The 144,179-nt window shown below is 42.8% G+C and overlaps 3 protein-coding genes across 5 annotated transcripts; 1 reads left to right on the top strand and 2 right to left on the bottom strand.

The window, feature by feature from the left end:
* Positions 1 to 12,261: 12,261 nt before the first annotated feature.
* On the bottom strand, positions 12,262 to 15,118 carry LOC147428755 (upstream activation factor subunit spp27-like). Of its 3 annotated transcripts, none has more exons than XM_086497109.1 (3): positions 14,758 to 15,118; positions 12,712 to 12,840; positions 12,262 to 12,612 (listed from the first exon to the last, which is right to left on the bottom strand). In XM_086497109.1, the coding sequence occupies exons 1-2, from the start codon at positions 15,040 to 15,042 to the stop codon at positions 12,718 to 12,720; spliced, it is 408 nt and encodes a 135-aa protein (XP_086353235.1). In that variant the 5' UTR covers positions 15,043 to 15,118; the 3' UTR covers positions 12,262 to 12,612; positions 12,712 to 12,717. The 3 variants fall into 3 exon arrangements, with proteins under 3 accessions (XP_086353235.1, XP_086353234.1, XP_086353233.1); XM_086497108.1 differs by having other exon boundaries at positions 12,262 to 12,568; positions 14,758 to 15,117; XM_086497107.1 differs by having other exon boundaries at positions 12,262 to 12,574; positions 14,758 to 15,114.
* Positions 15,119 to 34,019: 18,901 nt separating this feature from the next.
* LOC147428756 (D-3-phosphoglycerate dehydrogenase 3, chloroplastic-like) lies at positions 34,020 to 116,545 on the bottom strand. Its single transcript, XM_086496902.1, has 5 exons — positions 115,909 to 116,545; positions 89,860 to 90,236; positions 89,650 to 89,760; positions 89,339 to 89,434; positions 34,020 to 35,013 (listed from the first exon to the last, which is right to left on the bottom strand). The coding sequence occupies exons 1-5, from the start codon at positions 116,495 to 116,497 to the stop codon at positions 34,342 to 34,344; spliced, it is 1,845 nt and encodes a 614-aa protein (XP_086353028.1). The 5' UTR covers positions 116,498 to 116,545; the 3' UTR covers positions 34,020 to 34,341.
* Positions 116,546 to 141,232: 24,687 nt separating this feature from the next.
* Positions 141,233 to 143,748, top strand: LOC147428757 (uncharacterized). Its single transcript, XM_086496892.1, has 4 exons — positions 141,233 to 141,263; positions 142,937 to 143,121; positions 143,237 to 143,308; positions 143,449 to 143,748. The coding sequence occupies exons 1-4, from the start codon at positions 141,233 to 141,235 to the stop codon at positions 143,746 to 143,748; spliced, it is 588 nt and encodes a 195-aa protein (XP_086353018.1).
* The last annotated feature ends 431 nt before the right edge of the window (positions 143,749 to 144,179 follow it).

Raw genomic sequence — 144,179 nt, forward strand, 5'->3', positions numbered from 1 at the left:
AAATTTTGAGTCTCGATCGGAAATAATCACTTTAGGCAAACCATGATGTGGAAAAACAGTCTTCAGAAACAAAAGTGCAGCTTGATGTGCTGTGAGTGTTTTCTTACACGGAACAAAATACGCTTGTTTAGAGAAACGATCAATAATAGTCCATATCATGTCATGTTTGTGCATTGTGAGTGGGAAACCAGTAACAAAATCCATGGAAATATGTTCCCAAGGTCTTTCAGGAATGGGGAGAGGGTGTAAAAGTCCCAATTTCTTACCTGTAGCTGCTTTGATTTTTTGACAAATCAAACAAGTTGACACATACTGTTTAACATCCATTCTCATAGTAGGCCAATAGAAATCACGACATAAATTTTGAAAAGTTGCAGCAAATCCTCTATGTCCAGCATAAGGTGGTTTGTGCAATTCTTCAATAATTAATGTACGAAAAGATTTAGTCACACACAATTTTTGTTTGAAATAAAGGAAGTTTTCTTGAATAGTGTATTCGAGAAATGTGTGTACAAAATTATCAAGCATGTGCAACCATGTCGTTTTGAAGTCATCGTCATGTGCATAAGTGTCAGGCATAGTGTCAAATGAAGTTCCCGTAATGGTTGATAGATGATTAAGTGAGGGTCGTCTACTCAAAGCATCGGCTACAACGTTTTCTTTATCATGTTGGTATTGAATGTTGGGCTGAAAACTTTGAATAAAAGCGGCCCACTTAATATGTCTATCATCTATTAAAGGCTGAGAAAGTAAATATTTGATACTTTGTTGATCAGTTTTAATGATCAAGTCAGTACCCATTACATAGTGTTTCCATATTTTCAATGCATGTACCACAGCAGTCAATTCTTTATCATAAGTACTGAACTTTATTTCAGACGGTTTGAATTTACGACTTTCGAAAGCAATGGGATGGTTATCTTGCATAAGGACTGCACCGATACCTTTACCACTAGCATCAGTGACTACCACAAAGAATGGTCGTTCAAAATCAGGCAATTGCAATACAGGTGCATTAGTCAAAGCATGTTTAAGTGCATTAAATGAGCTTTCTTGCAAATCAGTCCATTCATAAGGCGTGTTTTTCTTCAACAAGAGAGTCAAATAATGTGCTTTGTAAGAAAAATTACGAACAAATTTCCTGTAATAGCTGCAAAGACCAAGAAAAGGTCGTAGCTCATGCAAGTTTTTGGGTCTAGGCCAGGATTGAATGGCTTCAATTTTCTTTGGATCGACATGAATTCCTTTACCCGATACAATATGTCCCAAATATTCAATTTCAGATTGGAAAAATGAACTCTTTTCGGGATTCAAATACAAGTGATTTTGTGCAAGCAGATCAAATACACGTGTTAAATGTTGCTTATGGTCTTCTTCAGATTTACTGAATACCAAAATGTCATCAAAAAATACAATCACAAAATCTTGATGGTCAATGAAAATTCGATTCATCATGCGTGTGAATGTAGCTGGTGCATTTGTCAAACCAAATGGCATGACAAGAAATTCATAGTGCCCAATTTGTGTTCTGAAAGCAGTTTTGTAGACATCATGTTCAAACATTTTGACTTGGTGATATCCTGATTTAAGGTCAATTTTGCTAAAGATGTTTGCCCCTTTCAGTTTGTCTAGTAGATCATCCACTCTAGGAATAGGAAACCTATTCTTAATGGTGATCTTGTTTAAAGCCCTGTAGTCGATACACATACGAAAGGTTCCATTTTTCTTCTTGACAAGAAGTACTGGAGCTCCGTATGGTGAACTACTAGGTCGGATTAGGCCTCGGTCAAGTAAATCAGTGATTTGAGTTTGTATTTCCCTGTGTGCGGTAGGATTTACACGATAAGGTGCTCTACAAGGAGGTTCACTACCCGATATGATGTCAATTTGGTGGTCTTCTGGGCGTGATGGTGGAATTCCAGGTGGGAGATCATGCATGAAACAATCTTTAAATTGTGAGAGAAATTCATTGTGTGTGGAGTTACGTGAAGTTTCAGTTTCAACAGAAATTTGATTTACCAATACTAGATATGTTTTCCCCTGTTTTCGAATTGCTCGTTTGGCTTGAGTGTGAGAGAGGAGTGGAAATTTTTGATGTGCCAGTGTTGCTTGGATGGAGAATTTTTTATTATTATGAGTGAGAGACATTGTACGTGTTTTATAATTAATCAACGGGTCAAATTCATGACGAAATGGCATTCCCAAAATCATATCGAGCCCATGCAATGGTGCTACAAAAAATGTACGTGCTTGTGTGAATTCACCAATGCAAACTTCAACAGTGACTTGAGTTTTACAATTAAAACGTTGATTAGTAAAAACAGTTTTGACCTTGTGGGGTGATGAAATTTCAGAGAGTGATAGTTGTTGTGCCAATCGTGTGGAAATGAAATCATGGCTACTACCATCATCTGGCAGAATGGTGACATTTTCACCCTTAACAGTGCCTTGCACTTTAAACAAAGTGTGAGGAGATATAGGAGTACCTGAGGATGGGTTGTCATCGTTATCATAATCAGGATCATATCCCTCACCGTAGTTAACTTCCACTTCATTGTCGTCGGGTGTAGCATCTTCGATGAGGTTAAGAGTAGCTCCGTTGGGGCGGTTGTTGTTAAAGGGTTTTTGACTTGAATTCCTGTTGACTCCATTTGAATGGCCATTGGATTGACCCAATATTGCCCTTAGCATGACCATTTGGGCACTTATCTGCATAGTAACCATACTGAAAGCATTTAAAACACTTCACCTTTTTGTTACCATTAGAATTTGGAGGAAAACGTTGGTTGAAAGGATGTTGGTCGCCTCGTTGCTGAGTGTTGTTGTGGTTGTTGCTCGTATGAGGTTGAGCAGTGGCAGGAGGATTGTCAAATCTTCATCTTTTGAAAAAGGTACGGCTTTGGTGTTTGCTTCTGTCAGAGTTAGGAGAGAAAGGAGGTCTCTTGTTGCGGTTAGTGTTAGCAGGTTGATCAGTGTGAGAGGAATGTCCACCTTTCTTCTTTTCTGCGTTGAGAGCCAAGTTAATGGCCTTTGACAGAGAATCTGGTTTGAACATATCTACATCAGCACTAATTTGTAGTGCCAAGCCTGATATGTACTTTCGCTTCAATTTCCTGCGACTAACATGTTCAATAGCTTGCAATTGAATTAGACAATTCCAAAAACGGTCAGTGTAACCCTGTACATCTTCATTTCTACCCTGTCGAATTAAATCCCATTGACGTCGTGCTTTAGCTTTGTACTGTGTTGACAAAAATTGGGGTAAAAAAACTTTTTTGAATGCATTCCAGGTGCGTGGTCTTCTTCCATGTTGTTTGGTGGCGTTCCACCACAATGCAGCGCTGCTAGTGAGATGATTGGATGCACACTTTACCATTTCACGCTCGGAAAAGTCTTCATCATGAAAGTAGTCATCTAACTGACTAACCCATGCTAGAACCGTGCTAGCATCTTTAGTGCCATCAAAATCTTTGAAAGTGAAGGCTTTTCTGCTAATTTTGTTTTTCTTGGGTGCCGGTGCAGATTCGGTGCGTGCAGAATGTAATAATTTATCTTCAAGTTCTTGCCTTCGCATGCGTTCATATGTGAGTGACTGCTGTAAATTTTGAAGTTGCTCTGCAATCGTGGGTGCATGAGGAAGATGTGCCATGATTGCGTGCTTTTCTTTTTCTTTTTTCTTTTTTTTTCTTTTTTTCTCTTTTTTTTTCTTTCTTTTTCTTAAAAAAAATAAATAATTAAATGGTAATGCTTAAAAAAGCTATTTGGTGATATTCACAGATACAATATGCGGAATAAAATAAAATAAATAACAGAAATGTAATGTACTTAGGTGAAAAAGAGCGGTGGCGTCCAGTCCAGAATGGCGATGCGCTAGGAAATTGCCAGAGAATAGACAGTCCGACGGTGTGTCACCGAGCCAGTTGAATTTCGTGGCACCCGATCTCCCGTATCTCAAAAGCAATGGCAATCAGCAATCCCGAAAGATAGTCGAAGATTTATTATTATTATTATTTTTTTTTTTTTTGAAGGTTGGCGTCCCAAGAATTCTTAATGAAGGTGGAGTATGTGATTTTTACGGTTGTGTTTGTAGTGGTGCCGACCAAGGGGTGCAAGGCTTACTAATTGTGTCCAAAGCCAAAGTGTTGAGGATATTGAAAGGGTGTTTGTCTTCTTTAAAGGTTATTAAGCTTGAAGATGAAATGGACGGCTGACCAGACCACTGAAATACCTCTTTGAGCTTAACTTTAAGTCTTTGAAGTTAACTTTAATTTTTAAGGTTGCATGGGATTCTGTGGAAGAACAACTCAAGCCAAAAAAAAATTGAGATGGCGACCTCTAGAAGTTTTCCAGGCTACAAGACAAAAGCAAGAATTGATGCATAAACTAAGCCAATACTTTTGACAGTATTTTCTGCAGCTTTTGATGAGGTTGACATTTAGCTTTTCTTGTGTGCAGGAGGGTGTTCTCGCAGATTGTTCTCGTCCGTATCTTCATGTATACGCAAGCTTAGCGAGTGCTTAAATTTAACCGTTGAACATACCCGTTCTTGATCGTCTTGAAGCCGAAATTGAAAATTGATTGCCGACTAGCCACCAATTAACAATCGAGTTTTTCTTCTGTGAACTGGATCAATTATACTTCGAATTTCCACGAACCCTTGAATCCTTGAATTGCAAAGTCGATGAATTGCAATTGGGGTTTTGTCGATTACAGAAAACTCCTTCTTAAAACTGAAATCTGGTGCCGATTAATCCTCGAACCTAAGGCTCTGATACCACTGTTGGGAGAAGAGGGGGAGATCGACCGCTTAAAGTACTCAACATAAGCTTTCAAGCCATCACCATCAAACTGTCCACCTCTTCTTCCAATTTCCAAGCACACACACTCACCTAGACTATGACACACACACACACACACACACAGTAAACAGAGAATTGATATAGACAAGCTTGTAAGGAGGTGTAAGAGATGTGTAAGAGATGGAGACTAGATTAGAGAGTACACAGCAAAATAACCATAGCTTAAGAGAGTAGAGATGAGAATCTGCAAGAGAAAGGCCTAAATCTAGCCCCAAACTCCACGGGCACCTCTCTTGTGGAGTTGGTATTTAATATATTATTTTTGAGTTTGAGGTGCCAAAAATTGAGGCCCCTCTTTTACAACCACTTCACTTTTGTAAATGAGTGAAGCTCATTAGTTCTTGCATGACCCATAAGGGGAGTTCCCACTACAAATATTTACAGAGCCATAGTGGCTTATTGAAATGAGATTCTAAGATACTGTGCAACTATAAAATGGCCAAGAATAATTGCCGTCGCCTCTTCATCAACTCCCCGCATTCCACTCTACAAAATCATCATCAACTCAATTAGTAAAATAAATAGACAGCACATAATTAACCATTACGCCCACCTATCCCAATTGCAGTTAACCACTACAACAGGAGGGTGCCCAGTCTCGTAACATTGTTATTCCTTTTACAAACTCCAATTTGTTGAGGTGTATACGGAATTGTATATTGGTGTTTTATCCATGACAAGCCAGAAATACATTGAATTCATGAGACATATACCCCCCCCCCCCTTTTATCTGAATGAAGGGTGCCTATAGTACATTTAGAGACATTTTCCAGACATAATCAAAAATTTCTTGAAACACGTGAATACTTCGAACTTAGCTTTAAGTGGATACACCCATGCATGCATGGAATAATCATCAATGAAAGTCACAACGTACTGGTAATTATCCAAGGATGGAGTTTGGATAGGCCCACAAACATCACTATGCACAAGTTCTATCTAACGTACATGTAGCTCTTACTAAACCATCTTTTGGAAATTTTGAATGCTGCATCTTACCCAAAATAGAACCTTCACAAACATGATTAGAAGGTGCTTTAAGAGGGGGAAAATAAGAAAAATCATATCAAATTTTTGCAAACGTAGCAAAATTCACATGCCCAAAATGTGCATGCCAAAGTTTGGCATCTAAAACAGCCTTTGAATCCACAACCACATTTGCAAAAGTCTATCCACACTTGTCATACAAAATGAGCTTATGTAGTCCATGGTACAAAATACCAAATGCAACAATTTCATCACCAAAAGTGAGACCATGAACTGTACATCTGTCATCCACAAATTTGACAACAAGGCCAAGTCTTGTAAGTGCAAAAGGTTCTTTTTGATCCTTGGTACATAAAGAGCATCAACAACTATGAAAGAACTACCATTTACAGTAGTTAGCACAATCTTTCCAACTCCCTTGACTGGATAAGAAGCATTGTTGGCACAAGTGACTGTTCTATCACGAGACATAGTCTCAAGAGAGGCAAAAAAATCACAATGCCAAGTAATGTGCTTTGTAGCAGTTCACATACTGCATCATGTACAAAAGGGTCAAAGTACACTCTACACTAAATACCCACTACAATCTCCATGTCCAAAATATTTTACAATACCTGTAATTGTAGTAGATCTAGCCTCTTTCTTTGTGGCTTCTTTTGTGTTCAACTTAGGACATTGCTTTATCAAGTGATCATTAGCCTTGCAGTAAAGGCAACACATCTTCTTCTTGCCCTTTTTGCCAAAATTCCTAGATGAGTTACTCCCAGCAAAAGTGATTTGCTACTCACAAAAGAACCATGAGAATTGGATGCATTACTATTACCACCTCCTCTTTGAGCAACAATAAAAGCTTGTTCACTTGCACGTTGTTTAGCCCTATTATTTTTTCAAAGTGACTCTTGGAACAAAAATGTGCATAATGCATTAAACTTGACAGGTTGAGGGTTTCCTTGAGTCATAAGTCTCCAAGTACTAGCAAAAGGATGGTAAGAGTTTGGCAATGCATCGAGAATAGACTGCAGAAGTGAACTATCGGAAATAACTTTACTTGCAAAAATGAGTTTCTCATTGGTATCCTTGATACCATATAGAAAAGTGTCCATGTCCACTTCCTCTTGGATAATCTTTGATTCCATCTCTTTACGCAACAATGCAATTTCAGCCTCATTTCAACTTGCATAAAGACTATCTAGAGTATCCTGAGCCTGTTTTGTTGATTTTGATGTGTGAATGTTAGGAGTAATAGTGCACTTCACAAATAAAGCAATCAATGCATGAACTCTTACATCCTAATGAGATTTCTCAATTGTAGGCAAAACAACTCTAGCAATAATAGATATGCTAGAACGTGCAACATCCTCAACCGAGCCTACATTTACAGAAGGTAGACGTACATCAATGCCCTGGAAAACATTCCAGACTCCTTCTAGAAGAATATGCATCATCGTGTAAGCCCACATTGCATAGTTATCCCCATCCAATTTGTCCTCAACAACAAACATATTGAAAACATTTGTGTTGTTGTCAATCATGCACTTGATGTAAAAATTGCTCCAAAGGGGGAAAACAAAGTAGGAGCAACATGTGCTATGCAACACAACCCAATGAGGACCGTAAGGGATGTGTTATGCAAAAAATTACACTCGCAAAAAAATCGCACAAAAGGACAAAAATTGCATGCACAATACTACCTATAGTTGAAACAAAGGCCAAAATGAGCCTGAGTCAAAATTTTGAGCTCTCCCAAAGGATTACTCGACGTGTTGACGCTCAAATCTCACCCAATTTGGAGAAAATGAGCAGGGGGTCTTGGCGATGCTAGCAACTATGTCGCACGGGAGGATGCAACCTGCTTTGATATACCAATTGTTGGAATTAGGGTTGCAAGGATGCATGCACAACTTGGAGAAGATGTAGAAGCTCAAGGCACACAATAGAGAGTGTGTTTCTTAGTGCAAAATAGAAAGATAAGTTAGTCCTAGAGTGGTGGGCTTATATACAATGCATGGGGAAAAAAACCTCCTAGTGAGGGAAAAAGTGACATGATGGTCCTAAGTATATTCACACACATCACTACCACATATACGATAGCATGTACTTCTATTTTGATTACAAGGAATATCAATATAGATGAAGCTCACCATATTATGATTTAACTCGATTTGTCCCACCGAATTTGGATGTAATTGTATATTACCCATAAGAACTAAGCCTAGAGATCCTTTTTAAGTATCCCTAGGTATAAAATTTGGCTATTAGCTACACTCAGATACCCTTTTTTATGGTGAAGAAGTGAAGTAGGTAGAGCTATTTTGTTATCGTCATATCTTGCAATCTGGTAATCCAAATCAAGTTCTATCAAGTGCATTGTGTTTCTCTTCTCTTGCCCTATCTCTTGAGTATAATCATTGTCAATTTGGTGAAGGATCATGTTTATGATGTGCAAGTCTTAATCTTCTTTTTGGTGATATATTAAAGTCTAAATGCTGATCTTTTGTTGGGACGTTGATCCTAGGCCTTAGGAGAAGCTGCTAGACTGTTTCTGTGCATCTTTTGATGACCTATGGAACTAAGGATTTTGATTTTTTTAGAGTTAGATTTTTATGGTACAAGTTTGTTTTGATAGTCCTAGCCTATCATCTCCTTGAGTTTTGAAGTATAACAAACTCATATGATCGAGAAAACATCAAGTGATTAGTTGGTATAAAAATTGAGTATATGCCTGACAATTAATTGTTGATTGTTGATTCATGATTACTCTAGTGTATCTTCCTGCATCGGTTCACTCCATTGTGATTGACACTTCAATGTATCTCTGTGCTCCATTTGGGTCAAGTCCATATGTGTTAATGCCCGATAGCTATGGTAAAGTCGTCCATCCTAATGGTATCTACTCCTAATTGTATATGAGGACATATGAGTTGTATACAGAGCCATATTCAGTCTCCTATACTTCTAAAATTGAGCCATGATTCTCCGGGTTGATTTGGAGGTGATTTTGGACTCCCTGCACTTGTACTACATCATTGTATTACCTACTCTAGCTCTATTTGAAGGTGCAATCATGTACTCACTTTGTTTGTTCGATAATAAAGTTTACTTTGTGTATATTTTTCTCTCAGTAAACCTAAGGCTTTTTTTGCTCTTCCACCATAGCAATCAAGGAGTGTTTCTACTGGTATATATCAAGGTAAAATGATCAAAATATTTTTTATAAAAAACATAAGTTCATTTATGATGTCATACATTTTGTCAAAATATTACAATAGTAGAAATCCAAATTGCTCACAATAAGGAGTATTCTATCTTAATCGAAAGGTGGCATGTTTTAGTAACGCCACATTGGGCATGCACATGTATCTCATGATTATGTGTGCTATATATAGCTTTTCTTTCATACTAGAATGTGCACGCTAATAATGCATTTTTAACCATCTCGCAATTTTAAATTTATCATTTTTCTTTTTGATAGAAAGTTTTTATTTACTCATTTCAAATTTCACGAATAATCTAATTGGCCTCTTTACCGTAATGAGTTCCAAAAATTCAAATACAAAACATATATGTAATATATTGCAAAGAACCTCTACGGAGAGGAAATGCTAAAGGAACCGTAAACCAATTGCATGCATGCTAGACAAACCCTTTATATAGAAATTATAAAGCCGATTGACCGTGAGGATTTTCATTTACTTCACTGATATCACCCTCTACTTTTGCAAATTCATGTTTTGGAAGACCTTCCATTTTTCCTAAAATGTAATGTTCCCTATGCCATCCAATTCATTACTCATCCTTCACGTCGTTTTATTTCTAGGCTCTTTTGAAGCATAGACCATTGATTGCTTTCTTTGAATAAATGAACATCTTTCATCTCATTGAACACATCCAAGTCTTTACCTTGATTATGAATTGATTAAAAAAATTTCAAGAGAGCACATGCATCCACATGGATATACATGACCCAATAGTAGAAGATAGTTCAATTTTAAAAAAAATCAAAAGTTGGATTCAACCACTGATTGGTTACATGAAGTGTTTTTTGACACTACAGAGAGAGAGAGAGAGAGAGAGAGAGAGAGAGAGAGAGAGAGAGAGAGGTTTCATACAAAGAGAGGCTGTGTGTCTCTTGCACAAACCAAACAATTGGATATGTCTATGGACTTGGAAAGCTTGTATGTTGGCCTCTTTTGTTGCATAGCTCCACTTACACTCGACACACACCATCTGAGGCTACTAGATGATACCTCTCAAGCTCATCAAGTAAGCGACCACTCTTGGGTGCTCATTCAAACGAATGGAGGAATTTCCATCACCCACACAACGTGCAAGATAGCCCATGTGGTGGCTCTACTTGATGGTCTCAGTGGGAGCATACCCTTGCCAGTAAGAATCTTTACAAAAAATGTCTCGCATCTTTGTACTCACCAAAGCTTTTTGGCATGGGTAAGCACAACTAGAAACTCTTTGATGCAAGTGAGGGTTGTTGAGAAAACTACCATGCTTGAAAATGCTTCAATTGACGTGTACACCAAATGCGCCATGCATAGAATAGCATTAAAGTTCTTGTTGAGTTGTGTGTTTGGGATGTTGTTTCTTGGGTGCATTGATTGTAGGTTATACACTTCATAGGGTCAGGGCCAAGAATCTCTGGCTATATTCAATAGACACAAAGTGAGGGCTCTCCAAATGCAATCACTCCTTAAAGGCATGTGGCATTAAGCAAGATGTTCACATGGGGAAAAAGATTCTTAGTCGAGCATTCTTGAGAATGTTGTGCACAATAGTACTTTGGTTGACATGGATGCCAGAGGTCGTTCCCATGAGAGAAAAAGTAGAGCAAATTCTTTCGTGTCAAGGATGTGATTTCTTGGAATGCAATGATTGTGGAATTTTCCCAATATAGAAAGGTCTAGGAAGCTTTGATTTCTTTTTGTCAAATTTGAAATGATGTTTTGTATCCAAATGTAGTTTGTATTTTCTCTCCAAGCACAGTATCTTGGATAGCACTTATAAGAGAATACGTCACATGGGCAAAAAGATTCTTAGTCGAGCATTCCTGAGAATGTTGTGCACAATAGTACTTTGGTTGACATGGATGCCAGATGTATTCCCATGAGAGAAAAAGGAGAGCAGAGACTTTTGTGTCAAGGATGTGATTTCTTGGAATGCAATGATTGTGGAATTTTCCCAATATAGGAAAAAGGTCTAAGAAGCTTTGGTTTCTTTTTGTCAAATTTGAAATGATGTTTTGTATCCAAATTTAGTCTGTATTTTTTCTCCAAGCATAGTATCTTGGATAGCACTTATAAGAGAATACGACTTGAGCCAGCCAAGAAAGCTCTTAACAGTTTTTTATGGATGCAACAAGGGGTGTTTCCCCCTCTATAATGACATTCATTGATATCCACATTGCATGTAGTCACTCAAAATTAATGGATGAGGCCATATGTATTCTAAGACATGTGAGGTAGCAGACAAGCCAAAGCTACTAAGTTGATGCAAGGGGGAATGTTCATAAACATCTTGTGTAGGATACCAAGCATTTAGAAAGTTGTCAAGTATATGTGTGCCTGTAAGATCTTGAAGTGAATTGTCCCAAGTATATTTCCAAATTTTCCATTGGGTCTACCAGAGGCATGCTGATCAATCGGGCAACTGATATGAGGAGATCTAGACGACAGCGACTGCAGAGGACTACACAGCAGCGCCGGAGACTGCATCAGAGGATTCGGGCCACTTTGGCCCATCATGCACACCACCCCGTCAGACTACTGTCCAGATCCACTAGCGACCCATGATGGGTCTCCTGTCATTTAGCTTTTTAGCTCTTTAGCTCCTTCTGTTAAATAAGACTGCCTAAGATTGCGTAAATTCCCAATGACGAGGGACACCACACGCTTTACAAAATGCATAACACTCACAAATAGATTTGCAAGCCAAAGTAAAATCTTTCCCAAGTCCCATCCACATTACACACAAGCGAACGCTCACACTTACACCTAGTATGCAACTCATTGCGTCTCTCTTCTTTGGATTATGAAACCACTATTTGAGAATAGCTGAATTAATACCCTCATTGGCGGAATAGGCAGTCTAGATCATTGGGAGTTCAAGGGCCGCTGATCCCATCGGGAGAACCCTGTGCCAAATGGCTCTGCATAGAAGGTTGAAAATGCCATCACCATAATGACACCATTAGAAGACTTGAAATGATTGTGAATACGATTTCAACACAGCCACTACAAAGTCAGACTCATCATTTGTTTATGAGAATATGCACTTTGCATGAGACTGCCAGATTCTTTAAACTGAAAAGAGTGTCACTAAGCAAACGGAAACCATACAAAACCTGCTTGGCAAACAGAAAGAAGAACAGTTCTCTCTGCAAGAGCTAACATGACACTATCAAACAGGAGCTGGAAAAACGTAAAAGCCCAGCTAAGCCAGTGAAGTTAATACCCAATGATAGTACTTTACAGAATGTTTACTTTAGAAGCTAATAACCTCATGGTACACGGCTTCAGTTTACTAATACTAACCACAGCTACATGTCCTTGTATCCAAAACTGCTGCTTCTTAACACGACAGACTTGTCATGCTTGTGCTGCCTAAACCAGCATTATAAGAAAGACGGGGAACACAGCACATTCTCTGGTCTCGTCTTTGAAGTACGTGCCTACCCAGAATCTTAGCAAACCAAAAATGTCTCTCAAGATTGTCTGTCCCTGCAACCATCGCCAGTAATGAGAGGGCTTCAAAGTTACTGTTAAATTAACACGATTGCACCAATATCAGAGAAGTGAAGCTCTGAGCTAGCAAATAAATTACTTCCGAGTGAGTGAAAGAAAGAGAGAATAAGAACCTCATTTTACGAGCTCTTCAAAAAATGGCCGCTAAGCAATCCCGCAATTTCCAAAAAGTTGACCTCGTCCTTGCCCAGAAGGTTTTTTAATTTCTCATCACAGATTATGCGTCTCCTGTCAGCTTCACTCTATTGGTGAAGCAAGAGACCAGTCAGATGACAGTTGAAGATACAGCAATAAAGGTAGCCTGCCATTTTTGGGCAAGGAAAGAGAGATGAAACAAACAAAACTACAAAACTAAACAGGCATTTTGAGCATATTAGAGTTCACTACTGAAGAAAATCCCAGCATCATTGCAGTCTAGTAACTAACAAGCTCTGCATGTAAGGGACACACAATCAGAAAGGATTTACTGAAACAAAGCATTCACAACCTTGAAACAATCACAGCATTGACATATAGCTGTGAAAGGTCCTCTTTGACTCCTCTTTGGCTGCAGTGAGCTAGTTGACCAAACTCTCAGTATAAATATTAAAAACTGAAAGGGAATTGGAATCCCCAGTGTGAACAGGTAAAGGCTTGTAGATTCAAAGTGTTTACACACCCCATGGGAAGGTGCCCAACAGGGCATGGGCAGGTGCTGTTCACACATCAACTGGCCAATTTGCAACAGATATGCAACAGCTGAGAAATAAGCGTTTAGCCTATTGGTTGAAGCCTTCACCTTTTAGCGCGAGGTTCACAGTTTCTGGCCTTCTCAAATGAGGTGGTTTCTGCCCTGCCCAAATGGGGAGGGGGGACTTGACCGTCAATAAGAGAGCGCCCCTCTTTTGGGACAGCTCAATGGCTCATCATCTTTTACCATAAGATGTCCAGCAGGTGCTGTTCATACACCAACTGGCCAATTTGCAACAGATATGCAACAGCTGAGAAATAAGCGTTTAGCCTATTGGTTGAAGCCTTCACCTTTTAGCGCAATGTTCACAGTTTCAGCCCTTCTCAAATGAGGTGGTTTCTGCCCTGCCCAAATGGGGAGGGGGGACTTGACTGTCAAAAAGAGAGTGCCCCTGTTTTTGGACAGCCCATCATATTTTACCGTAAGATGTCCAGCAGGTGCTGTTCATACACCAACTGGCCAATTTGCAACAGATGCAACAGCTGAGAAATAAGCGTTTAGCCTATTGGTTGAAACCTTCACCTTTTAGCACGAGGTTCACAGTTTCTGGCCTTCTCAAATGGGTACATGCAATGCCTAGGAAACAGCAGGGGTGTACTCAATGGAGGAAAGACTGTGGAGGTTATACTTAATGGAGGATATCTCGATCCTGCTTTATGGTCTAGCCAATAGAAAGGGGAAGATGGCTTGTTTGGCAGTCCCAACCTAGGCATGTTAAACCATTTGCCCGGGAACACTTCCAACGAGGCAGTTGTTTTCTATTCAGTAACATTCAGTACAACACAGAATTGGACGAATCATTACAGGGAAAAGTATTGCCACATAAATACCAAAAGTATCCAAATACATGGTGCCAGACACACCTCCCAGGGTGTCCAAGCCTAGTCATGATATTTCGATCACTTTGCCACCTACTACCAGCAAAAATACATGTGAATGGTAATGAGTGCTAACCTGTAACAATACTCATGACTTACTGATTTGCACATGTGCTTGGTTGACAAACTTGTGCAGGGTGTGAGCTCTAGTCTCTTTATGCAAAAACATGTACATAGCGAGGACTAACAGCAACAAGTAGTGGCCACTGCGAGAGAATATCGATCCGCAAGGGAGACCTGCATTGTATGCATTCAGATGCATGCATTGCAAGCTAATTGGGATAAGGTGCATCCTGCCAACTTCAATCATGGTATGAAAAGGAGCTTTGACCCCAAATAAAAGCCTGCCGTCACCTTAACATTCACCACATCTACCTTGAGGTTCTCAGAAACAAATATACATCCAAAATGAACATGGTCTTATATCAATGAACTACCTGACGCATCAGACAGCAATCCTTGTAACAGCCGAAAAATCCAGCAAAGACAGCAGCATTCCTGGAGACACATACTTCACGGTTTCAAGTCGCATGAGAGGGAGAGATGCATACCTGCAGGTTATTGCGCTTAATATAGTCCCAAATGAGCTTCATTGTGTCAGCCCGGGAGGCCTGCTGGGTTCCGAGAAACTGCTGAAGAGCAGGGGAGATATCGACGGGTTTCTTCAGGCCGGTCCCGCGAGGAGCCTTGGGAGCCTCTGCTGCAGGCTTTGCCTTGGGAGCAGACCGAGCGCCGACTGCGACCACCGCCTTGCTTGCAAGAGCTCTCCTCTGTAGCGGCGCTACGGTTGTGCCAAATTGAGCCGACGTGAACAACGGGACGCTCAGAGAAGCCATGGAAAGAGCCTGCGGGGGTATGACGGATAGAGCAACAGCTGTTGATAAATGTACCTTAGTATTTTGCAACCCTATTATGTGTGCAATTACCGCAGACGCTAAATTTTAGAGAAGAAATAACGGTTGTGTTTGTGCCAATTCTCATTCATGACGACAAAACTGTACGAGCTTGATAATTTTTGTAGACTAAGGTACCCCCCACATGGAGGGAGTAATCATAAAAGTGACGATGAAGTGATTGATTTAACTCCCCACTCTCACGCACACGTGGGCAGCAATTTGAATATTGTGTTTGTTATATTGCTTCTAAAGTTAACATTGTTTGATTATATTTGTTGCAAGATTTCACAGAATCTTATTGAAGGCTACATTGCCGCTCCCCCTATGCTACATAAAGGGTATAAGAGATAAATGAAAGTCCAATGGTTTTTCAGGAAAAAGAGTTGTTCCAAATGATTGAGAATGTACCAAATAGCATGATCAAATCATATGATGTTACAATCATAGGAAGCCTTTGGATCGAGGAACTTGCAAGCACATTTTAAGTAAGGTCAAAAGACATTTTAGATTGATTTTGTGTAGAAGTCAGGATTGCTCTTGGTAAACTCCATATTTCCTTTTGTATGAATGTATATGCTAGCATTAGAGACACATTTAGACTGAATAACAAAATTGAGGTTAAAAGGGGATTTAATGAGATCCCCTTTGTCAAAAAACTATCCACCTTTTAGTATTTGAGTCTGCAAACTTCAATTGTAGATGCAGGTAGGTTGGCAAGATAGACCCAAGTTTCACTGAGTATAGGTGCTGAAAAAGCTTTGTCTAAAAGAATCCACAGCTGATGATCCACTCCAAAAGTTTCTACTTCAATTTGCCTGACTGGTAGGAAAGGGAAAACCTTAGAGACTTTTGGAATTATCTCTAAAAGGGTAGAGTCACTGAGGGTGCACAAATTGTTTTGGAATTCTTTGACAGCTTCTAGAGTGGCACTGTCTCTACAAAAGAGGCCACCATTTTCTGGAACAATTGGGGTAGCAGGGGTACTAACGAAGGTAGAATTAAGGCCACATAATTTCTTAAGAAAATTAGCAAGTTCAGCACCAGAGGAAAAAAATTGAGCAAGATCTTGATTGTATTGTAAGGCTAATACAGGTAGTTGGGAGATATTTTGAGAAATCATTGCTACCCCATCAGTAGTATCTTTGTCCAAAGTAGCTAAAATTTTGATCAAATCATTGATGGAAAGCATATGTAGGATAGATGACTTGATAAGTTGTGATTATCCAAGTTGCTTATACATCAAAGGACAAGGGAGCTATCCATAGAAAGAGGTTCTAAAGCCAACTCAAGACCTTAGGAGAGGAATAAGGCCAGTAATTAAAAAAAATTTGAAACATTAGAATGTGTTTATTTTGGATATGAGATCACATTGCCTTTTGCTTTTCTAACAAGAAAAGGTCTAGTTCTAGGGGGTTGGGTTTTTTTAGGAGGGTAATCCTTTAGGTATTGTGTAATTTGTTCCATTATCCTTGCAGGGTCATGGATGACTCTCATGCAAGCAGCCATCTTGTTCTTAATGTGTACCTGAAAAATTATTTAGGACCAAGGTAAGTAAAGATGGATTAACCTCCAAACTTAAAACCGGCAAAGTCTAAAGACCATGATAGCCGCAAGCAGGAATCCGGAACTATAGCCTAAGATGTCAACCTAAACAAAAATTATCGATAGTGGGTCCACCAAAGCCCTATAACACAATAAATCTCTAAAGCCGGTGTCTTGGTCTTCCAGAAAATTGAGAGACCCTGGTGTTTACAACGTGTGTGATGCTATTGTTTTTAAACTAATACTTATACATAAAAGCACATAATATTTCAAAACACAGATGGATTTAGACAAGGGACAAGGAGTAGCACAAAAAACGACTCAGTCTTTGATTTATTTTTGCACATTATTTGCACATTAAGTGGGAATGAGTATCATTCTAGTGATTTTGTACAAATGATAATCCGTAATAACAGACTCTAGAGTGAAAAAAGATATGGTACATCAATGATGAACAACAGTTTAAGCCAAAAAGATCCTAAGTAAAGATAGAGTTCTCACATGCATCCATATAAACAAGACAACATATTTGTTAGCCTTGAATACGTATTACACGTGTCGACGAACCCTATGAGTTGTTATCCATGTCCTACTTAAAACCTTTTCAAACTTAAACTTACCATCCCAAAAAAATAGTTGTGAAGATCCATTCTAAAAAGCAAGCGTCATGAGGCTATCACTTTTCTTTTTTACAATCTTTAAAGTTATTGCTCATCAAATGAGGTGCAAGGTGTGTCTCTTTTAATTTCTGTTTAGATTTCTTTTTAACTTGTGGTAAAAAAGGTCATCACTCCTTTTAGATCCAATCATCCAAGTGAGATTTATAGATTATAAATAAGGTTACTAAGTATCCCAATTTTTTAAGAACTCTTATAAATATTTAATTAATTAGATTAATTTCTGATTAGAAGGCCATTACCCCCTAGGATCCAAGTGTCTTATCCCAATTTTTGTCCCATAGAGTTTTGTGTTTATGAAGGTTTTATTTGTAAAGCCACTTCAAGTCTTCAAAGGTCTAAGTTTATAAGTTGTATGACCTTAAAACCAAACAATAATTTTATTTATATAAAAAAAGTGGTTAGAGGTTTATTGTTACAACCCTAGTACTAGCACGTGTTTTTCAAGTTTCGACAAATAAGAGTAATCAAACCCTAGACCTAGAGCAGGAGCTACAAGTTAAAACGGTTTTAACAACATGCAAACAAGTAAAATCCATCTTGGGAGTAGGTAAACTTCTAAGCAATATTCGTTAGCAGGAGCGGAGGAAGGTAGTTCCTCCCTATTTCAATTGATCTAGAGATGAACTCACATCATGCCTTTGGTATTACTCATATAACCAATGAGTGAAGAACTAAGCAAAAATATAATCACATCGTTGATCATTACAGTGAAAGGGCACAAGAGAAGGAGTCAATAGCTCAATCAATCTCTTGGTGTCCATGATTACATATTAGACCATATTAAATGGTCAATAATAGCAACAGAAATACATAGAAGCAAAGATGGAGAACAACATGATGTCAGGATCATCATGCTATAACCCTGCAGTTAAAAAGAGAGGTTTAAATTGATTTATGCAAATTTCACATGCAAATTTGAGCTTCCAAACGTGTTTTTATCACTTCAAGTAATCAAGAATTTGCCAAAGACTAGTATTAATTGCAAAACCAACCCTAGTTTAGATCATTTTCCACAGTCAGAAACTAAAATAACAGCTTGTGGGGTCTATCACCACTAGATTAGCAACAACGACTAAAGCATTATCATTAAAACCATATTGATTGATTATGTCAGCAGTAAACTAGAGGTGATTTTTGCAGAAACCACGAGCATGGTAGACACCAACTTGAGAGCATGTACCTTGCTCAACCAGCTCCATGAATGCAAGTAGTTAAACACACAGTATGCTCGACAACAAAATGCCCTCAAAACTCTCTTTCCCAAACACACACAACGCAATCAAGGCTAAGTGAGGGGCAAGGGCATCCCTCACCTCCATGTATAATAGCACCAAAAGGTCATGCCGATGTTCTCAGTGAGCAAAGAATCCCTTGTAAGCCGCTTCATACAATTGGTTCAGGAACCAAGATAGCCAGCTATGCAAACCAGTTAGTAGGGGTTGATGATAGAGGCACATGTATGAAAGAGAAAGATAGGGATGGTTAAAATATCACATAGTGGTGCAACTTTGAGCAAGTGAGAGCCTTAGGTTCTGAATGGGTGTGTGAGCTATGCACTCTGCAGGGGACAAATGGTGTTGGTGGTGGTGGTGGGGGGGGGGGGGGGATGGGGAATACAATCACTGCAAGGCCAAGTTAGGTGTTTCATCACTCAGTCCGCATGGGGGAAACTCATTGATACATGCGGTGTGTTTCAATGTGACAGTGGCTAATAATTCTCTAAAAAAACACTTTTAAGAATTAAGTTCCCACCATTTTATTGGGGAATTGGTTAAGAGGGGGGTTCTATTAGTTGCCATGTCAAAGCCCAATGACAACACAAAAAGCCCAATGTGAAAGCCCGATCACCACTGGAAGTTCCAAGGCCACAGATTGTATTAGGCTAAGGAACCAAGGTTCCACCAGTCTACTAGTATATATGTGTGTGTGTGTGTGTGTGTGTTAACATGGACAGGTATGATTGAAAAAGGTGAGCCATAGCAGAAAGTGACATGTATGTGTGTGTGCTACTATTTTTAAACTTATACTTATACACAAAATAACATAACAGTTCAAAAGATAGCTGGCTTTAAACAAAGGACAATGATTAGCACAAAAACAACTCAGTCTTTGATCCATTTTTGTATATCATAGTGAGAATGAGGTACCATTCTAATGTTTTGTACATAAGATAGTCAAGAACAACTAGAGGTCAGGTTCGACAATGGTGGATAGTAGCTTAGTACAAAATATCCAAAGTAAAGATAGAGTCCTTACTTGCATCCATATAAACAAGACAACATATTTGTTAGCTTTGAATATGTATTACAAGTGTCAACAAACCTATCAGTTGTTATCCATGTCCTACTTAAATTCTTTTTAACTTATACCCTACCATCCATGTAGTGTTAAGTATCAGCAAATACCCATTCTAGAATAGTAAGCCACATATGAAAGTGACATATGATCACCTAAAGTTGCACTGAATTCTTGTATAAGTCTACTCTAAATGATTTTGTATTCCTCTTCTAATAGCTTCATTGCTTGGGAAGATATCGATCACCTCATTAACAAACACTGCTTCAATGATTTTAAAAGAGCCGACCTAATTAACACTACCACTAAAGCTATCTTATGTAACAATTGGCATGTCTTAAGAATTAATCATACTAATCTCATCACATTAATTAGGCGGTAGGCCCATACTCAATGGGCCTACTGCCGACTCACTGAGTATGGTGCCTAGGTTAGGATGGGCACACACACACACACACACACACACACACACACACACACACACACACACACATCGATTACTTTTATTCTTTATAAACTCTATAGTGGAGATATTTTGGTTATCCCTTTTCCAAATAAAACAGAGGTCAAAGTTATTATTGTAGGGGTTGTGTAACAAAATTGAGAAGTTCAAGAATTGTACAGAGGTGGAAAAGACTCCCGAAAGAGTATCAAAACCGTTACCCAGAGTTGGTTCTATTTTGAGGCATTTTGGATATATATATATGTGATTTCGTTGTGAAAGGATCTATTAATAAGGCTTAAGAATATCATCCATATATCTATAGGTATGAGTAAATAGGGAAACTTTGTGGTTGATATTTTTGTTTTCCATGGTTTTAGGAAACCATTTATGCTCAAAGTAAGCTAGCTACGGGTTACAAATAAGGGGTGAGCAGGGAAAAAACTCTTTTTTTGGGGTTTTGATACAGGCCCAATGCAACCATCATCTCAAATTGTCAAATTTAGATTATAGAATGGTTTTATAAAATCTTTGTACACCGACTCTAAGTAAAGCAATGTAAAACAAACTTCTTCTTCTTGATATCTGGTCGAATAATCCTTTTTCTTATTTTAAGTAAAGCAATGTAAAACAACTTCTTCTTCTTGATATCTCCTTTTTCTTATTTTAAGTAAAGCAATGTAAAACAAACTTCTTCTTCTTGATATCTGATCGAATCATCCTTTTTCTTATTTTGTATCATGCATAGCTCCCATTGAAGGGGTGGATCCACATTGTGATAGTGTGTGCATGCATAGAGAGAGAGAGAGAGAGAGAGAGAGAGAGAGAGAGAGAGAGAGAGAGAGAAGAATGTGAGATTGTAGATGTAGGGATTGAGTGCATCATGGGGTGTGGGCGTGCATGAACTGGTGTGTACAATCTAGGATGCTAAGAGATGAGCATATGTGGGTGAATTTTTGAAGATTGAATTTTGTGTGTGTGTGTGTGTGTACAAGGGGTGAAGGGTGTTGTGTAATCCTTGGGCTATAGAGAGATAGGTAGCTTGTGACTCATGTGTGTGCATCATCCCCCTCCTCCAACATTTGAGGCCGTCCCCATTATGAGGAGAAGCAATTAAGGCACGCATCTTTGGTGGGATTCCATCTTAAACACTAACATAGTCATTTTTGTGATCATGACCTCACATTCTATATCATGTGTATTCTCTATATGATGAACGGCCAATTGGTGTTGGTCGATGGCCGATTGGCCAATGGATGGTGGCAGGTGTCAATGGTTGATGGTCGTGGGCGATGCGAAACTCAATGTTTATTAAGTTTTCTATAATATCTAACTTGAGAGCACATGGGTGGACAATGTCATTAAGTTGGTAATTAAAAAAATTTATTCTCTCCAATGTCCCGTGTTCAGTATTTCTCAAGATTCTACTTGCTATTATTTTATCTTAAAGATAATAGCGAAAGGAGGCAACTCCACATGATGGCAAATGCATGTGCATACATCCCTACAAAGAGGGCTTGACCCTAGAAAGGAGGGAATGATTTGAGAAGTCAACTAATGCATGCACCTCATGTACATTGATTTTCATTTCATATCATGTGATCTACTATCATGTGCATTCCTTGAGGTGGTGCATAGGCTAAAGCCCACCTCCATCAACCAAGACCTTTGTTTATGTGATTGAAGCCTAAAATAGGAGGTTCTGGTCTCACTACCACTTCAAAGGTTTTATACAATTAAAGAGGTAGCCCTTGACTTTAGTTTGCTAAGGAACCATCCCTATGAAATTATCTAATTTATCCTTACCCATGACTAGTGAATGAGAAATTGTGCATGACAAAATGGCCTTTTGGGAATCTGTAATTCCTAGAGCTAGAATATTATTACCATAAATGAGTATTGTGTTAGACATGGTGGACATGATCAAGAAATATGTGTGTGTGTGTGTGTGTGTGTGTGTGTGTGAGAGAGAGAGAGAGAGAGAGAGAGAGGGTTCAAGCAATAATTTCTATAAAAATTCCAAAAGTCTAATTTTGATGCTTCAATTGAACTTTGCCAACATTTTCACTAAAGTGGGCCCAATGTTGCCTTTTGGTTGTGCAAGACATATGTTCCCAATTGCATGATGGTCTAGAAGGTAAACTATGACTTAGGAAAGAATGTTGGGTTATTTTAACCTTTGCCCATTCTAGAGGCATCACGGGAAAATTGTGAAAGGGAAGTCTAAGGTACCTCCATTCCCAAAGACTCATGGTAAAAAAGCATTGATGTTGAAAGATATGTTCATGATTTTCAAAATTATTTTAAGAAGACCAAAGAGGCCATAAGTATATCATAGCACAAATAAGAGGCTGCTATAAGCACAGAGAAGCTCTTGCTTTTAGACTTAATGCTTAAGTTCCCAAAATCTCACTTTCAACAGACTATGAGTAAGAACAGGCATGGAGAGCAAGATAATAATCCAAAGTACTATATTAAGCTTGCATGCCATAACCATGGACCTTTTCAAATTATACTACGGAAACATATCTCAACTAAGAGTTGGGTCCAAAAGCCAAACGTACTCACTTTTTGTTAATACATGTACAATCAAAGACGACTATGATTTAAGGATGGGGTTGTGTCATCAAATTGGATTATTTGATGAAGGAAAATCTCCCCACGAGATTTAATTATTATTTTGATTCATTCCATGTTACCCTATGGGGTTAGAATGAAAAAATGAAGTTAAAAAAGGATTTTATCTCTCTTGGCTGGAGAAAGAAAATGCTAAAAAATGAACAAAGCTAGAAACATCAAGAGAGAATGGCCAAGCCAGAAATTGGAAATGATAAAAAGGCCTTGTGACATTTAAAAGCCACTAGATACTTCTCTGGGAGTTTTGACAAGCTATTACAGTACTAAAATCACCGAGAGAAAGCCGCAAGATGAATCTCTCTCTACAAGTGGTGGCCATGGACCCGGATGGTACTGCTAAGGTTGGGATACAGTCAAGAGCCTTTGGGAAATCCATGGAGGTTTGGGAGATTTCATACGTGCTACAACACCTTTTCTCTCGCTAACTGCATTGGAGTGAAGGAATAGTGGCTAGTGAGAGGTTATGGGTGGAGATTCACATCACTACCCCCCCCCAAATGCCCATAAATTTTCGTAAAGGTTGGTCAACCCCGTAAGCAATGGGAGAGAGAGAAAGATGAAGTAAAATGAGTAAAAGGGGAATGTCCCTCTTACTACGCACCTCACTATCAATTTTTGTAGGGTTTGAGGCACCCTCTTTCATGCATGGACTTCAAATTTTGGAGTGTAGAAAAATTTGTGAATTTCATGACCTTGGAAATTCATATTTTCTAAATAAGATTCCTTGTCTCTCTCATACCTTGAGGGGATCAAGATCCCCATTTCAATCAACCAAGGTATGGAAGACTCAAACCTAGTAATGCCATCAGGTTGCATCATCAAAACTTGAACAATTGTCAGAACATTGATCATGATCCATGTACCCTACATAATGTTAGGTGGAAAACATATTTTTAGATTCTTTGAGAGATGCTTATTGCAATGCCATAAAGGTTTTGAGAGAAAACTCTATAATCAAGGCTAAAACCACAAATTTGTGTAGTAACGGACCAAAATTTGGATCGGTAGAAGACCTAACTCCACATCTTATGAAATTTTAGTACCAAAGTGCCTAGCAGGGCAATGCATGTAGAAATCTAGGGACCAAACATAAAAAATGATGGATTTTGATCCATCAAACCTGGTAACTCTAGGAATCACCCTCCTCTTTAGCAGTAGTAGAGGATTGTTTTGAGACCAAAATTGAGCAAAATCAAAATCCTGGAGCCCACTAACTTGTTATTGAATTCATGCCATTTTTCAACTCTAAGGGAGCTAAGCAAAACTTTAAAAGAACACCAAAATACTCACTTGAACTAACAGTTTCTTCAAAAGTTGGTGAAAATTCAAAGAGCCTGAATGAGCAACATATGAAGTCAAAATGCTACAGAATCGGACGACTAACTCCATCACTATGGCATGTACCCAACAAGATTATATGCAAGAAGGATCATGGTATCACATATGGCTAGAATTATTCACCAAAAAAAAAAAAGGGAGTTATGGTCAAAGATGCAAAGATAGGGTCATAAAGCAAAAATTGGGACTAGTTTGTGCAATTTTGGCTAAAGTTTGCATTGAACTTCATTATTGTGCTTAGAAAATAGCAACAATTTGAACTTGCGGGATTGTGCACTCGTTAAACTCTTCTAGCCCCAACCTAATTTTCACTTGCCAGATTGTGCACTTGTCTCTAGGGCTAGTCTAAGTCATATGGTGAATTTTGGTCAAATTTGGATTATAATTAATCATGTTATATTCAATTTTGCTTTACTGTCAAGTTAACGTCATCAAAGAGAAAATGCTGAGTCACTTGATTTGCAGCAATTTGTGTGATATTTAATCCCTAAAAAATGTAGGTCATAGGATGCCTCCACAACAAAAGTCGAAAGATTAGAGAGAGTGGGAAGTAGCTCCAGATGAAGTTGCAGAAATGGTCTCCCACGAGACTGCACACATAACACATGAGGAGGTTTAGAAAATTCCCACAAACATCTTTGTTGGGAGATTTGAGACAAAGATTTCCAAATGGTCAAAGCAACCATATTTCCACAAGAACTTTTTTACCGGCTACCAAATGTCCATGAGGCTGTCAAGATGTAGTTGGAAAAATATTTCAAGCTATCACCATTGGGTATAGATTTCAAAGAGCACATGAGCTAATGAGTAGTGTACAATATAACATATAAGCAATTCTGAATGACAAAGATGGAGCTTCAATCAAAGTGAGAATCACCATTGCTTTTATCATGGATGCCCTCCACACCCCTTCAGGGAATCACAACTTTTTAACAAAGAATTCACTAGTCAACAATGATCATGCCTTTGTCAAGAAAAAGGGACACGACTTCACATTTAGAGACCTCCTATGCTCTGAGATAGAATTTTCTCTCGGGCTGATCTCTCAAAATTTTCAAGTATCAAAGCCACCAAGGTACACAAGAATTCTTAGACACATTGCAGTGGTCATGGCCTCAGGGCTGTCAGCAATCGAAACCACCAAATGCAATTTCCCACGCTACTTATTAAAAAAATTGATAGATAGAAACCTAAAGGGTGGAGACAAGTACATGAAATAAACAAACAGAGGACCTATGCTCAGTAGTATTGCCTACCAAGCTCTAGGTATGGTAGATCCACTCGCCCAAACACACTTGGAGTTCATTGAAAAGACCAAGCATCATGTAAAATCGGTTAAAGGTATTCAAGCCACACCACCCAAGAATGTGACATAGGGATCCAACTCTTATGCACCCACCAAAGAGAATAGAGATTCCATAGAATCAGAGTATCCGGATGATGGGAAGATATTCCTTTCAAATATCAAGAAAGTGACTCAAAAATCAAAAGGTGGCAACAAAGAGAAAAAAAAAAGCCAGTTATGGCAACATTTATAGCTTCTCTCTACTATTACAAGGTGCTGTATAAAATTCCACAATCAAAACTAAGAAAATCCGATAGCATGCTTTGCATCTAGAGCATGCCAAAACCCCCAAATAGATACATGGGCACCATGCTCTAACTTCTGGTGAGAGATAGGAGAAAAATGGTGATCTTGGGCCCCAAAAACACCTGGTCGACCTCACTCTGCTTCTCCTCTCTCCTACATGGCGAGTCACCCCCCCCCCCCCCCCCCCCCCCCCCCCCCCCCCCCCCCCCCTTTTGCTAATACCACATATCTCTATATTGTGCCAAAACATAGGCGATTGGACAAGAGACACACATCTTTGGACAGCTTCTTGATAACTTGCACAATTTAAGAGCCATCCCTCCCATTTTTTTTGATTGGCATCTATCTCAATCAATGCTACTTTGATAGTCAAGAGACCATCCAAAAGATAGTACAGAGTTGCAAAGTGAGTCTCATTGAAGATTTGGAGGGCCTTGTTAGGTGACTCAGCCTAAAATAGGTAATAGGTGAATTGGTGCTCACTGATGAGCTTCAACACATGGTTGACATCTAGCAGCACCTATCGTATAAATGGCATTTTTCCAATGTCTTTCAAGAGTAGGTTTAGTGTATGGGTCACACGTGGTACCACATAATCCCCAAGGTACTTCTCTTGGATGGCCAGGCCTGCACCCCTTGTACTTGGAGGTGTTGTTGATCACAATTACTGTCACTTTTTGGGGACCCCTAGGCAGCTGATGGCATGGCATGCTCATACACTTCTGTTAAGAAATTCATTATCTTCTCTTGAATCCTTGGGTCAAATTATGCTTACGTTGATCATTGGCCCCCACCTAACACTATGGTATAGTCAAACATTGGGACAAAATCAAGCAATGTTCACTTGAGTATCTCATTTGTAGCGTCCTTAACCTTATTAATATATTCCATGTATATTTTATTGTAGTCAGATAAGACAAACCCCCTTTTTTTGTGGTGGACATTGATGCATCCCTAAAAAGGGCATTTTTAATGACATTGAATATCCCACATGCCATGAAAGCCTTAGTCCACTTTAGGTGCAATGCGTACATGTCCTTCTTGTGGAACACTACATTAAATGTTTGCGGGATGGTGGGTCTACTCCCTACACTTGGGGCTTGCTTCCGCTGATCCTGGGCCACTTAGAAAAGGAACCTACAAACACTAACCTCTTCACATAGAGATAATTTTGTTGTTGTCTTCAACATTCTTGAATGCTTCTGTCAAGAATTAATTAAATGGTCCTGCTAAATTTGGTGCACCCTTGATTTTTTAGGAAGCAAGACTTTCTCTTTGCACACCTTCACATAGGCTACAAAATGATATATCCATGAAGGTGTTGGACAGTCCGACACATTTATGTCAACACCAAACAAGTGATCCTTGTTGTAAGTTGCATTGTCAAATCAATCTTGAGTGCGATCCCATCACTAGAGCCATCATGTACATGGATTCCTTGGGTAGTGTTTACAAGGTGGCACTTGAGTTAGTGACAAGGGTCACAAACATCCAAGTAGAAGGGACAAGAGTCTAAAGTTGCTACATGCCCTTCCAAGTTCCAACACAATTTGCAGGAGCACATAGTCCAAAAGTGGATAACCAAGAATCTCCTTACTTCACAAGTGTTGAGGTAAAGGCAGTGTGCCTCTTACCCGGGGCCGAACATTCCAACCACCAACTCCCTTTATCTATATTCTTTATATACAAAACAATATGGAGCTCTCTCACTATCACATTGTGAGGAGATAGCTCCACCCACGCATTGTCTTCCTCTCCTCTCACAAGTCCTCTCATCTCCTTCCTCACAACACACAACATGCACTTTGCTCGCACTGCTCTTGCAAGGTTCTCCAACTAATATCAAAGCTTTGTGGGGGAGCAACGACATTGCCTTCCCACGTACATGAGCTACAACAGAAGTTAAGGTTTGAAAGCTTAGCTTAGAGTAGAGATCTTTTTTTGCAAACTTTGGAGTTGTACAAGCTACATAGGGAGCTTTGAGAGCTTTGGATCAACAGTTCTTTGGAGCCATGGTGCATCAAGGCTCATATGTGAGGCATTGAAATAGTTAATATATTAACACAATCTTGGCTTACATATCAACATAGATAGCACATGACATTTTAACACTAGGCAAGGATATTTAGCAATGCTGATAACTAGCACTGGAAAAGCTTAACGCAAGACGAGAGAGAGAGAGAGAGAGAGAGAGAGAGAGAGAGAGAGAGAGAGAGAGAGAGAGAGAGAGAGAGAGAGAGAGAGAGAGAGAGAGAGAGAGAGCATTGGAGAAAATCAACAAAAGAAGAGCTTGAAGCTTGAGAAGATTGCACACAAGCAAGGGGGAAGCCCTTTGGCCTCACACCCTCCCCCATGTGTGCTCTCTTGGGAGTTTTGATGTGTCGTAGCATGCATCAAGCACACACATAGCAAGCACTCTTGCATTTTGGCCTTGCATACACATAGAGAGAGTTTTGAGAGCTTGGAGGTGCTCACACAGAGCAGAAACCTCTCATAGTCAAAGCTATAGTGGTCAAAGGATTCAACCCCGGTGCTACACAGCTGGAGGTTCTGACCTAGATTTTGACATCAAACATCCGGTAGAGAGAGAAACATACCAGAATTTGGATTTGATCTAATTTTTTGAGCTTTAATATAGGTCGTGGTAGTAGTCGCTGCAGGATAGAGATTCGGCATTGACAAGATAGGTGGGGATTTGTAATGGATTTTGGATCCAATTGAGGCATAATATTCTACATTGACACTACAAGTGGAGTTTCAGGTCTTCAGGCTCATAGGGGGTATCAAGTTTTACTATGTATGTGCACTTTGGTTTTCTACAGGATTTCTTGATACTTCTTGGCTTCATGTACGTTATTTGTAAATGAAAGATAATCATTGTTTAACATAGGGGTCTAAGCAAAGATAAAAATCCTATAAATACTCATTCAACTGTGTGATTGATTCATAAAAACTAATTCTTTCCATTTTTGGCATTTTTAAATACATAAAATCTCATAAATACTCATTCAATTGTGTGATTTATACTATTCTTTTTTCAAGTTCTTTGATTTGAGTTTCATTCAAATTGAGTGCATGTTTCAGATAAGATATATATTGGATACTGGAGAAGGCAAAGTCTTGAAAAATACCCCTATAAACCATCAATACCATCTCCAAAAATCTAGTCACATCATGAGCAGAATGAATGGTGGATACCTTCCAATGAGTGGATCTACTCGGTAAATGCTTCCATCTATCTATAGATCAATATGTCTCTTTCCCTCATTTTGGAGTTTGTTTGCTACATTTGCATCTCTGAGAGACCTTTGGTTGACACGTTGTAGTTGCATACTCTTGATTGAGCTTGATATTCATATGAAATTTACTACTAGAAGTGTTATTCGAAGCATCCATTGAATGAGAGAAAGGGCTTTATATTTGAAGAAGGATAGAAACAAAGTAATGAAGCTCTGAGTAAAACTGATATGGCAATTGTGAGCAAGAATGGCAGATCTTTGAGCAGGAAGAGTAGAGCTCTTAGAAAGAATGATATAGAGAACCTGCACAATAGTCATTTCAAGGTTCAAAACATGCATTTTCCATGATATTAATTGAAAGCTCATAAAGACAGAGGAAATCTTAGCACGGACAACAAGGAAAGTGACTTTTACTTCATGTATGGTTATATGAATATAGATACACTTTAAATGGTTTGGATACTCCTCAATTTAGTCCCAATAGCTATATTTGGAGTTGTTTTGATCGTCAAACCTTTCCTACATGAACAAATTGATCACTCTCTTACATAGCTCTTTTTTGCCCGTTTTTGGTCCTAATGCAGAGTAATACCTTGGAAGTCTCCAAATGGCTCTCCACCATTGCTACTCTAAGAGGGCCGTTGAGGCACCTTAACAGGATTTGCAAGAATACCTACTCTCAGAAGAGCACAACAACACTCAAAAGTGCACAAAATATATGCCAAAAAATGGAAAGAATTAGGATTTTATTGATGAACAAAGCTTTGGATTATAGCCAAGATCAAAGAGATACCCATCTCACAAAGTGCAATAAAAAATGAAGTTATGGTGGATTGGACCTGCTCAGATACCAGTAGAAAATCATGATACCTTAAAGTGGTTTTTTTCACATACAAATATTTTAAATGTTGTAAAGAGTCATGATGCAAGTGAACTTCTCCATGTCTATTTTGTTGGTGCATTCATGTTTGAATGGCACTTGAGTGCTGACTTGAAAGCCTTGAAATGCATGTTTGATATTTGTGGAGAGGGGCTAATACCCTTGTCTCTACCATATGGCAAGCATGAGAATAAGAGGATGGATTCAAGTGAAGTTGAGGAACCACCCTTTATACAGACTGCTAATTTATTTGGTTACCCTTTGTCTCTAATAATTTGAGATTCCATTCTTCCAATATAGCTTCAAAATGTACAGATATGTACATTGTAGGCAGAGATCAAAATTTTAGAAAAACTACTTTGATTACATTTGAATTATGCATACTCAATAAGACCAATCAAACTTGTAGATGAATGCGTTCAGAAAAATGTGAAGCTTTGCTATCATGGATAGGCTTTCATGGTGGATAGGTACAAATGAAAAAGGATCCAAAACTTTTTAAAGGGACAGGAGATGTTCTCCAGGATGGTTTACAACTTTAATCTTCACAATCGACTATGCAAGCTTTGTAGCTTATATCTATATCTAATCATGATCTCTAAATTTGCTTATATAGTGAGCATTCTCTAAGGGATTGAAAAGATCAAAATGTGCCCATTTTTTTCATTTTTGCTGCTTTAGTGCATTCATATTTTGCACAGAATTGTTAAAGGTGAAACTTATTTTTATGTTTTTGAAGTATTCCATGGTTACTTGTGAATGTAAAGGCCCATGGGGACCTACAAAAACATGCACTTGGGAGCACCAATGAACGTGGCTGTATAATATTTGATGAGATGTCAGTAGAATGGAAAAAACACAACTTTTTTGCCCCTTATTCTTTGTCCCAAAAACAAAATTGGTGAGGCTAAAAGAATGACATGCTATGATCACTAACTCATTGAAGTTTATGTGAAATTTTTTGATAAGGTCTAGAAAAATACTCACTCTTCTTAGTATGCAAATGATTGCAAAAAAATGATACAACCACGAAACCTGAAAATGTAGATAGACCTCTAAAAAGCAAGGAATAAGCCCTTCATATGAGAGACATAGAAGTGTGGTGGAGAAAATTGTCAAGAAGAGGCTTGGCACCAACTGTGCAAACAACATTGGATTGAAAAATGATCAAGCACCATATTCTGTGAAAAGACAGTCATGAGCTCGTCCCACCTCGATCTCTAGTCTGAGTGATGACACCCTGAGCTGACAAATTTTTACCCGTGAGCTGTGTGGCATGTAGGTGCCCATATAGCATGGTCGTTGTATGAACCCATCCTCTAGTATGGTAAGAAAATGGTCTCTGTAGTGTGACATCTTTCGTCAAAGGGGGGATGTGATCCAAGTATGTCCGATATCTATGTATGTATATATATATATATATATATATATATATATATATATATATATATATATATATATATAGAGAGAGAGAGAGAGAGAGAGAGAGAGAGAGAGAGAGAGAGAGAGAGAGAGAGAGAGAGAGAGAGAGAGAGAGAGACCTCGCTTGGCGTTGTTGAGGCGGTTGCTCCTAGAATAGAAAAAGAAAGAGAGAGCCTTTCTTCGTTTCCAATCGACAAAGAATAAAGAGAATCTTCACAAGGATCATTGATTTTCCTTTTTTTAACGATGGTGCAAACATAATTATTCGGTTTTCATTTTGTTTATATGCTCTAAAGATTCTCTTCGTGCATAGAGAACAGAGGGTAACATTTTATAATGTCATAATAAGAACAAAAGCCGACTGGCTGTGAAACGGTCCAAGGTTGTTCATGTTGGACGTATGGGACTTCTTGTATGGGGCTTTTTTTGTACTATTTATCTTGAGGTTGTGCCCTTGAAATGTTTATTTTAGTAGAAGATTTTCTCTTGGAAGAAGAAGAAGAAGAAGAAGAAGAAGAAGAAGAGAATTTTAACGTCATAAGAAACTATCCCAAGAGACCTCAAAGATCTATCCGACAAGAGTTGAACTCAAGACTTGTTATTCAAGAGGGAAATGGCATAACCAATCTACCAAACTTGAGAGAGAGAGAGAGAGAGAGAGAGAGAGAGAGAGAGAGAGAGAGAGAAGATGCATGTGTGTGCCTTGTGTATACGTGCTTGTGTTCCTTCATCTCATGTGGTTGAGAGAGAGGGAGAGTTGAGACATAGGAGGAGGGGAGGAAGTTTCAGCATTGTTGGAACACTCCCAAGATGTATCCGACGAGTCTCAAACTGGGATAATCAATGTTCCACACTTGGGTGGTAGAAAGGTTACTCCAATTTCCTATTCTTATACTCTCACTTACACACACACACCCATGACCCCAAGAGATCTCAAAGGTATATCTGATGAGGCTTTTGAGAGAGAGAGAGAGAGAGAGAGAGAGAGAGAGAGAGAGAGAGGTTTAATGATGTAGGGACACTCCCAAGGGACCCCGGTATAGGTATGTCGACAGGTCTACCATCTTATTTGTTTGTGAGAGGAAGAATAATAAAAGAAAGTTTTATGTCAACGGGGGCTAGCTCAGATGGTAGAGTCATAGCCTATGTGCCTAAGGTCTTGGGTTCAATACCCCCTTGGCAACCTGAAGACATGTTCTAAGTCCTTAAGTTCTATGTCTTTAGGGACTGTTCCCAAATGCGTGCGTGTGTGTGTGTGTGTGATGGGATGCCTCTCTCCCTAACTGTGAGGCCGTTGAACATAGGGTGTGTGAGTGTGTTTCAAGATTCATGGACTCTATTAAAAAACTAAAAATTATCTCAAGTGTAACATTGTAGTCCTAGGGATCTGAAACCATGGAGGAGAGAGTGTGTAGAGTATGCAAAAAGGAAGTGGAAAATGAGGAACATTTTGTTTGCAAATGCAGAGCTTATGTGGATATCACAGGCCGATACAAGCCCCTATTCAAAGGGCAGCCTACCTTTTGAGATATCATATACTCAAGATCACAGTCAGCTAGGGTGCTACTTGCTAGAGATACAGAGGCACAGGGACACACTTCTACAGCCACCTACAAAGACCCCGGCGGGGGGGGGGGACAATCACAGCTTACAACTTTCTTTCAGAGAGCTACACCCCTTCCACTCCTAGACCCACCGAGAGGAGTGGCCCTTCAATAGGCTGAGGCAAGCCAAGCCTGACGATGCTCGCGGGCTACCAGAGACCAGCCCGATGACTCCACTGCAAACAAACTGAGGAGATCCGGATTCGAGCACATTGAGCTGCCAAGGAGAGACGAGCTTAGATGATGGCTGTCCCAAAGGCGTCAATCAGTGCTGCCCTTGCTCCCGACCCTCCCATGTACTACATTTTACAGCCCCCCCCCCCACCACAATTAGAATAGGAAGAACTAGCTAGATTGATGCATTTGCATGATTGTACTACCCTGAGCACATACATGAACATATCCCTAGTACTAGTGCTCCACCCATCCCCATAGATTTCATCACCCACCATACGTCCTTCTCTCTTTTATTGTGTACCAGTATGAACTATTTTGTCTTTTCTGACAAACAGAAGACACACACATGTATACTTAATTTGTCTCATAGGCCGACTTCGGCCTCGCTCACATAGACGTTAAAAAGCTTTCTTTTCTTTCTTTCTTTCTTTCTATCTTCCCCCGTCGCATGACCTAGGGCAGTGCTCTCTCTCTCTCTCTCTCTCTCTCTCTCTCTCTCTCTCTCTCTCTCTCTCTCTCTCTCTCTCTGCGTCTATGTCTCCCTCTGGGTGAGTAGCCTGTTAAGCATGTGTATAAATCTTGAAAGTAGAGGAAAAGAATCAATACTCAACAACCACATGCACATCGAAAACAAAATGTAGATACTTCGGAGTTCAAGGCCCTAAGAGTAACCGTAGATGATAATTCCATAAGAGAAATTGCTTTGGTTGTCGATCAGAAGTTCATACGCTTGCAAGACCCGAAAAGAATTTCTTGCCCATTCTGAAATGAAACAAGATTGTTGCTCATTCTCAGCTTCTTTGAACTTAGCTGCTCTAGCAGCATAATCTCCAAAATTCCATGGACTCTAGAGCAATTGGTTCGATCTCTCTCCATGGATTCAACTACCATTAGGAGCATAATAGTTAGACAGAAGAGTAATGATACTACTTGATTTTGAGTCCCTACATCCATCACATAGACAAGAAAAGGCTGAAGTACTCAGGAAAGGCTGCAGTTTAAAGCCACTGAGAACAACCGTTGCAATCTGCAAACAAGGCATGTCACCACAAGATATAAACACAGAAGAGAGTTCCTTAACTGACTTTGTCATTGGCAGTATTATGAAGCATGATTACTTTGAAAGATCAGAAGGCCGATTGTAGACATGTAATCAACTTGAGTAGTCAAAAGAGCTGGAAGCCCTCCCAAAATCTAACACTCCCTCTTTTTCGAGTCAATTGCCAACTTGAATTATCACAGCTATAACACTCGCAAAATGGAGCAGTTGAGCTTTCCTAGACTTTGACCTCATGGTAAAAGTGAGGCCCAATCAGGGCCACCAAAAATTGCTAACAACCATTTCAACTGCCTGTATGTTTATATTTTCCTAACTGTGCATCTACTAACAAACTAAATTTTGAGAAAGACTAACTCTTCTACAGCTGGCAAGCTCCCAATTCTCTGCAATACCCTTTGATGAGGTTCGTCATCAACCCCAATGGCAACCACTGCCTTCTTTCGAGGTCCTGTCCTTCCAACAGTCATGTAGCTAATGTTCACATTTTCTTCGCCAAGGATGCTGCCAACCTTTCCAATCATTCCAGGCTGATCAACCTGCCTGCTAAGAATGACACTGCCTTCCAGGCTTATGTCTACGTCAAAATTGCCGACTCGAGAGAGATATGGAATCCCACCCTTAACTTTGCCTTCCAAAGTAATGTCCCCAGTATCAGATAATGCACTGGAAAATTTGGACTCTGCATGAGCAATCTTGACTTCCATAGCCTCCAGTGGCACCTCTGGTGCACCATCAAAAGGCCGACGCTCTTCAAGAATCTTCAAGCCTCTCTGTTTGGCTACATGATCTGCATTGACTAGGTTAATGTAAGCACTTGAGATTGGTTCAATCAGACCTTTGATTACCATCGCTCGCAATAAGCGTGTATCCAATTCATCTTTAGAACGTGTGGATAAGTATGATAACTTGGCATTCTTGACTCCACTTCCTCCACCCACTAGCTGGATAGCAAGCCTCCCAAGCTTCTCCGCTAGAGAAACATAAGGAGCAAGTTCTGCAAGAACCTATTTCATGAACCACTCGATTAGGACACAATTGGTGTGTGACTGAGCATGTGTAAAACTTGTGTTATGAGAAGCGCATATACACATCATACCACGAATTAGCACTTGGCACACACAAAAACTTGTGCTACCGCACTTGGCAGTTCAGACAAGCAGAGTAAAATTAAAACCCATGCTGTAAGTTGTCGTGGCCAAATGGTTGACTGATTTGAAAACGAGATAAACTCTTAATTTGTCCCACCGCTCAGAAAGTTTTAGAAAAATTCAGGTAGCTGCCTGCTGTGGGCATTCCAAATAGGTGAATTCCACAACAACTCAAGTTCCATACGCAGACTGTAGGAGCCGACTCTTTACATAATTTTAAACCTCCTACCCAACCATGTGCAGACTGTAAGGACTAAAACTTTTTTACTTTAAATCAACAAAAATCAATCATTGTGACTGGCATCCCAAAGGACAGCAACCATTGGAGATTTCCTATCCCACTCCCCAAGGAGTGAACCCACCCTCACTTAGAAAGTTAATTTTATTTCATGTAATGAGTCCCATTGTAACCATAACTCTTACAACTCCTAAAGAGTCCCCCAGAAGCACAGTTATACTTTTTTTTTAAAACTTTGGCTTTTGTGCCTTATGTCTCTTTTGCATTATCTGATTTGTCCTATAGGCATAGTTACCCAAAACTCCTTGACACTCCACTTTATTTCCTGTTTCCCCATTTTCAGTACTGTTGATGTTTCTATTTCTGTTCCCATTTCGCTTGATTCCTATAGTTATGTGAAACTTCAAATTTTGTCCATTTGCGTGTCAGTTTTTGTTTGCATTTCCCTGTTTCCCACAACTATGCCTATAGGTCAGCTTTAGCCTCAAAAGGACATTAATAGAGATCTCTGACCTAGCTCTCAAAACAAACCCCCCCCCCCCCCCCCCCCCCCCCCCCTTTTTTAGTTGTACTCAAGACAAAGTACTAGATTCACCACTTGTAACTTTTTTGGTCTCATAGGTCACTTTGGCCTTCTGTAGACGTTAATATATCATTTCATTTCATTTCATTTCTCTCTTCGTTTTTGCAAAAAAGCTTCCTCACAAAACTCCCCTGACTAACGAGTGCCACACACCACTGGATAGCAAAAAGGCCGGATCACCATCACATCCATAAACCAGCCCTACTTAAGATCTCACAGAACTGAACTGCCACATTAAAGGTCCCACCACCTAAACTTGCATAAAAATCTTCAAGCTAGCAAGACAAGTCGGAAGATATAACCATCAAAATTTCATAGGTATCTCCGATCAAGCAGGACAAGTCATTGAGGAGATAGGGGAGATAAACACTGACACTTGCATAGGTATCGTCGCTCCAGCAAGACAAGCAAAGGAAGAGGGAAGCTTGCATAAACATTTCAACATAGCGGGACAAAAGATCTGGCAAGAGAGAAACACCACCCATTTGGCGACATCCATCAGGAGACAGACACCACCACCCCCATACCTGAGGAGCTCTAAAAACAGGGGACAAAACGGTAAAACAAGTAACAGGCATAGCAGGCACACACACACACAAGCACAAGCAAACCACCAAGCAAGACAAAGAGCACACACAAGAGGAAAAAATTAACAGGCAAACCAACAAGTAGCATACAACAACGAAGATTGCATCCAAAATCAGAGAAACAAAAAAAAAAACGTAAAAATAGACAAGCCAAACAGGTGAATAAGAGAGAGAAGGGGAGAGAGAGAGGGAGGGGTTTTTGGAGTTTGTTTTTTTGGAGCCCGGGGGGGGGGGGGTTTGTTGTTTGTTCTCCACAGGACACTAGCCGAACAAAGATGGGGGACAGCTCCAAGGACAAGTCAAGGACGGCTCAGGCAGTTAGAGGGATGCGCAATGCAGCAGACGTGTGCCATAGAGATGTACACAACAGCAGCTCTCTCTCTCTCTCTCTCTCTCTCTCTCTCTCTCTCTAGAGATCGAGGTGGGGTGAGCTCATGACATTCCCATGGAGGAGAGAGTGTGTAGAGTATGCAGAGAGGAAATGGAGAGCGAGGAGCATTTTGTTTGCAGATGCAGAGCTTATGAGGATATCAGAGGTCGATACGAGCCCCTATTCAGAGGGCAGCCTACCTTCTGAGATATCATGCACTCCCGAAATCAAAGACAGCTGGGGCGCTACTTGCTAGAGATACAGAGGCACAGGGACACACTTCTGCAGCCACCAGCAGAGACCCCAGGGGGGAGAGACAGTCACGACTTACAGATTTCTTTCAGAGAGCTACACCCCTTCCACTCCCAGACCCACCGAGGGGAGTGACCCTTAAGCAGGCTGAGGCGACCGGGCCCAACGATGCCCGCGGCTACCAAAGGCCAGGCCCCACGACTCCACCGCAGACAGATCGAGGAGATCCGGACTCGAGCACATCGAGCTACCGAGGAGAGACGAACCCAGATGATGGCTCACCCAGAGGCGTTCATTAGGGAAGCCCTTGCTCCCGACCCCCCCATGTACTACATTTTACACCCCCCTACTGGCACAAGATGGAGCGAGCTGGAGATTTGAATGGTTGTACTACCCTCAACATATCGACATGCACATACCCCTAGTACTAGAGCTCCACCCATCCCCATAGATTTCATCACCCACCAGACGCCCTTCTCTCTTTTAATTTGTACCAATCTGAACTATTTTATCTTCTCCAATAGACACAAGACATACACACATGTATTCTTGATTTGTCTCATAGGCAGATTTCGGCCTCACATAGACGTTAAAAATCTCTCTCTCTCTCTCTCTCTCTCTCTCTCTCTCTCTCTCTCTCTCTCTCTCTCTCTCTCTCTCTCTCTCTCTCGCGGAGAGCATAAATCATGATGGATTGATGGCGAAGCACTTTATACATGCTAGAGATATGCTTGCAAGGCATGTTCAACCGAGCCATGTATGAGGGTTTTCCAAATACTTGGAGCATGTCTACTATTATGCCTATCTTCAAGGCAAGAGACCCTATGATACCGAGGAATCACCGTACTATCATGATTTGACACACACTAGCTAGGTTGTATGCATCCATTCTTGAGCTGCAACTGAGTAGATGGGCAGAGAGAGCAAGCATTCGGGCATCAAGCCAGGTAGGTTTCAAGAGGGGTTTTTCTACTCTTGATCATATATTGACACTCAAAGCTTTTGTTGAGGAAAGCAAATCACATGGTAGGAGGATTTACTGTACCTTTGTGAATTTTCGCAAAGCATTTGATACGGTTCCCAGAGCTCGACTGATGCAAAGACTTTAGGAGATGGGAGTACCCACAAAGTTGATATGGGGAGTCATGGCTTTATAGAGGACAGTCGTGGGGCAGGTTCGTACTCTCAGGAGGTTATCTAAGCATATTCACTCCACTGTTGGAGTGAAACAGCGATGCCCACTCTCCCCTACATTGTTTGGTTTGTATGTAGATGAGGTTTCAGATTACATTCAAAAGGGAGGGAACAGAGGAGCACAGCTAGCAAGGACATGGATTTCATGACTATTGTATGCAAATGATATTGTGTTAATTTCAGATTCGCCCCAGGGGCATTGAGCACATTTGCTAGTGATAGCGGCTTGTCGGTGAACCTTGGCAAGAGCAAAGTTATGGTGTTCAGCAGCACAACACACTGGGTCACATGATCAAAGTTCTCCTTGAGGAGAGCAACAGAGACTAGACTGACGAGAGCAAATGCAGCTTTGGGGAGGATGGAGAGGATGTGTTCGCAGATTCAGTTTCAGGAACCTCAAACAAAGCTCTGTCTATTTGACACATTGGTTACTTCAGCTATGCTTTATGGGGTGCAGATATGGGGACCATCAGTAGACCATCATAGCCGAGCTGGCAGTACTGATGAATGGAGATGTATAGAGAGGCCTCTAGTCTCTATGATTTCCCGGATGATTATGGCCAAGGCCTATGTCCACATGAGATTATTTGTGCAGAGCTTGCTGCTCCCCCGCTGGTCATAGAGGCACTTACCTGATCCGTTTCTTTTATACATAGTATTTGGGATCTCCCCAAAGATGGATATGCACCCCCTAGCTTTGGAGACACATCTTGTTGGTATGCACAAATGACATCCTGGTTTCTGCTACATGGTTTTAGTATGGACAGACTACCCCCCTTCAACTCGCTAGATGCACCCTCCTTGTCTCTCACACGGACCAAGATTACCCATCTCATCAGATAGGATTTGATTCAACTAGACACTAGGAGGACATGGCACGAAGATGGCTTTCTACAAAGAGCATCTTCTCTAGCTCACAAAGGATGGATATGTGATCAGACCTACCTATATGAACACTCATTTATCCCATGGGATACGATGTGCTATTGGTCAGATGCGCACATTATCGCACCAGCTAGAGATCGAGACCGGTAGATTAAGGGGACTACTAACAGAGGCCGAGATTTTCCAATTGTGTCATATAGAGCCAGAGACAAAGTTAATCACATATGTCATTGTCTGCTGTACCATGAGATACGAAGCCGCTTTCACTGTCTATCCAGAGAGGGCTTTGGACCATTGGCTATAGTCATGAGATATCAGGATCAAAGGTGCCTCGGGTTGTTTTTGCTAGAGCTACGCAGACATAGGGAGAGTCTCTTGAGGAGATTAGACACTGGGAGACATTCACAGAGGGAAATCATTGATGCTTGGGAGAGCTAGACGCCCACGTCTACGAGGGCCACCATGACATCGACGGGGCTCCATCAGAGGATCGGGACTATTCTAGCACAGCATGGGAGACATAAAGTACAACTATTTACCAACGCCGACAATGACGAATTTCTTTAGCGACCGGTGCAGTACATCCTCGGACAGCGCCCGATACGGGATATCCTCAAGCACTGATATTCATTTCAGCTTTTATTTTACTTCATTTTATTTTGTACCCAGACATTGTATTAGATCCACCAGGATTGTATCAGTTCGGTCTCATAGGTCACTTTGGCCTTTTGAAGACGTTTAATATAACATTTCATCTCTCTCTCTCTCTCTCTCTCTCTCTCTCTCTCTCTCTCTCTCTCTCTCTCTCTCTCTCTCATGGACACAAATTGAGAAAACAAAGATGTACCATGAGACATTATTAGAGCAAAGTTAGCTACTCCACCCATGCTAGTCGAGGCTATTTTCCAAACAGTTTGCCTCATTCAGGGGATGAGAGAGATGCCATCAGATAGACTCACATGCAAAGCCTTCAAGGCCTCCAAACAACTTTCAGAGTCAGGAGAGCAGGAGTCATGGTACTCATATTGGAGAAAGAGGTTTGGAGCTGTCACGTGACACATCCAACCCTATGTGTCCGTGGACAAGCTACAGCATGACCAGGGTTCAGTTTCGTCAAGTCGGTCTAGAATAGGAAGTGATCTGGCACTTTTGTGAGTCTGTTCACAGACCGTGCACGACCAGTCACTTAGATTAGATGCATATCCTCCGGTTGCACACAACATGATCAGCAGAATTCCCATCAAAATCCATCAGGGGAATTTTCCAGTGCATTAAACCCATTTTCCCTATTTTTGACATTTGTCACTTATTTATTAAGTGACTTTTGTTGGGAACTAGGTAGGGCAATTTTGCTAAGATAATATATAAGCAAACCAAAGCTAGCACTTTCTGGCAGAAGAGGCAATAGGAACCAATGTGTTCAATAGGCACCTTCGCAGCAAGACCCCCCACATCAACAAGGCTAGCATTTTTGCATCTGCAAGGACCTAGCTTTTTCATCCACAGGCAGCCTGGCGTATTGTGCACAGCAGATCAGCCCCGGCAGCAGCAAGACTAAACAAGAAGCCGAGCGTTTTGCATTTGCAGAACATCCAACAGCAGTAGGAGGATTTTCAGCCCTAGCGTTTTTGCATCTACAAGGCCTTTCAACGTTTTTGCAGATCTTCGCAACGGAATCTCCACAAGCACCAGCGTTTTCAATTTTCAGCAGTCAGACTCCGCAATAGAAGTCCCGAACCTCGCAGATCTCACCTTCTCGCCGCACGGTCGGATCCCGCGAAGTTTACAGTTTCAGCCCGGAAACGCAGATTTCAGCATCTGCGTTTTCAGCGCGTCATCATCGCATCGTCATCATCGACATCGTCACCGACATAGAGTCAGAATTCAGCAGATAAAGATTTGCAGATTTCAGCCCTTAGCATTCTCAGATTTCAGCCCGTCTCGTCGTCGTCCTCATCGTCGTCGACATCGTCGGCAGGTCCAAGCATTGTAGAGATTTGTGCAATCATAAGTAGACTGCTCTCGCCATAGAGTGGGGCCTTCGGGGGAGGGTTTGAAAACATTCTGGTGTCGTATTCTTCTCTCTCTATCTCTCAGTCTCAGCACCTTCATTCACAGTGTTCACCACTTTGTTGTGTCCATTGCACTCTCTCACTACAGGAACGGAAGGCTCTCCCTTCCGTGAGTAAAAGAAACCCTTGAGCACTATTCGGAGCACTCATCTTGAGCAAAGTTCAACATTCATTCCGCTGCACCTGACATTGGTATCAAAGCTTTGACAGTGTTTTGTATCACTCAAGGAAAGGACCACAAGAACCACATAATTTTTTTGCTTGTTGAGGTCGCACGAACCGAAGTTCACTTGGGCGTGTCGATTCCTAATCGTGTTTCTGAAGAGTGATAGGAAACCCAAGAAAGAAGGGCTTGTCCAACCTCCCCTTGTGCCTCTTTTCACTCATTGAGAGCGGACCGTGCACTTAGCGGCCGGCTAATCGACGTGAGGTGGGAAAAAGGAACCTTGGTGTGAGCGCAAGGCCGCCAAGGGGTACGCCCGCGGAAAAGAGCCAAACTCGGGTGAAGAGAAGATCCTTCTCTAACACAGATTGCAAGCGAAAGAAGAACCTCAAGAACTCAAGAACCCCAAGAACCCAAGTTCCTTGTGAACTTAAGAACCCAAGACCACAAGAACCCACGACTTCAATGGATGGTCATCACTCGAAGCGGCATGGATACTTTGCCGGGAGGTGATGAGCATGAGAGAGGCGAAGAAGAATTCTCCCCACCAGGAGGTTTTTCCGACCCTCCCCCTTCCCCATCTACATCAAGGATTGCACTAACTCTATGGAGGCTTTGGACCGGATGTTTATGGAAAGGAAGTTAGAACGCGAAGCAAGACAAACAGAAAGAATGGCAGAATTTGAACGTGAATGCAAAGAAAGAAAAGCAGAAATGGATCGCAGACACGCAGAAAGAAAAGCAAAAAGAGAAGCAGAAAGAAAGGCAGCCATAGAGCGTGAGCATGAGCAAGCACGCAAGAAGACTCTCTCAGTCTCTACTTCTCCAAAGCAAGACACACATGATTTGCATGATTATGATAAACATGATGACAAGCATGATGATTTGCATGATCAAGATGTGATTTCTCACGAGCATGATGATTTGTATGACCACGATGTGATTGTTCACAAGAATGATGGTTTAGTTGATGCTTTTTCTAGCGAAGCTAACCTGGTTGCAGATTCAATCAGTCACGAAGAACCGATCTTGGCTCTCGAGCCGAGGTCCAAAGACACCCTCAGGAAGAATCGATCTTGGCTCTCGAGTCGAGGTCCAAAGAACCCTCACAAGAAGTACTATGTGTTCGAATGATTAGTCAGCACGCATTGTACGAATGTTTCATTCGTGATCGTTTCCTGTATTTTAATCAGCGTCTTTATGTGATCCCTTTTCCTCAGCATGACATATTGTACGTTGAGCACGTTTCACTCATGGATGAGCACGGATGTATGCGGATTATTCATGAAAAGCTGAAAAGTATGCATTCAAGGAAGTCACATTCCATGTCTCTTCCTTGGCACGACACAGTTGTAGAAAGAGCACATGAAAGTATGAGCACCAAGCATGGGCATTTCCGTTGTGAATTGCCACAGTTGGTTGATTTGGATCAGCACGACAAGATTCAATCTCATTGTTTGCGTGTGTGTGGTGAACGGTTTGGCACTCCGTCTCTTTGTTCATCTACATTGCATGCACAGTCTTTGAAGAAGATTAGATTTTTTCCAGTCACTTTACGTGGAATGGGTATGTTCATGTTTTTGTGTTGGAAGTGGTTTCAAGAATTTTCAACCTCGGAGATTCTTGAAGATGGTAGACGCATGACTATGGACAAAGATGAAGCATCGAAGGAGCCACAGAAGACTTTGTGTCGCTTTCGGCACGGCCCAAAGAAGCAAGCGTTGCAGACCTTAATGAAGTTCAAGTACCGCACGACCCACACATTAGAGTGGGCCAACGAAGACTCCCTTCCAGGATTCCGGATGCTATTGGCGATCTCCCTCGATGCCATACAGTTCGGTACCAGTACCTCACTTTGAAAAGGAGGAGATGTCACGTGAAACATCCAACCCTATGTGTCCGTGGACAAGCTACAACATGACCATGGTTTAGTTCCATCAAGTCAACCTAGAATAGGAAGTGATCTGGCACTTTTGTGAGTCTGTTCGCAGACCGTGCATGACCAGTCACTTAGATTAGATGCATATCCTCCGGTTGCACACAGCACGATCATCAGCATTCATATCATAATCCATCAGGGGAATTTTCCAGCACATTAAACCCATTTTCCCTATTTTTGACATTTTTCACTTATTTATTAAGTGACTTTTGTTGGGAACTAGGTAGGGCAATTTTGCTAAGATAATATGTAAGCAAACCAAAGCTAGCACTTTCTGGTAGAAGAGGCAGCAGGACCCAGTGTGTTCAACAGGCACCTTCTCAGCAAGACCCCCCACATTAGCAAGGCTAGCGCGTTTTTGCATCTGCAAGGACCTAGCGTTTTCATCCACAGGCAGCCTGGCGTTTTGTGCATAGCAGATCAGCCCCGGCAGCAGCAAGACAGAACAAGAAGCCTAGCGTTTTGCATTTGCAGGACATCCGGCAACAATAGGAGGATTTTTAACGCTAGCGTTTTTGCATCTACAAGGCCTTTCAACGTTTTTGCAGATCTTTGCGACGGAATCTCCACAAGCACCTGCGTTTTCAATTTTCAGCAGTCAGACTCCGCAGTAGAAGTCTCGAACCTCGTAGATCTCACCTTCCTGCAACAGATCCTCGCCGCACGGTCAAATCCCGCGAAGTTTACAGTTTCAGCCCAGAAAATGCAGATTTTAGCATCTGCTTTTTCAGTGCGTCGTCGTCGCATCGTCGTCATAGACATCGTCACCGACACAGAGTCAGAATTCAGCAGATTTCAGCCCTTAGCATTCTCAGATTTCAGCCCGTCTTGATGAGTGCTCCGAACTGTGCTCAAGGGTTCCTTTTACTTACGGAAGGAAGAGCCTTCCGTTCCTTTAGTGAGAGAGTGCAATGGACACAACAAAGCGGTGAACACTGTGAATGAAGGTGCTGAGACTGAGAGATAGAGAGAGAAGAATAAGACACCCAAATGTTGTCAAACCCTCCTCCAAAGGCCCCACTCTATGGCGAGAGCGGTCTACTTATGATTGCACAAATCTCTACAATGCTTTGACTTGCCGACGACGAGGAGTTCAACATTCATTCCTCTGCACCTGACAGGAGCACATGGACTAGACATGGATAGATTACCACCCTTTCAGTATGACCCGAAGTCACCCTTATCCAACTCTCACACTGAGAGAAAACAATACTCAAACTGGATGCCTCTTAATAGATGTAGAAAGATCTCTCTCTCTCTCTCTCTCTCTCTCTCTCTCTCTCTCTCTCTCTCTCTCTCTCTCTCTCTCTCTCTCTCTCTCTCTCTCTCTCTGTGCAAACCTCTCGCCTCGTGCTGCATTGTGTTGCAACTCCACCATCAGAGCAGCCCAGAGACGGGCAGCCCAGGCCACCCCCATATCCATTAGTAGCTCAACATTCAAGGGGATGGGCTGTAAACACTAGGCTTCCCGTGTGCTCAGCCTCGCCTCCTCGAGCTCGACCATGGCACCTCTTGACAAGAAAGAAGTGGAGGACATGATAGCCAGAGCTATCACACAGGCAAAGAAAGATGCGGACAAGGCACTGAATGCCGAAGTAAGGAGGATGACGGAAAAGATGAAGCAGATGGAGGATAACATCAGAGGCATCACAAAAGAAAAGGAGGCCTGGAAGAAAGCATTCGAAGAACTTCGTGACACCTCCAACACGGAGATACACCGTATACAAGAAAGCATCAACCACCTCCGGATCTCCAGGGAAGAGGGGGAAATCTCGAGCTTCGAATACATAGAAGTAGAGATAAAAATAAATGGAAAGCAGACATCAAAGAAGAGATCCAAACAGAAATGGAGGCCAAACAATCGGGATGGGTGGAAGTAGTTAAAAAGAATATCAAGAAGGAGGTATGCGAGGAGGTTTCACATGGGAGAGCACTTGAGGGTTCAGCTTACTCTCGAGGAGGAGCGATTGCGCCATATGAGGAAACACAATGTTAGGATCACTAGCCTTAAAGAGGGACCTTCAGCAGAGGAGGATGCACGAGAGCTTTGTAGCCAACTAGACTACAAAGAGACTATGCCTTTTACAAAGGCATGGCGAGCTGGCCGTGACACCACTCGAGCTCGCCCGTTGATCATGCAGTTACGAGGAGATGAGGACCGCACCACCTTTTTTCGCAAAAGGGTGCTCTTACGAGGCCTCCAGGGTGGCCATATCTCTATGGACGAGGACCTCACTAGGATGCAGATCGAGCACAGGAAATCATGCATGCCCAGGGTCCTTCACGCACGGAAAGAAGGTAAAAAGGCCTTCTTTCGAGATGGTAGAATCTTCATCGACGGCTGCCCAATCTCATAGGGATTCGGGACCTATGAGACACATACACTAGCACAGGAGACACCACTCAGAGGGGCAGTCTGGAACTGCAATGGTTCTATATGGACACATCCGGAGCGCCTAGAGGAGATCATCAGTGAGCATGACTTTGTATGTTTTACGGAGACACATGAGAGCCCAAAGAGAGGACTACCTGTAGTCACAGGATTTCAATGGGAGTCGACTTACAGGACCATCACCAGACACAGTACAGCTCGAGGGTCAGGAGGGGTGGCCATACTATTTAGACAGAGCTTACACAACCGGATACAGGTGATGAGTAGAGACGAGGAGGCATGCTATATGTGGGTACGGCTAGAGCTCACCCACGAGAGAGGGCTATATATTGCCATATGCTACTTTTCACCACATGGATCGATATGCTATCCAGGACCCCTACTCTCGACTGTCGGAGGACATTTCTCACTACACATCACTCGGGGAAGTCGTCCTCATGGGGGACTTCAACGGGAGGACACAGAGCCGACAGTGTGAGATCTATGATATGGAGCAGCCGGAGATCATGAGGGCACTTGATGCAGAGGACATGGGGGTGAGTAGAGTGTCTGTAGATGGGGGACAGGACAACACTGGATATGGCAGACACCTTCTTGAGCTTGGCAGCAGGCACCATCTCGTTATTTATAACGGGATGGCGAGGTGGCCAGATTCTGGGGGATTCACTTGCTTCCCACACAGCGGTGGAGAGAGCACAGTGGACTATTTGTTGGGCTCTACCCAGACAGCAGAGCTTATACACTCCTTCAAGGTTGCACGCACACCGATAGGGGCGGATCATACTTATCTTACATTCTCCCTTCTTGCTACACAGCTTGCTGACCCCCCCACCTCCCCCCCTCACACTTACACTACCATTTCTTTCACTCATGAGCTCACTCCTGTTTATATACATCACCTGCATGAGCACCTTATACACTTAGACCCCACAGCACCTCTGGACACACTCACCACACACATTACATCCATCTTACACGAGTCAGCCTCTCAAAGTTTCCCACATCGCATACACACACACCCTCCACGCACTGGCACTATGCCACAAAACAGGTGGTACGACAACGAATGTCGAGATCTACACAGACACCTACGTGTATTGGAGATCAGAGGGGAGATTACACATCGCTAGGCTCAGCGCAGGATGCAGACACTTACTCGTCGTAAAAGACGGGAGTGGGAGGAGCACCAGTATTGGGACATCTATCATTTACTCATGAGCAAGGATAGTGCTGAGGCATGGCATCGGATTAGACCTCCCAGGCCATCCACTCCTATTCAGGACCCAGCGACATGGCACAGATATGTCGAGAGCATATACGAGATCCCAAGTTAGCCACCCATACCTACGCCATCGGCTACCCGACCCACATCATCTACTTTCTTCACCACCCACATGGTGAAGAAAGCTATATCCCACCTACAGCATGGGAGGGCTAGAGATCAGGCAAGCCTACAGGCAGAGCATCTTATATATGGCTGTGATGCATTGGCACCACTCATTGCCCACCTCTTCAACCGCACGCTTTCAGAGGGATTCCCAAAGTCGTGGACAGAGCACACCATCGTGCCTATCCACAAATCTGGGGATGCCATGGATCCTAGCACATATCGCACTATCATGATTGGTCCTATACTGGCCAAACTATATGGCGCGGTTTTAGAGGAGGAGCTCAGTTCTCTAGCAGAGGGAGTGAAACCGGCCTGTTCAATCCAAAAAGGGCGGTAGACTTTACTTTAAACCTTGATTTAGCTTTCACCCATTATTAGTCGTCTATTATACCTGTACTTTCAAGACACAACAAAGGGGAGAGGGATACAGGCTGCTAGATTGCACCTGTATGAGTAGACGGACACCAGATTGGCCCCTAACTTAGGCGCCCCTTTCGGTATTTCTTTATTGTTCAAAAGAGGGAATATATGCTGTGGTTCCCTACAAGCTGCCCCGCACAAACTCGGCTGAATTTCCACTGTTCCAGCCCGATTTCGGCAGCATAACTGTACTAGAACCCTTCACGGTCAGTATTCCCACGCATTGGCCGACTTTCCCGACGCATACGGGCACTTTGCAAAAACCTGGCGAGAATCTGCAGCACGCTGAATTCTCTGTTTTCAGCCCTGAAAATGCGCCAGATCACCTGTACAGCAGTCCCCTTGCGTCCCCGAACCTCCTGGGGGTATTAGGGTCCATTTAGGGCCAAAACCCTAAACCTGCAAAAATACACAGCAGGCTGTAATTCACTGTTTCGGGCTCCGTTTCGCGTGCCGGTCGCATCCGTAGCAAGTCCTCGAGCTCCCGCACCTGTAGGGCTACTTGCCCTTTGAATCGGACGAGATTTCTGGCGTGAAACCTCTCCGAATTCACCTGTACCTGCGGGGGGATTAGCCGCTAGCTAATCCAGTACCTGTGCAAGAGGCTCTTGCCTCGGCAATCGCGCATGAACCCACACAACTGTACATTGGTCAAATGAAGAGCCCACTAGAGGGGCATAACATACTGCCAAAGGGGAGAGAGAGGGCAGTGCGTAGCGTGCAGGGCATCACTCCTGGCACCGCACTGTACATAAGAGGGAAAGCAAGCACTCCATAGCTCTTAACCTGTGACAAAACTGAAAATGAGGCTCTCCCCTCTTCAAATTCAGCGCCACTTCTTGTTGCATGAGGCAAGTGCACCAGAAGGTGCCACTTGGCACATTTACAAGCATTTTCCCGTTTCGGGGTTGCCGCCTAAAAATCTCCCAACCGGTTGCCCAGTTGACTTCACGGCAGAGTAAGAAAATGTTCCCTTTGTCATTCCGGAGGTAATGACGCCAACACATTTTCAGGTCCCAAAATAGCAGTTCCCTAAATTTTAGGAGATGCTGCCATTGTATCTTTCTAGGTCATCCGACCCTCTTTGTACATTGCGGCCACATCCAGAACTGAAATGTAGCCTCTGTAGCAAAGGATTCCACTTTGGCTAGTCAATGACCCCACTTGGCTAACCATAGTCCTTGTCCAACCTTAGTGCTCTCTTGCCCTCAGGCCAGGACTCCCTCTGGACAGTTCCACACTAGCTATGCAATGCAGGGCAGTTAGATTTCCCGAGGGGTGTTTCCAAAAAGTGAAAGTAAATAGATAATAAAAAAGAAATCAACAAAAAGGATAGATAGTAGTCACACGCTGGTGACATACCCGCCTCTTGAAATCTCAAACGTCCTCGTTTGCATCTATGTCGTACATGCTTACTGTCAACACTGATGTATTCAACACCTGTCGACACATATACGACACATACATGCTCATTGTCAACCCTGGTGTATTCAACACCTCGTCGACTCATGTATTGCCTGCGTGTGAACCCTGTCCCAATGACATAGTGGTAGCTGCGCACTGTGCCATTGCTTTGAGTCACTAACTTTCCAATGACAAAATGGTAGCTGCACATTTTGCCACTGTCTTATAGTACACGTTGGATCCCGTAACACTTTCGAGCATACCCAAACCGACAGTTTAAGAATGCAGTTACACATGTACTCTTCAATAGAAGCAATCACTGTATCCTTGACAAACTGACAAGAAATACTCACTTCTATAGCACTAACCAACTTTTGGACATTCCATAAGAGCAATTGCCAAACGACAATCTGTACAGCTCTAACATTCATGTAACAGGTATTTGATTTGAGCTCACTTTAAATACCATGTACATCATTTGTTTCAGAAGCCATTGTCACACTGACAATCCATTTAGCTTTGAAACTGAAGGGGTCAAGGTAGGTTGCAAATCGAAGGCTTCCAGGTAAAGTGATAACACAGTTGGTGACTCTGCAAGTTCACCTTCTTCCATCCACTTAGCATCCATTGGTGGATAGTTTCTGAACTCTACCAAGTAACGCCTAGCAACCTTGCCTTTCACTTTCCTTTCTTTGTGTGCCAAAATCTGTTCAGGGACCAAGATCTCGTCAAGTTCCTCGACTTCCGGCTGATCTTCAGCTGGCATATCTTCTGGCACATCACCCACATAGGGTCTGAGAAGACTCACATGAAACGCATTGTGAATCTTCCAACTGTCAGGCAATTTCAGCCTATATGCAACATCACTGATTATGTCGCATACTTGAAAAAGCCCATAGTAACGCATGCTGAGCTTTGGAAACAGTCTTTCCTTGCCCTTCATCTTCTTTAACCTTGCCTTTTCAAAGCGTAAAAGCACCCAATCACCAAGTGAATATACCACTTCACGACGGTGACGATCAGCTGCTTTCTTTTGTTTTGCCTGAGTCCTTTCTAAGGCCACTTTGACCTTCTTGTACATTTCATCCATGTCCTGAACATACTTATTTGCTTCAAATATCTTATCCTTTGTATGCAGTATGGGAGGAACTTTCTTGCCACCTTCAACTATCTCAAAAGGTGCCTTGCCAGTTGATGAATGCACTGTATTATTGTATGCATACTCCACCAATGGCAAATACTGCTCCCACTTTCCTTTATGCTCTGACACATAGCACTTCAACAGATCTAGGACAGTAGAATTTGCCTCTTCTGACTGCCCATCTGTTTGAGGATGAAATGACGAAGAGAATTTGAGCGTGGTGCCCATATTCTCAAACAAGCCTCTCCAGAACAAACTTGTCATGCGTGGATCACGGTCGCTAACAATCGACTGTGGCATGCCACGATACTTGAAAATATTGCTCATAAACAAGTGTGCCATCTGATCCGGTTTTATCTTCTTCCTGACAGGAATAAAATGAGCCTGTTTGCTGAATCTGCAAATAATGGTCCAAATACCATCGTTTCCTGTCTGCGTTCTCGGAAGATCAAAGATAAAATCCATAGCAATACTTTCCCATGGTTTATCTGGAATAGGTAGTGGTTGCAATAACCCTGGTGCCTTTTGCCTGTCAAACTTGACCTTTTGGCATATTAGGCATTCTCGCACAAAGGCATCCACATCTCTTCTCAATGTAGGCCAGTAGAAGAATGTCTCAACCGCTTTAACTGTAGCATCGATACCACGATGCCCTGCATACGGTGGGACATGACTCTCTTCCATAACTTTGCGTCGCAATGGCTTTGTGACACACAATCTGCCATGCATCATCATGAACCCGTCTTTAAGAAGATAGTGTTCATGACGTTGTCCATCCATTAGTTGCTCGAAGACCCTTGCAAAATCTTCATCATTTGCATACTGTTCTCTCATATCATCAAGTTCATGATGATAAGGAATCGACACAGCTGAAATTTGTGGCTTCCTTGACAAGGCATCAGCCACAACGTTCTTCTTGCCTTCCACATGCACAATCTGAAAATGGAACATGGACAAGATATTTGCCCATCGCATATGCTTCTCAGATAACTTTGTTTGTGTCAAGAAGTATCGCAAGGTCTGATGGTTCGTTTGGACAACAAAATCTGCACCTAGCAGGTAGTGTTTCCAACTTAAGAGCGCATGAATCACAGCCAGTAACTCTCTCATAGACCTGCATGGTCATCTCTGGCCCTTGCAAAATTCTGCTCTCATAGGCTACTACCTTGCCATCTTGCATTAGCACTGCACCAATGCTACTACCGCAGGCATCACACTGGACAACAAATGACTTCCTAAGATCTGGCAACACAATGACTGGATCTGAAGTCATCTTTTCCTTTAAGAGATTAAAAGCTGAAATCTCTTTTTGTGTCCATCTAAAGGTGACTGCCTTCTTTTGAAGAGCATGTAAAGGTGAAGCAATCTCAGCGAAATTTCGGATAAACCTTCTGTAATAGGAGCATAGTCCCAAAAAGCTTCGGACATCATGCACCGTCTTCAAATTTGGCCATGACTTGATCGCTTCAACTTTTGCAGGATCCATTCTGACACCATCCTTTGAGACAATGTGTCCCAAAAAGTGAATCTCTTCCAGAAAGAACTCACTTTTCTTTGCATTGATGAGCAACCTATGACTGCGTAGCTCTTTGAACACAATGGCCAAGTGATGCCTATGCTCCTCTTCATTCTTTGAGTAGACTATCATGTCATCAAAGAATGTACCAACAAACTGCTGGTGTGGACGGAAAATTCTGTCCATCATCCTATTGAACGTAGCAAGAGCATTTGTGAGACCAAAGGGCATCACTAAAAATTCGTAAAGGCCAAACGTCGTTCTAAAAGCAGTCTTGTGCACATCCTCTGATCTAATGCGGATCTGATGGTACCCACTCTTTAGATCTATCCAGCTAAACATAGCTGCTCCTTCTAATTTGTCTATAATATCATCAATTCTAGGTATAGGGAACCTATTCTTGATGGTATTCTTGTTCAGTGCACGGTAGTCGATGCACATACGCCATGAGCCATCCTTTTTCTGCACCAACAACACTGGAGAACAGAATGGAGATGAACTGGGCTGAATCAGCCCCTTTTCTAACAACTCCTGTACTTGGCCCATTATCTCTTTCTGCTGAGCCGCACTAACCCTGTACGGAGGCTTATTTGGTGGGCTACTGCCTGGCACCAAATCTATCGCATGGTCCTCGGGTCTCTCTGGCGGTAATTGAGACGGTAATGAATCAGAAAAGCAGTCACTATACTGTTGTAAAAACATTGACCTTTCTTTATCTAGCACAGATAAATTTGATTCATCACAATCTGACACTTCACGTGCAAAAACCAAGTACGCAGAAAGATGCTTTTTCATTACAGAAGTAATAGCAGAAGCTGATACAGTAGGAATAGACTCCCCTTTAAACTTTACATCCAGAATGTGAGTCTTTCCCCTGCTCTGTACAGTGATCTTTTTGTTGTAGGCATCCATGATTCCCTGTACACGAAACAACCAAGGAATACCTAGCAACACATCACATCCGTCCAGTGGCATGATGTAAAATTCTTCAGCATCTACATAGGACTGGATATGTAGACGCAGCTTTTCAATGATGGGTGTCACAGCCTCTGTATGGCCAGGACATACCAAACCTGCCTCTGCTGTATACCCCATCTCTTCAGGTCTGATTCCCAACTTTGAAGCCAATTCTGGGGAAATAAAGTTGGCTTTGGCACCTGGATCAAAGAAGATAAGCACTGTTTGATCCCTGACCTTTCCCCATGCTCTGCAAAGCTCACTTGCATCTGAATTTGTCTTGTCGCCCACCATATCTGGCACTAGACCGGCCATGGGCTTCTTTCCTTTCCTGTCCTCCTTGTCTTCAGAATCAGCTGGCCTTTTCTTTGTAGGACAATTGTAAGCAATGTGGCCAGGCTGCTCACAAATAAAGCATTTGTTCTCTGTCCTCAGGACCTTCTTTTGCTCTTCTGACTTGCGAGGAAAACGTCTTTTCCATTTCTTCGCTGGTCCCTTTTCTGATTCAGCCGTAGCTTTCTCTTTCCCTGCGTTGGCTGACTCCTGAGTCCCTTTAGGAGCCTCATTGGGAACGTGCTTCTTGGCTGAATTTTTCTTGCCTGATCCTGCCTTGACGCCAGTGTTAAATTCACAATCTTCTCCCTTGAGCAAACCATTGCCAGTGTTTGCTACCTCGATGAGTTGCGTCAAAGTAGTGACTTTTGTCTTCGTGCAGTATTTTCTCAATCCTTTAGGTAGGCCACAACAGTATTTTTCAATCTGTTCTGTCAATGGCACAAACCTATAGGAAGTTACTGGAAGTAGAGCTTTCCAAAACTTCCGATTGTAATCATCCAGGTTTCTGCAAGTGGCAGCATTTAGCTGGTGCCATTCTGTCATGACATCTGCTTCGAAATCATCAGATAACCATGCTGCTGCAAAAATCTGCTTGAAGTAAATCCATGTGGACGGAGCTTGCCCTTGAAGCAATAAAGTTGTCCACCATTGTCCCGCATTCCCTGTCAAGAAAGTGGCTGCCTTGCGGACCTTTGAAGCCTCTGTAAAGTTTCCCCCTGCATAGGCCTTGTCAAACTGCTGGAGGAATGAGAGAGCCTTCTTCCTGTCATCAAACCCTGTAAAGGTCGTGAATGACACACCTTTGCCACCTTCTTTGTACGGAGTTGGCCTCTCCAGCGGTGTTAAATTGTCATATGGAAGTGACTGAAACATGGAAACACTATTAGGGTTCATCTGTGTTCCTTGGCCGCTATTAACTTGACCTGGAAATGCCATATTCGGCTGCTGATTTGTAATTCCAGCCATACCAAAATTTGCCTGTGGCATCCCAAATTGGCCCTGAGTGCTCTGAAATCCTGGTTGCATACCCATGACACCATACATGGGGTTAGGCATCATCGTTTGAGCACCCCCAAACACTGTTCCTGGCGTGTAAAACTGATTTCCAGGTGCATGACCAGCCATGCTCTGGAATACGGATCCACCTCCAAAATAGCCAGGGTGTACTGAAGGTGGTGGGAAGACTTGTTGCATAGCCTATAGGTTGCTTCCCTGCCCATTAGAACCAGCTATAGGCTGCTGAAAGGTGGCGGGCTGAACTGGTACAGCTTGAAAAACTGGCATCTCAGCCACCTGTTCTTGCACCTTAGGCATAGGTTGTGGAGACTGCATGTTCTCCGTCAAGTGTACAGGTGTTTCCATTGACTGTGCGGTATGAATCACCTGTGCTCGAGCCTTAACAGGCTTTTGAATATGATCCAGTGACCCAACTTGTTGAGACGGAACAGGAGGTTGCAGAGAGGCTAAAAACCTCGGGTTCTGCATTACTTGTGTGAACATAGCCACAGCAGTAGCCAATTGGGTCCTGAATATATCATCATCTGTCTGTGGTGGTCTTGACGACTCACCCACTTCATGTGTCTGTTGACCCTGTGAAGAGGAAACCTCTTCAGTCACATCATCTGGTCTGTCAGCCATAATTGCAATTCCCTGTGTCTGGTCTATGATCCCCTGTGACTTCACGACCAAAACTGACCAAGGCTCACTTCTATGGGAAAAAGTGATTTAATCCCGTCGATGGAACCATGAAACCGGCCTGTTCAATCCAAAAAGGGCGGTAGACTTTACTTTAAACCTTGATTTAGCTTTCACCCATTATTAGTCGTCTATTATACCTGTACTTTCAAGACACAACAAAGGGGAGAGGGATACAGGCTGCTAGATTGCACCTGTATGAGTAGACGGACACCAGATTGGCCCCTAACTTAGGCGCCCCTTTCGGTATTTCTTTATTGTTCAAAAGAGGGAATATATGCTGTGGTTCCCTACAAGCTGCCCCGCACAAACTCGGCTGAATTTCCACTGTTCCAGCCCGATTTCGGCAGCATAACTGTACTAGAACCCTTCACGGTCAGTATTCCCACGCATTGGCCGACTTTCCTGACGCATACGGGCACTTTGCAAAAACCTGGCGAGAATCTGCAGCACGCTGAATTCTCTGTTTTCAGCCCTGAAAATGCGCCAGATCACCTGTACAGCAGTCCCCTTGCGTCCCCGAACCTCCTGGGGGTATTAGGGTCCATTTAGGGCCAAAACCCTAAACCTGCAAAAATACACAGCAGGCTGTAATTCACTGTTTCGGGCTCCGTTTCGCGTGCCGGTCGCATCCGTAGCAAGTCCTCGAGCTCCCGCACCTGTAGGGCTACTTGCCCTTTGAATCGGACGAGATTTCTGGCGTGAAACCTCTCCGAATTCACCTGTACCTGCGGGGGGATTAGCCGCTAGCTAATCCAGTACCTGTGCAAGAGGCTCTTGCCTCGGCAATCGCGCATGAACCCACACAACTGTACATTGGTCAAATGAAGAGCCCACTAGAGGGGCATAACATACTGCCAAAGGGGAGAGAGAGGGCAGTGCGTAGCGTGCAGGGCATCACTCCTGGCACCGCACTGTACATAAGAGGGAAAGCAAGCACTCCATAGCTCTTAACCTGTGACAAAACTGAAAATGAGGCTCTCCCCTCTTCAAATTCAGCGCCACTTCTTGTTGCATGAGGCAAGTGCACCAGAAGGTGCCACTTGGCACATTTACAAGCATTTTCCCGTTTCGGGGTTGCCGCCTAAAAATCTCCCAACCGGTTGCCCAGTTGACTTCACGGCAGAGTAAGAAAATGTTCCCTTTGTCATTCCGGAGGTAATGACGCCAACACATTTTCAGGTCCCAAAATAGCAGTTCCCTAAATTTTAGGAGATGCTGCCATTGTATCTTTCTAGGTCATCCGACCCTCTTTGTACATTGCGGCCACATCCAGAACTGAAATGTAGCCTCTGTAGCAAAGGATTCCACTTTGGCTAGTCAATGACCCCACTTGGCTAACCATAGTCCTTGTCCAACCTTAGTGCTCTCTTGCCCTCAGGCCAGGACTCCCTCTGGACAGTTCCACACTAGCTATGCAATGCAGGGCAGTTAGATTTCCCGAGGGGTGTTTCCAAAAAGTGAAAGTAAATAGATAATAAGAAAGAAATCAACAAAAAGGATAGATAGTAGTCACACGCTGGTGACAGGGAGAGGGCATGAGGACACCAGGACAGGCAGGCTTCCGCCGAGCTTTCTCTACTATTGATCATATCTTCACCCTTCGTTGTCTGATCGACCAGACACGGGTGAGTAAAAGGAGATTATATTGTTGCTTTGTGGACTTCCGCAAAGCATTTGACACAGTACCTAGAGAGAGACTTTTCAGACGTCTGGCTATGCTTGGGATTGGAGAGGAGATGGCATGGGGGATCTATGCATTGTATGAGCATGTATCTGGCAGAGTGAGATGCCCGGGTGGATTATCTAACACCCTTGTGAGCACCATTGGTGTGAAACAAGGTTGCCCCCTATCACCTACACTCTTTGGTCTATACATTGACAAGATTGTAGACTTCATCTTGCACAGGGGTGGAGAGGGTGTGGATATTGCAAGGACTACTGTACACATACTCTTATATGCAGATGATATTGTCCCAATGTCAGAGACGGCAGAGGGACTACAACTACATTTGCAGGCCCTAGATGATTTCTGCTCACAGAGAGGACTCACGGTGAACCTTGGCAAGACCAAGGTTCTCATATTTCATACATCGGCTCAGATTCACCGACAGAGTAGATTTACAGTAGCTGGAGGGGATATAGAGGTGACAGGCTCATATGTATATCTAGGGGTTACATTCACCGCAGCATCAGGGACCTTCTCCATGACACAGGCAGCCAGAGATAGACTTACCAGAGGATACGCACCACTAGCTCTGATGGAGAGACAGTGCCACCAGGCCCACTTCCAGGAGCCCCGGACGAAGGGGCGGCTCTTTGACACACTGGTCACACCTGCACTCGTGTATGCCTCGGCCATTTGGGGACCGGGACTGGCAGACTCAGTATGGACACAGATAGAGAGGCCACAGATTATTATGATCTCCAGGATGATTCGCAGCAAGCCATCAGTTCCACACGACATTATTAGAGCTGAGCTGGCTGCACCACCGATGTTGGTAGAGGCACTCTTTCAGACTGTTTGCCTTCTTCACAAATTCAAAGATATGGATCCAAATAGGATCTCTCATAGAGCCTTCATTGCATCTAGAGAGATGGCACAGGCAGGGGACACTAGCTCATGGTATGCCCAGACAGGAGATTGGCTAGCTCAACACGGTTTTGATATCGATAGACTACCACCACTCCAGTATGACAACCAGGCCCCGACCTATTCCCTCTCACACTCTGAGAGGAATAGGGTCATCAGACAGGAGATATGGCATACATATATTCAGAGGACATGGCGCAGGCCCACAGACACCCTACCTCCTAAAATGCTATATTACTATGAGCATTTTCTGAGGTTCTCAGAGCAGGGATTCATTGAGATTCCATTATACATGCAGGAGTACATGCCACACCGACTTCGGGTCAGCATTGGCCAGCTACGAGTGTCATCACATCAGCTAGAGATTGAGAGTGGCAGAGCCAGAGGCATACCACGAGAGGAGCGTACATGCCGGATCTGCCAGACCGAGGTGGAGAGTGAGGAGCACTTTGTCATGAGATGCCCAGCATATACAGAGCTGAGAGAGAGAGATGGCATTGGAGACTCATTACAGCAGCATATGATAGGCCCGAGAGCAGAGGAGGTTTGGCCAGTTCCTGGTTTCGGCTTTAGAGGTTCGAGAGCAGTTGTTACAACCACGCCAGAGTCAAGATAGCAGGACACAGACCACCATCACACAGTTTTTCCGACGAGCAGGGCCAGACCCCCCCACACTACCTACACAGAGTAGAGGGCTTACCCTTCTGCAGGCAGAGTCTCAGAGGGCACGTCGGAGTGCGAGGCTCCCAGGATACAGGACACATGGGTGTCACCAAAGGGAGATCTCGAGGATACTAGCTCTACACCATCAGTATCTAGAGCAGAGTCATGTACCAGCACCAAGGGATCCAGCATTCCAGAGATACCTGAGCAGGCCACCACCGATGTACCACATTCTCTACCCTACATATGTTGCTTGTTTTTAGATACCCTCCCTATCATCTCATGGTGGTATCACCTTGCAGCCCCTAATTGAGCCTGATGATGCGTGAGCACACCTCGACACGAGGACCCACACTATACATTGTACACCACATGCACCATCCTACCACACCCTTTCGCATAGTATAGGCTCATTTCAGTTTGTACCTTTTTTTATTTTCCAATGCCTAGAGCATCAACACATGTATATGATATTGTCTCATAGGTCGAGTTCGGCCTTTCGAAGACGTTAATAAAGCTTTCTTTCTCTCTCTCTCTCTCTCTCTCTCTCTCTCTCTCTCTCTCTCTCTCTCTCTCTCTCTCTCTCTCTCTCTCTCTCTCTGTGTGTGTGTGTGTGTGTGTGTGTGTGTTTCTTTTTCTTTCTTTTTTTTTGGGGGGGGGGGGGGGGGCAGTATTTTGTGACCATAGGAGACCTTTGGAGATGCTCAATGGCCTATCAACCAAAGTACAAAAGCGAGAGAACAATGTGAGGGCTATGTAAACATCAAGGTGGCATGTACAATGAGTGTAAAATGAACCACTCGGGAGGTGCATAATGCCATGTGATGTGAGCATGGTGAAAAGAACTAACGATCCCGCCCTCAAGCTCTCAACCTCTCACACGCTCTAGCCTCTCCCTCAAGCCTCAAGGGTTCTCTAGACACTCAAGTCTCTCCTTCTCCCTTGGACCTCAAGGCTCAAGCTTGAAGCTCGGAGCTCGACTCTTGACTCTTTTCCCCTCATTCTCCCTCTCTCTCGAGTCTCTTCCTTTAAGCATGCGTAAATAGAATTCTACTTGGACTAATGGGAGTGTATGGCTCTCTACTAACATATAGATTAAATCCAACCTAATTTAAGCATATTTTCAGCTTATCATTCCGGCCCCCGTTCCCGTTCCACTTTTCTGGGGGGCCCTCGTTCCGGATTCGTTCCGGATTCGTTCCGGAGTCCCGCGTTCCTGTTCCATGTAACTTTGCCCAGAGACCGTGCCTCAAGGACTCAAGCTCTAAAGTACATCTTTGACAAGTCGGATCATGACCAGTGATTGCTACCCAAGTGCCAACAGGCAATCCCACATGCACTATCATCCACATGAAATAACTTATCTTGGTGCTAATCACGCGGGTCCAGATGCATAACCAAAACTATCACTGGAAAGCAAAGAAGATGCGCTGATCTTGCCATACCTCTGACTAGCGTGGACAGTAAGGTGGGTGTCAGATCCGCAATAGAAGCCTTCTCCCAAGGGAAACAATGTGCTCAAAAAAAGGAAAGCGGGGCTCCATCATCGTGCAATGAAGGCCATTGCTACTCACCAGGATCCAAGTCCAATTGAACAAGAGGCTTTCCTTGCTGGTGCATCCTCAGTAGTGAAAACAAGGTCAACACAAGATCTCTCAAAAGAGCCTACAGGCTACCATTCAGACAGACTGCCAATCAGCATCCGACTGTTGATCAAGTCGTACCTCACCCTGAAACTCCAATCCGATGTGATGGTCGTGATGGCCAATCTCGGCAATGCTAAATACTAGAGTCCCCTACTACACAACAATCGAGACTCCAGAGCGAGGGTCAAAAAACACCTACCAACCCTAAAGAGAAGGTAAAATAGTCTATCTTCCAATGTAGCCATGCCAATTGGCATGAAGAGCCTCATTGACCTCTCTTATGAGTACCAGCCCTTTTGCAGATCTCATAGGTAGCACCAACGATGTTACCGGGGAACGCCGGTCCAGGGGGAGGGAATGCCGAAACGGCATTTCGGCCAGATGAGAAGGTAAAATAGTCTGTTTGCCAATCTAGCCATGCCAATCGACAGGAATAGCCTCATTGACCTCTCTTATGAGCAACAACTATAACAAACTTGGACACCCCAAGTCTAGAATCTGTTGCTACACGACCCACGAGATAATCACTTCAAATACTTCACAGCTTTAAAATCACAGTTCAATTCGAGACGACACGGCCCGACCTAGTTCCGTGCCTAGAGGTATTGGCCCCAAAGACTGGCGCCCCTTTCAGTATTTCTTTTATATTAATGCTTGATCAAAGTTACAATTCCTGCGAGTCCTCGGCTCTCAGACTCTACGTCCACATGCTCTGAAGAGTGAGGCCCTTAGGGCCCTTCTATTCTTACAAGGGATGCCAAAAGCAAAGTCCAAAAGCAATTGGTTCTTAAAGCAATGATCCCAAAAGCAACTTGTTCCAAAAAGCAACTGTTCCCAAAATCTGCAAGCAAAAAGCACCAACGCAATTTGTGAAAATCCGTACAGGCTGCCACGTCAACACTATCAACGCAAATCTAGGAAATCCGTATTGTCGTGCCACATCAACAGTCAACGCAAAATCAGGGGAGTCCGTACAGCCTACCACGTCAGCGTCCGTACATTTTGCATGTGTGTGTCCGGGCAGAACTACCGCATCATCAATTTGTGACATACCCCCCTTTTGAAAGAATTGTAAATGCCCCGATTACGCCTGCAAAACAGACAGAGGCCATAAACTGTCTTAGTAGACAATGACTGTTAGTACCAACGCACTAGACACACTTGTACAAAGATGACAGTCACATCATTGGACATGAAATCACAGGACATCACATGACAATCAATCACAGAAAGATTCATTCCAAATCTCAGACAATGACTGCCAGCAACATATTTAGTAACCACATCTAGATCCATTCTAGACCTCATTGATGTCGGGTTAACTAATCCCATAATGCGATCATGTTTATAGAAAAAAAAAATCCGACTCGAGCACTGTCGTGTGCGAAAATCATTTCCGGGGATCCCAATCCATCACTAAGTTCATACTGAACAAAGTGGTCCAGTCATTCATTCCATTGAATCAGTCGTGATTCATGATTCATTATCAGGTTCATTTGGGAGCTGTCACTGCTCCATCTCATTCTTAACTCTGCTCTTTTTTTCCAGAATTAACAGATTCTTTTATAAAACATTAGTTTTATTCAAAATTTAAAATCATCTTCCAAATAAGTCCTGTTTCATACATTCATAAAGCAAAATAATGCTAGTTCAAAAATCTGTTCTGGAACGAGTATCGCCTCGTCCTGCTGTCCTTTCAATCTGCCAGGCATCCTGATTCTTGTGCCCTTTTGGGGCACCATGTAGGGATGTGTCCTTGTTCTTCACATTCAAAACACTTTCCTACTCTAAAATATTCATCTCTTTGGTCTTTTGTGAGTGAAGGTCATCTATCTCTTCGTCGATCGTTTCTGCTATGACTCGTAGAAGGTTATCTGATGGGTAAGTCGAGTTACCCGAATGTATAGCAAATCCCCGCTTCGCGTGTCCCATTAACTATTGTATAAACTCGGACTTCCTTTCGAGACAGTAGTCTTGAATTTCTTTGGGAAGTCCACAGCAAAATCGTTCAATCTGCTCCTTAAAACTGATCTTCTTAAAGGATGAAACAGGTAGAAAAATTTCCTAAAGTCTTTTATAGTAAGCATCCAAAGATTCTGTCTTGACCATCTGAACATGGTTCCAATCAGTAATCACGTCACGTTTGTATTCTCGTGTGAGCCATGACCACTTTGTCGGGGCTTGTTTCCTTAACAACAGAGTGGACCACCATGTCCGTGCATTGCCTTTCAGAAAGGATGTCGCCCGTCTGATCTTGGAATGCTCTGTATAGCGGCCTCCAGAAAATGCTATGTAAAACTGTTGGACACAGGCTAAAGCCTTGGGAGCATCTCCAAACCTTGAAAAATGCTCAAACTTTACTACCTTTCCTCCCTCTTTGAATTCTTTGGGCTTTCTACCCTTATCGTCAAGGAAATCATATTGATTGGCTCTGTAAAAGTGCTTTCTTTTTGCATAAAACGTGTGATCTTTCCGTCGTTTCTTACCCTTCCTGTCCTCATCACCTAAATCATAAGAAGATGAGGTGTCTGAGCTGTCAGAAGATGAGGACAAATTGAGCAATCCTTCGAAGCGTACATGCTTATTCTGCTTTCTGGCGTTTTCAAAAGTGGATTTTTGACCCAAGTAATTGGGGAAAAAGTTCCCTTGTTACGTTGCTTCAGTTGCTTTTTGGGCGGCTTCTTCGTGTCCAGAAGCTGATTGATATGGGCCTAGATTGCATCATGGAGTTCTTCTTCAGTAAACATTCTCGGAGTAGGAGGCTTCTTGATTGCCGGTTTGATTGGTGGCTCGGTGGCTTTCTGCCACTGAGTGTGCACTTCAGCGATGGATTGTTGAGACAAAAATTTTGCAAACTGAGGGTCTTTCGCAAATTGAATCATCTGCTTTGTACACTCGTCAACCTACTGTCGACGCTGCATCTCTTGAAGTTCATACTGAGTAGGCCGAGGTGGCCCGTACTCTTCCTCTGTTAAATCGTTAAAATCTTTTGCATGGTTTCCTCCCGCATCAGCAGATGCAGAATAAGTCGACTAAGTCGACTGATTCTTGTTGGAATCCATAAGTGTAATCTGGGATTCTTAATGGCTTTATGCCTTGTCAGACAGAGTGATGAGGACGGGAGCGCGCCTGATGCGCGATGAAGTAAGGGTAGGAGTGGCTAATAAGTCCGGGGTCGGAGCACGAAGGTTCTTCAATAACAATTTCCAAATTTGTGAAAAGTGCCTTGTCTGCTCTCTAGTAGGACCGGAATGCTTTGAGAAAAGCACACGCCTGGTGCTCTGATACCACTTTAACAAACTTGGACACCCCAAGTCTAGAATACGACACACGAGATAATCACTTCAAATACTTCACAGCTTTAAAATCACACTTCAATTCGAGACGACACTGCCCGGCGTAGTTCCGTGCCCGGAGGTATTTGCCCCAAAGACAAGCGTCCCTTTCGGTATTTCTTTTATATTAATGCTTGATCAAAGTTACAACTCTCACAGGTCCTCGGCTCTCGGAATTTGCGTCTAGATGCTCGAAAGAGTGAGGCCCTTAGAGCTCTTTTATTCTTACAAGGGATGCCAAAAGAAAAGCCCAAAAGCAATTGGTTCTTAAAGAAATGATCCCAGAAGCAACTTGTTCCAAAAAGCAACATTTTCAAAATCTCCAAGCAAAAAGCACTAGCGCAATTTGCGAAAATCCGTACAGACTGCCACGTTAACACTGTCAACGCAAATCTAGGAATTCCGTACTGTCCTACCACGTCAGCAGTCAGTGCAAAATCAAGGGAGTCCGTACAACCTGCCACATCAACGTCCGTACAGTTTGCCTAAGTCATCAATTTGTGACAACAACCCCTCTGTAAATCTCTTAGGTAGCACCAACAATGTTACTGGGGAACGCCAGTCCAGGGGGAGGGAGCGCCAAAACGGCATTGCGAGTAGTGATCATGGTCTAGAACATCTCGGAACGGCTAGACGTTCCAGACAGGCCACACAAACCGAAACGGCAGGGAATGGTGTCACCAGCATGTGACTACTATCTATCCTTTTTGTTGATTTCTTTCTTATTATTTATTTATTTTCACTTTTTGGAAACACCCCTCTGGAAATCTAACTGCCCTGCATTGCATAGCTAGTGTGGAACTGTTCAGAGGGAGTCCAGGCCTGAGGGCAAGAGAGCACTAAGGTTGGACAAGGACTATGGTTAGCCAAAGTGGGGTCATTGACTAGCCAAAGTGGAATCCTTTGCTACAGAGGCTACATTTCAGTTCTTGGTGTGGCTGCAATGTACAAAGAGGGTCAGATGACCTAGAAAGATACAATGGCAGCATCTCCTAAAATTTAGGGAACTGCTATTTTGGACCTGAAAATGTGTTCGCGTCATTACCTCCGGAATGACAAGGGGAACATTTTATTACTCTGCCGCGAAGCCAACTGGGCAACCGGTCGGGAGATTTTTAGGCGGCAACCCCGAAACGGGAAATGGCCTGTAAACACGCCAAGTGGCACATTTCTGTGCACTTTCCTCATGCATGAAGAAGTGGCGCTGAATTTAGAGAGGGAAGGCTCATTTTTCAGCTCCTGTCACAGGTTAAGAGCTATGGAGTGCTTCCTTTCCCTCTTATGTACAGTGCGGTGCCAGGAGTGACGCCCTGCACACTACGCACTGCTCTCTCTGCCCCCTATGAGCAGTATGTTATGCCCCTCTAGTGGGCTTTTCATTTGACCAATGCACAATTATGTGGGTTCATGCGCAATTGTCGAGGCAAGAGCCTCTTGCATAGGTACTGGATTAGCTAGCGGCTAATCCCCCGCAGGTACAGGTGAATTCGGAAAGGTTTCACGTGCGAAATCCCGTCCGATTCAAAGGGCAAGTAGCCCTACAGGTGCGGGAGCTCGAGAACTTGCTACGGATGCGACCGGCACGCGAAACGGAGCCCGAAACAGTGAATTACAGCCTGCTGTGTATTTTTGCAGGTTTAGGGTTTTGGCCCTAAACGGACCCTAATACCCCCAAGAGGTTCGGGGACGCGAGGGGACCGCTGTACAGGTGATCTGACGCATTTTCGGGGCAAAAAACAGAGAATTAAGCGTGCTGCAGATTCTCGCCAGGTTTTGCAAAGTGTCCGTATGTGTCGGGAAAGTCATCTAATGCGTGGGGATACTGACTGTGAAGGGTCCTAGTACAGTTATGCTATCGAAATCGGGCCAGAACATATGGTATTCAGCCCAAATTGTGCGGGGCAGCTTGTAGGGAACCATAGCTTTTATTCCCTCTTTTAGAGAATAAAGAAATACCGAAAGGGGAGCCTATTTAGGGGCCAATTTGGTATCGGTCTTCTCATACAGGTGCAATCTAGCAACCTGTATCCCTTTCCCCTTTGTTGTGTCTTGAAAGTACAGGTAAAGTGGGCGACAAATTAAATGGGTGAAAGCAAATAAAGTTTAAGTCTAAGGTCTACCGCCCTTTTTGGATTAAACAGGCCGGTTTCAAATGGTTGGAATAAAAACGGAATGACTGGCAGCTGGCTGGACGGCCGGATTCGGTTCAGTGATTATACTTTTGGTGAACAATAAAAAACGGACAAATTTTTGAAAAAGTGTTATTTTTTAGTGAGCCTCCCCCTCGTAAAATGCATGTGTATGAGCATCGTGTCTGTTGGGTATGACCGTGCATCATTGCATGCGCAATAAAGTGAGCCTTCCCCTTGTAAAATGCATGTGTATGAGCATCATGTCTGTTGGGTATGATCGTGCATCACTGCATGCGCAATAAAGTCTAGTAAGGTTCAATGGTCTTCAAATCATGTTTTTTGTGAGTATTAGAGTCAAAGGACTCTAATACTACTTGTATTCAATCACACAGAGCTGAAAATTGTATTATTTGGGTGTTTTTTATGCCTCTTGTTTTGGGCCCCTCGGCCGTTCTCCCATTCTACGGAGAGCCTGTCACAAACTGCTAACGTGTCAAGTCGCTGAAGAACGCAATCAACCTACACATCCCGGCCAAGAGGCCTAAGCCCTAAGAAGTAGTAGCAACAGCAGAAGAAGAAGAAGAAGAAGTTCCCACCAACTTATGGGACCCCATCCGATGGGGCCCAAGTGACCTAAAAATAAAGCAAGATCCACTCACACACAGACACACAGAGAAGAATCGCGTGGAGCATGATGACGAGGCAACCGTACAGACAACCTACAGAACGCACTGACATGTGGGCATGGCACTTGTACGAATTTCCACGTTTTACGTTGATGACATGGCAACTGTACGGATTTTCGCAAAACGCGTTGGCAGCTTTTGGACCGATTGCTTTTGAGTTTGAAGTTTTTCATGTAATTTCTTTTCATAGGCCAAGAGCCTTTAAATTCGTGCCATGGGCTCATTCTCTGGCAAGGTGCAAAGCGTGGAGTACCGGCTTGAACTGAGTTGAAGCAATATAAAGAAATACCGAAAGGGGCGCCAAGGTTTGGGGTCAGTGCTCTCTTGGGGTGGAACTCCACAACTCCCTGTCTCATGTGTCGTGCATCTCTTTCAATTCAATTGTTATTTGAAGTGCTTAAAGTTGTTCAGTCTGTTCTTTTCCGTTGGCACGTGGTGCCCGTCCCCGTGACAGATCCCGTCGCCATTTTTGTTCCGCGTTCTAGGTAACTCAAAGCACCAATGACCTATGCACCAACCAAGGAAGCGTTTGACCAACGGCGTAAAGAGCCCACCAACCCGTCTTTCCATCTAGCCTAGTCAATGTGAGTCCTCATCAATGTGAGTCCTCTTGCCTAGCTGATGCCTTCTGAATCTGTCACATATGCATTTCATACAAGTGGCTGCCTCGCTACCTCTACACAAGAGGGCAGCTATCACATCAAAACAAGATGCAATTCCTTCCAAATCTGCAATAAACAGCACATAAATGGTGACAAATGAGACGTATCCAAAGGTCCATCTGTGAAGATGAATTTGATGGTTGGCCACCAAGCACCGGCAGTATCCATAGACCCAAAACCAAGAGAGGTATGTGACAAAGCATGGTGCAAAAACTGTTTCCAAGGCTCAACCCTAGGAAACAATCCACGTACTTTGAGCTTGGCAAGCAATGCCTTGCTCTGCATCTCTGGATCAATAATCCCCGAGCCTCCCTCCTCTCTATGCAAAATAATTGTGTCTCAATGGACTTGTGGCCATGTGTCAATAGATCCATCTAGGCCACCCCATAGAAACTAGCCGCCTCAATTGCGCCATGATGTGTCACGAGGACGTGGCAACTGCTAACCTTAGTTGTTGGTTTCTTTCCAATGATTTTAGTTTTATTTTTGAGAACCTCTTTTCGAAGTTGCAAATGGTCGGACATTGTATGGCCAATGTGAACGGTAGTTTCATCCGCAGACGGGAAGTTGGTCGGCACTTGAATTTGTATAGTAAGAGGATGTCTAGGCTCAGTTCAAGATCATGTAGGTCCCCCGTCGCACTTAGCAAGTTGGTGGATACTAGGAAGTGAACTCAATAAAGGCACAATGCCAAGGTGGGGTCACCAAAGGAAAGTACCCGACAGCTGGGCCACATTGCATTTTTGGATGCCGTCCTAGTGGGGATAGATGATTAGAGGACCAGTGGGAGCCTGACGAAAGCATCTCCTAAAATTTAGGGAAATGCTATTTTGGGCCATAAAATATGTTTGCATCATTAGCTCCGGAATGACAAGGGGAACATTTTATTACTCTGCTGCAAAGTCAACCGATGCACCAGTTAAGAGATTTTTAAGCGGTAGCCCAATGCGGGGAAATTGCATGTTTTTGGCCATTTTACCAAATCTGGGAGAACAGAACTCGTAACTGACTTTTTGGAGCAGTTTTGGAGGCTGATAACTTTGATTTTCAGCCATTTCTCTCCATTTTTGAGCTTCCCGTGACTTTACCTAGGACCAAGGAGCCCATTTTCAACATTGGAAGGCATCAGATGCGTGTTTACAGGGCTGTTTTGCTGCGTTTTCAGCGATACGCAGGTTTTGGCAGCCATAAAAATCTTCCCCTTTTGCATCTATTTGTTCACAGATGCATTACAAGTCAAGCGCAGAAGAGGGGGCGCTCGATTTATGCTGGGGGGATGCTTCATTGAGAACCTGTCACCACAGGTTAAAAGCTATGGAGTGCTTGCTTTCCTCTCTATGCACAGTATGGTGCTAGGAGTGATGACCTGCACACTACACACTGCTCTCTCTCCCCCCTACGTGCAGTTATGTGATGCCCCACAAGAGGGCTCTTCATTTGACTGATGTACAGCTGTGTGGTTTCATGCTTTAGTGCCGAGGCAAGAGCCTCCTTGAGCAGGAGCAAGAGTAGCTAATTGCTACTCCAAAGCAGGCACCGGTGAGGGTCATAACCTCACCAAACAAGTGTTTTCAGCGCTATGTACGCGCTGCGCTGTTTTTGGACTGTTTTGCAGCCGCAATGACGCCAGAAGCATTGGGAACTGTGCCCCACTGTTAGACGACAGTTTGGGGGCTGTTTAGGGCTGAAAACAGATGAAAAACCAATAAATACAGCGTGCTGAATTTACTGGTTTTGGGCAGGAATTAGAGGGTTTATGCCAGTAGGAGTGAGTTCCAACAGGGGAATTGGTTTCAGGCAAGTTTTGGGGTTGTTATGTGGCCGAAATTTTGCCAGAACAGGTGGTATCTAGCGGGATACAGTTAAAGGATTCCAAGGACTCTTCTTTGTAATTTACCCTCCTAAAGAAATACCGAAAGGGGCACCAATTTTGGGGCCTACAGGTTGTCTGTGTCTGCTCGAAGCATTCTAGCTTCTGAGCCGTGTGTGTGCTTTCAGTGTTAATTCCCATCACAGGTTCTCTTTGCAAAGTACTATCTCTCTCTCTCTCTCTCTCTCTCTCTCTCTCTCTCTCTCTCTCTCTCTCTCTCTCTCTCTCTCTCTCTCTCTCTCTCTCTCTCTCTCTCTCTCTCTCTCTCTGTGTGTGTGTGTGTGTGTCTAAAGTAAAGTAACAAATTTCGCGTGAAAGCCAAAGCCTACCGCCCCACGGGCCAGTTTCATGATGCCAGAGTGAAGACTCATGCAGGATGTGGTGCACCAAGCCGTTGCAAGAAGAACATCATTGCCAACCAAAGACAAATGTAAGGAAGACCAATGGCAAAGTTTCTTCTTGATAGACTGTAAAACGAGTACAAACTGTTGCTCAACTAACACATCAATGCCAGCATGGAAACCCAAATATCTACAAGTCTGTGCACCCAACTAACAATCCTCATCAACTCTTACAAGAAACCAAAATACTTGTGCCACTTGATGAGAGAACCATTGGCCAAGCAAAAGGTAGCGAGAGCTTCTTGTAGACTGTCCAAGGTGGGTGTGTCATAGCAAACAAAGAGCATAGTGTCATTTGCACACTCCCGATCCAACACATCTGACGAGCCATCCAAAGGCATAGCAAGACCTCTCAATTGTGGAGTCTTGTGGGCAAGAAGAGTGACATGGCCTCAACAAAAAACAAAAAGAAGTAAACTGCCACGAGGCAACCCTGTCGCACTAAACGAGACAAAGGAAACAATGTCCAATGTGGCCTCTAATTGTGACAACGCTGAAAGAAGCACGGTATAATGCAGCTACATCTCTGATACATGGCAAGGGGAAACCCATTTTCTGTATAGTGCGCTCCAAGAAACTCTAATAGAAGCCTTCGCAAAATCATGAAGCATGAAAGCTATTGGCTATTCTATCTGACGAGCCCACTCAACTGCCTGATAGAATGTGAAGATGATGCCCAAAATGCATCAATCCTGCACAAAACCTGTCTCTAAAGCATGGAAGAGATTGGGCATAAATGGTTTCAAGCACATACTAATCACATGAGCAAAGATATTATACACGGAAGAAATGAGAATGAACTGCCTCTACTGTTGGAAGGACGATGCATCTCCACCTTAAGAGAAATGAGTCCTGAACACATAGAGGCAAGCATCTATCCTCTGTCAAATATGTGTTGTAAGCCAGAAAGCATAACGGGGCTGAGTACATCCCAAAACTACAAGAAAAATTATCAAGTCGACCCATTCTCTCCAAGACAAGATACACCATCTAGGCTAACGACTGTGTCATGCATCTTCTGCCATAGAGAAGGGGGCTAGTAAAGTGTAAAATATCATCAGTCAACTAATCTGTAGTAAACATATGTTCAAAATAGTCTAAAGCCATGTCAAGGACCTCATCGGGATCCCTGTTCAACCTATTTACAGAACCTCGTAAGCCCCTAATAGAAGTCCCCTTGGGATGCTCCTTGAAATGTGCAAAGAAATCCTTATTCATCCTATTTCCTTTGGATATCCATTCGACACCAAAGCATGATAGGTGAATTGACTTTGAATGTGACTTGGTGTCTCTCTGGTGTCAACCTCGCGCTCACCCAAAAACTCGTCTCCTCGAAACTCCTCAAGCTATCGACGTACGCATCCAAAACAGTCCTGTAACTCATGTTCCCTATGAAAAAGCCTCGTTGCCTCTTTGGAGTTGTCTGTCTACTAGCCTGGGGAAGACGTAGTGATGCATGTAGCCACATGGGTCGCTCGATCTACATAATTAGTGCGCATCCAAACATCTTGAATCATCAGAGACAAAGAAGCATCCTTTTAACACCAAGTCAGGTATGCATGATCCTCACATGGGCATAGAGGAAGTCTCGAATCTCAAGTGCCAATTCATGTATGCATGATCCTCACGTGGGCATAGAGGAAGTCTCGAATCTCAAGTGCAAAGAAACTGGGGCATGATCAAAGAGCATTGTAGCAAGTGCTGTGCAGGCGCCAATGTAAAATCTATCTAGTCGCTCGCAGCTCTAGCAAACGACCTAACTACCTCCTGCTCCAATGACTGCGAAGTGCAAGTCACCTTTGAGGTTTCGAGTTCACCATTGTTTGTCAAATGGATCTACATATTGTTACTTGAAATGTCAATGGATTGCATCATAATAGCATCAGTGGTCCTACACAGAATTTGTTTCGCAAAGATTTGTGCTTCATGTAGATTGTGTAATATTTTTAGCTACGGCTATAGTTAAATGAAAATGATTTTGTGCATACATAATAAATTTAAGAATTTATTGGTACCAATTATGAACGAGTAAATTTTCCAATGCAATGTGCCATCTGGAAATTTATCTGTGTCCAAATAGTATGATAAGTAGAACGGTAGCCGGACGCTGTGCAGAATAGATCAGAACTAGCACATGAATAAGATGGTATCCACAGTTCGCTCAGAAAAGCTATAATTTAATAGTTTTGTGGTGGCCGCCCAAGAAAGTGGCCGATCAGACACAGTGAAAATACGACCGGACAGGAGCCGACGAACTGAGTCTCGAGAGTCATGAAATCGGCCAATGCTCCAAATTGGTCAGAAAACTGGGTCTTAACACTCATATTTAAGTAAAAGGTCTAAAACCTTTGAAAATAAGCGGCCGGGCCAGTTTGAACGCATCCAGATTTAATAAACTTAAAAAAAACCCAATCCTAGCACAAGAAAAACTGCAGTAGCCAGCATTTTCTAATTTGCGATCTCTCTCTCTCCCTCACGAAGCACCAGATGGCCAAAACCTCTCGCCATGCTATATATCAGAACCAGCGCTACCTATTTGGGATGCTCTGCAGCAGTTTCCAGACACACAGAGAGCTCTCCCTCTCAGTACTCAGTTCAGCCCTCTCTCTCTCTCTCTCTCTCTCTCTCTCTCTCTCTCTCTCTCTCTCTCTCCACGCTCGGTTCAGCTCTCTTTCTCTCATAAGCCATCTCTTGCTCAGAGCTCCTGTGAGAGCATTGCAGAGCCTACACAGCTTGAGACGAAGGTGCAAGGCAGTCCATAGAGCTTGTTGCATCCCTGCGGGGGATAGACGCACTCAGACAAGCGCATGATTGGCTGCCCACACAAAATTTCAGCATTCCGACGAGTTCTAGAAGCAATTTTCAGCCAAGAAGCACTAATGTGAGTACCTCCTACGCGAGCAAATAACAATAGAAGCTTCTCTCGTGCAGAAAATTCCAGTATGAAGCAAACATAGCCGTTCTCGGCTACAGGTATGATGAATTTCAGCCAACACGCTTATGAAACCATGCATCTTTATGCATCATAAAAGTATTTGGGACAAGAACAGTGAATTCTGTTTTGAGTTCACGTGCTTATAAAGGTTCAAAAATTAATAAAAATCTCCTTCAAGGGGGGAGACCTGTTAGAGTTCATCTTCCTGTCCGGTGGTAGCTCTGGTATCTCCTAGGAGCAGATTAAGGAGTGAGGGTTGTTTTGTGGCTGTGCCCGGCCGTACTACAGGTAGACGTACCTATTCTCGACGGTGCACATCATGGTATTGCTCACCCGATAGGCTAGCATGAGGCAGGACCCCTGTTCCTAGGGTTTTCCCGGGGTCAGAGTTTCGAGTCATCTGCACTAGACCACTAAATATGTGTTACAGGTCACTTTTAGTGAGTTTACATATTTATTAGCCATTTTAGCCAATTTCCAGAATCGTGGGGTTTTCTAGCTGAGTAGGGCAAACTGGAATTTGTCCTATATAAGCAATCCCCCCCCTTGTACTTTTGGCAAGTTGTTGAATGCAGATTACCAGCGTTTGGGCTCTCTCTCTCTGCTAGCATTTCTTCTCTCTCTAGCGTTTTCACTTTGTGGCGAGCACTCTCTCTCTAGCGTTTTGCACACTCTCTCTCTAGCGTTTTCTTTAGGAGGCAACATCAGCCATCGATCTCTCTCTCTCTCTAGCCCTAGCGCTTCCCTTTCTGGCCTGTTACCACTGCTCCGTAGCGGTTGTGCATCCCCGACAATATCCAGTGCCCGTTCAGTGGGCGGTACGCGCTTGTGCCTTCACGACAAGGAGATTCATCGCGATAGATTCGAGATCTATTGGCTGCCCGTCACAGAGAGGTGTCTTGATCGCAATTGCAGACAATTCCTCATCCGATTCACCTTCTTTCCGCTGCACCTTTGACATGGTATCAAAGCCACGACGTGCTCTTAAATCGGATCAGTGATTTGTGCGAGATTGAGTTGCTGGTTTTTTTGCGACAAAAAGAGGCGGTTTGCTGTTTTTTCTGCATTTTTCACTCTTTTGAGGTTGATTTCGGCGGTAGTGGACAGATTTGCAGATTTCTTACCTTCCACTTGATCCTAGCCGCTTCACATGCCCAAATTCTCGAAGACCATGGATAAGAGTGATGATTTTGACACATTTTCAGCCCATGGTGCTAACGGACACCAAGAGGATGGGATCGGAGGCGGTGACCACACCGTCAATGAAGAATGGGGAGATTGGTCCCAGTTCTATTCCGGAGTAGGTGATAAACCAATCAAAATACCTACACTTCCTACCTTTCCCTTCGATCGGCGATTGAGTGGAGACAATTATGCCATTTGGAAAGCAACTATGATGGCGGTCTTTGACTCTTACGAGCTTGGAGGATTTGTCTCAAGCAACTTTCAAAAGCCAAAGGACTCTAAGGGAGCGAAGTTATGGGAAAGAGTAAATGCCCGGATCCGGTCTTTTATTATCCTCCACAGTTCACCCGCAGTGATTAGCCACATTAGGCTAATGCAAGATGCAAAGTTGATGTGGGATCGGCTTTCTTCTCTATATGATCGAGTCTCTCCAATGAAGCGGATAGCCCTCAGGTGCAGTTGAGAACCTTGGATGCGAAGAACACTTCCATGCAGGATCATATCAACAAGATGCAAGAGCTTCAGGAGGAGATACTTCATATGGGAAAGCTTATCAGTTAGGAGGACATGGCCATCAGCTTTTGGCTCAATTGCCTTCTCGGTAACCAACTTCTACTCTTCCTTGATTACCAGTGGACGGCTGAATACTATCACATGGGAGGAGCTAGTTCCAATGGTTTTAGACCAAGAGGAGCGGTTCCTAAAGGGGAAGAAGTCAGGCTTTGAAGCCTTGGCCGGTTCTTCCAACAACAACAACAAGACGCAGAAGGGTAAGAAGAAAAGCACCAACACCAAAGACAAGAAGAGTGATGCCGAGCGTGACGCCTTGAAGGTGGAGCGGCATTACAATAATTGTGGTGAGAAAGGACATTATTGGAGAAAGTGTCCAAAGCAAGTTGGAGAAATTTCAACCTCCTCGGCAGTAGTAAAGTCGCCGGCCTTTGTTCATTTGGAGATTCTCCCTTCGACGGACTCTCCGAGGACATCGGAGGCATTGGTGACCCATTCTCCTCGAGATAGTCGTGATTGGATTCTTGACAGTGGTGCCTCGCAGCACATGACATCTACGAAGGATCTATTATCCAACATGCGGCGACACTGTGGTACCATCTTCATCGGCGACTAATCTGAAATTCCTATTCACAGCAAGGATTCTATGGAGCTCATTCCCGACGGCAGAGGAGGTATGCATACCTCCAAGGTACTTTATGCTCCAAAACTAGGTTTTCACCTTATGTCAGTACACAAGGTGTGCAAGCTTGGCATGGAGGTGACCTTCACGAAGGACTCAGTATCTATACGGGATCGGCAAACCAATGTAGAAGTCAGAGGGGACTCGGTAGAGAACGGCCTTTATCGACTCCATGCTCTTTCTTCCTCGACTCAGATACCCACAGGTGATTTATGGCATTACAGGTTTTGCCATTTGAACAATGATGCCCTTCGACTTGCTTTTCGAGAACAATTGCTTCAAGGCTTACCAGATGTTGGGAGTAAGCATGGGAAATGCATTTCTTGCGGAAACAACATCGAGAATCCATCCCGAGGCTTTCTACACGCCGAGCCACTGCCGTGTTGGAGTTGGTTCACACCGACCTTTATGCAGACCCCTTCCCTCGGCAAGGCTCTTTACTTTATGTTATTGGTGAATGACTTTAGCCGCTTTACTTGGGCATTTTTTCTACAACAAAAGCACGAGGCTTTTAGCCTCTTCAAGAATTGCATACTCTTGTGGAGAAGGAAAGCAATCATGTATTGAAGACCGTCAGATCGGATAACGGTGGGGAGTTTACCTCCAGCGCTTTCATTCAGTATTGCACGGACCATGGTATTAAACGAGAGCTTGCGAACACCAATACACCTTCAAAGAATGGAGTTGTGGAACGGAAGAACAGGACAATAGTAGAGATGGCTAGGACCATGCTTGAGCATCGAGATTTGCCTAAGTCCTTGTGGGCTGAGGCAGTTGCTACGGCTGTCCACACCCTCAACAGATCTCCAACCTCTTTAGTTCCAAAGATGACACCATTTGAAGCCTATTTTGGTAAGAAGCCCGACATCTCCCATTTTAGAATTCTTGGGAGCGATGCCTATGTCCACATACCAAAGGAGCAAAGGGGGAAGTTTGACCCCAAGACCCGCAGCATGATCTTTGTCGGCTACAACTCTCTTTCAGTGGGATATAGACTCTATGATCCAAAGAAGAAGGAGATTGTTCTCAGCCGTGATGTAGTCTTCAATGAGACCTTACCTTCAGAGGGGGTTCCCGCTCCCAAGCCTTCCACGACGACTCCTGATCTTCCGATTCTTGGAGATCTAGATTTTGACTTGCCCTATGATGAGCCCTCTTCTCCTACCCCTGTCCCTCAGGCCACGGAGGAGGATGTACCCATTCCCAAAGATACAGTTGACAATGGATCTCATCACAGTGCCGATGTAGAGACAGATTTGCCAGTAGCTCCCCCCGAGGGGAGCAAGCCCGACAAGCTACCAAAGTGGTTATTGGAGACCATGCGAGATTCAACAATCTATCTAGAGGAGGAGGTTTATGTGGAGCAACCCCCAAGGTTTGAAGATCCAGAGTTTCTAGACATGGTTTGTAGGTTGCTTAAGGCTCTCTATGGCCTCAAGCAATCGCCTAGAGCATGGTACTGGAAGATTGATTCCTTTTTCTTACGACACTCCTTCCAGAGGTTTTCTTGTCACGTGCACATCTAACCCTATGTGTATGTGGACAAGCTACTTCATGGCATGGGTTCATTTCAGTTCAGTTAGCCTAGTTTAGGAAGTGTACTGGCACTTTTGTGAGTCTCTTTGCACACCGTGCATGTCCAAACAGTTAGAGTAGATGCATATCCTCTGGTTGCACACACCATGACCATCAGATTTTAGTCAGAACCCATCAGGAGCATTTTTTCAGTGCATAGACCTATTTTACCTATCTTAGCCATTTTTCACTTATTATTTTTAAGTGACTTTTGTTGGAAACTAGGTAGGGCAATTTTAGCAAGCAAGTATATAAGTAAACCTAGCGCTAGCACAATCTGGCAGAAGAGGCAGCAGGAACATTTGTTCAAGAGGCACCTTCTCAGCAAGATCCCCCCCCATCAGCAGACCTGCGTTTTTGCATCTGCAAGCCTAGCGTTTTCATCCATAGTCAGCCCTTGCGTTTTTGCATTGCAGATCAGCCCGAGAGTAGCAGAGCACAACAAGTAGCCTAGCATTTTGCGTTTGCAAGGCAAGCTGGCGACAGCACGACAACACAGCCCCTAGCGTGTTTGGAGCAACATGACAGACCAGCGTTTTGCAGTTCCATCACGACAGAACCTAGAAGAACACCAGCGTTTTCAGTTTTCAGCATAGACTCACCGCAGAACAAGTCCCGAACCTCGCAGATCTCACCTTCCCGCAGCAGATCCTCGCCGCACAGTCAGATCCAGCGTAGTTTGCAGTTTCAGCCTGGAAATGCAGATTTCAGCGTCTGCATTTTCAGCGCTTCGTCGTTGCATCATCGCCATCGACATCGTCACCGACATAGAGTCAGAATTCAGCAGATAAAGATTTGCAAATTTCAGCCCTTAGCGTTTTCAGATTTCAGCCCGTCTCATCGTTGTCCTCATCGTCGTCGACATCGTCAGCAAGTCCAAAGCGTTGTAGAGATTTGTGCAATCTATAGTAGACCGCTCTCGCCATAGAGAGTGGGGCCTTCGGAGGAGGGTTTGACAACATTCTAGTGTCGTATTCTTCTCTCTCTATCTCTCAGTCTCAGCACCTCATTCAAAGTGTTTATCCACTTTGTTTGTATCCATTGCACTCTCTCACTAAAGGAACAGAAGGCTCTCCCTTCCGTAAGTAAAAGGAACCCTTGAGCACAGTTCGGAGCACTCATCTTGAGCAAAGTTCAACATTCACATCCGCTGCACCTAACATTGGTATTAGAGCTTTGGCAGTGTTCTGTATCACTCAAGGAAAGAACCACAAGAACCACATAATTTTTTTTGCTTGTTGCGGTCCTAATCGTGTTTTTGAAGAGTGACAGGAAACCCAAGAAAGAAGGGCTTGTCCAGCCTCCCCTTGTTCTCTTTTCACTCACTGAGAGCGGAACGTGCACTTAGCGGCCGGCCAATCGACGTGAGGTGGAAAAAAGCAACCTTGGTGTGGGCGCAAGGCCGCCAAGGGGGGCGCCCGTGGAAAAGAGTAGAGCTCGGGTAAAGAGAAGATCCTTCTCTAACACAGATTGCAAGCTAAAGAAGAACCTCAAGAACCTCAAGAACCTCAAGACCCTCAAGAACCTCAAGACTCAAGACCCCCAAGAACCCAAGAACCACAAGAACCCAAGTTCCTCGTGAACTTAAGAACCCAAGACTTCAGTGAATGGTCATCACTCGAAGCGGAATGATACTTCGCATGGAGGTGGTGAGCATGGGAGTGGCGAAGAAGAGTTTTCCCCACCAAGAGGTTTTTCCGACCCTCCCCCTTCCCCATCTACGCAAAGGATTGCACTAACTCCTATGGAGGCTTTCGACAAGATGATGATGGACAAAAAGTTAGAACGCGAAGAAAGAAAGGCAGCTATTGCGCGTGAGCGTGAGCAAGTGCGCTTGGCGGCCAAAGAAAGAATGGTAGCCATAGATCGTGAATACGAAGAAAGAAGGGCAGCCATAGAGCGTGAGCGCGAGCAAGCACGCTTGGAGGCCAAAGAAAGAAGAGCAGAAATGGAGCGTGAGCACAATGAAAGAAGAGCCGAATTGGATCGCAAGCGCAAGCAAGCACGCTTGGCGGCCGAACAGAGAGTCCAGCACATGCAAGAGTTGTTCCTACTTTTTTCTAATGTGCAGGCGAAGATTGAAAGGATTCAAGAGAAGGAGACTCTCTCAGTCTCGTCTTCTCCAAAGCATGACACATGATTTGGATGATAAGGATAAGCATGATGATTTGCATGATCAAGATGTGATTACTCACGAGCATGATGATTTGCAGGATAATGATGTGATTGTTCACAAGGATGATGGGTTACTTGCTAATTTTACTAGTGAAGCTAACCTCATTGCAGATTCGATAGATCACGAAGAACCGATCTTGGCTCTTGAGCCTAGGTCCAAAGAACCCCCACAGGAAGTATTCTGTCAGCACGCATTGTTCGAGTGTTTCATTCGTGATGATTTCCTGTATTTTAGTCACCGTCCTTAATTAACCCTTTTCATAGGCATGCCATATGGTACGATGAACACAATTCACTCATGAATAAGCACGGATGTATGAGGATTACTCATGCAAAGATGAAATGTTTGCACCCAAGGAATTCACATTCCATGTCTCTTCCTTGGCATGACACGGTATCCGATAGAGCACAAGAAGGATTGAGCATGAAGCATCTGCATTTCCATTGTGAGTTGCCACAGTTGATAGATTTAGGTCAAAAAGACAAGTTTCGAATCCATTGTTTGCATGTGTTTGATGAACGGTTCGGCACTCCGTCTATATGTTCATCTACATTGCATGCAAAGTCTTTTAGAAAGACTAGAATTTTTCCAGTCACTTTACATGGAATGAATATGTTCATGTTTTTGTGTTGAAAGTGGTTTTAGGAATTTTAAGCCTCGAAGATTCTTAAAGAAGGTAGACGCTTGACTATAGACGAAGTTGAAGCATTGAAGGAGCCTCATAAGACTTTGTCGCTTTCGGCGTGGCCCAAAGAAGCAAGCGTTACAGACCTTTATGAAGTTCAAGAATCGCATGACCCACGCATCAGAGTGGGGCGGCGAAGAGTCCTTTCCAGGATTCCAGACGCAGTTGGCGATCTCCCTCGACGCCATATAGTTCAGTACCAGTACCTCACTTTGAAAAGGAGGGGATGTCACGTGCACATCTAACCCTATGTGTACGTAAACAAGCTACTTCATGGCATGGGTTCACTTCAGTTCAGTCAGTTTAGTTTAGGAAGTGTACTGGCACTTTTGTGAGTCTGTTCGCAGACCGTGCATGTCCAGACACTTAGAGTAGATGCATATCCTCTGGTTGCACATAGCATGACCATCAGATTTCAGTGAGAACCCATAAGGAGCATTTTTACAGTGCATAGACCTATTTTCCCTATTTTAGCCATTTTTCACTTATTATTTGTAAGTGACTTTTGTTGAGAACTAGGTAGGGCAATTTTAGCAAGCTATAAGTGTCACGTGACACATCTAACCCTATGTGTATGTGGACAAGCTACTTCATGACATGGGTTCAGTTCAATTCAGTTAGCCTAGCTTAGGAAGTGATCTGGCACTTTTGTGAGTCTGTTTGCAGACCGTGCATGTCCAAACACTTAGATTAGATGCATATCCTCTGGTTGCACACAGCATGATCATCAGATTTCCATCAGAACCCACTAGGAGCATTTTTACAGTGCATAGACCTATTTTTCCTATTTTTGACATTTTTCACTTATTATTTTTAAGTGACTTTTATTGGGAAGTAGGTAGGGCAAATTAGCAAGTGAAGTATATAAGAAAACCTAGCGCTAGCACTTTTTGGCCGTAGAGGCAGCAAGAGCATCTGTTCAACAGGCACCTTCTCAGCAAGACTCACCCCCTTTAGCAAACCTAGCATTTTTGCTTTGCAAGGCCTAGCGTTTTTCACCCAAATCAGCCTTGGCGATTTGTATTGCAGATCAGCCCCGGCAGCAGCAAGACAGCATGACTCCCTAGCGTGTTTGGCATCAAGACCACAGATCAACCATAGCTTAGTAGATTTCTCAGCAGAACAAGAATCAGCCCTAGCGTTTTGCATCAGCATAACCTACTAGCGTTTTGCAAATTCATCGCGACAAGACCTCAAGAAGGATCAGCGTTTTCAGTTTTCAGCAGTCAGACATCGCAGAAGAAGTCCCAGACCTCGCAGATCTCACCTTCCCGCAGCAGATCCTCGCCGCACGGTCAGATCCCGTGATGTTTGCAGGTTTTAGCCCAGAAAACACAGATTTCAGCATCTGCGTTTTCAGCGCATCGTCGTTGCATCGTCGCCATCGACATCGTCACCGAGATATAGAGTTAGAATTCAGCAGATAAAGATTTGCAGATTTCAGCCATTAGCATTTTCAGATTTCAGCCCGTCTTGTCGTCATCGACATCGTCGGCAAGTCCAAGCATTGTAGAGATTTGTGCAATCAGAAGTAGACCACTCTCCCCATAGAGAGTGGGGCCTTCGGAGGAGGGTTTGACAACATTCTGGTGTCGTATTCTTCTTCCTCTCTCTCAGTCTCATGCACCTTCATTCACAGTGTTTATCCACTTTGTTTGTGTCCACTTGCACTCTCTCACTAAAGGAACGGAAGGCTCTCCCTTCCATAAGTAAAAGGAACCTTGAGCACAGTTCGGAGCACTCATCTTGAGCAAAATTCAACACTCACTTCCGCTGCACCTTACATGGTATCAAAGCTTTGGCAGTGTTCTATATCACTCAAGGAAAGAACCACATAATTTTCTTTTGCTTGTTGTCGCACGTAACCCAAGTTCTCTTGGGCGTGTCGATTCCTAATCGTGTTTTTGAAGAGTGACAGGAAACCCAAGAAAGAAGGACTTGTCCAGCCTCCCCTTGTGCCTCTTTTCACTCATTGAGAGCGGACCGTGCACTTAGCGGCCGGCCAATCGACGTGAGGTGGGAAAAAGCAACCTTGGTGTGAGCGCAAGGCCGCTAAGGGGTGCAACCGTGGAAAAGAGTAGAACTCGGGTAAAGAGAAGATCCTTCTCTAACACAGATTGCAAGCTAAAGAAGAACCTCAAGACTCAAGACCCTCAAGAACCTAAAGACCCCCCAAAAGCCCAAGAACCCAAGACCCACAAGAACCCAAGTTCCTCGTGAACTTAAGAATCCACGACTTCAGTGTATAATCATCACCCGAAGCAGAATGGATACTTTGCATGAAGGTGATGAGCATGGAGTTGGCGAAGAAGAATTTTCCCCACCAGGAGGTTTCTCCGACCCTCCCCCTTCCCCATCTACGCCAAGGATTGCACTACCTTCTATGGAGGCTTTCGACAAGATGATGATGGACAGGTGGTTGGAACGCGAAGCAAGGAAATTAGAACGCGAAGCAAGAACAACAGAAAGAATGGCAAAGATTGATCGTAAGTACCAAGAAGATATGGCAGCCATAGCGCGTAAGTGCGAGCAAGCACGCTCGGAAGCCAAAGTAAGACAAGCCGAATTGGATCGTGAGCGCGAAGAAAGACAAGCAAAATTTGATCGTGAGAACAAAGCAAGAAAAGCGATGAGCGACCAACACATGAAAGAGTTGTTGCGACTTTTTTCTAATGTGCAGGCGCAGATTGCAAAGGATCAGGAGAAGGAGACTCTCTCAGTCTTGTCTTCTCCAAAGTACGACACACATGATTTAGATAATAAGGATAAGCATGATGATTTGAATGATAATGACAAGCATGATGAATTACATGATGATGACTTGCATGATCACGATGTGATTTCTCAAAAGCATGATGATTTGCAAAATAATGACGTGATTGTTCACCAGGATGATGGTTTAGTTGATACTTTTTCTGAAGCTAACCTCATTGCAGATTTGATCAATCACGAAGAACCAATCTTGGCTTTCGAGTCGATGTCCACAGAACCCCCACAGGAAGATTCGATAGATTACAAAGAACCGATCTTGGCTCTCGAGTCGAGGTCCAAAGAACCCTCTCAGGAAGTATTATGTGTACGAGCGATTAGTCAGCACGCGTCGAGTGTTTCATTCGTGATGCTTTCCTGTATTTTGATCACCGTCTTTATGTGATCCCTTTTCACAGGCATGACATATTGTACGATGAGCACGATTCACTCATGAATGAGCACGGATGTATACGAATGATTCATGAAAAGATGAAATGTTTGCATTCAAGGAATCCACATTCCATGTCTCTTCCTTGGCATGACACGGTTTCAGAAAGAGCACAAGAAGGATTGAGCATCAAGCATCGGCATTTCCATCGTGTTTTACCACAATTGATTGATTTAGATCAGAAAGTTAAGATTCGAGCCCATTGTTTGCGTGTGTTTGATGAACGGTTTGGCACTCCGTCACTTTGTTCATCTGCATTGCATGCACAGTTCTGTCGAAGGAATAGTATTTTTCCAGTCACTTTTCATGCAATGGGTATGTTCATGGTTTTGTGTTGGAAATGGTTCCAGGAATTTTCATCCTCGGAAATTCTTGAAGACGATGGACCTACGTCCATAGACAAAGTTGAAGCATTGAAGGAGATTCAAAAGACTTTGTGTCGCTTCCGGCACGGCCCAAAGAAGCAAGCGTTGCAGACCTTTATGAAGTTCAAGTATTGCATGACCCACGCATCAGAGTGGGCCGGCGAAGAGTCCTTCACAGGATTCCAGACACTGTTGGCGATCTCCTTCAACGCCATACAGTTCGGTACCAGTACCTCACTTTGAAAAGGAGGGGATGTCAAGTGACACATCTAACCCTATGAGTACGTGGACAAGCTACTTCATGACATGGGTTCAGTTCAGTTCAGTTAGCCTAGCTTAGAAAGTGATCTGGCATTTTTGTGAGTATGTTCGCAGACCGTGCATGTCCAGACACTTAGATTAGATGCATATACTCTGGTTGCACACAGCATGATCATCAAATTTCCATCAGAACCCATTAGGAGCATTTTTACAGTGCATAGACCTATTTTCCATATTTTTGACATTTTTCACTTATTATTTTTAAGTGACTTTTGTTGGGAACTAGGTAGGGCAAATTAGCAAGTGAAGTATATAAGAAAACCTAGCGCTAGCACTTTCTAGCAAAAAAGGCAGCAGGAACATCTGTTCAATAAGCACCTTCTCAGCAAGACTCATCCCTTCAGCAAACCTAGCGTTTTTGCTTTGGCAAGGCCTAGCGTTTTTCACCCAGATCAGTCCTGGCGATTTGGATTGCAGATTAGCCCAAGCAGCAGCAAGACAGCATGACTCCCTAGTGTTTTTGGCATCAAGACCACAGATCAACCATAGCGTTAGCAGATTTCTCAGCAGAACAAGAATCAGCCCTAGCGTTTTTGCATCAGCATGACCTACTAGCATTTTGCAGATTCATCGCGACAAGACCTCAAGAAGGATCAGCGTTTTCAGTTTTCAGCAGTCAGACATCGCAGAAGAAATCCCAGACCTCGCAGATCTCACCTTCCCGCAGCAGATCCTCGCCGCACGGTCAGATCCCGCAAAGTTTGCAGTTTCAGCCCGGAAAACGCAGATTTCAGCATTTGCGTTTTCAGCAAGATGTCGTCGCATCGTCGTTATCGACATCGTCACCGACATAGAGTCAGAATTCAGCAGATATAGATTTGCTGATTTTAGCCATTAGCATTTTCAGATTTCAGCCCGTCTCGTCGTCGTCGACATCGTCGGCAAGTCCAAGCATTGTAGAGATTTGTACAATCATAAGTAGACCGCTCTCGCCATAGAGAGTGGGGCCTTCGGAGGAGAGTTTGACAACATTCTAGTGTCGTATTCTTCTCTCTCTATCTCTCAGTCTCATGCACCTTCATTCACAATGTTTATCCACTTTGTTTGTGACCACTTACACTCTCTCACTAAAGGAACGGAAGGCTCTCCCTTCCGTAAGTAAAAGGAACCTTGAGCACAGTTCGGAGCACTCATCTTGAGCAAAATTAAACAGTCACTTCCGCTGCACCTTACAATAAGTAAACCTAGCACTAGCACCATCTGGCAGAAGAGGCAGCACGAACATCTGTTCAACAGGCACCTTCTCAGCAAGATCCCCCCCCATCAGCAGACCTAGCGTTTTTGCATCTGCAAGCCTAGCGTTTTCATCCACAGTCAACCCTAGCGTTTTTGCATTGCAGATCAGCCCGGGAGTAGCAGAGCACAGTAAGTAGCCTAGCGTTTGCGTTTGCAAGGCAAGCTAGCGACAGCAGGACAGCACAGCCCCTAGCGTTTTTGGAGCAGCATGACAGACCAACGTTTTGCAATTCCATCGCGACAGAACCTAGAAGAACACCAGCGTTTTCAGTTTTCAGCATAGACTCACTGCAGAACAAGTCCCGAACCTTGTAGGTCTCACCTTCCCGCAGCAGATCCTCGCCGCACGGTCAGATCCAGCATAGTTTGCAGTTTCAGCCCGGAAACGCAGATTTCAGCATCTGCGTTTTCAGCGCGTTGTCGTCGCATCGTCACCATCGACATCGTCACCGACATAGAGTCAGAATTCAGCAGATAAAGATTTGCAGATTTCAGCCCTTAGCGTTTTCAAATTTTAGCCCGTCTCGTCGTCGTCCTCATCGTCGTCGACATTGTCGGCAAGTCCAAAGCATTGTAGAGATTTGTGCAATCTATAGAAGACCGCTCTCGCCATAGAGAGTGGGGCCTTCGGAGGAGGGTTTGACAACATTCTGGTGTCGTATTCTTCTCTCTCTATCTCTCAGTCTCAGCCTTCATTCACAGTGTTTATCCACTTTGTTTGTGTCCACTGCACTCTCTCACTAAAGGAACGGAAGGCTCTCCCTCCTGTAAGTAAAAGGAACCCTTGAGCACAGTTCGGAGCAGTCATCTTGAGCAAAGTTCAACATTAACATCCGCTGTACCTAACACTTCTGCTGATCCAGATTTGTACATTTTCCGTGAGGGAGGGTTAGTGACACTTGTTATCCTCTACGTCGATGATCTTGTGATTACAGGTAGCCATGTTGAGCACATCCGCAGTAATATGGCAACCTTGTCAGAGGAGTTTGAGATGACAGACCTTGGCTTGCTTCATCATTTTCTTGGACTAGAAGTTAGACAGACAGAGGTGGGCACCTTCCTCTCTCAGGAGCGGTATATCCAAGAATTATTGGAAGCATTTGGTATGACCGAGTGCAAATTCATCTCTACTCCAATGGATCCCAATCAAAAGTTGTCACAGTTTGATCTTCCTCTTCTAGCAGATGCAACAGAGTATCGGAAATTGGTTGGTTCTCTCTTTTGGGTACTCGACACTCGATTTAATATCAGTTTCCCGGTAGGTCTACTCAATTCTTTTATGCATGAACCCGCCAAGTCACACATGCATCAGGCCATCAGGGTTCTGAGGTATTTGAAGGCGACCTAGTCATTTGGCATGGCATTCACTATGCAGCTTGAGGTTCGGATTCCCAGGTCATTCTACAAGGATGGAGTGATTCAGATTGGGGAGGTAATCCAGACGGACGACGATCGACCACAAGTTTTACTTTTTCTTTGGCTCAGGAGCAGTTTCATAGAGCAACAAGAAACGGCCAACAATTGCTTTGTCTTCCATAGAGGCAGAGTACCGTGTTGTTTGTAGTGCTACATGTGAGTCAATTTGGATTAGGAGGCTACTTTTGGAGATGGGCTTTCCGCAGCAGATGACCATTATGTACTCAGACAACCAAAGTTGTATTGCCATTGCAAGGAATCCGGTGTTTCACTCACGGACCAAGCATATAGAAATTCAGTACCATTTTGTTCGTGAGAAGACACAGGATGGCTCTATCCGACTAGAGTACATCCCTACATCCGATAACCCTGCTGACATCTTCACCAAACCTCTTCCACAGGCTACACTATCCTCCCATGCCAGCTCCCTTGGACTCTTTCCACGTCCAGGAGCTGAGAGGGGGTGTTAGAGTTCATCTTCTTGTCCGGTGGTAGCTCTGGTATCTCCCAGGAGCAAATTAGGGAGTGAGGGCTGTTTTGTGTCTGTGCCCGGCCGTACTACATGTAGACGTACCTATTATCGACGGTGCACATCATGGTATTGCTCACCCAATAGGCTGGCATGAGGCAAGACCCTTGTTCCTAGGGTTTCCCGGGGTCAGAGTCTCGAGTCATCTGCACTTAGGCCACTAAATATGTGTTACAGGTCATTTTAGTGAGTTTACATATTTATTAGCCATTTTAGCCAATTTCCAGAATCGTGGGGTTTTCTAGCTGAGTAGGGCAAACTGGAGTTTGTCCTATATAAGCAGTCCCCCCCTCTTGTACTTTTGGCAAGTTGTTGAATACAGATTACCAGCGTTTGGGCTCTCTCTCTGCTAGCTTTTTCTCTCTCTAGCGTTTTCACTTTGTGGCGAGCACTCTCTCTCTAGCGTTTTCTGCAGGAGGCGACATCAGCCATCGATCACTCTCTCAAGCCCTAGCGCTTCCCTTTCTCGCCTGTTACCACCGCTCCGTAGCGTTTGTGCATCCCCGGCAAGAACCAATGCCCGTTCGGTGGGCGGTACGGGCTTGTGTCTTCACGGCAAGGAGATGCATCGCGATAGATTCGAGATCTATTGGCTGCCTATCATCACAAAGAGGTGTCTTGATCGCAGTTGCAGACAGTTCCTCATCCGATTCACCTTCTTTCCGTTGCACCTTTGACAAGACCAACCCATCTTCTGGTCCCTAGTGTTGTGTCGATTTTCTGCATTGTTTTTCTAAGTTTAATGTCGTGCAGAATTCCACGTGAAGTAGCAAATTAGCTTTAAAATATGAAGTACATGCTTCCGTTTTTGTGACAATGGTATCAGAGCAAGGTTCTCTCATTTCCTTTCTCAAGGAGAGACGGTCGTTGGCAAAAAATACCCGTCATGGTAGGACAAGCAGAAGAGCTCGGCTCAGGCAACGGATGGCAGAATTGCAAGCCGCTCTTGCCCAGTCAAAAGTGCAGAAAGTGATTGAAAAAGGGAAAGCAACGATGATGGAAGAGCCACCTCAGAATCCCCCAATACCAACTCAGGGAATACCTCAGACTCGGGCTCCAACAACCTCCCCGACAACATGAAGAAGAAGAAATCCCTTCATCGAATTACTCACCAAATTACTTTGTTATGAAGAACCTGGATAATATCATTCCTAATAAGGAACTTGAGTTGCCCCTGGACGAGGCTGTAGATCAACCACCGGAAGCAGAAAAGCAAGACGAGGATCAAAGGAAGAGTCGATACAGAATTCCAGTGCATAAGAATTCCAAAGCCATCTCCAAGAAGCGGTCCCGACACCACGTGAAGAAGACGAAGACGTTCAAAACTGGAGATAAGAATGTCAAATTTGAATGCTATAATGGAAGGAGGGTTGTTACAAAGGAGAGCTTTCATTCGACAATTCGAGGTGGCCTTTGCAGAAGGTAATTTCTCAAAGCGCTCAAAACTACGCCACGTTAGCATGTATCTGAAAGATACGGCTAGCAACTGATGGCTTACCACAATTTTGGAAAAACGCAAACCCAAAGACTGGGAGGAGTTCAAAAAAGAGTTTATGCTCAATTCCTTCGCCCCAACTTTGTCGATGATGTGAAGAAAGAATGGGATTGGCTCTCCCAAAGAGAGTATGAAGCTGTGTCCAACTACGTCGAAAAATTTTGAGAGGTCCTCCTTAAAGTTTCTGATGAATAGAAGATGCGCAAGTTTGAAGTTGGACTCCAATCGGTACTTCAAAAAATCATGAAGTTATACCCGCGAAACACTCTTCAAATTATGATACAGTCTTCCCTCATAGCCAGTAACTTGCATTTGAAAGGAACTCTCGTAAGCAAGAGTTTAGTACCTTTCATGCAAAGCAAAAGGATCTCATTACTGAGGTAGAAACCTCTACACAAAAGCGGCCATTCAGATAAACCCAAAGGCCTAGAAAAGAAGCCAGAGGGAGCATTGAAGAGAAAATTTCTTACTCCCTCTCAATTGAAGGCCTATATGGAAGAGGGTATATGTTTCTATTGTGGCGAGACAGGCCACAGGAAACCAGATTGCCCACATCTTAAGAAAGATTCTCCTCCTCCTACATCAAATTTAGTACCTGACCTACAAGACAACACCAGGAAGGAGGAAGGGAACTCAAAGGGTGGGGGGCAACCTGAACGGGCAGAGAGTACTGATCTTGTTTGATCAAGGCTCCACCGACAATTTCATTTCCTTAAATATCTCATAATCTCTTGGACTTGCTCCCGAGAGATTGGGAACTCCGATCAGTTCAGGATCAGCCTTTGAAGGGTTGAATACGAATTCCACTCCATTGCAAGGGCATTTGAATCTAAAGATTGGGAAGTACTCTGATCAAGAGTCTCTCTTAGTTGCTCCATACAAGGATGCGATGTTATTTTGGGAATGCCTTGGCATTACAAAATTCATCCTCTCCCAGATTATGTAAATAAGAAACTGGCAATAGTATGATGTAAATGCAAGTGCTACTGGTTGGCCTATGCCCATGGTCAATCACATCACTGTTAAAAGAGAAATAAAGACGTGTCTTTCTACTTACTTGACTTTTGTCAAAGACAGACTTTTCTTAATCAGTATAAGGATTGTTTTACTAACACTCTTCCACATGAATTACCTCCTGAAAGACCGGAAGATCATAGTATCAATCTAATTCCGGACAGTTCACCTCCAAATCAGCCACCTTACCGAGTCAGTCTCTTACAACAACAAGAAATCCTTAAACAAGTAAATGAACTTCTCGAGAAGGGTCTTGTTCGACCTGGTACTTCTCCTTACTGTTCACTAGTCTTGCTTGTTCAAAAGAAAGACGACACATTTTGAATGTGCATCGATTATTGTTCTCTAAATAAGATTACGATTAAGCATAGATTTCCAATTCCCCGAATCGATGATATCTTAGACAAGCTGCAAGGGGCGTGAATTTTTAGCCGCATAGATCTCAAGAGCAGCTACCATCAGATTCATATTGCTCCAGAAGATATACAATGTAGTCTGGATGTGATTTCTAAATAAGTTACAATGATCATAATTCTCATCTAAGATCTCGACGGGGATAATGATGTGAATGTTCAACGAGCGACTGTTGTCTTTGAGAAAGTGCTAGATGTGTGCAATCTAGTACATCAGTACTTAGAGTCAGCGTCAGTTCAACGAGCGACTATTGTCTTTGAGAAAGTGCTAGATGTGTACTTAAGAGTCAGCGTCTACTGAGCTAGTTTGTCCTGTGTCTGTTTTGCAAGAGTAATCGAGGGCGATTACAATTCTTGCAAGAGGGGGGTATGTCACAAAATTGTGACATGGAGTAGCTTCCAACTTGCAGATTATGGCCAAGGGGCCAAAAGGGGTTAGGGTACCCCTCACGACTTACTAGAGTTTGCCGAGGGGCCTAAAACCTCCAGAAGAAAAACAGAGCCCCCAAAATTGCGTAGAGGTGATGACGTGGCAAACTATACGGATGCCCCCGGATTTTGCGGAAAAGTCTTGACATGGCAATCTGTACTAAGGACAGGTCCTGACGTGGCAATCCATATGAAGGAGCCCGCTTTTTGTGCTAGGGAGCAAAGGACACTGGCAATACACGCCACCAGTGTGGCTCTTCCCACCTCCGGTTGTGTAACGTGGCTCTTTGAGCATATTTTTTTATCGCACGGAAGAATCTCCCAATGCCCCCTTACCTTGTACAGGGAAATGTTTGTAGCCCTTCAGTAATTTGATAACCTGATGGAACAATCTTGTTGCTCGCCCAAAAAAAAAAAAAAAGGATGAGAATTATTAAAAAATGTACAAGAAATCTCCCTGATGAGTGCATGTGATGAAGTACGGGCCCACATACCTCTCGAGGGACCATTGGCGCATTCACTGCAGTGCCAGAGAGCTCTCCTTGCAATGCACCAACAACAGCCTCTGCAATTTCCACAGCAACACCCTCCTGGACAAATAACACGGCCATTAATTGGTAATGCGTCCAAAACAAACAGTGTGGCTCATACTTCCAACCATGGCCGTTTTTCGGGGTGCAATATAGGTGACAAACATATTAACACTGCTTCATGACTGTGTGCATAATCATATATGCTAATAATCAAAGTCAATTCAAATAACATATGCAATAATGATTGCCATAAAGGACCTGAAACTATTAACCTGGGCCTCAGCTGTGCTTGCTCCTAAGTGGGGTGTTACAATGACATTTTCATGTAAGATGAGTTTGTTATCCTGTTCTGGTGGCTCCTCTGTGAAGACATCCAAAGCCGCCTTTTACACAGAGACACAATATCAGAATAATTTTCTTATACAGCAAACCAATGGGGACAATACTCAAAATTCTGGCAAAATTCATGCTGAAACCCTTACCTGAGCAACAATTCCATTGTCAAGTGCTTGTAGAAGGGCTTCTTCGTCAATAACACCACCACGTGCGACATTAATAATGCGCACTCCTTTCTTCACCTTTTTAAAAGTTTCTGCATTAAATACTTTTGAAGTGGCCTGAGTCAGCGGCATATGTAACGATAAAAAATCTGCTTGTGCAAGTGCATCATCAAAAGAAACCAAATCCACTCCAATAGCATGTGCTCGATCAACTGGTGCATAAGGATCATGTGCCAAGACAGTCATGCCAAGGCCCTTTGCTCTGCGAGCCACTTCAGACCCAACTTTCCCAAAGCCCATTACTGCCAAAGTTTTCCCCACAAGAGATACTCCTGTGTATTTGCTGCGGAGCCATTTCCCTGTGCAGGAAAAAAAAAAGGCAAAATGAAGCAAAACTATTCTTCCCTGAAGAAAACGAAAGAGACCAAAAAGAACCACAAAAAACTGCAATGTCATTTCAAAATCCCTTTTTAAACTTGAAACCAATGTTACAATACTGTTCATCCTAAAGCAACAAGAGCAATCACCCCAATTATCAGCTGGCAGAGGCCAAAATCCATTCCAATTTTATGAAACACAGTAAAGGTCACACTGAGGCCAGAAAATTGCAAGTTTCCCATTCAGTATTGAACATGCAGATGCTCGGATACGCACAAGAAACACATAAGCTTGTGAGAGAAAAAGAGAGAGAGCTTGGAAAAAGTGTAAATTTGGAAATGTCATGTGCAATAGATGATGTAACCAAGATCGCGCATCACAAACACAATCCCCTTACCTTGGTTCCTTCTACTTTAAGAATGTTCATACTCCCTTGGGGAGTGAGTACAAAGATGGACCGAGACATAAAGGTGATCATAGGGAGAAGAGCGAAAGGAGACGATGACATCACAGCTGGGTCTTAACTAAATCTCTCATGGGTTGCCCACTCCAATACAGTTTGGATGCATCTACATGACCAAGGGAGAATGGGTTTACTAGAGGCATCTTTTCAACATAATGGATGTATTACATGTATGGTTGTCGAGAGTGTCAGGATATCTTCACTTCTGGACATATGTCTGAGTCTATGTGTTCTGGCCTTATATCTCTTATTCCAAGGGAGGAGACAGCACATATTTTCAACAATGGAGGGCGATCACCCTTCTCCCTTCGGTTTATAAAATTTTGGCCAAGATGATCAGCGGTAGATTGCAACTCTTCTTACAAAATCTTACTCATGCTTCCCAAACAGCCTTTGTCCAAGACAGATGTATACTAGACAATATCTTATGTTTTCATCAAGTACTAGAGTGGGTGTCACAAAAGGGAGCGCACAAGAACAAATGATAGGCTGAAAATAAATAGAATTTGACAGAGAGAGACGGAAGGGAGAAGATCGACATAGTATTGGGGACCAAAACTGGTCCCCCCTCCCCCCCCCCCCCAAAGAGAATCTTTATTGATAGGGAGAATCTTTTACAGCATAAGAACTGGTGTGAACCCTCCATTCTTATCTCACACTCGATGGTGGTTTCCTTCCCATTGAGAGACGAACTCTCTACTTAGATTCCTTTCGGTTTTCTCTCATAGCATGGATTCCGTTTCCAGAATCCCTCAAGCGTAGGACGAAGCCTCCTTGCTCTGTTCTCAAAGGTAGTACCTGCAAAACACATGTCACAGACACATAGCAAACACTGATAGAACTCAAATACAAATCGTCACATGTTGCTCCAGGCATGGAAAGCAACCTTCGTTCGCAAACTTGTCATGAACACTTGATCGGTAGCCGCAATAGAACCCTCCTTGTACTCTTCTCACAGTAAGGGCGCCTTCTCTTTGGTGCAGTGTGATGCCAGAGTTGGAGGCACCACGTTTCTTTTATAGGCTTTGGGAAGTGACTAGAATAGGGGGTTTCCCTGCTAGGAATACAGGGAGGGGGAAGTGCCTTGTTGCCTTGAAGTCCACACCAAGAAAAAGGAGGCAGAGAGAAATCGATGGCTGCCAATTTTGGCCAGGAGAGGGGGGCGCCCTGCTTTTTCTGGAGTGGAAGGCTGGCTTGGAGTGTACGCCAAGCACAGAGAGAGAGAGAGAGAGAGAGAGAGAGAGAGAGAGAGAGAGAGAGAGAGAGAGGTCAACTGTAGCAAGAAACAGCCAGATGGAGGGGTGCCTTGCTTTTGAGACTATTTATACCTGCGGAATAATAAGTGGGCGGCCTGACAGTTTTTAAAATGATCTGAACCTATTTAAAACTCACTAAAAACTTATGAGCTGAAAACTATGCTTACACAAACACACCCTAGGCGTCCCTAGATACAATCTCATGCATAAATGTGATGCAGACATAGACTCCTTCGCGGAAAGCATATGCGTTCCCAAAAAGCACTCAAAACGCAACCTACATCTCAGAAAGCATTTGCATTTCTTCAAGGCTTCTCAGAACCCACCTTTATTCATGTGCTTGCATCTTTACGCATAACTCTTACTCAGTTTGGATTTCCTCCTCAGACCAATATAATACTCCCTAACCAATGCTCCCATCGCCCATCTTGTGACGCATTGAAAGTACCCTTTACGTAGACTCTTTCACCAAACTTACGGAACAACTCCTTCGCGATGCTTTATGTCACCCATCGTATGACGCATCAAAAATGATGGCTTTTATTAATTCTTGTAGATCTAGAGTTTTGAAGTGCACAAATTTAAATATCCTAATTTTATTAAAGTAAAAATTACTCAAAAATGAGAAAATAGTCAATTTAGCAACATCCCTCTGGCTTCTAAACAACTGACTTCAACTATACTGCTTGTACATATCCTTCGAGAAGCTCGGGATAAGGTGTTGATTCCTGCTCGGTCATCCATTGAGCATCCAAAGTGGAGTAGTTCTTTTGAACTTTACCAAATACTTCCGTGTAATTTTTTCGGACTTAAGTGGCCGCTCCTAATGATGAATGATCTGCTCTAGTTGGAGTATCTCTTTCAACCTCAGGGGGTTCCTCAACAATAGGCTGACTTGGTGACGGTTCCATGTATGGCCGAAGTAAACTAACATGGAAAGCATTAGGGATCCTCCAATTAGGTGATAGCTCTATTCAAAATGTAGCACTTGGTCAATTGTTTTAAACGGCCCATAATAACAGTTGGAAAGTTTAACCACCTTCCCCTTATGAGACGCTTGTTTCTTCAGTCTCACTTTCTCCAACTTGAGTAAGACCCAATGACCACCTATCTATTAAAGTTCATATTCCTGTCCAGTGGTAGCTCCGGTATCTCCCAGGAGCAGATTAGGGAGTGAGGGCTGTTTCGTGGTTGTGCCCGGCCAGTGTGAGGTTGTTCACTCATGTTGGGTCATGTCTAGCAATGTTTAGCTCGGGTCTTGGCTTGGTTCCATGGTCTCCAGTTGTCCTGCAGGCTGTGAATAGCATTCCCCAACCCTAGCATATTTTTCCCCCTGAGCCCATGTGTATCCAATGCCCTCTTCACACCTATTCCTTATTTTCCCCCATTTACCAAGGTCGTGGGGCTGGAGGAGTGGGTCGGGCAGGGCTGAGGTCAGCCCTATATAGGCAGCCAAGGGGGGATCACTTCCTAGCAATGCAGATTAGCCTTAGTGAGGAGCGCCCTCTCCGGAGCCTGGCGTTTTTTCTCATGCTGGCATCCTGGCGTTTATGCATGGATCACCCAGCGTTTTTCATGCACAGCAGTTCAGCCCTGGCGTTTTTCACCTCCTTTCCCTCCCTGGCGTTTTTGCCTCCTGCCCACAGAGAGCGTTTGCAAACAGTGGGACCATTCCCCAGCGTTTTCTTGGCCACCATTCCCAGCGTTTTGGGAGACCAGCCAAGGCATGTTATGCATCGCTATGGGAGCAAATCCAGGGAGCAGTTGGTGATCCTTTGCTGGGTGATGGGCAGTAGTTCTCCCTTGCCCCATTCCTCCTCAAGGCAGCCCATTCGACGGGCTTTACTGTTGATCCTTCCTTTGCCAAGAGTAGGATCCATGTCGGGGAGTCCATCCCATGACGAGACCGAGTCAGTGGTCTCGTGTGTAGGAACAGTTGGCAGTGTCAGTAGCAATTGCAGTTGTGTGTGTCCTCGGTTCTATCCATAGGCATGTCAGTTCTATGTCGGACCACCCTTGGTCACTTGTATGAGCAGATTGTTATCAGCATGGAGAGCCTTTCCGAGATCTCTCTCTCTCTCTCATTCTCAGATGTCCTGTCTCATTCTACCTATGTGATCTCTCTTCTCCACAGGTGTGCCTTGTTCATGTGTTTGGCATTGCAGGTGTTCTAGATTGGAGTCGAGGTACCCACCGGATCACAAGCCAGGTCTTGTCCTCATTGCACCTTCCACTGCCACCTTTGACACTATCGAGTCTAAATTCCTTTTGTGCTTGTCCGCAACTTTCTTATGTTTTCCCTAAGAGCGTAAAACATCTCTCTTGACTTGCCCATAGGCCGTGTCCAAATCTCAAATGAACTCATTGGTTGCAATATCTTATCCTTAGTTAAAAGGATCACTGGAAGAAAAGGCTTACCGGTATTGTTATACCCGTACTCGAAAAGAGACAAATACTTTTCTCAAACAAGCTCTTTGTTCGACATGTAGGATTTCAACATATCCAACACTTGGCAATCTCACTCTACCTATTTGTTTCGGGATGATATGCATGCAAAAAACTCAACTTCGTACCAAGGTTATCAAACAAGGCATGCCAAAAGTTTCCTGTTATGCAAGGATCTCGATCACTCACAATAGACTTGGGTATCCCATGATGCTTGAAAATTTGTGCTAGAAAGACCCTAGCCATATGATCTGCTTTGATCGTTTTCTTGACTAGAATAAAGTGAGCTTGCTTACTAAATCTCTCCACAATGGTCCAGATCGCATCATTTCCAGTCTAAGTCTTAGGGAGATCCATAATAAAATCCATGGCAATACTCTCCCAAGGTTGATCAAACACGGGCAAAGGTTGGAGTAACCTAGGCATCTTGTGCCAATCATACTTCACTTTTTGGCAAACTAAGCATCCCTGACATTCTAATCGATGTTTGCTTTTAGGTTTGGCTATAATAAATAATGTTCCAATGCTAAGGTCATAGGGAGAATACCCTGGTGATCTGCGTAAGACAAAGCATGTGCTTCATCCATGATTCTATTCCTCAATGCGGTCGCCACGTAAATTGTTTGGTGCTGGTAAGAGGTAACTATCCTAAATAGAAAAGGGATACTCATTTTCAACGTTCTGTAGCTCTCTCCAGATGGAGGATAAGTCTAGAAGTGATGAAACATGGACATGAAGTTTGGACATCTCATCTACTTCTCAAACAATTTGCTTTGTGTGAGGAAATTTCTTAGACTCGGATGATTTGTCTTGATCACAAAGTCTGCTCCTAGAAGGCCAATTAGACAAGGCATGAATCACAACCATAAGTTCCTTCTCCTAGATCAAGGCATTTACTTCCACATCTTGAGCCATCTACTCTCAAAAGCCACTGCATGGGCTTCTTGGTTAAGCACTGCACCGATGCAATCACCTGAAGGCTGAAGCATCACAGACTACAGTGTACCTCAAATGATTTCCTTAAGTCTATTACAATCAAAACAGGACCATGGCTCAAAAGGTATTTAAGCTTGTCAAAGGCGGCTTTGAATCTCTAATACTACGAACACAATCCTAAAAAACTAAGCACATCATGTACAACAGTGGGAGTTGGCTAGTCTTGAACAACTTGGGTCTTTGTTGGATCCATACTCAATTGGTTGTGAGAGACTATATGGCCTAGGTAGTGAATCTCAGTGAGAAAGAACTCGCTTTTCTTTGCATTGATATGCAACTCATGCTTACGTAATTCTCGAAACACTGTATCCAAGTGCTTCTGATGTTCCTCTTTTGATTGAGAGAAGACTCCTGCAAAGGCTTGGTCTAGACTGAAGATACAATCCATCATTCGATTGAATGTGGCAGGAGCATTAATTAAGCCGAATGGCATGACCAAAAATTCATAAAGTCCAAAGACTGTGCAGAAAGCAGTCTTATGCACAGCCTCAAGTGCTATGAGTATCTGATGATACCCACTCTTTAGGTCTATGCGACTAAAGATGCTTGCAACTTGTACCTTATCAAGAATGTCATCAATCAGAGGAATCAAAAATTGATTTTAAATTGTGATCTTGTTTTGAGATCGGTAATCTATGCACATGCGAAACAAGCCATCTTCTTCTACACCAATAAAACTAGAGAGCACTAGGAAGAAGTATTGGGCCGTATTAGACCTTTCTTTAGAAGCTCGTTGACTTGCTTCAAAATTTCATCTTGCTGAGTAAGACTTACCCTGTATGGGGGTTGGTTATGAGAAGAGCTGCCCCGTATAAGATCAATGTGATGATCTTCCGGACATTCTGGAGGTAGCTTATCTGGAAGAGTTTCAATGAAATAGTCCTTGTATCTTTCAAGAACTCTCTTTAGACTTATCCATGTCAAAGGTGCAACGGAAAAGGGTGAATCATGTGGTGATCTCGTCTGTAAAAAACAACAAACCTCCTCTCGGGACCGGACATCCTGGATCTCAAATCTAATGCGACAGATCTCTTCGCAGTCGACCTCCTACCACTTACCGCCCATCGAATGGGCTCGCGTGCACAAAAGGCAAGATGCCTCGCCGTGTAGGGTATCCAAGTAGAGGAGAAGGGGAGCGCTAGAGCCAGTGAGACACACACACATTGTCACAAAATGGTGACGTGGCAAACCCTAACACACACACACACTCTCTGGCAGGGTTGAAATGGTGGCATGGCTGCTGGAGTAGCTGACGTGGCTGGCTGTGTACGACAGGGATGCCATGTGGCAACAGTACGGACGTCCGCGAATTACAGCGCAGATTTTGGCAGCTTTTGGGCAATGCTTTTTGGCTATGCCATTGCAGAGAGAGAAAGAGAGAAAGCCTTTTGCTTTTTGCTACGCAATTCTACAAGAGAGAGAATCTTTTAAATTGCTTTATTTCGTTAAGCAAGAGAGAGAGAGAGAGAGAGAAAGAGAAACTCTTGCTTTATTTTCCAAAGCTTTTAATTTTCAGATTTTGATTCCAGCTATTGGGACTCTGCTTTTGGCATCCCTTGTACTTTTAAATACGTGGGCACGGCCTCATAACTCAGAGCATCTGGACGCACAGTCTGAGTGTGAGCGCATGCCCACACTCTTGTACTTTGAACACAGATTAATACAAAAAGAAATACCGAAAGGGGCGCCAGTCTTTGAGGCCAATATCTCTAGGCACGGAACTCTGTCGGGCCAGTGTCGAATCAATTGTGAACTGTGAACTGTTTGAAGTAATTATTTGTGGTGTCGTGGTAGATTCTCGACTTGGAGTGTCCAAGTCTGTTACAGTGGTATCAAAGCGCGGCCGATTTCTCTCCTACGAGAAATCCAATCCTTTTTCGCGACACCTATGGCTTCAGGCAAAGATCAGTCGACTCCCTCTGCAACCGGAGATGCGGGAAGGGATCACAACGAAGATTCAGGCAAGGAGTATGGCCCACCTCGGCCTACTCAGGTGGAGCGTCAAGAGATGGAGCGTCGACAATTGATCGGCAATGCAACAAAGATGATGCTTAATTTTGCCAAGGACCCGAAATTGGCAAAATATATGAGCCAGACTTCTTTCGAGGAAGTGCACACGCAGTGGCAGAAGACCACATAAAACCACCCCGAAAACCCGCTTTTTCTACCGCCTCTTCATTTAAGAAGATCTCGTTCAAGGAACAGATTGAGCGGTTTACCTTGGGTCTTCCTACAGAGATCCGAGATCACTGCTTAGAACAAAAGTCAGCTTCCATTCAGGAGTTGATGAGTCATGCGAAACGGGGTTTTTCCATTCACTCTGGCAGTTTGACCTACCCCACAAATGAGATCATGACGCAAAGAGCCGAACATACTTCGACAAATGAAAGTAGAAAGAGGAAGAGCAACCCAGAAAAGAAAGATGCACGACCCAAGCTCACTCCTTAGGAGATAGCTCGCTACATCAAGGAAGGGAAGTGCTTTGGATGCGGGGAAACTGGACATCTCTTCGCGAAGTGCCCTAAAAAGGCACAGAAAGAACAGAACGACAAGGACGACGAGAGGCCTGAGAGTTCAAGAGCAACTAAGGAACGTGGAAGAAAAGATTGCGTGGGTACGATCCCAGCACGTTGGACGAAAATACGGAACTTTGCCGAGCTTGGGGCAAAGTGAAAGACCAAGAAGCCCTGATCTTCTTTGATGGAGGAGCTAAGGCCAACTTCATTTCACCGGAACTGGCGGCGCGGCTCAAGATCACTCTCGATCGGATGGGACCACTTGCGGAGGCAGTTCTAGCGGCACCCGGAAGGGACGTAGCCATTACAGCTGTCATTGGCAAACGTCGGTTGCATTGTCAGAGATATTTGGGGCATGAGGACTTTTACATAATGCCTTTGGAAGGTTGTGATGTTCTCTCGGGAATTCCCTGGTACCACAAGAACAACGCCGTGGTCGACTATCGGGCGAGGAAAGCGACTTTGACCACAGAGAAGGGCAAAACCATCGTACTTGATATTAAACTTAAGGACGAGTTTGTCCCTATTGTATCGGCTTCGGCCATTTCAAAGTTAATGAAATCCAGTCCTTTTGTTTACTCGATCTTTATGAAACAGTTGAATGATGAGGATGGGACAAATATGTCTGAACTTCAAAAAGAACACCAAGATTTTCTCCACTCTCATGCCGATTGCTTCTCAGAGGGCCTGCCAGGCGAGTTACCACACGCTCGTCCTGAAGATCATACTATTGATCTAATACCTGGAAGCACGCCACCGAACCGGCCACCTTACCGTGTGAGCCGAGCCCAGAACGAAGAGATTATGAATCAAGTGAAAGACCTCTTGGAAAAGGGTCTTGTCCAGCCTAGTACTTCACCGTATTGCTCTACAGTGTTGTTGGTTTTAAAGAAAGACGGATCTTGGAGAATGTGCATCGATTATAGAGCTCTCAACAAAATCACCATCAAGAATAGATTTCCGATTCCCAGGATCAATGATATACTCGACAGATTACAGAGATCCTCGTGTTTTAGCAGGATTGATTTGAAGAGTGGATATCATCAGATCCGAATCGCGCCGGGAGACGTCTACAAGACAGCCTTTCGGATGACTTTTGGGTTATTTGAGTTTTTGGTGATGCCTTTTGGCTTAACCAATGCTCCTGCGACATTTAACCGGATGATGGACAGGATTTTTCGAGAGTACAGGCTATTTGTTGGCACTTTCTCTGATGATATCATTGTTTTCTCCAAGGATGAGTCAGAACATAGAGATCATCTGCTTCAAGTCTTTCACGCATTACGAGATCACAAGTTAGTGATGAATGCGAAGAAAAGTGATTTTTTTTCCTACCAGAGATACACTTTTTGGGACACATTGTGTCAGCAGCAAGAGTGCGGATGGATCTGGCCAAGATAGAGACTATCCGTGATTGGCCCGATTTGAAGAATGTCCATGAAGTTAGAAGCTTCTTGCGATTGTGTTCGTACTACAAGCGGTTCATTCGAAAGTTTGCAGAGGTTGCTCCCCCTTTGCATATCTTGACACAAAAAGGAGTCCCTTCTCGTGGGGACCCACAAAGGTGATTGCCTTTCAGACATTGAAAGAGAAATTGACTACGTGACCAGTTTTGACTTTGTCGGACTTGCAGAAGTCATTTGAAGTATATTGTGATGCTTGCGATCATAGTCTAGGTGCGGTCTTAATGCAAGAAGGCCATGTCATTGCTTACGAGAGCCTATTGTTCTCAAGGCCAGAATTGACAGCATAGATTTATGAGAAAGAGCTATCCATGCTCTTACTCAATGGCGGCATTACCTACTCGGAGCGGATTTTACTGTCTTTACAGACCATCAAAGTTTACGCTACTTCTTGTCACAGAAGCAGCTATCGGAAAAGCAGATGCGGTGGGCGAACATCTTGTCACAGTTTCACTTCCAGATTGTCCATGTGCAAGGACAGAAGAATTTGGTGGCAAATGCTTTGTCTCGGAAGCCGTTGGTTCTTGCTATTTCCACGATACATCATAGGAGCTTCGAGGATATGGTCGACCAGTATGCCACAGATACGGATTTTGCAAACGTTTTCACACGAATACGGGATGGGGAGACAGTAGCGGGATACTTCATTCGGGATGGCTACTTGATGAGGAAAACCATGTCGTGCGTTACACAGCCGTTGAGGGAAAAGTTTATGACTAATGCCACTGTCCACCTTTTACGGGTCACCGCGGCATTGCTACCACCATGAAAGGGGTAGAGAGATATTTCTTCTGGCCGAGTCTCAAGAAGGATGTGGACGAGTTTGTGCGCAGTCGCTTGGTATGCCAGAAGGTCAAGTTTGACAAGCATAAAGCACACGGATTGTTACAACCTTTGCCCATACCCACCCGCCCCTCGGAAAGTATTGCAATGGATTTCATTTTTGATCTCCCGAGAACACAGAGTGGTCACGATGGTATCTGAACTGTTATTGACAGATTTAGCAAGCAGGCTCATTTCATTCCAATGAAGAAAACAGTCAAGCCGTATCACTTAGCGAGATTGTTTGTGGCCCAGATTTTCAGATTACATGGCATGCCCAAGACGATTGTCTCTGACAAGATTTACGAGTTTGTTTTGGAAGGCAATTTGGGAGAACATTGGCACGCGGTTGCAATTCTCGTCTTCTTTCCACCCACAGACTGACGGGCAATCTGAGATTGCCAATTCAGTGGTTTTAGATTTATTGAAGTCTTATATCTCGGATCAGAAGACTCAATGGAAAAAGTATCTACCTTTTGTGGAATTTGCCTACAACAACACGATACATTCTTCGACGGGGAAGGCGCCATTTGAGATTATTGAAGGTGTTGTGAAGGTTCCACCCTTCTTAAGCACAAAGATAAGATTTTTGAAGATTATGAGTACACGCGCGACTTAGACATGGCTTTTGGAAGGTCCACGAGGCTTTGCAGAAATCTCAAGAAAGACAAAAAAAGGCAGCGAATCGCAATCGTCGCGATTTGAAATTGAAGGAGGAAGATTGGGTGCTCTTAAATTTTGAGAAGGCACGCATGAGAAAGAAGAAGGGAAAGGAGAGGCTTTTTCCAAAACTTAGTATGAGATACTACGGACCTTTCCGAAAAGATCAATTGTATCTCCTTCCAACTGAAACTGCCTGACACTTGGAGGATTCACAATGCATTTCATGTGAGTCTCTTGAAACCTTTTAAAAGTGATGTGCCCGAAGATGGGGAGCCCGATGAGCAACCCGAAGTGGAGGTGATCCTTGTTCTTGAACAAATTTTGGCACATAAGAACAGAAAGAATAAGGGTAAAGTACGAAGGCGGTTCTTGGTTAAGTTCAAGAACTATCCTGCATTGGATGCGAAGTGGATGGAGGAGGAGGACCTAGCAGATACTCCTCAAATCGTGAACCTTTAAAGACCTTGAAGCTTTTGGTTTAGCATAGCCTACTCCAAAAGGAACCCCGAATTCAGCTTGGCCGGAGATCTGGTGCAATGGGTTGCACAAGAGGGGAGTTACTCCGCTCCTTTGTCAACAGATGCCTCTATTTTTTAATACTAGAGTCACTGATGTCTCTTCGAGCTTCAGGGATACTGAGGGCTGACAGTATTTTGTTGTATGACTTTATGAAATGGAATCCCGGAAAATATGAAACTGATTTGTTCTTGACTTGTTTTTAAGTGCAAGAACTGATAGACAAAATGACTGCAACATTTTGGTCCGAATGATCTCGAATAGACATGGTTGCAATAGGGGTTAGTCAATCGGGCATCGATGAGGTCCTGAGTGGATCTAGATGCGATTGCTAACTGCATTGCCGATAAATCATAGTCTAAGATCCGCATGAATGTTGAATGTGATTTGTCATGTGATGTCCTGTGATGTCGTGTGATGTGACTGTCGATCGGTACATGTACTAGATGTGTGTTCCTAGTGCGTCAGTACTAACAGTCAGTGTCTGCTAAGACAATTTATGGCCTCTGTCCGTTTTGCAGGCATAATCAAGGGCGATTACAATGCTTTCAAGAGGGGGGTATGTCACAAAATTGTGACGTGGCAAACCTAACACACACACACTCTCTGGCAGGGCTGAAATGGTGACATGGCTGCTGGAGTAGCTGACCTGGCTTGTTGTGTACGGCAAGGATGCCACGTGGCAGCAGTACAGACGTCCGCAAATTACGATGCAAATTGCGGCAGCTTTTGGGCAATGCTTTTTGGCTACGCCATTGCAGAGAGAGAAAGAGAGAAAGAGAGAAAGCCTTTTGCTTTTTGCTACGTAATTCTACAAGAGCGAGAATCTTTCAAATTGCTTTATTTCATTAAGCAAGAGAGAGAGAGAGAGAAAGAGAAACTCTTGCTTTATTTTCCAAAGCTTTTAATTTTCAGCTTTTGATTCCAGCTATTGGGGCTCTGCTTTTGGCATCCCTTGTACTTTTAAATACGTGGGCAGGGCCTCATAACTCAGAGCATCTGGACGCAGAGTCTAAGTTTGAGCGCCTGCCCGCACTCTTGTACTTTGAACACAGATTAATACAAAAAGAAATACCGAAAGGGGCGCCAATCTTTAGGGCCAATATCTCTAGGCACGGAACTCCGCCGGGCCAATGTCGAATCAATTGTGAATTGTGAACTGTTTGAAGTAATTATTTGTGGTGTCGTGGTAGATTCCCAGCTTGGAGTGTCCAACTCCACACACACACACACACACACACACAGAGCAAGGAAATTGGCAAGAGAGTACATTGGTGCATGCAAAAACGCTAGAGGAGAGAGAAAACACCACATCTGGCTCTAGAGAGAGAAAATGGTTGAGAGAAGATGGCCCAAAACGCTAGAACTCTGCAATGAACATATGCCATAAAGTACAAGAGGAGGGGAGGGGGGGGGAGTTGCCTATATAGGCAAATGCTAGAAATGCTCTACCCAGCCTGGAAACCCCATAAATGGCTAATAAACTGCTAAAAAAATGTGTAAACTCACTAAAGTGACTTGTGACACACATTTGGTAGCATCGCCAAAAAAAGGTACGTCTACCTCAGATACGGCCAAGCACAACCACGAAACAACCCACTCCCTAATCTGCTCCTGGGAGATACTGGAGCCACTTCCGAATGGGAATCTAAACTCTTAACACCCCCTAATAGCTCCTGGATGGGAAGCAAGTCCAAGGGAGCTAGCATGAGAGGATAACGTCGCTGTGGAAAAGGTTTGGTGAAGATATCGGCAACGTTTGGTACTATATCTCTATATGCTTGGTCCGGGCATGAAACACTGGTTGTCAGAGTACATCGTGGTCGTCTACTAGGGAAATCCAATCTCTAAAAGTAGCCTCTGTAACCGCACTAGCTCACATGTACAACTACAAACATCCCTATACTTTGCCTCTGAGGAAGATAAGGCAGCTATAGGCTCTTTCTTATTGCTCCATGAAACTGCTCCTAAGCCAAAAGAAAAGGTGTAACCTGTGGTCAACCGTCATCCGTCTGGATCTCCACCCCAATCTGAATCACTTCATCCTCGTAGAATGATCTTGGAGTCTGTACCTCAAGCCGCATAATGAGTGCCAAATGATTATGTCGCCTTTAAATATCGCAGAGTCCAAAGACCCTGCTCCATATGTGACTTGGCAGATCTCTGCAAATAAGAGAACCAACCAGTTTCCGATACTTTGTAGCATCTGCTACATTTGAGGGGACATACTTTGACAACTTCTAATTGGGACCATAGGAGATGAGATTGGTTTGCATTCACTCATACCAAATGCTTCTAACAACTCTTGGACATAGCGCTGCTGAGAGAGAAAGATGCACCCCTATGTCTACCATATCTCATCCCATCGGGAAACTCACATCAAACCAAGTGTTGAGAACCCAAATAAGAGAACCGACCAGTTTTCGATACTTGGTAGCATTTGCTACTGTTGATGGGTCATACCGTGCAGAGTTACCCAGAAGTGGAACGCAAACGGCGACGGGCCTCCCTGCGGAACGAGGGAACAACAAGGGGTCCGGAACGGGAACGGCGTGGAACGAGAGGCATAAAAAACACCCAAATAATGCAATTTTTAGCGTTATGTGTTTGAGTACAAGTAGTACTAGAGTCCTTTGACTCTAATACCAACAAAAAACACGATTTAAAGACCATTCAACCTTATTATGACTTGATTGTGATGTGCGGCACCGTGGTCATAGTACATACACAACAGACACAATGCCCACATACAATAACACATCCAATTACAGATTAGAGCTTGAGAGAGCTAGAGCAAGGGAGAGAGAGCTTGAGAGCTTGAGCCTTCAGGGTAGACCGTAGCGGCGTAGAGCAATGGAGAGAGAGAGCTTGAGAGCTTTGGTTGAGCTTGAGAGCTTGAGGCTTGAGTGAAGGAAAGGGATGAGGGGGGGTGCATTTTATAAGCTTTGCTCCCCTCCAAGACTCCCAAACTTTGAACTTCAAAAAAACTGGGCGTTTTGGATTCTACCCACTTCTGCCCATTGGTGGCATTCCGGCCGTTTCGACTTGTTCCCCGGTCATTCCGATGACAGAACCTCATCCGGAACGCCCATCCATTCCGAGCCGTCCCCTACCACCCTGCCCTTCCAGAACGCCGTTCCGGCGTTCTAGGCCTCATGGAACGCATTCCCCGATAACACTGATACCGTTGTTAGACTTACACCACTCTGCTGCTTCACTCAGGTCTAGGGCATACATGTATGGCTAGTATGTCTCCGGGTTGGCCACCCTCTGCATTGTCCGACCGCCCACCTTTATCCGGGCGCCCATATATATTTCGTAAATCATGTTGGGTCATGGGGGCATATTCCTGTATTGCCCTACCGCCCCTTGGGCACCTATATATGGGGCCAAGGGAGGCACCCCCAGTCATGGTTTGACATCTGGCATTGTACTGGTCTCTTGCTCTAGTAGTCAGTGGGGGGCTGATCGCCCCCTTTCCCCATCTTTGGCTTTTACTACCTCTCTCTATGTCTCTCCTCTCTCACGCTTCCGCACACGTGCACTCTCACATGGTATCAATCACCAACGTTGAGGGCGCTTCTGCATCAGGCTCTCCTCCCAAGGGACCAGATCAGCCAACGATCTCTCTTTTGGAAGCTAGCGCTAGCATTTCTACAACTTTCCGTCGCGGGAAAATCACCAAGTTGCCTAGCGTTTTTCACATGACCTAGCGTTTTTTGCATGTTGTTGGCGTTTTGTAGTTGCAAGCAAAGATCTGCATCTGCTACCGTTGGCGCCCCTCCCTGCAACAAGATCGCACCAAATCAGCACCAGATCTGCCCTGCGTTTTTGTGCCCAGATCTGCGTTTTTGGGACAGCTTGAGTTTTTGAACCTTGCTGCGTTTTTGAATAGCTGCTGCGTTTTAAGCAAAACGCTGAGCTTTTGCACCTACGGGAGAGACCTACACTGCCTGGCACTTGCAGATCTACACTCATGGTCAGGTATCTACACGAAATCGGCACTTTTTTGGCATCATTTACTTGCTCTTTTTTCTCTGTTTTCAGCCCTCCCAACGGCTGAGAAGTGCGAGGATCCCTCACCTGCAACCTCTACGACGCTCCCGTACTGATCGGTGGCATACAAGCACGCTGAATTCTCCGTTACAGCAGCGTTTTCAGCCCCCTTTGCAATGTTTTTTGGGTGAGCAGCAGGCTGATTTTTGCCTTTTGTGCAGTTGTTCACTCCCTTGCTTGTCAGGACACCATCCGGTGGTTTTCTGAAAGGTTATCTTGGACTGCTACAGCATTGGAGACGGTACCTTCTTCGGTGACTTGAGATCTTATCCATCGATCCTTGGGAGATCCATTCATTCCAGCCATCATTCGGTGGTTGCACACTCTAGAGGGGGTGGTGACTTGTGGTTTGTTTTGAACACACCTATGCACTCATCAAAGGAGTTCACACGAGATATGGCCATGCTCATGGCATATGGAATTCCGACATTCCCAGAGAAGACACCACCAGCTTGGGTGGACAGACACTTACCACTTGACCTCGACATGTCCAATCACTTGCTTACACAGGAGCATCTACATGGACTTAGGGAGAGGATCTTGGATCTCTTCTTGGACAGGTTCATTGCTTGGATCTACAAACTGGAGTAGGACTTCAGTGTTTTGAACTCTCTTGGAGAGTTTACCCGCGAGATGCAGGAGATTTGGCATCCCGCGACTACATCCAGAGTCACCCGGAGCTTGGCTTGGATGGTAGTGCAGTTGCTCTTCTACACTCTTGATCATTTGGATTGCTACCTTCAAAGTTGCTTACACTCACCCTCGGTAACCTTACAGCAGACGTATCCCCCGACCTGGGCAGTAGGACACTCCCAGCTGCTCATTCACATTGACAGCCACACCGAGTCGCGGTTTGTTGGCGTTGCTGGCGCGGATTATGTTTTGGTTGACACTGAAGGATTGGAGGCAGGAGATACAGGCAATACGGCGTAGACAAGTTGGTCTGGCCTTTCCTCTTCTCAGAGGTTCTTCACAGCGCAGACTACTCAGTCTGGATTCCCTACTTCTACACGATGATTACGGTGCAGACAGTTTGGTCTGACCACACCTCTTGTCACGTGACACATGCAACCCTATGTGTCCGTGGACAAGCTACAGCATAACAGGGTTCAGTCAGTCCAATCAGTTAGATTTAGAAGTGATCTGGCACTTTTGTGAGTCTATTCGTAGACCGTGCATGCCCAGTCACTTAGTGTAGATGCATATCCTCTGGTTGCACACAGCATGATCATAAGCATTCCCATCAAATTCCATCAAAATCCTTCAAGGGAATTTTCCAATGCATTTAGCCTATTTTACCTATTTTGACAGTTTTCACTTATTATTTTTAAGTGACTTTCGTTGGAAAGTAGGTAGGGCAAATTGAGTAAGTTTGTATATAAGCAAACCTAGACTAGCACTAAATGGCAGAAGAGGCAACAGGAGCTACACTGCTCAACAGGCAACTTCTCAAGCAAGAACCCCTTGGGGGGGTTTTCCCTCAAGCGGTCAACATCAGCACTAGCGTTTTTGTCATCAGCAAGCTTCATCACCAGAGACCATAGACCTAGCGTTTTTGACCCCAAGCACAATCGCCAGGCAGCCCCAACAGCTAGCGTTTTTGCAACAGTTACATCGACAAGCAGAAATGCAGCCCTAGCGTTTTGGAGATCCTGGAGTTTGCAGATTTTCAGCAGACACAATGCAGCATTTTCAGCAATGAAAGACCTGCATATTCAGCCCTAAAGAGTAGCAGATTCAGCCCGGAAAGACCCTCAGTTTTCAGCCTTCAGAACCTCAGTTTTCAGCCCTAAACCTGCAGAATTTCAGCCACAAAGACCTACAGAAACAGTCCCAGAATCAGCGTCTTTGGACTAGTCTCAGATTTCAGCCCATAGCGTTTTTGGACAGCAGACAAAAGATTGCAGATTTCAGCCCTAATGTCGGCCTCATCATCCCCGTCGTCGTCGTCAACATAGCCTACACTTGCATCAGTCACTTGCATTCAGTTTGTACCAATTGGTGCAATCATAAGTAGACCACTCTCGCCGACGAGAGTGGGGCCTTCGGAGGAGGGTTTTACGTTGTCTCTGGTGTCGTATCTTTCTTCTCTCTCTATCTCTCAGTCTCATACACTTGCACGGACAGTGTCCATTCACTTTGTTTGTGATCATAGCATTCTCTCATTAAGAACGGAAGGCTCTACCTTCCATAAGAACAAAAGGAACCTTGAGCACAGTTCGGAGCACTCATCTTGAGCAAAGCACAAACATTCATTCCGCTACACCTAACACCTCTTCTCCAAGGTCCTTCACAGCACAGAGTCCAGACTAGTGAGTCTGGCTTCCCCCTCATCTTGGATTACCCTACTTACTGACAACCCTACTTACTGACAGGACACCGTCCGGTGGTGGTCCGCGCGGTCTCTCGGTGACTATTGCAGTTTACGGTAGCTTCTACATTATAGACTATTTAATTTGGCTTTCCTTGTTTCGGAGGACGTTTACGACGCAGATCGCTACATCTGGCCTTCTTGGAGTTTTACACACCTTAGCCACCTGGCCACACTTGGTTGCAGGTTCATGCATTGACAGGCTTCCGGTCATTCTCATGACGATTCTTGGGCTTCCCCATTTTCTCCAGACGGTTTTTCTACAGACACCACAAATCCTATTGGGCAAGACACTTGTAGGTCTATTAGCACTTCTTTGACCACAAGGAGTTGTTTTCACACTCAATTTGGGACCTTCACACAGGATCTTCACACTGCATTAGCGGAGTACAACAGTTTGCTACACCGCTTGTGACGACATCACACCATGGAGATCTCTCAGAGTTTGGGACACCTCAGATTGCTACAGACATCGCAGCAAACATCTTCATCATTCGTCTCACATCTTCGGCTTCATGCGGTTTGTTCAACATCAAGTCTGAGAGGGGATATGTCACAAATTGATGACGTAGCCGAGCAACCCGGACACACACACACACCTTAGTGATGACGTGGCTGCCTGTACGGATCTCCGCAATTCATGTTGATTGGCTGACGTGGCAACTGTACGGAATCCCGTGATTCGCATTGACCTGCCGATGTGGCAGTGCATACGGTATCTCCGCGTTTTACGTTGGCTGGCTGTACGGATTTCCGCAGCTTACGCTGAGTGCTTTTTACGGGCGGAGTTTTAATAAGATACTTTAGGAGCTCAAGGCTTTTGAGTTTTTAATGCTTTTGGGGCTCTGTTTTTAGCAACCCTTGTAACCTTTATATTGAACCCAAGGGGCTCACTCTGCAAAGCATCTGGACGCAGAGTGTGAGAGCGAGCACCCGCGGGAGTTGTACTTTGCTCAAAGATCAATATAAAAAGAAATCCCGAAAGGAGCGCCAGTCTTTGGGGCCAATACCTCTAGGTACGGAACTATGCCGGGCCGTGTCAACTCTCTCATAAATTTGTGAAGTGTTTTGAAGCGAATCTTTGTTGTGTCACGGTAGAATCTTGACTTGGGGTGTCCAAGTTTGTTACAGTGGTATCAAAGCACGGCCGATTTCTCTTCTATCAAGAAATCCAATCCCTTTTCTCGCGACAATCATGGATTCCGCAAAGAATCATTCGACCTCTTCTGCACTTTACAACCGTTGAGGCGAGAGGAGGCAATGCAGAAGATTTAAACGACTTAACAAAAGACGAGTACGGGCCACCTCACCCTACACAGTATGAACTTTTGGAGATGCAACATCGACAACAAGTTGACGAGTGCACAAAGCAGATGCTTCAGTTTGCTAAAGATCCCCAGTTTGCAAAATTTTTGACTCAGCAGTCCATGGCTGAAGTGCATACTCAGTGGCAGAAAGCCACTGAACCACCAATTAAACCGGCACTCAAGAAACCTCCTACTCCGAGGATGTTTATAAAAGAACTTCAAGAGGTGGTTCAGACCCAAATCAGTCAACTTTTGGATACGAAGAATCAATCGAAAAAGCAATTGAAGAAGCGCAAGAAGGGGACTAACTACCCTGGTTACTTGGGCCATCAATCTTCTTTTGCAGAAGAAGCGTGTGCATTTTGAAGGACTACCCATTTCTTCTTCCTCTTCTTCTGACAGTTCTTCTAGCTCTTCCGACTCGAGCGAGGAGGACAGAAAGGGCAAAAAGTGAAGCAAAAAGCAAAGCTTTGGAAAGAACAAGAAAAAGGCAAAGAAAGTTGAAACTCAGATTCCGACCAGTTTCTAATAGCTCTATGGAGGAGTCATCCTCTAACAGTTTGGACTCCGACGATCACATGTTTTATGAAGAAGAAGCACTTTTACAGAGCCAACCAATACGACTTCCTCGAAGACAAAAGCAAGAAGACTAAGGAATTTAGAGAGGGTGGACAGTCAATAAAATTTGAATCCTTTTCTAGATTCCGAGATGCTCCAAGGGCTTTGGACTTCATCCAACAGTTTGGCATAGCCTTCTTTGGACGGTATTACTCAGAGCACTCCAAGATCAGGAGGGCTCGAACATGGTGGTCCACTCTTCTTCTGAGGAAAGAAGTCCCAGTCAAGTGGTTGATTCAAACGGTTCTTTATTTCTTCTTGATTGACCCGGGAGTACGAACAAGATGTAAGAACTGCTTGGAACCATCTTCGAATGACGAAGGGAAATTCTTTGGACGCATATTGCGAGAGGTTTTGGGACTCTTTTCTACCGACCTCTTCATTTGAGAAGGTCACCTTTAAGGAACAGATTGAGCGGTTTTGCTCCGGACTCCCTATAGAGATCCGATATTACTGCCTTGAACAAAAGTCAAACTCTATTCAAGAATTGATGTGTTATGCAAAACGGGGTTTCTCGATACATTCGGGGAATTTGACTTACCACACTGATGAAATCTTGACTCAAAGGACCAGACAGACCTCCAACAATGAAAGTAGAAAGAAAAAGAGTTCCAAGAAAAGAAAGATACATGACCCCGACTGACTCTTAGAGAAAGGGCTAACTATCTCAAAGAGGGGAAGTGTTTGGTTGCGAAGAACAAGGGCACATCTCTGCAAAGTGCCCCAAAAAGGCATAGCAAGGACAGACTGAAGACAGGCCAGAGAGTTCTAGAGCAGCAAAGGAACGTGGCAAAAAAGGCAAGATGAAAGCAGGATTGGTACCGGATTGCATGGGAACCGACCCAAGCCAGATAGATGAAAGTACATAACTTTGCCGAGCTTGGGGCAAAGTGAAAGATCGGGAAGCCCTTATCTTTTTCGCCAGAGGAGCCAAGGCCAACTTCATTTCACTTGAATTGGCGGCGCGGCTCGAAATTACGCCCAACATGATGGGGCCACCAGCAAAGGTAGTTCTAACGGCGCCCTGACGGCATATAGCCGTTACGCCTGTCATTGGCAAATTTCATTCGCATTGTCAGGGGTATTTACGGCACAAGAACTTTTATATCATGCCTTTGGAAGCGTGTGGCGTCCTCCTAGGAGTCCCTTGGTACCATAAGAACAACGCTCTGGTCGACTATCAGGCCAAGAAAGCAACTTTGACAAATGAAAATGGCCGCAAAATTGTACTAGATATAAAATTGAAGGGCGAGTCCGTCCCTATTGTATTGGTTTCGGCCATTTCCAAATTAATGAAATCCAGTTTTTTTGTTTACTCGATCTATTTGAAAGAATTGAATGATGAACACAGAACGAACATGTCTAAACTAGACAAAGAACGCCAAGATTTTCTCCACACACATGCTACTTGTTTCTTTGAAGGCCTACCAGGCGAGTTACCCCCATCTCGTCCTGAGGATCATACTATTGATCTGATTCCTGTAAGCACACCACCAAACCAGCCACCTTATAGTGTTCACCGAACCCAGAATGAAGAGATCATGAACCAAGTGAAAGACCTTTTTGAAAAGGGTCTTATCCAATCAAGTACTTCACCCTACTGCTCTTCGGTTTTGTTGGTATTAAAGAAAGACGGATCTTGGAGGATGTGCATTGAATATAGAGCTCTCAATAAAATCATTATCAAGAATAGATTTTCGATTGCAAGAATCGATGATATTCTTGACCGACTTCAAGGATCCTCTTGTTTCAGCAGGATTGATTTGAAAAGCGGATATCATCAGATCAGAATCGCTCCGGGAGATGTCTACAAGCCAGCCTTTCGGACAGTTTTGGCTTATATGAATTTTTGGTGATGCCTTTTGGACTTACCAATGCTCCAGCAACTTTGATAGATAGGATTTTCCGAAAGCATCTATCTTTTGTCGGCACTTTCTTTGATGAGATTATAGTTTTCTCCAAGGACGAAGCAGAACATCGACACCATCTGCTACAGGTCTTTCAGGCATTGCGTGATCACATATTAGCTATCAATGCCAAAAAGAGTGAATTTTTCTTGCCGGAGATACACTTTCTGGGACACATCGTTTCAACAGCAGGAGTAAAGATGGAACCGGCCAAGATTGAGACTATCCACGATTGGCCAGATTTGAAGAATGTTCATGAAGTTAGAAACTTCTTGGGCTTGTGTTCTTACTACAGGCGGTTCATTTGGAAGTTTGCAGAGGTAGCTTCCCCTTTGCACGTATTGACACAGAAAGGAGTCCCTTTCTCGTGGGGACCGACAAAGGTGACTGCCTTTCCTACCTTCAAGAAAACTGACTACTGGACCAGTGTTGGCTTTGCCAGACTTACAAAAGCCATTCGAAGTATATTGTGATGCTTGTGGTCGTAGTCTAGGAGCAGTCTTAATGCAAGAAGGCCATGTGATTGCCTATGAAAATAGATTGTTTTCAAGACCTGAAGCTATTTCCACGATTCATCATAGAAGCTTCAAGGATATGGTTGATCAATACGACATCGTTTCGGATTTTTCCGATGTATTTACTCCGATACAGAATGGAGAGATAGTAGCGGGATATTCCATACGGGATGGCTACTTGATGAAGAAAACAATGTTGTGTGTTACACAGCCATTGAGGGAAAAGGTTTTGACTGAGTGCCAATGTCCACCTTTTACGGGTCACCGCGACATTGACACCACCTTGAAAGCTGTGGAGCGTTATTTCTTTTGACCGAGACTCAAGAAGGATGTGGACGACTTTGTTCGCAGTTGTTTAGTATGCCAAAAGGTCAAGTTTGACATGCATAAGGCACAGGGATTACTACAACCTTTACCCATTCCCACTCGCCCCTGGGAAAGTATTGCAATGGATTTCATCTTTGATCTCCCGAAGACACAGAGTGGGCACGATGGCATTTGGATTGTCATTGACAAAATTAGCAAGCAAGCCCACTTCATTCCAGTGAAGAAAACAGTCAAGCCGGACCATTTAGCAAGACTATTCATTGCACGGATATTTCGATTACATGGCATGCCTGAGACAATAGTCTCCGACAGAGATCCCCGATTCACAAGTTTGTTTTGGAGGGCTATTTGGGAGAACATTGGCACACGGTTGCAGTTCTCGTCATCATTCCACCCACAGACAGATGGGCAATCTGAGATTGCAAATTCAGTTGTTCTGGATTTATTGAAGTCTTACATCTCTGATAAGAAGACAACGGGGAAAAAATTGCCTTTGGTGGAATTTGCCTACACAACACGGTTCACTGTTCGACGGGGAAGGCGTCATTTGAGATAATTAAAGGTGCTCCGAAGGTTCCGCCCTTCCTTAGCACTAAAGACAAGATTTTTGAAGCCGACCAGTACACGAGGGACTTGGACACTGCTTTTGCCAAGGTCCAGGAGGCTTTAACGAAATCTCAAGAACGACATAAGAAAGCAGCAAATTGACATTGACGAGATTTGAAATTAAAGGAAGGCGATTGGGTGCTTTTACATTTTGAGAAGGCACGCCTAGGGAAACGAAAGAGAAAGGAGCGGCTTTTTCCAAAGCTTAGCATGAGGTATTATGGACCTTTCCAAATAAAAGAGAAGATAGATGATGTCTCCTTTCGAGTCAAGCTGCCCGATACTTGGAAGATTCATAATGCATTCCATGTGAGTCTCTTGAAGCCTTTTAAAGGTGATGTGCCAGTTCATGGGGAGCCTGATGAGCAACCTTAAGTGGAAGAAAGCGAGGAGATACTCGTTCCAAAACAGATTTTGGCACACAAGGAAAGAAAGATGAAAGGTAAAGTGATTCGGCGGTTCTTGGTTAAATTCAAGAACTATCCCGCATTGGATGCGAAGTGGATGGAGGAGGCAGATACTCCTCAAATTTTGGAACTTTACCTTGAAGCATTCGGTTTAGCATAGTCCATCCCGATAGAACCCCAAACTCAGCAAGGGTGAATCTGGGCAGTGGGTTTGCACAAGAGGGGAGTCACTCCGCTCCTTTGTCAACAAATTACCTCGATTTTGGAATAAGGTCATTGATGTCCCCTTTGGGTTTCAGGGATACTAATGGGCTGACCAGTATTCTACTGTATGACTTTATGAAACAGAATTCCCAAAATTGAGCATGATTGATTTGTACTCTCTCATTTGACTTGTTTGAGTGCGGGAACTAAAAGACAAAATGACTGCATCATTTCGGTCTCATAAATCTCTATAGACATGATCACAATAAGGATTAGTTAATCCGGCATCAGTAAGGTCCAGGATGGATCTAGATGCGATTACTAAATACGTTGCTTACGTTGCTGGCAGTCATGGTTTGAGATTTGAAATGAATTTTTTTGTGATTTATCATGTGATTTGTCATGTGATGTCCTGAGATGTGACTGTCGTTTTGTACAAGTGCTAGGTGTGTCGTGTCTAGTGCGTCGGTACTAACAATCAGTGTCTACTAAGACAGTTTATGGCCTCTGTCTTATTTGCAGGCATAATCAAGGGCGATTACAATTCTTTCAAGAGGGGGGTATGTCACAAATTGATGACGTGGCAGAGCAACCCGTGCACACACACCCTAGTGATGACGTGGCTGCCTGTACGAATCTCCACAATTCACGCTGACTCGCTGACGTGGCAACTGTACGGAATCCCGCAATTTGCGATGACCTGTTGACGTGGCAGTGCGTACGGAATCTTTGCGTTTTACGCTGGCTGGCTGTACGGATTTCCGCAACTTACGTTGAGTGCTTTTTACGGGCAGATTTTTAATAAGATGCTTTAGGAGCTCAAGGCTTTTGAGTTTTAAATGCTTTTGGGGCTCTGCTTTTCGCAACCCTTGTAACCTTTATATTGAACCCAAGGAGCTCTCTCTACAGAGCATCTGGACACAGAGTCTGAGAGCGAGCACCCACGAGAGTTGTACTTTGCTCATACCAAAAAGGGCACCAGTCTTTGGGGCCAATACCTCTGGGCACGGAACTACAAAGTTCAGTGATTTTGAAGTTTTTGTTCGTGTGTTGCTATTGATTTCTCACTTGGAGTGTCCAAGCCTCTTACAGATGCCAGCCCTATTGCCAACTAGTCAGTACACTTGTGGTGTTGCTGCTTGGTCCACCCTGACTAGCCCACCACTTCATTTTGAGTTGTCCTTAGCTTGTAGGATAATAGTGATACAGGAGGGCTGACCCACACTCCTGCCTGTCACAGAGCTTACGTCCCAGGAGTGGAGCAATGATAGTGAGTTTTGCTGGGAGCTTATCTGAGTAACCCGGTGCTTCCGCATCTTCAAGACTTGCCCCATCCCATCAGTGGGGACTGTATATGGCTGGAGCTAATCCACACACTTCGAGGTCAGTTCGAGAGGTTGCACAACAGCTCCGAATGTATGCGGGAGCACCGTGAGGCATTTCTACGACTTTGGCGGCCAGGGCTTTTCTACGCGATGGTCATGGGGCTCCTAAATGGCTTTACCAGCCACCTATGTGATTGTTTCTCCCTCCCATATCTTGATTTAGTCATCCTGGTACATACTTTTTCATTGGGAGTCTCCCCTCATGCTGATGTAAGCCCCCCCTCTTGTTGGGGCAGTTTGTAGCCCAATGGGCAGTTTTATTAACTAATAGAAGGATCGTTTTCTTGGGAAAAAAACATATAGCTCCTCTTCCCATTTGAAGTCATAACAAATTCTTGAACTTTTTATCCTAATCTTGATTCCTTAGAGTTATTCATAAGTACGAATATATTATAAGCTCAAGAGGATGCTTTCAGACTCGAACATTAATCTGCTGATGTTTTCTTTATACACTACATCCTCCACTTTTTGCTCTTCATAGAAATGTGCATTTAAATACACCACGTGCCCCTACAACAGCATACAAAGCAGTGAAAGTAATTAAACACAATCTACAATTCTCAGTATCAACTACTCTCTTAATTAAACTGTCACTTTTTTATGCCCTAGAATCCCATCGCCGAGACGTATTTGAATTAAAATCTTTTGCATAAACCAAGGAATGCTTTGATAGTGTAAGACGATAGCGGAGCCACAATGTTACATACTTCTCCTGTTCTTGAGAGTCAAAATATTACTTTACCCCCTGCAACAGTGGATCACATGCATAAAATAATGTGCCTAGTGAGATTCACAGCTGCCAACCCTTACCTGCTTTGAGGGTGGAGTCAGCCTGTGGAATATTGCGAGCCATAGCAACAAGGAGGGCAATGCCATGCTCAGCAGCTGCAATGGTATTTGCAGTTGGGGCGTTGACAACAAGGCAACCAAATTCAGTGGCTGCCTGCAAGTCCACATTGTCGATACCAACACCAGCTCGCCCAACAACCTTAAGACGGCCCTTGGAGGCCTCGAACACCTCTCTCGTTACCTTGGTACCACTGCGAACAATAAGCGCATCGCAGAGGGAGATCTTCGCACAGAGCTCCTCGAGGCTAAGATTATAAGAGCAATCAACGTTTGCAACCTTGCGCAAGAGCTGTAGGCCACCCTCGCCCAGTTTCTCTGACACCAACACTGTGGGCAAAGCAACCGATCGTCCTGGCGTTGGAAGGGCGGCAGCTGCTACGACGCTGCTGCCCCTGCTGTTGGCAGCCGCGACCCAAAGCGCCTTGTTCGCTTCTCTGTGCCGCAGAGGTAGCGATACGCCAACAAAGGGACTTTTTCGCGCATAGAGAGAGCTCGCTGTTTCGCAGTGGCCGGCTTGTTGGAGTCGGAGGTGGTCAGTACAAGCTGCCATACCTTCGCTCTTCGGAAGTTGCTGGCCTGCTGGGTTGAATGCTGTGACTTTTTCCTTTTTTTTTTCTTCTTTTTTTTTGAGAAAAAGACCTAATTAATTCTTTGCTTCACCCCTCGCGATTCGGTGCCTCCTCTCTATCTTCCCAATACGAGTCCCCCAGCTAGCAATCTCACCTCGCCTTGAGATGGGGTTGCTCATGGACAACATCCGTTTGGCTATCTGCTCGTGAATTCACGGACTCCCTCACCACAGCAATCCATTGTCAATCCTGCATAAATTCTTGTGTGTGTGTGTGTGTGTGTGTGTGTGTGTGTGTGTGTCTCTCTCTCTCTCTCTCTCTCTCTCTCTCTCTCTCTCTCTCTCTCTCTCTCTATGTATATATATATATATCTATACATAGAGAGAGAGAGAGAGCATCTGGAGAGATTCTCTACCTATTTTGATTCTTTTGCTATCATAGGGGACATACTAGATGTGCACTAGTTGGGATTGAATACATTAACAGTAAAAAGAATAGAGAAAGGGCCCAATTGCTATTGACCCCTTCATATAAAAGTAGCACTCCTAGACTTTGTGAATCTAGAAGGGCAAAAAATTTAATGAGATTGTTATGACTATTGGGGAATGATGTCATGAACGTGCATGTCAAGCAGTTGGAAGGGCAACCAAATTGGAGGATTGGCATTAGGCATCAATACAATTATTGTGATAGGTTTGTCAAAAAGCCTTGCACATCCATTCAATAGAGTTCTTTGCCCTATGCATGGACATCCATTCAATAGAGTTCTTTCCCCTATGCATGGACATCCATACCTTCAACACATGCATTCCAAGAGGCAAGATTTCTGACATATGCACCACACATTGCATACATAGTCACTAATGTGCTCCCTAAGTATGTATTCTTCTCAATTGACCCACTATTCTGAAAGTAAGCATATATTCTAGTGTGAATTGTCATATCTGTGTGTGTGTGTGTGTGTGTGTGTGTGTGTGTGTGTGTGTTTGTGTTGTTTTATTAAACTTAATACACATACACAAAAGAACATAACATTCGAAGGACGACTGGTTTTAGATAACTAGACAGAGATTTCTACAAAAACGACTCAGTCTTAGATTCACTTTTGTACAATATAATAAGAATGAGGCATTATCCAACGATCCTATAAAAAAAAGTAAAAAGCCACATCGGCCTCACTCTCCATCTGAGGCACAAATTCATGACAGTCATCACGCACACCTCACACCCCTTTTAAAAAAATTTATTGTATATGCACAACCAATAAAACAATGAAAAGATGTCACGTGATTAAGCTAAACACCTAAGAAGTTGCAGTAATTTGCTCACTTAATTCCAAAATGCAGATTTTAATCCATCAGAGAAGCATATGGCAACCCATACACTCTTGACCAGATTTCAAAAAAAGCATCAGACAATCAAGACTGAGGGAGTAAAACCCGCACCTAGTTAAATAGGAGGCGAGTCTGCAGATGAAATGACAACACCCCTCCTCGTTGTGTGCAAAGAATTCAACCAAGCACGGCTAAAATATCCACTATATCTTGTTATGAAGTCTTCATAATTATGCTCAGTAGGCAAGGACCATGTCAGTACAAGTATTCACAATATGCAAGGCCTTATGTTGGTACAGGGGAGCTAGAGAGAGTGAGAGAGAAACAGGAGAGATGATTAGGTATGGAGGGATCAACATACACAGCCGGGGGTGCGGAGGGAGATGACTAAGGGAGTCAAGAGGGTCGACAGAGTAAGGGACAGCCAACGTGGGGTCTGCCATAAAAGAGGCATGGAAAGAAGATGAATTATCTCATGTTTAAAGCAGTGAAGAACCACGGGGGAGACAAATAAAGACTTTAATAATTATCCAAGCAACCACTCAATTTAGACAATGGGGTGGGTCCCATAGGGTTTAAACCCATTAGTCATCAGCTCACTCTTATCATGGCATAGAGAAGAGAAAAAGGTCTTCCATCACATGTTGAGGATAAAATATGGAAATGGTAATTCCCCACATGACAAAAACATCATCACCTTTATTATGATCATCATATATTAATTAAATCCCATAGAGGGTACACATGTTAGGTGTACTGCAAGGGTTAAGTAGGTGCAGTAACCATGTTAGGTGCATTGCAAGTGTTAAATCCCATCAGCTTCAATCTGCCCAAAAGAGTCAGATCCTTCCGTTGAGGCCAAAGCAAGGGAAAAACTTTAAGTAATTTTCACAGGATAAAAGATCCATTAGCTCTATTAAGTCAAGAAAATCCATTCAAGATAGCAAATCACATACACATGGTAATCACCCAGACAGTCATGTCCAGGTAAGCCATTAAGCACTTAGGTCAGGCCCGGTAAAAAGTTTAGCCAGCAAGTTAGTCTTGGCTTAATAGGAGTAAATCAGGCTTGTGTGTGTCAAGAATGAAGCAATCGTAGCCGAGTATAGTCACTAAGTGTGTGTGTGTGTGTGTGTGCGTGACAGAGAGAGAGAGAGAGAGAGAAATCAATGGGTCTTCCCATGATCGTATGTCGTTTTGTAAAGATCGCTTCTCTTTTTTGGGAGCTTATAAACTAACAACTTCAAAATATGTTACAACCAACTATTCTATCATACTTTGTGTGTTGTGTTAGTTTCCAACATAACAAATTAGTCATTACTTTTGAATACATGTTTGAATATTGAAAATTAGTGACGGTGTACACATATTTAAGTGATGCAAGAATATATCGTACTCGTACACACAATCATTAGATACGGGATTTGGGAGAAAGAGAGGGAGACACAGACACACACACACACACACACACACACACACACACACACACACAAGTGGCGCTATTCTTTGGGTGGATTAGTGAGACTAGCATTCATGGTGGGTGTGTGTGGGTGTGTTTGTGTGTGTGTGTGTGTGTGTGTGTGTGATCAAAGATAATGTAGCTTTAAGTGAACTTAATATGCACTGTAAAAAAAGATTACAAAGGGTTTCTTTTCATTGAGGATGTGGTCTTTGTCATATGTACCAACATATGATGTGCATCCTTTCTTGTATAGTCATAGATTATGTGACACTTTTTCTGACTTCCACATGAATTTTATAAGGTGTGTTAGATTCCAAATGAGTTGTGCAAAATGTTAAAATCCTTCCCTAACTTCATGGGTAGACGAGCCTTAGGCTTATTTCAAAGCGATGTCAAGTCATGTGCATTGTATTACACCACTGTACCACACCTTAGATGCTCTTGTTACTTCTACTTAAGTAGCTTACTCTTGTATACACTTTTTGAGAATTCATTATCAATAATTTAATTCTATTTCATTTTGGTTATCTTTTGTGTATTGTATCACTGATCATTACTCTAACTTTTCATGTCATTACTCAAATAACCATGGATGATTAGACTAATGATCAATGACAATCAAGCCTAATTAAATCGTCTTACACTAATGATCAATAACAATCAAGCCTAGTTAAATTACCATGGATGATTAGACTAATGATCAATGAAAATCAAGCCTCCATCAAATAACAACCATCAAATAACAATTGGTATGAGAGCCTATGTACATAGGATTAGATTGCTAGTCCATTGGGGCCTGACAATTAAGAGCTATGATTAATCACTTACGATAATTTGATGCTTGATTATGTTCTTAAGTTTGATTCCCATGAGCCACTAATCTTCATGGTTATCTAAGCATTTGATTAATTTGGAAGTAAGCTTAGCTAGTGTGTGCATTTTTATAATTTTTTTATTTACCAATAAAATCCTTAATTCTTCAATTGGTCCCACTCAAGTCATTTCCAAATGAAGCTTGAGTGGATTACATCTTGGGTAATTAGCACTTCTTTTTGTGTGTATAGAGTGTCATTTTCCTTATTATTTCTTTGAAGTTGTTATTAGTTTGTATCAAGTAATATAAGCTAAAAGCCTCTTCAAGCATCTCTCATATGAACCATTAATTGTTGCTCTTGGATGAGGTTAATCCTCTCAACTAATCACCCTAAATCTAGGTGGGTGCATGCATGTGTGTGGGAATCCACTCCTAAAGAGAAGATAAAAAGCCTTGTTCAGGTCCCCCACCAGGAGCCCATGGCAGGCTTGATTGTGGCAGTCAATTGCAACATAAAGTGATTTCATGTTTGAAAAGGAGTGTTCACACTCCTAATACATTTTGACTCAAAGTTGGATGCCAAAGTTTTTGAATTTGTACTTATTAAAAAGTTAGACCCATAAGGGGCATGTCCTACAAGGATAGCCTAATAGTTATGCTCTTGTTAAAAGGTAGGCACTGACCTTGGAACACCTTAAAGTGTTAAGACCCCTCTCTTTGCACAAGCGGAGAAAAGGGGGTTGAAAAGTATAATGACGAGGGATTTCACATGTGGCAAATGAAGCTACAAGGACACCTAATGAAGAAGAGTTTATGGCCTGCACTCAAGCCAAAGACACTAAGTGAACCATCTACAAGTGAAGGCACTCAAATGAGACACAAGCTCAAGCCAAAGATGAGCAAGCCATATGCATAATTATTACTACACTTCACGATAATTATGTGCACTTCATTGATACTTGCACCTTAACAATCCAAGCATGGGATACCATCTAAAACAAAATTTTGATGCAAATACTAAGCAAAGTAAAATAAGTCTCAAGAAAAAATTGTATAAGTTAACTATGCATCAAGGGAGGATATTTCTAGTCGTGTTAATGGGCTAATGAATATCATCACTCAAATTTCTTGCATTGCATTTAAGGTACCCAAAGAAAGCAAAGTAGTAGTTCTCTTGAGTGCTTTACCTCCATAATTTGATCACATTGTCACAATTTTGGAAGACAAGGACCCTACACTAACCTTACAACATATTGGTGGCTCACTAAACGAGGAAGAGAGAAAGCAATTGAAGAAGTTAAGTTCAAACATAGAAGCTTTAGTTGCATCTTCATGAGCATCAATTGCATTTTCATATAGTTCATCAAATAAAAAGAAGTGTTACGAGTGTGGCAAGTTTCGACACTTCTCTAAGGATTATTACAAAAACAATTATGGCAAAAGGGTCATCTATGATCCAAGTGTACAAAGTAAAGGGAGAAACAACAACAACAAGTTCAAGAACAAGGAACAAGTCAACCTTGCATAATCGTAGGAGGAAGAACACAAGGAGGAAATGGGGAGCAATCTCTACGTCTACACCATGCAGAGTGATTACAGTGATGGTGATGTATTGTAGAAGATATGGGGGATCCTTGGCCTCTTCATTGAATTTGTTTTTGGGATATCTTCGTAGCTTGGTCCTAAGTGACTCATTGTTTGAGGGGAGGGATCTCTAGGGTGTGTGATACCATGATCCATTAAGCCTTCTTCATAGCTTGTGTACCATAGTCTATGTTACTCTAGTACATTGTGTAGCATAGTCTGTGTGACTCTAGTACCTTGTGTGGCAGTATGGTCTCTATGCAGTTTGGTCACTGGTCCAAATCCCAAGGGGAGGTTTTATGGGCATGTGGTGTTTATATGGTGTGCATCCTCCTGGTCTAGTCATAGCCTATGTGGTACTTTTTTGTGTGACTTCCTATGTGAGTTGTATAAGGTTCCAAATCAATTGGCAAAGTGCCAAAATCTTTCCCTAGCTTCATGGGTTGACCCTCCTTTGTAAAGGCAAGTTGGCGGTAACCTGGAGCCATGTGCATTGTACTACACCTTAGACACTCTTGTTACGTCTGCTTAAGTAACCTACTCTTCTACACACTTTTTGAGAGTTCATTATGAGTAGTCTATTTCATTTTGGTTACCTCTCGTGTATTGTGTTACTCTAATCATCATGAATGCTTCACTAACTAGGCCTCCATATATCATGTAAGATAAAATAACATCAAAGTACAATAATGTAATACCAACTTGATACATTGCCCATGAGCTCTCAAGGTAGAGCCTAAATGTTGACGTAAGCAACTTTAGCTAATAGGGTGTAAAAGTAGTAGGGACTAGATATCATAACATAAATGCTTTAGCTCATGTCAATGGCCTTTATTTATCATGTTGAGCAAGAGTGTATACAACATGAGCGATTCGGACTATGCACCACCCATGACCATCGGTTATGACCACCAGCCACTATCCACATGGGCCATCAGCCATGAGACATTGATCGACCGACCACCATCGCCTACACTAATCAGTCTATTTCTTGTAAAGAGGATACACATACTATAGCATTGGAGGGAATATTCTTAAAAAAATCCTTGGAGATGCCGCCCCAAACCCGTGCCTAGGGGGGGCGCTAGTAGTTGAACACCATAGACAGAGGCCAATGCTATGAGCCAAAGCATCGATGGGAATATTTGCTAAAAAAGTTCCTCCAAGGTGCTACCTCTGAACCCCTAGATAGGGGGACCACTAGCCCCTCAGATAGCCACCCCAAAGTTGGTGGCACTTGAGTTAGCTCACTATCATTATGGTCACAACAATGACCACTTTGTCGTATAAGTCGGACTCCCACCAAAGATGTGCACATGAATGGATTCTCCCCATAATGGGGACTTTACAAACATACAACAAAGTGACCTACATGTTGAGAGGTGGGCGCTGAGTACCTAAGAGATCATTCACAAATTTTTGCCTCATGGAAAGCCTTATTACTTGCGTTCATGAATCTTAACTGGTTCACATTGCTGATTTCTTTAATTTGGACTTCCATCCTCATACGCTCCTTTTTACCTTATGCTTGACTTTATTGATTTTGAGTTTTGTTGTTGGGTGATGTCCTCCTCATAACTTCTTATTTGCATCTTTGATTGAACTTATAGGGTTCTTTCTTATCATTTTTCTTCTTTGATTGTTGAAATCATGCAAACAAGAATGAATAGCAAGCTAAGCCACTTTGTGAATGGCTCTTTAAAAAGCAATGATGACTTGTAGCCTAGGTGTGAAGGTCCTCTCAAAAGCAATGATGGCTTGTAGCCTAGGTGCAAAGGCCCTCTCAAAAGCAATCATATTCCTTAGCAAGTCTTTATGTGTTGTTTGAAATCGTTGTTGTAGCCTCTCCTTTTTTGGGGCTAGCTTCCAAAAATGACATACCATAGATTTCTTTGTGCATGGCAATCCAAGTGTTGATATTTATCCTTTGATGGCAACAAGTTGATAATGCCTAGCTCATGGTGTGAGGTGAGGTTGATGGCTATTTTGTGTTAGTTGTGTGCACTCTCAAGCGGCTTACCACCAACCAAGCTAATAAATGATGCTAGGGTGTGAAAACCCACACAAAAAAGGGCCAAGTCACCAACTTTGATGCTACGTTCAATGAGTTGGGTAAGCATCTATCAAGAGGAGGCACGTGTGTGTGTGTGTGTGTGTGTGTGTGTGTGTGTACAGAGAGCAATATCAAGTGTTGAAAGCACTATAGAGACTAATGATTGGTTGCTAAAGATTGGTCACTCACACAACTGGCCGATTTTATGGGTTGCAAGCTGAAGTATCCCACAAAAATACAATTGGTCATTTTTATGAGTTGTATGTAGTTTACATATCCTCTCAGGATTCTAAATCAGGTGTTATGCATGCATAAGTAGTTAAATGATCCATGTTTTCCTTTTTAGGAACGAGCTCATATAGATTATTGTTAGATACGATCAACGTTATGATCTCGGGTTTATGTGCAAAGGTGAACCTATCTTTTTACAGTTTTGATATATGTAGCGTATTTGGTGAAGCAACAATTCTTCTCATGGCTTTCTAAATTATATAGGTGTTTATTTTGCCAATTTCTCTGATTAGGACGTACCATGCAAAGTGCATGAGATTGATGAGTAAATGCAATGATTTTAGCATATTTTTTGAGTAAGGATATCAAACAATATGTTGATTGACATGGTTGATTAAACAAAAGTTCCTTGTTAAGATATGCAAACCCACACAAGAGTGCATAGGTACACAACATAAGGGTGTTTTTTTATTAGCATTCATTTTGCCCCATACACATTTTATGACATTCTCGATATGGTTGTTTGTTTCTATGGCATTTATTTTTCCTTTATCAACAAAAAAATGACTCATTTGTGATTGAGTCTCCTCATTCCTACATGCATGCAACAATTGGCATCTTTTCTTATCAGTAAATGTGATTATGAGCCATAAATATTCAAATGGCAATTATTTTCCCTATTCTTTATCATTTTGTAGTTAAGCATTCCACTACTATGCTCTATGTTACATACATGGAAAGTATTCCATTAAATGATCATTATAACTATATATTAGATACATGATGATTTACGATGAGGACAAGGTTCCTGAACTATCACAATGATTCTTGCTCACAAGACAAGTTTCTAAGCTATTAAGATGGCTCAAGCTATGGACAAGGATCTTACAATGGTGCTAATTTCACATCGTTATTTCCTCTTATAGAATATTATGATATATATATGGCTACGAGCAAGTACAAGCTGTGTTGCTAATTTCAAGTTTTCTTACTAGAATTAATATTTTATAACATTACAAGTGTGTAAATTGATGTTAGCTTTGATCAAGTTGAGGATCCCCTTTGGCTATTCATTTTATAAGCAATGTGCAGCCATATGGGCACACAGTTTTAAGCAAAGGGATGTATGTTTAGTTTGTGTATAGCCATGATTGGGCACACTGTAACATCCATCATATTATGGACTTAAGAAGTTTTAGGGATCCCGTTCAATTCAATAGAGGCACTCCACAGGAGCGTCTTCTTCTTCCTAGGGTGATCACTAATCAAAAGATCCAAATATCACGTGCATTCAAGAGATTACTAGTAATACTCCTATATACACTTTATATTTACACTGTGTGTCTATTAAATAAACCCTCCCCCTCCTCTAATTTATACACAAGAATATACATTTTGGATTATTACTAACCCTCTTTGGTTAACTCACGTGATACGGTGTTCATTTGGAAAAGTGGCCACCTCGGATTCTTTTTTTAGGAGAATAGCACTAGTATTGGGATTTACTTCACATTTGGAGAGTAAATGTACTTGTGGACTTAAACATAAAGTGCCAAACTCTTTTAAGTGTCATAGACAAGTTGAAATGCTAAGACTAATCTACATTAGTATGTAAAACAAATTCAACCAATATTGCAACGAGCGTGGCATCAATTGTCAACTCACCACTCCTCACACATCACATCAAAATAAGGTTGTGGAACGGCGTAACCTCATTGTGGTAGAAATGGCACGTTGCATGCTCAAATCTAAAGAGATTCCATATTATTTTTGGAAGAAAGGGTTATCCTCAATAGAAGCTACGCAAAGGCATTGGAAGGTATGACACCTCAAGAAGCCAAACAGGGTAAGCACTCTTTAGTTTTGCATTTCAAAACATTTGAATGTTTCTATTATGCACATAGTCCATATTCTACAAATGAACCACTCTAAAAGCCAATAGTAGGAACTGTGAAGAATATACTTATGAGCCAAGATGTGGTATTTTAGAAAGGACCAAAGTTAGGTACAATATTGGGGAGGAGGATCTATTTGATGAAGATGGTTCATGTGAAACTAACAAACATGGTGTAGCATGCAAGGAAATGCCACTACCAAAGTGGGCTCATTAACTCTTTGATGACCATAGTCCTTGTATTGATGCTCTCGAGGTAGTAGTAGATGGTTTGCAAAGATCAAGGAGAATAGAGGAGCACAAAAGGCCTTTGAACACACTACCAACATGGCTTTAATGGCTAAGATCATGGGCTTTATAAAGGATCCAATGTTTTTGAAGGAATCCATGGCTGATCCAAAGTGAAAAGGAGCAATGCAGTCCAAGTATGTCAACATTATGAAGAACAATCTTTTTAGGCTTTCTTTGGAGTAGGAGTGAACACTTCGCTCTCTAAAACAATTGTCTCCTTGGATACCTTTGAGTATAGGTCTACCACAATTTCCAAATGTAGGAAATAAGAACAACACACATGTATAATTAGATGCAGGTAAAAAGGTGTAAAAATATACCTTCACTGAAAGCATTTGATGCACTTTTGGGTGTCTCAAATAGTGCAGAATCCATAAACCCCGAAGTTTCTTTGTCTAACATAAAATAGATGAAGTAAGTTTTTTGCAATGGATATTTCCCTTTATTGGCTACATACATATAGCCCAAAGTACTCATATGATGTCTTTTTTGGATTATTGTCGATAGACAAAGGCTACCTCAACATAAATTAGTTGTGTTGAGATACTCCTAAGTTTGTTGACAAGGCTAGCAATATCTTCTTGATTTTGCATAGTGAGACCATAAAGGTGGATTTTTAGGCTCATTTATCACCAATGAGGTAGTTGAAGTCATCTTTTAGGATCATGATGATGATTTTAACTATTGAGAATTCAAGGTTCATGTCAAAGCTTCCTCCGAGGTAGATGGTGGTTTCACAATACACCAAAGGTTCTTATTTATGAGCACCCTACCCCCTTCACTTTGGTATGCCAGGTGTGAAATCCGATACCATTGAATTTATCTATATCTTTAGTGGAAATTGTGCTTGTAGGGCAGTTTACCATGCAAACTTGGCAGTATCTTGACCCTTTACAACCTTAGAGTGCAATGTGGTAAAGCCACTAGCTCAAATATGGCATACAAAGTGATTTTTACAGCCAAAGAATAGCTATGTCATTAGCATAAACAAGAGAAATTGAAATTATTTGAGAAGAGAGACTTTTAGCTTTTGAATCTTAGCTTGGATACTTCAAAAAAATAATGAGCCAATGTGCTCGATGCTTTGGGAAGCTCCTTGCTGATGGCGTTGAGTGAACACTACTCCTTGGCTTCATAGCTCTTCCCTATTAGTGCAATTAGGGCACCTCATGGAGGGGAGGGTGACTATGTATGTGTGTATCCTATGCATTCAAAGAATATCTTTAAAACTCCTTATCTATGAATATTTGACAAATTAAAAACACCCGTTTCTTATTCAATATGTAATTTTTTCTCTCAACTCCATTGTATGGTACCTTTCTATATCTGAAAATGTGAACAAAAATAAAATTTAAGAACCCCTTTTGTTGCACCCACGTGATAGTCACATAATTATTAAGCGACCACCATCCCTCCCCCCCCCGCTAGACACTGAGATCATTGTGGCATCATGGTTGTACAGACATAGTAACAATAGAAAATAGGTAGATTAAGTAGAGTGTACACAATGGAATGGAAACATTTTCAAGTGATTAGGATTTAAGAGAGAGATAAATGCAAGCTTTGCAAAGTGGCTTTATAGGCTCAAGATGGAAGGTGGAATAAACATGGGAGGGATATGTACCACATGGTAGAGGAAAGTAGCGTGTGGTTTACAATGTGTAGCATGTGTGCATAGCATGAGTAGCATATGTTAGCGAGTTTTATGTAGGAGGTTGTATCCATGCACATAGGTGCATCTGTTAGGGAATTTTATGTAGGAGGCTATTTTCATGCACATAGAGGTGCATGCACGTATGTTTGGCTTTAGGGATTGGTCACATTAGAGTGTAAAAAAAATCCCAACACCTTCCTTTTTTTCCCTCCCTCTCTTTTCATTTCTTTCCCTCCCTTCTTCTCCTGTGTGTGTGTGTGTGTGTGTGTGTGCATATATATATATATATATATATATATATATATATATATATATATATATATATATATATATATATAAATAAATAAGAGACACACACACATACCTCCCTCTTTCTCATGCATGTCTCTCTCTCTCTCATGTGCATGCTCTTGCTTGCTCCCCCTAAGCCTCGATTGTTCACAACGTGTTTTAGCTAATAATCCTCTTTCAAGCCATCTTATCTATTGTAGCCTCATTCATATTTTCTACATGTACTTTGTTCCAAATCATCCACTTCCTCTAGGGTATAGTATAAATAAAAACTCATGTACATTTGCTCCCTTGGTCATTTGGGTGCCCAAATGCTAATCTAATTTTGTCAATAAAATATCTCCTTCCATAGCCTAAAAAAGTTCACCAACTACAAAGTGTGGTTTGCCAATGCATTACAACACTAACCACCTCCTTTGACCAAGCAAAGTAGCAAAGAAATTTTATCAACAAAATACTCTTTTGATTGGTGACCAACTACTCGTCAATGAAAATCATCTAGGCATATGTGAGTCATTTGCAATGGCACCCAAGGATGTGCATCTATTGGTGAACAACTACTCATCAATGAAACTCATCTAGGCATATGTGAATTTGCAATGGCACCCAAGGATGTGCATCTTTTAGGAAGGGGGAGTTTTGTAGTGATTTTCATACACTACATAGATGTAAGTTGCAACCATGTAAGTGAAGGAAAAATTGGACTTAAATATTTAAAGAGAATCTACAAATTTTCTTTGTAAATATGATTTTCTATAAAAATCCATAATGTGGATTTGTAAATGACCATTTAGGCTCTTAAGGGTTCCACAATTTTATAAGCACCACAATTAGCAATCCTTAATGATTAGCAAAGTGATTAAGGGGAGGGGAGCTTACAAATCCTAGGTGATTAGAAAAGTGATTAAGGGGAGCATCACAATCAGTGAGCCTAGGAGATTAGTAGAGTGATTAAGGGAATCTTGACAACTCAACTATGGAGTCTCCATCATCTTCTCTCTCTTATCTCCTTCTTCACAATATCTCTAATTGATTTAGCTTATATGCTTCAGACTCAAGTACACTGTGATGCTTCCAATATATCATCTTCCCATTCTAACCAAGGAGCTCTCTCACATTTATGAGATTCTTCCATGCCCTAATAAGGGTGCATGCTACTAAGATTGAAAAATTTGATGATTGTGTCCTAAGCATGACATGTTATTCATTCTTGAACCATAAGGTCAAGATTGAATGAAATGAGAGGTGACATCGGAGCATGCTCTAAGACAAGGATTGATCTAAGTGCTTATGTTAGCAGCAAGCTAACTTGGATATCATTTTTTGGAGCTCTCATTGTAAAAACACTTATTATTTTGATAAATCGGGAATATTGTAACTCCTACTTTCCGGATAAATCTTTGTAATTGATGAGCCGGGGCTACAAGCTTCCAGATTGTATTAACCTGTCATTATCCATCTTTAGTTTGAGCTCCAAGATTATTAGTTTTGACCACCAAAACCTTAGCTAAGCTATAAAAGCCAATTTTTGTAAGTTATTTTTAAGTTTTTGGATAATGAAATACACAGCGTGAGCTAATGGCTCTCACTTCTCTCCTTCTTGTGCTTCCTACTCCCTCCCTGATTGTCACATTATAGTCGCGTCTGTTGATTACAACTGCAGATGAGAGCTCTACACATTGACGTAAGCATTTCACGGTATTTCGTAGCTTTTGGCGTCGTCGACCCACAGCATCATAAGTAGGAATTTACACTTCAAAATTAAAAGATAAGTATAGGCGGGGTATTGGGGCATCATTGCTAAACATTTAGATACATTATGGGTCAAAAACGACTAGGTCAAAAATCTACTGCTATTAATAATCGCGATTTTTGCAATTAACCTAAAGTGTTGAGACCATAAGCATGTGTGCTTAGGACTTATACCTTGTCCTAGAAGTTTTGTTACATTTGGATGTCATTTGATGCTGTAACGGATGTGATTTGTTTGTCGATGAGCAACTGGCTTGTGGTGATTTTAGTCACTTGAGTGTAGCTTGAGTTAGATGCGAGTTGTTTGTTGTTTTCCAAGAGATTGACAACCTCTTGTAGCCTGTATGCACTAGTCGAGTCAACTTCGTCCCATGGATTGACAATTTAATCATGGTTCTTGCTAAATCTGGAATAAGATAGGAGTGAGGTTAGACACCCGTCCCACATTTAGCGTCGCTACCGGGGAATGTTAGCAGCAAGCTAACCTGGATATCATTTTTTGGAGCTCTCATTGTAAAAACACTTATTATTTTGATAAATCGGGAATATTGTAACTCCTTTTTTTCGAATAAATCTTTGTAATTGATGAGCTCGGCTACAAGCTTCTAGATTGTATCAACCTGTTATCACCCATCTTTAGTTAAAGCTCCCAGATTATTAGTTTTGACCACCAAAAACCTTGGCTAAGGTATAAAATCCAATTTTGTAAGTTATTTTTAAGTTTTTGGATAATGAAATACACAGTGTGAGCTAACGACGCTCACTTCTCTCCTTCTTGCGCTTCCGACTCCCTCCTCGGTTGTCACATTGCAGTCGTGTCTGTTGCGTTGCAATCGCAAGTGAGAGCTCTATGCATTGACATAAGCATTCCACGGTATTTCGTAGCTTTTGGCGTTGCCGACCTACGGTCTAATTTCATTATAAGCAGGAATTTACACTTCAAAAGCAAAAACTAAGTATAGGTGGGGTATTGGGGTATCATTGCTAAGTGTATTCTGGGTCAAAAACGATTAGGTCAAAAATTCATTGCTATTAATAATCGTGATTTTTGCACTTGACCTAAAGTGGGATATGAGACCATAAGCATGTGTGCTTAGGTTTTATAAACTTGTCCTAGAAGTTCCGTTACATTTGGATGTCATTTGATGCTGTAACGGATGTGATTTGTTTGCCGATGAGCGACTGGTTTTTGGTGATTTTAGTCACTTGAGTGTAGCTTGAGTTAGATGCGAGTTGTTTGTTGTTATCTAAGAGATTGACAACCTCTTGTAGCCTCTATGCACTAGTCGAGTCAGCTTCGTCCCATGGATTGACAATTTAATTTTAGTTCTCACTAAATCTGCAATAAGATAAGAGTGAGGTTAGACACCCGTCCCATATTTGGCGCCGCTTTGCCGGGGATCAAAGAGACCTAAACTAGGGAAAAACACGAGCGTCTTGTGAAGTTATTCTTTAACTTCCTCTAGGATCTCCTAGAGTAAAAACTTTCTTTTAGAACCACATACCTTAAGATTGTCGTCTTTTGCTGTGTAGAGGTAGCTTGGAAGTAATCGTACTTGCTGAGTGCCTTTAGGATTGTAGAGCTAGCATTTTTAGAATGATTGATGGACGAGACAAGTCTTAAGATCAAAGCTCAAAAAACCATAAAAAACAAGAAAACGAGTGTTTGTGGACACTTTCCACAACCCCATTTACAATAGAACCTAGGAGTAGGGTAAGTAGAATCCGAGATGGATTTCAAAACATTGCTCTCTCTGAAAGAATCAATTGTGAGTTGTTATTTGAAGTTGCAAAATTTCAGGTCTATAGCCATAAATAGCACGAAAAGATTGCCAACCACTCAGTCCGATTGGAGAGTATGCTTAAAAGTTGTATGAACCAGTAGGTAAGCTCAAGGACACATTGAGATAAAAATTTCAAGAGTTTGCAACAACTCAGATTATTTACTTTTTCTTGACATATTAGGCCAGATTAAGTTTTGACTTGATTCATAGGCTTAAAATAACTCAAGAAAAGACTGTTCATGAAAAAAGTGCAAAAAAAGTGTTCATTTTGGGCCTAAAGTAAATAATCGTGATTATTTACTTTCAGCTCAAAACTGACCAAGGTTGATACCAGTGACTCATTGCATGTGTACAAACAACTTTTGTAAAGGCACATAGAATTTGGATCACCAAACTGACCAAAAACTGGGTAAAAACAAAAGTCTCTACTGACTGTTGCAAACTTGAGTGTAAATTGAGAAAGATTTTGTTCAAACTCAATGAAACTTGATTCATAGGCTTATATTGATGTGATAGATATGTGTACATGCTCAGTTGACCAAAAAGATGCAAAAATTTGCCAGATGTAAATAATCGCGATTATTTATATTGGCCCCATTTTTCAACTTTTTTTTACCAAGTTAGCATACCACTAGCTTTACCATGGCATAATAAGCCCACAACCAAATTTGGTAAGATTTGGATCATTGGATAAAAAATTGTGACCAAATTTGCAAAGTCAGTCTGCGGACACAAAACTGATGACCATTTGACCAAAAATTGTCCAAACTTGATGAAACTTGGCTAGGGTGCTTAAGTTGAGATACTTAATAGATCTATGTCAAGGTTGGAACAAAAACTTGCAAAAAATTAGCTAGAGTAAATAATCACGATTATTTACCTCTGCTACAAAACTTGATAATTTTGCACAATTGAGTATACCACAAGGTCAAGCATATCAAGTAGACCACACAAATCAATTTTGGTGAAATTTGGATCACAAAAGTGAGACTTAAGTCAGATTCTTGAAAACCGAGTCTGCAGACACGAAACCATTAATAAACTTGAAAAAATTTTGTCCAGATCTAGTGAAACTTGTCCAAGAACCTTAACAGGTTGTACACTTGACAAATCAAGCCAAGAAGTGCAAAAATTTGAGAAAAGTAAATAATCGTGATTATTTACTACTGCTGCACAGAGACACTAATTTTGACTTTTGAACTTGTACAGTGTTAAACCAACATAATACAAGGCCACCGGGCAATTTTGGGTCCAATCGGATCCAAAGTGGTACATGTTCACTCAGTTTTTAGGGTGCAGATTAGTCCTTTGATTTTTTTGCAAAAGTGGAATCTGAAAGTCTCAACTGTTGACTCCCATAGTTTGATTTGAAGTAATACACATAGACCAATCACAATAGTTAACAAATACTATACAGTCTTTGTGAAAGAATAGCTAACTTGATCAAAATTGATACAGGAATCAGGTTGCAGGCAAGGAATTGGCAGCTTGATGAAAATTGCAATCAAGTCACATGGAAGAAATTGACAACAAGTCAATCTGATGGTAATTACTCCACGGCTCCACAAGTCTATATAAACCTTAGATTTGGTCGTAAACTAGGAAACCAAGGCATATTTGGAGAACTCTCCAGTAGAGTATCCACCGAAGAGAGTGTTAATCACGGCAAGCACTTGGACACTATTCCGGAAGAAGTCTCATACACTTTTTTAGAATCAACATCTGAAGTGTCTTCCTATTCGACTCACTCAAAAACCGGAACGACAGCGCGCTACAAGCATATACTTTCATTTTATAAGACTAATCGCCATGGAGCTCAAGTTTACCTAGATCCTAACGAAGAGTATGCTATTCACATTGATGACCATGGTATTGAGTTTGAAGAGGAGATCAAGGCAAACAAACAAGGAAAAATGTACATGGATAGAAACTGGACTCCGTATTTACAAGCTGAAAACCATGACGTGATAGACAAATGGGGGTTAGAAGTAAACACCATGATTCCAGATATGGCAGCAAAAGAAGGACCACAACCTTTAGAATTCAAGGGATACGATCAAGTTGATTTGAAGCCTTTAAAACAAATTAGTACAAACAATCCTAGGATCGGAGTCTATTGTTGGAAGAATAGGAACGTCAAAGATCTTCTGTGAACTTCGCATGCCAAATTAAGACAACTAACACCCATGAAGATCATCTATATCTTCAAGATTAAAGATAAGGGTTCAACAGACCTACCGACCTACCTGTTTAGGGATTGTTATAACAACAACTTTGTTATGATGACTCCTAAGAGGTGGAACAAACCAAATACCAAGGGTACTCCATAAGGGATTGGATATTGGGCCAAGGACCAAAAACTATTCCAAGAGATGACCTATGCGAGAGAACTTTTGAGAGTAATGTTAAGAAACCAGAAACCACATCATCACAAAGAAAACCGGGTGACACTCAAGCCAGTCCAGGGCTACATGAGTCACTATTTCCAACAGACTAGTTTGAAGGACTCGGAACAGGACCAACTAACAAGAGACTGGGAGTTGAACCAAATAGACGTGTTAGACCATCTGATTTTCAGAAATGGGTCAAAAAATACAGTGAATCTGGGGATCCATACGGCCACTTAGCAAGCTTTAAGCAAGTGCTAAGACCAGAACGCATATTTGATTTCCATACTCAATTCGAGGGGTTTGGAATGACATTAGAAGGAAAATCCTTGACATGGTTCCAAAACATTCCACCAAGGTCAATCATAGACTTGAATACATTAGCTCAAGGATTTGTAGCTGCTTGTTCCAAAATGGGGATCAGACACAATACGGTAGCTCAACTCTACAGCGTTAAACAGAAACAAGGTGAGTCTCTCAAAAATTGTGCAACTCGAATGAAGAAATACATTGCAAGATGCCCAGAGCTAGAGAAATCTGCAGAAGAATGACTAGTATCATTGTTTCTAGAGGGACTACTAAACAAAGAACTTCATCTTACTTGTATAACAAGAAGCATACAACCCTAGGAGAGTGTGTGTCAGATGCTATTAACTTAGGAGACAATTGTGATATTTTCAATGCAGAAGATGTCCCTAAGGATAGCCAAAGCGAGAAAACAGCATCCACCAGACCAGCACAAGTGGGAACGGCTGCTGTAGCACCGCTTTTAGCCATAGAAGACATGCTCAAAAGGATGAAAGAATGATGAATAACATGCAAAAAGCACCTATGAGAGGACCAGGACAAGGGATACCTCAACAAGGACAACCAATTACGCCGCAAAAATGGTGTGCAATCGAGGATAAATGGACCAACCATGAGACGAATGAGTACTATTACCGACCAAAGTATGGTGGGAATGTTCAATGAGTGCCTATGAGGCCACAAGGACAACCCATGTACAGATATCACCCTAATATGGCCCCAGCTCAAAGACCACCGATGGGTATGGAAAGACCTCAACCCGTGTTGGGTCAACAACCTCCATATCCGGGACATAATGTAGTGCCTGTAAAGTACATGCATCTAGAGGGAGTTATAGATGAACAAGCACTTGTGCCTGTTACACCCTATTCTAAGCCTAGTCCGTCTACAGTCATGGTAGAAGGAGATTGATATAATTCACATCCACCACCAATGGAAGAACCTGTGACTTGTGCTCCATCAGAGTTTGCACCAATGTATTATGTAGCTAATCAAGGTGTCAGACCTCCTATGGTAAGACCCATGATTAAGCCAAGATGTGGAAACTTTCATAACTGTGGTGCAGATGATCCTTGGAAAAATGAATGCCCAGAGCCTGACAAGAACCTCAAGCCAGTTGAAGCTTATTGCATACAATGTTGCAAAAAGAAGGACGCTTCCCGGAAGATTGTCCAAAAAAATCCTTTAAATAAAGGTAACACAGTAGTGAATGTAGTCCAAGTGATACCTAGTAGCTCATTTGAGAGTGAACCGATTGTTCCAATCAAGGTAATCACCAGAGCCCAGGCTAAGAAAAAGAAACATAACTTCTCTGATGATTCAGAAAACATAAAAATTTCCTCTCAAAAGACCAAATGAAGCAAAAACAAAAGGTATGAGATGAGAAAACAAAAACAAAGGGCTGAACTTGAGGAGAAATCAAAGAAGCTATTCCAAAAAAAGGTGAAAGAAACTGGAAGCGAAATCAAGGAAACCATTGTGAAATCTGGAGGATAATTTTGGTTGACAAATTTTTTGACCCTATTAATGCAGCCTTGGAAGCCTACCAAGCGGGACTTAAAGTAGGCCAAAATATGAAAAACAAATGGGAAAACTATCCTTCTCCAGACATGGAAGCAGGTAAGCTTGAAGCTTATCAAAATTTGGTAAGAATCACGCAAGAGATCTTGGAAAAACAAAGACCCAAGATCGAGAGTATGGCAAAACCTGAGGAGCTTGTGATAAAAGCCAATAAAGGAAAATCTAAAGTGGTGGTAGAACCCCACCTGAAAATAAAAGAGCCAGAACTTATAGTGTCGGACAGCGAAGATGGCTTAGACGAAATTCCATTCGTAGAAGAAGACTGGCCAAGACTAGGAGAAAAAGTTAGAGAAATCAATGATGGGAGCCTAACTCTGAAGTCAACTCCTATAGAGGAAGTTTGGTTAGACAATCTACCTCCTAATATGGACATGTATGTACAATCCTTGTATGGGGATTGTGGATCTGAAGCTTTAGGAATGTCTAAACCATTGACCTTGAAAACATTACCCTCTTACTTGGGAGATAACGAAGATGAATCCATAGTGTGTAAAACCACTCAAGTAAAAAGAGCGGAACAAACCCTAGAAGTAGAAAACATTCATTCAATCATGTCTACACCCATCCAATGCACTCTTAATTTAGGAGAACTGTTGAAAATCAGGCCATATTTATGGAATGATCTACATAAAACTCTAGAGAAAGTGGAAATAACAGGACTAGTCGCAAAAACTAGGAAAATTAAAACACGAAATGGATAACAAAGAAATTTGATATGGTCCTATGAACAAAGTTGGAGAATACTATGAAGGGGAAGAAGGAAACACAACCCTTCTAGTGAGGTATAATGACATAGAAACCATGGTAATACTGGATAGTGGGGCAGGCATAGCCATAGCCACGATAGTAGTATGGGAATCCTGGGGACAACGAGCCATTAGACAAACTCGAATGAAATTGCAATTGGTTGATGGACACATCGAAAGACCCTTCGGACTGCTTGAAAGTGATAGTTAATTCATGTGGGATTGAATATCAACACACTTTTGCCATAGTAGACTTTGAAAAGAAAATCAATTATGTAATCATACTGGGAAAACCTTTCATGCGACAAGTACAACTCATTCAAGATTGGGAAAACAATTATATTTACTTGAAGCGAGTGGGATCGATAACAAGGGTTAATCTAAAAGATTACACTTATAGAGATGACATGAAAACGCCCATACAAGAATTAGATCCAGTCTCTTCAACCGAAAGTAAGCTTCCATCTTGGTTGAACAAAGACACTCCTATTTGGATGTGCGGAGCTTCAAAAAATGGGAGCTTAAAAAGAGAAGAATGTATCTTAGAAAGGGATTGCACGGATGAAGCTTATGTACCTTAACCCTTTCCAGAGCATTTGTTTGAGCCATTTGAGTGGACTCAAATTTTAGCAACAATGGATGTATATGTAAATACGTCTATGCCTACTCAATTTTGCAATGAGGACGGCTACGACATAATTCCCATCCAAATGATCTCAACCCTCCAAATTGAAGACGAAATTCATGAACCCAAGGACTTGATAAAAGCTCAACAAGTTTTTTCAGACCTCTACTATGATGCAATAGATGAGTTAGAATAACACTCAGCTACCTCAGATGATTCAGGTCATAGAAAGAACATGTGAGAGCTAAGCTACTCATGAAAGGAGGGGAGGAAAAGTTTTTTGACTTTCCTAACCAAAGACCGAGAAGACAGAAATGGTATAGACCAAAAAGAGACACTAGAAATTTGAAAGCTAGACCTATGCCATCAGTCTCCAGTAGAACACAGAATTCAACCATGACAAGAGTCGAACCAAAAAAGAAATATCAAGAGTTGAAAAAATCTCTAAAGGAGATATATACAACTGAAATGGAAACCACTGAAGAAGATGGTAAAGATGTAATGAGTGTTCCATCCCATTACAAGAAATATACTCTCCAAGATCGAAAAATCATCGTCGAACAACCTATTAGAGAACTACGAAAACAGGGAGAGTCCTACGAAGAGCCTGAAAACGCAAAAAAGATAGATCTGACCAAACAAGGAGAAGAGCCTAGACCAGCCTACATTGCAAATGACTTTACAAAAGAAGAAGAGGGGCTTTTATTAAGTCTAATGAAAGAATACCAAGATATCTTTGCTTGGTCTTACAAGGATCTCAAGGGTGTTGATCCAGAAATCTGTCAACATACCATACCCATGAGAGATGATGCAAAACCAAGTAGACAAAGGCCATACACATACAATGAAACACTTGCCAGGAAGATCAAAGAAGAGATTGAAAAGCTAAAGGAGGCCAAATTCATCTATGAAATTGAACACACGGATTGTGTATCTCCAATTGTGGTAGTGCCCAAGAAAAACAAAAAATTACGCGTGTGTGTCAACCTTAAGAAAGTGAATGCAGCTACCTTTAGACACAACATTCCTCTTCCAATCACTGAGGATGTTTTAGAACGAGTTGCAGGAAAAGAAGCTTACAGCTTTTTAGATGGCTTTTCGGGATACAATCAACTTTTGGTTGACCCAAAAGATCAGCATAAAACTGCTTTTTCAACAAAATGGAGTATTTTTGCCTATCGGGTTATGCCTTTTGGGTTAACTAATGCCCCTGCCACCTTTCAAAGATTAATGAGACATGCTTTTAAGGAATATCTTAGGAAATTCTTGGAAGTATATATGGATGATCTATGTGTACATTCATCAATCCGAGCTGATCATTTTGAACACCTCAAAAAGGTATTCAAAAAATGTAGATTTCATAGGATTTGCTTAACTCCTCAGAAGTGCTCATTCATGGGTAGAAGAGGAAAATTTCTTGGACGTATAGTGTCTAAAAATGGCATAGCTACTCATATGGACAAAATTCATGTTATTGTTGATTTGCCTAGACCGACAACAGTCAAGGGGGTTCAAGCCTTCATGGAGCATTGTGGATATCACAGATGGTTCATTTACATGTACGCTATAATTGCAAAACCCATGTATAGCTTGATTACACACTTTGAATAGACTGAAGCGTGTGAAGAATCCTTCATGAAAGGTCCAATATTGAAAGCACCAGATTGGAATAAGATATTCCACATACATGTAGATGCTTCAAATTTTGCCATTAGGTGTATACTAGCTCAACCAAGAGACGGGAAAATTGATTTTCCTATTTCTTATGCTAGCCGACAGTTGAATATGGCAGAAAAGAATTATACCACCACCGAGAGGGAAGGACTATGAATGATTTATATCGTTAAAAAGTATAGACATTACCTATTAGCCAACAAATTTGTGTTCTTTGTGGACCACCAAGCCTTATTGTACTTGGTCGACAAGCCATGCAGCACAGACAGAATAGTGAGAAGGTTCATCATTCTTCTGGAATTTCATTTCACTATAGTTGTAAAAAAGGGCACTACACATCAAAGAGCAGATCATTTGTCAAGGATTGTTTCAGGAGAACCACCTAAAGGAGTAGACGATGATCTACCAGATGCATATCTGTTCTTTGTGGAAATGATACCTAGATGGTCAGAAAACATGGTATCATTGATTTGCAAATACCACTTCCTATTACAATCAGATTAATTGAGCAATCGGCTATGTATCAATTGCTAGTTGGAAGGTTGTACAAAAGAAATCGGGATGGAATATTGATCTTATGCATCAATCTTGAAGAGAAAACCCAATACTTAAGTCAAGCACATATTACCATAGTAGGACTTTACTTTGCAGAAGATCAAACTATGCAATGGATCTTGAGACTTGGAGTATTTTGGCCAACTATGAGGAGTGATGTTCATTCTTTTGTGAAAAATTATCCTCAATGTCAAAAACAAACACCCATACCTTATGTAACATTGTTCCAAATGTCGCATGTTCCTAAGCGGAGTAACTATCTAGTTACTTACTTATCAAGCCGAACATTTCCTGAGGATATGAGTAAACAGCGTCAAAGAGCAATTGAAACTGAATCAAGAGATTATGCTCTTATTGGAAATCAATTGTATCGAAGAGGTAAAGATCAACATCTACGGATTTGTGCAAATGAAGACGAATATATTTCAACTATAGAGCAAGCACATGCTGGATTAGCTGGAGGTCACTTTTTCTAGTGAGACCACTGCAAGAGAAATCTTAATGGCAGGCATATGGTGACCAACACTTTTTGTAGATGCCAAAGAATATGTTCGAAGGTGTGATGCTTGTCAACGAGCAAAAATTCCAACACGTGTAGATAGCATGCCCTTAAGACCAATGATGGGGGCTAGAGCTTTCGCAAAATGGGGTATAGATTTTGTTGGGTCAATACAGCCACATGCTTATAGGACTCAAGCTCAATATATCATTGTAGCTACGGATTATTTGACCAAGTGGGTCGAGGCTAAAGCAACTCAAAAGAATGATGCCAGAACCACTGTTGCATTCTTATATGAGTATGTGTTCACAAGATATGGACTGCCAATAGAAATTGCCAATGATAGGGGAGCTCATTTCCTCAATGAGGTAATCGAGTATCTCCTTAATGAATTTATGGTCATCCATAACAAATCAGCTCCCTATCACCCACAAGCAAGCAGACAAGCTAAGCATATGAATAAAATTCTTAGCTCAGTATTGACTAAAGTGGTTAGTTCAGGAAGGACAAATTGGGAAATGAATCTCCATGCAGCTCTATGGGCTTATCGATTTTCATTCAAAACAGCTTTAAATGCTACACCCTTTAACCTTGTTTATGGTCTTGATGCCATACTGCCAATAGAGTTTATATTACCGACACTAAGGGTAGCTAAGGATCTTGAGTGGACTCGACATGAATTGTTAGAGAGACTTGAAGATTTAGAGAAGCTAGATGAGCAAAGGCTAACTGCTGTAGCTCGAATCTATGCACAAAAGCAAAAACAAAAACAATTTTTTGATTCCCATCTAATTACAAAACTCTTCAAAAAAGGGGACTTAGTTTTAGTCTATTCCCTTAAGCAACACATTCCCAAGTTTAAGAAAAAGGACCGTTTATCATTGAAGATGTATCTCCAAGTGAAGCAGTTAAGTTATCCACCCTAGATGGTGAACCAATGGCTAAGTGGATTAGTGGATGTCGTTTAAATAAGTACAATTTGCCACTAACCAATGAATTGCTAGAAAGGATGCATGCAGCTAAGCAACGGAAGATAAAATGACAGCACGTTATTGATGAAGCCCAAGAAGAAGCTCGGCTTCGAGTACTCAAAAGAAAAGTTGCTCTCAAGAATCAACAAATACCTATTCTCTCAACACTCTGGAAATAGATGACCGACAATGGAAATTGCAGAAAGATGCATTGTCAACAGATGATGAATGGTTAGACGGGATGGACCTTCACATCAAGGTATAGCTGAACAATCATAACACGAATGCATTGGTCGACACAGGAGCTCGAGTAAATGCAGTCATTTATTCCACGTACAAGAAAGCAACAAGTCAGTCTTTGACAACAGGAATAGCGACTATCAAAGGATGCAACAAGAACCCAACACCGACATTGAGAGTAGTCAACTTAAATGTGATAGTACACGGATGTTCATGTCCTCATCAGTTTGTATTCTTACCAGATGAACAAATGAATGAGACACTGATTCTTGGAATCTCATGGATGCGGACGTACAAGGTAGTACCAGATTGGGATACCAATCAGCTCAAGCTATCACCTAAAGGTGGACAACTCATTGTTCCAATTGCACCAAGCAAGGAGGAGTGGAAAGGGAGTAACCAGTAGAGTAAAAAACAAAGAAATCAATCTCCTCCATCATATCGATAAACAAATGCTACAAGTAGTATGCAAGGAGTCATGCAAATTTGGTGTACCAAAAGCACAGCTTAAGGACAAGCCGATTCAAATCTAGGTACCCAAAACATCATCGACATTACCGAAGATGGTTCCAAGGTTCAAAACACAAAGAGGAGCATCTCCGAGCAAGGAACGTAACACAAAATGGATTTGGAAGAAAAAGGAGCACTTATTTTCTTCGCAAACCGTAAAACCAATCAAGCAATGGAGAGTTAAGTCTCAAATGACTCAACCACACCATTTTGCACCAAGCAAACCAAAATATCATTGGCAAAAAAAAGCTCGACAACAACCATTATTGATACCAACAGCTCAGGCAATTAGCGTGCTAAAGCATCATGATGGTGCAATCAAGCAGAGAGCACACAAGCTACAAGATTTTCTCTTTGGAAGACAGCATCAGAAAGCCTCGACATCAGAAACCCTTGAGTTAATTACTCAAGACCCAACTCATGCACAACATAATGGTTTGAATTGCATTGATCTTCAAAGCATGGTAGAGCCAACCAAGGCTATGCATAGACACGTTTGTTCAACCCATGAACACAGTCGTCCCGAAGTACGCCATCTAGGAGGGGTGGAAGGGCACTACGTAATTAAGGGCAATGTTTGAAGAGAGAGGGAAAAGTTTGATGTTAACGTGTGATTTTTTGCAAAATTACCTAATAATACCCTTATAAATCATCAACAGGGAAATTTAACTGATAATATCTCCTTGATGAGTGTAAACAGTGTATATACTATCAAAAACTCATCAAAAAATAGTCTTTTTTGGTTAATTTTTATCATTTTTCTTGATATTGGGATTTAAAAAAATGCAGAAATCCGACAAAAAACAATAAATTTACGTTTTTCAATGGATTGAGTTTCTTAATTATTGGATTTTTATTTTGCTTTTTTAACGCATTTTGTTATTTTCTTTTATTTTTTCAATAAATAGGTCAAACTTAATAATAAATAGCAAAGAAGCTCAAATGGAAAAACTAAAGATTCGTTGATGATCAAAAAGAATTATGATTGGGCATATATAGAATGCTCAATCTCCTAAGGAGGCTTGGGACACTTTGCTATCATTGGATGTGACCAACACAAAGACAAGGAAGCTGCAATTGAAGATTGCGTTGAATACTATGCAGAAGAAAACTCTATCCATCAATGAATATTCAATGAAGATAAGAACATATGTGAGTCACTTGCATTGATTGGTGTTACAGTCAATGATGATGATAAAGTAGAACTCTGTCTGCGAGGTTATGGTCCTGAGTACAAAGAATTCAAAACTGGCATCCATCTTCGAGAGAACATTCCCTCGTTTACAGATTTGGTATCCTTATTGATTGTGAAAGAGAAGGAACTTGAGGAAGACTCCTCTACACAGGGTGGAAACAATTCTGAACAGGTCCTTTTCAACAATAGAGTAAGAGGAAGAGAACGTGGTATAGGTCATGGACGAGGCCAAGGAAGAGGCAACCACCAAGCACAATAGTAGAACAACAATTATGGTCAAAACATAGGTGGTGGTCGAGGAAACTTTCAAGGCAGGGGGAGTCCAAGAGGTCGTGGAAATGCAGAGCACAATAATGCAGGTCAACACGAAAATGTAGTATGTCGGGGTTGTGGAAGACATGGTCACTTCGAACGTGACTGTCCAGATAGGAGGTAGCAAAACAATTATGCAACCACTAATAGGAATGCAAATGAGCCCAAGAGGCTTTTTGTGATGCAGCACATGTTGAATACTATGTCTGCAAATGTGGGAAAATCAAGTGATAATGTCTGGTATGTGGATTCTGGTGCATCAAATCACGTGACCATCCATGGTGAATGGTTTAAGGAAATGCAGACTTTACAAAGTCCTGATTATGTAGAAATTGGGGATGATACTGTACATCCTATTATGCATACAGGAAATGTGCCATTATTTATGACAGATGGTAAAGTGAAGTACCTGGCTGATGTACTACATGTACCCAACATTACAAAGAACCTAGTTTCTATTGGGAAAATGCTTGAGAAGGGTTTATAGGTCAAGTTGAACTCCGGTCGTCTCTTTGTCAAAGAGCATATGAAGGATGGAAGACTGGTTGCACAAGGAAAGAAAGAGGAAAGAATGTTTACTTTGGATGTAAATGTGCTCGAGGTGAATGCTGCCATGTTTTCACGAGGTGCAAGTGTTGTTCCATATATAGAGATTTGGCACAAACATATTGGTCATGTAAACTTGCAGAGGCTAAAAATGATGCAGCCTAAAGAGATGGTTATAGGTTTACCTATGTTTTGAGTTGTTGAAATGCATAAAGTATGTGAAGCTTATCAATTTGAAAAGCACGCAAAAGCATCCTTTCCTCATGATAAGAATGTAAGCAAGAATGCATTGGATTTAGTGCATACAGATGTATGTGGTCAGGCAAAGACTACATCTATGGGTGGATATAGATACTATGTGAGTTTCATTGA

This window comes from Adiantum capillus-veneris, chromosome 23, assembly GCF_014529385.1.
Source record: "Adiantum capillus-veneris isolate H3 chromosome 23, ASM1452938v2, whole genome shotgun sequence".
In the NCBI taxonomy this organism is placed as follows: Eukaryota; Viridiplantae; Streptophyta; class Polypodiopsida; order Polypodiales; family Pteridaceae; genus Adiantum; species Adiantum capillus-veneris.

Excerpts from the sequence above, each read along its gene's own strand:
- LOC147428756 (XM_086496902.1), bottom strand. The coding sequence starts at position 116,497 with ATGGCAGCTTGTACTGACCACCTCCGACTCCAACAAGCCGGCCACTGC. Across the intron at positions 89,761-89,859 it reads ACAATGGAATTGTTGCTCAG|GCGGCTTTGGATGTCTTCAC; the intron begins GTAAGGGTTTCA and ends TCTGTGTAAAAG. Across the intron at positions 35,014-89,338 it reads CGCCAATGGTCCCTCGAGAG|GTTCTTGCAGAACTTGCTCC; the intron begins GTATGTGGGCCC and ends TTCATGAAATAG.
- LOC147428755 (XM_086497109.1), bottom strand. The coding sequence starts at position 15,042 with ATGGCTTCTCTGAGCGTCCCGTTGTTCACGTCGGCTCAATTTGGCACA. Across the intron at positions 12,841-14,757 it reads TTAAGCGCAATAACCTGCAG|AGTGAAGCTGACAGGAGACG; the intron begins GTATGCATCTCT and ends CTTCACCAATAG.
- LOC147428757 (XM_086496892.1), top strand. The coding sequence starts at position 141,233 with ATGGTTAGACGGGATGGACCTTCACATCAAG. Across the intron at positions 141,264-142,936 it reads GGATGGACCTTCACATCAAG|TCAATGATGATGATAAAGTA; the intron begins GTATAGCTGAAC and ends TTGGTGTTACAG. Across the intron at positions 143,309-143,448 it reads TGCAGAGCACAATAATGCAG|CACATGTTGAATACTATGTC; the intron begins GTCAACACGAAA and ends TTTGTGATGCAG.